The 144,179-nt window shown below is 43.0% G+C and overlaps 1 protein-coding gene across 2 annotated transcripts; it reads left to right on the top strand.

Moving 5' to 3' along the window:
* Positions 1 to 50,947: 50,947 nt before the first annotated feature.
* Positions 50,948 to 121,446, top strand: ADTRP (androgen dependent TFPI regulating protein). 2 transcript variants are annotated; one of them, XM_019945231.3, is made up of 7 exons: positions 50,948 to 51,040; positions 51,685 to 52,017; positions 61,609 to 61,743; positions 63,286 to 63,387; positions 94,998 to 95,113; positions 105,656 to 105,807; positions 120,465 to 121,446. In XM_019945231.3, exons 2-7 carry the CDS (start codon positions 51,865 to 51,867, stop codon positions 120,497 to 120,499), a joined length of 693 nt encoding a protein of 230 aa, XP_019800790.1. In that variant the 5' UTR covers positions 50,948 to 51,040; positions 51,685 to 51,864; the 3' UTR covers positions 120,500 to 121,446. The 2 variants fall into 2 exon arrangements, with proteins under 2 accessions (XP_019800790.1, XP_073666431.1); XM_073810330.1 differs by lacking the exon at positions 51,685 to 52,017 and adding an exon at positions 51,413 to 51,469 and having other exon boundaries at positions 51,011 to 51,040.
* Positions 121,447 to 144,179: the final 22,733 nt, after the last annotated feature.

The raw sequence follows: 144,179 nt of genomic DNA, 5'->3' as shown, positions 1-144,179 counted from the left end.
GGACTCCGCCATAAATAACTTGCACACCAATGTTCTAACATTGAGCCCTTCTCGTCACATCATTCTAAGAGACCTTGAATTTGGAAATGCCTCAGGTGACCGTCCTCTCCAGAGCCAAAGAAAATGACAGAGGCTGCTTGGTGGCCACCAGCACTTTCTTCCCATTAGCCCTTGCCACTCACAAGCTGGCTATTGGCTTCAAAGGACTTTCTGCTGTTGGAGGGTCAGAAGAACAGCAACTGCACAAGAATAATCACTGTGACCATCGAGGTCATTTACATAACTCTATTAAATGATTAAACCCACCCACATGTCAAAAAGCTTCCAATAGCTCCTCATTACCATTAATTTTAACCTCAAAAACCCTAATCTTGGTATCTGAAGCTCCACCAGAGTTCACAGCCTCCAGCCTCCTGAAGGCGTCGCCTCCTTCTTGATTTGCACCTGACTCTTGGTCCACCGACCAATGGCTTTCTCATTACCAAGATGAGCTCAGCATCGCCTTCCTCCCCAAAGGCCTCCCTGTCACGCATACTGGAAGAATCTGAAGCTGGATGTGCATTATACACCCATATGTTAGGTGTGTATAAGTATGCGTGTGTTTTCTACGCCATGGCCATTTGTAGGTAGGCTCACCTGCCCAGTGCTAGAGAAAACTCGAGTCATTCAAAACCATGACATGAATGAATCCACCCTTAAGACTAGCATTAAAACAGCAACACAAACACCCATATCCAAGTGAGAGCTTCAAGGCTGCCCCAATGACTTGCCCTGACAAGTCAGCAAAATAAGGTTCTTTCAGAAGGAGGCTCAAGTACCTTTTATTTATCTCTCTCTTTTTTTATTTTTGCGGTACGCGGGCCTCTCACCGCTGTGGCCTCTCCCGTTGCAGAGCACAGGCTCCAGACGCGCAGGCTCAGCGGCCATGGCTCACAGGCCCAGCCGCTCCGCGGCATGTGGGATCTTCCCGGACCGGGGCACGAACCCGCGTCCCCTGCATCGGCAGGCGGACTCTCAACCACTGCGCCACCAGGGAAGCCCTATTGATCTCTTTTTTTTGAGATATAATTGTAATATAACATTATATTAGTTTCAGGTATATAACATAATGATTTGATATTTGTATGTATTCCAAAATGATCACCACAGTAAGTCCAATTAGCATCCATCACCACACACACAGATTTTTTCCTTGAGAACTTTTAAGATCTACTATTTTAGTAACTTTCAACTACACAATATAGTATTAATAACTGAGTCACCATGACGCACACTGCATCCCCATGACTTATTTATTTTATAACTGGAAATTGGCACCTCTGACCACCTCCAACCATTTCACCCGCCCCGTCTCACACCGCCTGCCTCTGGCAGCCACCGCTTTGTTCCCTGTATCTGAGTTCTTTTTCTTTTTTTTCGTTTTTTTTTTTTTTTTATTCCACATATAAGTGAGATCATACGGTATTTGTCTTTCTCAGTCTGATTTATTTCACTTAGCATAATGCCCTCTATATTGTTTAACTCTCGGAGTTGGAAAACTTTGTTGCTAAAACCCTTTTCAGAAAAAGAAAAAATGTGCCAGTGTACAACAATTTGGGGGCTTTGACTGGCATGTTTCTCCCAATATGGACATTTGCAGATAAGAAAACCAAAACACAGAAATGCCTTTACATATAAGCTCAGGTACCATTTATACCCCGCTTCTGTGAATAAGATTTAATCACTATATATCAAATCTTCAATGAGATTCATATCATCTTTAAACTATCCTAGTACAGAGTCTTGTCCTTAAGAAGGCACTCAACAAATGTTTGTTGAAGCAGTCATGGAGAATTTAGCTCACAGGAAATCTAAGTGATTATCAACAAGCATAGCAGACCTTAGTGGGAACCGTTACTTGCTATTTGATTTCCCAGTAGGAAATACAAATTCAACCTTACCTTGGCTTTCTTCTTCCATAGATTTCAGGAAGATCTTAATGGCTTTGGAGTTTCAGGTTCAGCCTTTTTTTAAATTGCTTTTCTTTTATGCTGGACATACATTTTACAGCTTTAAAAGATACTAAGCATATTCACACTACCATTCTACTTGACTTTATATAAGAAGAGAATTATGGTCATGGAAGTGTTTTTGCTATTAACAAACTGCAAGGGAGGATTTTCTGATAATTGTCTGGTTAACCAAGGGTCAGTGAAACAGATTAACTGTGCCATTGACTCTTGATATCATAGAAACATGTATACTTCTGAACTGGGGTCCTACATCCTTTCTTTCTAGGAGCAAACAACTAATTTCCAAAACTGGTTTTAAGTAGTATTTAACAGTGATAGTCATTATTTCTGGCAGAATTTTTGATGTTGTTTTGCTTTCAATTAGTTCAAATTAAGTGCATCTATTCCTTGAGTAGAAGATGAAAATCCATGAATAAGAGCAATTAGCGTCAGTTTGGTTTGAGCGTTTATGAGGCAATCAACTGAGAATCCCATGAAAATTTGTCATTAGACCGTGAGTACCATATCCCTTGTTTTCGTTCTTCCAATGTCTCTTCTAGACACAGACACGTATGTTAATGGGCTTCTACACACCACTTATAGAACGGGATGGTTCCCATGGAGTGTTGGGCTTTCAGCAGTTAAGGGAGGTAGAACGTAAATTGCCAGTTTGGCTGCACCAAGTTAACAGTTCTGAGTAGCTGCTATGAAGGTAGTGCAGACCCTCCAAGTACAGAGGAGGCGCTGGGGACCCTGACCACAGCCCTCTGTGACCTCCTGCCACCTGCAGGACTCTTAAGAGGCAGAGACTTCCAAGATACTTTCTCCTTTGTGGCAGCCACACCTGACCTTCATGGAGTAGAGGTCCTTGTCCTTGTGTCTACCTGGATGACAGATCGCCAGCAGGACCAGAGCAAGGGGTACTCAACTCAATGCAATTAAAGAGTCAGTTTACTGAAATGTCCAGATCACCAACTCACATTCTCACAGCACCGATTCTACTGAACTACACAAGGACGGTATCTTCTTGTCCATGACAGTACTTTAGCACCCAGTACAATGTCCGCTGCAGACAGGTTCTCAGTAAACAGACTTCAACCGGATGACTTGCACGAGCTGTCGGGGTTGGGAGTAAAGAAACTCCAATATCTTATTTCCACAGCTGCTAAAGTTCCCAGCTGTCAGGTCCTTAAGCTCCAAGGTCAGCCCTGGAAGGGCAGCTGATGGAGGCTGCAGTGTTCACCCAGGCTTATGCTTAATCTTTGGCCATTCCCTCTAAGCCTGTCGCTGAATGGAGCACCTTCTAAAACCTTCCACAGATATCTGTGCACTTAGAATTGTCCAGTGCTTTCTGCTAAAGCTAGTGTTCCTTGGCTAACGCTGCAGTGGACTTTGGCTTGGATTGATGTCTATGCCTAATGTGGTAACATGGTTAAATGTCGGCTCACATCTTCTTTTATCTTAACCTTCTTCAGGACCCTCTTGGGAGTTTACTATTTTATGACTTTGTAAAAGCCACTTGATTTTCCTCTTTTACTAGTGGTGAATAGGGTGAATAGTGGTGAACAGGGGATATTTCCTCATTCACATCACTCAAGCCAGAGTAAATACTCATTTTTAGTTGTGTATTTAAGTTATACTATAGGTGCGAATCCAGAAAAAAATTTTTAAGTTCAAATATGTCTTTAATAGTCTATAAAAGTATATATGAGGAATTTATATGAGAAATACTATGAAGCATCTATCTAGTGATAAGTCAGACAACAGAAATCAGAGAACCATTCAGTATGTCTATACACACTAGAATAGCGTGTGATCTTTGGCGAATCGGTGTCTCAGTAACTTTTTGTTGCAAAGGTGACTAACCATTTAATCATTCTTATGGTTAGTAGATTAAGACTACCCTTTGCCCACCTGAGAGCTCTGCTCTGAAGAGAAGCCACTGTGCTGGGTCCCAACCCATCGGGCTCTATGAAGACAAGAACACTTCTGTCCTGTTGTTTAGTGGGAACACGGTGCACAATGCCTGGCCCGATGTTCAAGGAATATCTGTTGAATCAGTTAATGAATGCTGGAGGTGCTCTGTATGCCTGAGAGATCCTCCCTTATTCTACACAGAGTTACACAGTCTGTTCTACTCAAACAAGTTTGTTGTGGATTCTGTGGGAAGGAAAATAATGTCAGCACAACAGATTTTTTTTCCCCAGTGAATAAGGGAACAAAATTTTTTTGTAGTGTAAACAGGCAAATACAGACATCAAACACTATTAAACAAAATTCAATTGTCTAATTTAGTTCAGTCAAATTGTTTCTCACTTTAAAAATCAGAGAACACTCCTTATTCACTTGGCAGTCACTTTCAACACTTCAGAAGAAATGACTGCATTGACAGAAAGAACCTCAGAGAAACGCATAGGGAAATAAAATAATTGAACACCGGCACATCAAACTGACTTAAAGAAACTATTGCCTATTCTTTCCCACACTGTGCTAATTTACTGTTCTAATCGCCTAGAGTATGTATTCAGCAAATATCATAGCTGCGTGTGTCACGAGCTTCATTTTCCCCGACACTGACCTTGGATTAACCCTTCACCTTTCACTCTACAGCTAATTAAATCCAGTGACATTTCGGTGAGACACTCTCCGCTGAAATATTTAATGAGGGTCTTAAATTCCTTCATACTTGTCCCAACCGCTATATGCCTACCTCCCCGTCGTACATCTGCTTCAGTGTCACAATATTGTGTCAAAAAACTGTAGCACTGCCATGGGAACATCATAAACCTGTCCCTCGCCCAGCTCTTCAAGGAGTTTATAAAAACGCAGCTGTAAAAGTTGGCCATCGGCTGTGTGAGCTGGGTCTTTTATGTGTGCTAGTTAACTTTTTTTCCCTTTCTTTCTTCACCACTCCCACTCCAAAACCACTCATTTAAAAATATTTACAAAGTGATTTAACATTTATTTAGCCATCAAAGAGGAAATTGACATTGAGCTCAAGTTGACTTTTCTTACTACTGTACTGCTTTCTAAGGTTAAAATTGTCACTTTTTTTTTTTCCTTTTTACCATCTGGGTGAGCTCAGCTGAAATCAGGAGTTCTTTTTTCATCCCCCTCTCATTTCCTCTTTCTTGGAAGTCTTCACTTCCCTGAGTTCCTCGGTGAGAGCCCCATATATAGGAAAAACACAGAGGCATTCAAGGGAAAGGGAGCAGGCATGGGAGGAACAAATCATTCCAGCACATTAATCTGCATTTTACTGAAACCCACTGAAGTCCACTTGAAATAGGGTGAAGTTGTTCCTTTTATTTTTTCTTCACAGCTAGGTTACCTAACGTATCTGTTTCTCCATTATTCCTAATGGTCCCCCGCGCCCCAGCAGTTTGGGCACTTCTGTGGAAATCCCATTCATCCTCAAGTTTTAGATAAGGTTGAGTGAGGTTATGTCACTCATAGTGGACAGAGTTGACACAGGGAACTCTGCATCTCCTAAAGAAAGGAAGATTTTTAAGTGTTTTTTTTCTTTTTCTTAAATAAAATCAAACTTGTGAGGCAAAGAGAGAAACCAAAAATCCAAGAAACAGTCAACCAATATCTACTGGCACTATTTTGGGTTAGATTCTTTGAAAGAATATAGGTATATAAGTACAGAAATGTTAATTATATGACATTTGATAAGTTTGATGCCTTTGAGCAAAATTCAGTTGGAGGTTTTGATACAATTATCACCTAGGCTAAATTACCTCAGGACAAACATGAACTGTGTGGAGTTAAACAGTTCCTGGTGAAAGGAGCTTGAATGGTCAGAATTGCACATCTAAGTCGTGGAGTTAGGCTGCCTTCAGGCTGGCAAGCTAAGGGTGTGTGTGTGTGTGTGTGTGTGTGTGTGTGTGTGTGTGTGTGTGTGTGTGTGTGTGTGTGTGTGTGTGGACTGGTTCTGAGTAGAATAAACAGGCGGCCCAGACACAATCACCTCACTGTTGAGGTCCATGAGGTTGTGTTGGGAACTTCCCATCTTCTGTTATCCCTGCCTCTCTCCCTCACTTATAAGCACAACCCTCGATACCTAGTACAGATGCTCAAAGGATGTGTTCTTTGTGAATGATTTGATTTTATCCCTTTCATTTATAATTAGTAATAATTAGTAATGTATTATCTCAGGAACTGTCTAACTACATCTAAAATCTGGAGAGCTGTAATATCTTGAAACTGTTCACCATAGCCCAGCAAATTAACAACTCAGCTCAGACTAAAAAAATCCCCCTTTCACACTGGCAGTGTGTGGTAATAACATCACAGTCTTTAATCATAAAACGACAGAGCCACAGAATGCTTGCAACAGAGATGGTTATCAGTTAACTTTAAAAAATTATTTTCATGCACTCTGCAGCTTGGAATTCCCCCCTTCCCCCCACCACCTTGATGTCAAGAGGAGCTACACATGGGGGTCAGCTCTATAAAGGGCCACACAAGTTAATCTGAGATTACCCTGGAAATTCCCTCCTATGTGTGTGGTGGTACAGTGGAATGACAGGTGATTTTACGGGGTAAATGTGTTTCAACACAACAAACATTCTAAACAAGAAAAAGAGTAGCACCAAAAAAATAGCAAAAATAGCACTAACAGTTTTTCTCAAGGTCTGTTATATTTCAGACAGTGGCAAGTGCATGGAAAAGGCAAGTCAACACTTCTGAGCTACCGATAAAAAACTGAAGAGTTTCCTGTATATTAGTGGGATGAAGTCCTTTGGGTGGATGAACTCACGAAGAAAGAGAGTACGGAGTGAGAAAGGAAGGAATCAAGGTCAAAGTCTTAAGGAACTCCAACATGTAATTGTTGGAGAGTGAAAGATAAGCTTGAAAATAGGTCTCCAAGAAGTGGTCAGAGGAGTAGGAGAAAAATCAGGAGCATGTGGGCTTCCAGAAACCCAGAGAAGAAAGGGTTTCAAGAAGGTAAGTGTGGACAATACTCTTGAATTCTCATGTAAGGTCAAGTAAAATAAGCAAAAGGAAAAAATTACTTAGCATATTATGGACTGAGCTATTCCCCTCCAAACTGAAATGTTGAAGCCTTACTGCCCTATGTAACTGTTTTTGGAGATAGGGTCTTTACAGAGGTATTTAAGATTAAATGAGGTCATAAGGGTGGGACCTCATCCAAAATGCCTGGTGTCCTTATAAGAAGAGGGAGAGAGTCCAGGGATGCAGACACATAGAATAAAGACCATGTGAGGACACGGGGAGAAGGTGGCCATCTACAAGCCAAGGAGAGAGGCCTCGGAAGAAAACAAACTTGTTAGAACCTTGATCTCAGACTTCCAGCCTCCAGAAAATAAATTTGGGTTGTTTAAGCCGCTTAGCTATTTTGTTATGGCAGCCCTAGGAGACTAAGACAAGCAACAAGGGTCTTAGATTACCGATGACAAAGTTGCTTTGGGGGGAGATGGAAGTTAAAAACTGGATTGGAGCATGTTGAGAAATAAGCAGGAGATGAATAAAGAGAGACAGGGAGCAGATTCAACTCTTTTAAGCAATTTGAATGCGGAAAAAAAAAGTAATTTGAATGTGAAGATGAAAAAGAGAGATAGGGTGATAAACTGGGGAAATGTGGGGTTTCAGGATTATGAGGATTAAACTTTAAAATTAGCAAATAATGTATGAGATTATCTATGCAAAAGCCACATTAAAAAGACAAAATATCTCTTAGATTAAAGAGCACAGTTAGAATATGGTGATAACAGCAACAATAATAAAATAGTGATAAAGCAAAAATAATATCATTTATCAAGCAACTTATATAAGCCAAGTTATGAGTGTCATGCTTTATAGATTTTATATAGTTTTATCTTCATAGCATAGCGCCTGCCACCTACCACGTATTCAATACACTTTTCTGACTGAATAAGAAAGACTCTATAAAATAGATATTATTATTATTCCCAATTTAGTCCCCATTTATATTTGAGGAAATTAAGACTCACATAGTTTAAATAACTTATCCAAGGTTTATGTGGCCCTGAAGTCTAATCAATAATGTAGACATATCCAAAGGAAAATACCCTAAGTGAAAATAAAATGAGACTTTAGAAGGGTAAAAACTGAGTGTGCTTTTATACTGCTGTCTAGGGGAAAGGATACAGGTCAGTGGTGCTATTGGCATTGGAGAGAACAACCAGCTCTTGGGAGAAGGTGCGGGAGGTTTCAGGCTTCTGGTGACTGAGTTCATTCCACCGTTCACCCCCTACCTGGGATCTGGGGATCAGGTTGTGGACCTTGTAGACGCCTGTATGAACTCTCAGGAGATTGGAAAGCAATTGGAGGGTTTTAAGCAGACGAATTTTATCATCTCATAAAAGTCTGCTAGGGCTGCCAAGACAAACTATCACACACTGGATGGCTTAAACAACAGAAACTTATCTTCTTATAGTTCTGGCAGTTGCAAGTCCAAAATCAAGGTGCCAGCTGCGTGGTCATCTCCTGAGACCTCTCCCCTTGGCTCGACGATGGCCGCCTTCTTGCTGTGTCCTCAAGCCGTCATCCCTCGGTCTGGGTATTGTCTGTGTCCTAATCTTGTCTTCTTAGAAGGACACCAGTCATACTGGATTAGGGCCCATGCTCACGACTACATTTTAACTGAATTACCTCTCCAGACCCTATCCCCAAATACAGACATTTTCTGAGGAACTGAGGATTAGGGCATCAACACATAAATTTTGAGGGGACATAATTTAGTTCATAACACTTCAACTGGATTTTTAACATGATCACTGGGCTGATAAGAATAGATAACAAAGCAGTATGGATGCAAGGTGCAAGAAGGGAGAGCAATGGAGGTGGCTCAGTCCAAGGTGGCAGTATTGTTGAGGTGGTAGTAAGAGTTTGCACTTGGGAAATATTTTAAAAGTTGAGCTGAAAGAAAATGCTCTTGAATTGAGTGTAGGCTACAAAAGAAAGAAGTTAAAGAATAACTCCAGGGCTTTTGGCCTGAGTAGCTGGAAGGATGGAGTTGCCATTGCCAGAGATGGGCAGATTATGGAATAGGCAAACTAGGGTGGGAGGATAGGAATTCTGTTTAGGACATATTAAGTTTGAGATGCTAGTTAGACATCTAAATAGAGATGTCAAGTAGGCATTTGAACACAATTCTGGAATGTGTATAGAGGTGTGGGCTGGACACATAAATTTTGGAGTCATTGTTATATAGACAATATTAAAAGAAACAAGAGGCTGTATGAAACTGCTGAGGGGTGCGGACAGAAAAAAAAGTCCAAGGGTTGAGCTCTGGAGCACAACAACGATAAGAGGTCAAATGCATGAGGAAGAACAAGCAAAAAAGACAAAGAATCAATGGCCAGAGAGGTAAGAGGAAACGCAGAAAATTATGGTGCCTGGAAGCCAGGGGATGTCATAGTTTCCAGAGCAGAGAACGTTTGCCAAATGCTATGGATAGTTCAGGAAGACCAGGACTGATATCTGAGCACTAGATTCAGCAGTGTGGAGGTCACTGGTGACCCAATATTTGTTTGCTTAATGTGAGTCAGTGCTTAAGAGCTTAATCAACTCTGGGGCACTGAAAAGCTGAGTTTGTGCAGCAAACTGCAGAGAGGACAACGCCAAGGAAAATATAACCCTCATGGCCTTCCTACCTGTCCAACTGCCCTCCCTAGGTAATCTGCTGCCTCTTTCCCAAACCACAACAATGTCTCTGGTGTTTCAATGATAAGATTGGACGTGCAGTCAACACTTGGCCTTTTAAGGTCTCTGAAATCTCTGTAGACCTCAAATTGCTGTTTCTGTTGTCATTAAGTGCTACCACAGTGCCTGGCACATGCTAGATGACCAATAATTATCAAATGAATGGATTAAAAAAATGAACGCTGTTGGGTAAGTAGATATCAGCCAACAAATGACTAGTTTTCTTCTTCTACTCTGTGTTAATATGGACCCTCCAATGAGAGACCTCAAGATGAGATTTCCCAAAGGGAAATGCCTTTGGGAGAAAGATAGAGAAAGACGCAGCAGAGGTTGGAACAACCATCAGATCTTGGAGAAGAGAAGGAAGGAAGGATGATTGAGAAGAAGCATCTTAGACTGTAGTGCAGTTTTAAGAAAGTATTGGCAAATTTATTGGGCCACGAATGCCCATCAGAAGAGTCCTTGTCTTCCAGGAAAGGGCCTGACTTATAACCTTGCCTCACTCAGTCACTGGCTGGGAGCAGCCCATGGGAAGCATGTCCGTGGTGCCAAAGCGATGGTGTATTTCTGAGCGCAGTAGCTGGGGCTATTCGTCCATTATGCCACCTACAGCCAAGATCTGAGAGGTCCTTTTCACAGCCACTTCACATCCCATGTCTATTTTTGGCTTCCTACTCAATATTTTATATAAATGAGTGAATAGAAATAAAACTCCAAAGAAAATTTGAAAAATTGTCTTTTTCAGAGTTTCTAGTCAACTACCTGAACGTCCATAACATTACTTGGTTAAATAAGTCAAGCAACGAAAACAAACCATAATTCAGGCAACTTACAATTGGTATACGATTAATCTTTGGTCATCAACATCTAAAACATTATCACTATCTCATTAAGTGCTGATTTCTTATCTTATTTTTTTTGCAGTACGCGGGCCTCTCACTGTTGTGGCCTATCCCGTTGTGGAGCACAGGCTCCGGACACGCAGGCTCAGCGGCCATGGCTCACGGGCCCAGCCGCTCCGCGGCATGTGGGATCTTCCTGGACCGGGGCACGAACCCGTGTCCCCTGCATCGGCAGGCGGACTCTCAACCACTGCACCACCAGGGAAGCCCTGATTTCATATCTTTTAATAGAAGACAAGGTAAATGAAAAAGAACATGCTCTCCATTCTGCTTTCCATTTATTCTGTTAGTTACTAACCTTGAATTAGCTCAGATCCCAGCCTGCCTCCTCCTCTTCCATTCCAGTCTTCTCCCCACACACAAGTTCCTGGCAAGGTTACTGCTTGGACTGCTGGTCAGCACCTGCCCCAGAAAGTCAAACAAAGCCAATTGTTCAGAATCTAGTTTTTGAAGGAAACCTTCCACCCATAAACGCACACTTGTGTTTTTATAAAAAGGTGATTCAACAACCATGTACTGAGAACACATTTCTTGTTAAGATTGGAATTGACTAGTCAAAAGTTAATCATTTTTTTAATAAAGGAAAGCCTAAAAGAGAACATCTGGCCTGCTCTTCTCAACACTGTGCGCTAAGATTTTTGTAATATAATGTGTTCATTTTCCAAAGAAGTAAACTGAGTCATGGGATAAAGAATTATTTTATTTTTACATTTTCTTCTGAGTTGATACCGAAATCAGAACCCTTACATTAGATTTTCTACTCCTGCACTACACTCCATCAGGGCACCGAGATCACACTACCTCTATAGGCTGAGCGTGTCAATACCTGAGAATCATGCCTTGTGCATGACAGGATAAATAACTGTACTTTTGAAACTGAATATTGATTTTTCAGTGGTCTGTCATACTAGACATGCCATTTCACTTGAATGAAGCAATTTTGTTTTCAGTGTTGCAGAGGAAAAGCACAGGTACAAGACAGACTTTCCTACCTCTATTACTTAAATGAGAACTTCTGTTTTTAATTTACCAGTAACCATATTAGTCCCTGCTTTTGTCATTCTCCCCAGGAATATCTATGCATTTAGGACTTAAGGTGGGGAGGAAAGAGGATCACAGATCCGGGAAAACTGGGTTTTTCTTTTCTTCGAGTGTGAAGGACGTCAGGAATTAATAACTATAAAATGGATTTTGTAATTTTCCTTTTTCTTCTAAGAATTGAAAGCTCAATGGTCCCTATCCATGTAGCACTGACACCAACATCTACTGTTTCTACAGATGAAACAAAAACTCTGGAAAACCTCACTCACCTTACTGAAAGTGTTCATTTACTGGGAGCTTACCCCATGCTAAGAAGTTGAGCAATTCAGAGGAGTTAAAACAATTTTCTCAGGTCTTCAAAAAGACCATCCCTATTCTGGAGCCTCAAGGTCAGGAACTCACGGTCCTAGCAAGGTCCCTAAGATGTGTCACCCATTATTTTGTTCAGTAGAGAAATGGTCAAAACACAGCTTGCAGACAGCAATCAGATCGTTATGTACAACCCTCTGCAGCAAGTTTGAAAATGGCTACTCTAAACTGTGGTGATTAGATGTCACACTGTGCTCTCTAAAAGACTTGACATGAAACTACTACACAGAGATATATGAATACTGAAAATAAATCTGTCAATTTTATTTCATATAATAAATTACTATATTTAAAATGTGGTCTTTGGTCAGTAACACTAGTGAATTCTGGTTCACATCCTTATTTAGTTTGGCCGCACTTACTGGAATCCTATGGACAGAATTAAATCTAGACTTCCTGTACAGATGAAAATCTGTACAATCTCTTGTCTAGTTTACAAAGACCTCAGAAAGAGAGATTTTTGTTCCAGAAGGTTGTTTCCCTATTTTTTTCTTCTTTTCAGTGATTTTTATTTCCTTAAAGTTTTTGTTTGTTTGTTCTTTTGCTTTTTAACAAATGTACATGAGAACCTTGATTAAGCAGCTTCTCTACCAACTTTCCAGGCTGTCTCATGGTTTATTCAATGATCTTATATCCCAAACATAAATAACCTGAAAGGCTCTCTTTCTATTTATTCGTGTAATAAATTATTCGAGTGGCTGCCTTGGGCGAGGCGTACACTGGGTGCCGTGGAGAAGGCCTGCACTGATGCAGATTGACAGTCTCTGGGGCAGTGGCACATGGCCTCAGGCTATGCAGGACACTCCTTCTCTGTGCTTGTTTCAGCTTGGTGCTCCTCTCTTTTGTTTGCTTAACCCTCACACTGTTAGCAAAGAAGAGAAAGAGAGGATGCGATGCGGGAAGGACGGCCTCTGCCTCTTTCCTTCAGTCCCTCTTTTAAAAAAAAATTGGGGGAGCAAGGAAACTTTTCCTAGAAATCCACCAGAGCTTTCCACTATTTTTTTTTCCATTAGCCAGCATTTGGTTCTAAGATCATTGCTAAAACTATCACCAATGAAAGAATGGGACTACAATGTTTGGCTTAGACTAACCCTTTCAGAAGGAGCAGATATTGAGAAATCAGCCAGAAGAGCTGCAGCAGGCATGTAAACAAATCATAAACTGCAAGACAGAGAGCGCTGGACCATAAAAGTGACGTAACTGAAGTGTTCTGGGTGTTAAACCTGGAGAGCTTATTTCTATCTGGGGATTAATAAAGAAAACACTTCTGAACTGAAGCCTGGAATTAGGGACAAGAGAATGAAAAAAACCATTTAAATTTGCCAGTCATGAAACGGCAATGGGGAAGAATGGGACATACGCAAAGTTACAAGATACATGGGGCTGAGACAAAAGGTTTATCAGTCAGGTTTTGCTATGATAACAAATAAACCCCACATTTCAGAAGTTTATAACCACAACAATTTTTGTCTTGCCACAGATCTGCCGGTTGTCTGTAGCTGTGTTTGGCCCTTCTTCAGGTGTCTTCTTCTTCTGGGAACCAGGCTGAAGGAGCATCTCCTACCTGGGATATGCTCCTCTTGTGGAAAAGAGCAGAAACCCAAACCTATGGTGAAGTTTCTAAGGGCCCGGTGGGCTAGGGGATGTTGAGGTATTCCCTCGAGATGCAGCTGAAGTTGCATCATCTTGTGCCTCCTACCACTGAGAGGCACAGGGGCTGATGGGAATCTGGATTCTGGAGGTAGCACATGTCACAGCAAGTGTGCTGTTCTAATCGATTTAGTGAATTATCTTTAAGCCAGACAGTTTTGCCAGGGGTTGAAAACAAGAGAAGGGTCTGTAGCATGTCCATGTTTGATCATGGAAACCAAATTAGCACCAGTCAGACTGTAACTGCCTCCACAAAATAATGGCCTCTCCTGCTCTCTTCCAAATCTTGTGCAAATAACTCACATTGGCAAATTCTAACCTGGAGCAATACAGAATAAGGGTTTGAGGAAATGCAATCCCTGGCTTCTCTGCAATGCAGAGGCCCTAGGAGGGTGGAAGTGATGCCAGATTGGCAAAGGCAAATAAGATTGGAAAGAGAGACTGTGACTCAATCACAGAGGGCCTTAAATGCTATACCAAGAAAAAGAAGTAATAGGGAGTCTTCTGAGGATTTAAGCAGAAGAGTGGCATGATCAGGAGTGTGCTCTGAAGCACTTTCAAGTTCTCTGTACATAGAAAGGTCACAGGGGGACCCAAGAATCTTAACACTTACCCCTTAACTGTGTTCCTTTGTGCCTGGCACTGAAATATATAATTTTATTTAATCTTCTAGACTTAAATCTTTTTTTAATAAATTTATTTCTTATTTTATTTATCTTTGGCTGTGTTGGGTCTTCGTTGCTGCGTGCGGGCTTTCTATACTTGTGGCGAGCGGTGGCGACTCTTCCTTGCGGTGCACAGGCTTCTCATTGCAGTGGCTTCTCTTGTTGCATAGCGCAGGCTCTAGGCGTGTGGGCTTCAGCAGTTGTGGCACTCAGGCTCAGGAGTTGTGGCTCACAGGCTCTAGAGTGCAGGCTCAGTAGTTGTGGCACACGGGCTTAGCTGCTCCACGGCATGTGGGATCTTCCCGGACCAGGGCTCGAACCCGTGTCCCCTGCACTGGCAGGCGGATTTTTAACAACTGTGCCACCAGGGAAGCCCTAGACTTAAATCTTTTTAATACTTTATATATTACCCTTACAAGGTTGACCTTATCATCCCTATTTTCAAGATGAGGAAACTGAGACAAAGACAGGTTAAGGAACTTGCTCTTCTTCCCCCAGATAAGCAGATGTAGAACCAGGTACCTAAGTAGGTTTTCCTGATTTCGGTGTCCAAACACTTCCCACTATGTAAAACTCTCTTTCCCTGTGGACTAACATGTGGGGATGGGAGCCCCACAGCCAGAAAAGGTCCAGGGGGGCAGGCAACTCGGAGGGGCTGACATCTCCTCTTTGCATTCATTCGTTTATTTATTCCTCCATTCAACAAATCATTAGGGGTTACAGGTTGGTCAGTTTAGAGGAGATCTGAAGGGCATTATTTTAGCATGCCATCAACTGTGGATCTTCAGATGCTGTATTTAATTGGGGTCCAGGTGACTTACACCCTATTATAACTACTGATTTAACTGTCATTTCCACTACAGTTTAAACTCCAAGAGGGTAGAACTATGTCTACTATATCTCCAGTGTCTATCACATAGCAACTTCTCAATAAAGGTCTGATGAGTAAATGTGGGAGTGCCTGAGTGACTGGCTGAATAAATGGGAAGAACTGCAGAGAATTTACTTCTGCGGTGGTAGTAAGAATTGGCTGGTAGTCTTTCTCTTGCTGATGAGACTGGTTCTTTAAACCCGGAGCATGAGCTCTCCCTCACACACTCTCCAGAATGAGAGAGTTAGTAACAGCCTAATGACTCTCTTGCAGCCTCAGTGTCACTTCCTGCTAATCTCTAGCCACAAGCGAGGTAACGTGTCTAAAACAGACACCTAGTCACCATGTTATTCTCCCAATGACAAACCTCCAGAGATCCTCCACTTGACTCCAAAGTTTGGCATAACATCCAAGGCCCCTTTGGGAGTCTGTCTTCAGCCCATCTTTCCAGCTTCCTTTCCATCACTTACAACCAGCTCCACAACGCAACCCTTCAGACTCTACACTCCATCCATATGGGACTGTTTGCAATTCCTTAAGTACTCCAGGCCCGCCTCCATTTTTCCACCAGAACCCCAACCTACCCTTCAAGTCACAGCAGCTCAAAAACTGTCTTGACCATCACACCTCATTTAGAGTGATTCGTGCCTTCTACTGAGATCAACGACACCTTGTTTAAAACTCTCTTCCCATACTGCATTTTGATTAGGTGTTTCCATGTCTATGGCTCCCCAGACGTACAGAGAGCTCAGATGTACAGAGACCTCAGACGTACAGAGAGGCTTTGTCTTTGCACAGGTGGTTCCTAGAGAGGCAGCCAGCACATCATAGGTGTTTCAGCAACTGGTAGTTGGACGAATGAGCTTACAGAGTGAGTGGCTGGAGGTGTCTGCTCGGCCACCAGGCTTTGATCCAAGCTTCTTTGCCTGGGTGTTCATGCTGGTTACAGACAGTTCCATGGCCCTGTGTCTGCCACTGCAAGCAAAGGAGAAACTGTCCATGAATGCTCATTGTATAGGTTATATCTTTTCAGCCACAAAACCGTCCTCTGCTGGTACCAGTAACTTGGAGTAGTAGGTCGGTGACCAGGAGGTCCCCAGGAGATCATCCTCTGCAAAAGACTAAGAGGTTTAAATCTGAGATGCTAGCCTTTGCATCAGCCTCACCCACTGTCACCCTGGCTTTGTCGTTCTGACTAATTTGCCTTGCTGTGCAGGCTAATTTAAGAGAAAACACACAATTGATGATTATATGAAACTGGTGACTGCACACCATTCCATCAAGGCACAGTCCTAAAAGGGGGCAGAAATGATGTTGTTTTGAAAGTCCAGCAATGTTGAGGATACGACCAGACATGTTCCCTCTCAGCTGAGAAATATTCCCCTCTCCTTTGTGGAAAGTAGGAGGACGACAGCAAACGTTCATCTTCCCTGACAAGGTAACTCAGACATTTTCCTCAGGGAATGGCAACTGCTCATTTGGTTCTGCTCAAGGATAATGTAAAGTGTATAAAAGCGCTCACAGGCCCCACTCTATAGCTGCCTCCTTTGAACACATGTGAGAACACACAGGATGTTCTTCATTAGACAAGGAGCCCACTTATGAGTTTTGTTCCTAAAGGCGCTTGAGTCCTGGGAGCTACGACAAGAGGTCATTTCTTCTCTATGACGCAGACCAAAAGAGCTCTTCTCAGGCCCCCAGACATGCCCCCAACCTAACTACTCTGGTCGACATTCCTCTCTACTCTCTGGACTCTTAAAAGCTCCTTCCGCCTGAAGCGTACTGCAGAACATTTATTACGGGTCATGTGCTCTCCTCTTATGTTTCATAGTGTTTCAGGTAGATTTAAAACTTCTGAAGGACAGAGGACCCACCATGTACGTCTTTGGTAACCCCTAGAGTGCCTAGCACAATGCTAAGTACATACATCATGCTCAATAAATAATTCGATTGACACATTTCTAGACACAAGATATAAAAAGGATGTGTGAGAGAAGATTAATCATATTATGTCAACTTCTTTTTAGGCAACTTTATAAGAAGGTATCACCAATTTATAACTTAACAGTATTTCTTTTTGTAACCTAGATAACAAACAATGTTCCGTGATCAATGACAAATGCAGTTTCCCGTCAACCTGAAGCTGGTCCCCTAGCCTGTGCTAACATGGGATTGTTTTTAACAACAGGACTAAAACAGCATCACATTCTTGAACCTAACCAGGATACATCTACCTGAGGAATTCTGTGTGTCATTCTGTTGTCAAACCTTAAGAAAAATAACTGAGAGCTACAGAGACCTGTGGGAAAGCATTTTCCAAGAGTAAAGAGATTGGATGCACTGCTTTAAGAAACCCAGTTGACATACTACAATTCTTTATTCAGACTACAAAAAGGATAATAACATATACAAAGTTGATAAAATCACAAAGACAAAAATTGAGTGACCACAGAATTACCTACCAAAAGCTATAATTCTACCATCTAAAGACACTTGACAAACAGCAGGCTTGGAAAATCCCTCATTTAGTGATCATGTGATTAAAGACATATATAGACCTTAGAAGGATTGGAATCAATTAATGGTGCACAGAACCACAATATATTATTTAAGGAAATCAGGAACACTTGAGGTTCTCGTGCTGAAAGCCCAATTACCATGTCTTCTCACAAACATCTCATTTGCTGGCTCCTCAGACATGCAATATTGAGGTGATGAGGGCCTCCTCAGACATGCAATATTGAGGTGATGAGGGCCTCCTCAGACATGCAATATTGAGGTGATGAGGGCCTCCTCAGACATGCAATATTGAGGTGATGAGGGCCTCCTCAGACATGCAATATTGAGGTGATGAGGGCCTCCTCAGACATGCAATATTGAGGTGATGAGGGCCTCCTCAGACATGCAATATTGAGGTGATGAGGGTATGTGCTTTGCTATTATTATATGTTTTAACATCTTTACCTCCAGGGGCTTCCCTGGTGGCGCAGTGGTTGAGAGTCCGCCTGCCGATGCAGGGGACACGGGTTCGTGCCTCGGTCCGGGAAGATCCCACATGCCGCGGAGCGGCTGGGCCCGTGAGCCATGGCCGCTGAGCCTGCGCGTCCGGAGCCCGTGCTCCGCAACGGGAGAGGCCACAGCAGCGAGAGGCCCACGTACCACAAAAAAAAAAAAAAAAAAAAAAATCTTTACCTCCAGTTTGAATTTTTTTTTTCTTTCCCTGGATTCCTACAGAATTTTATCTGTACCAACAATATAGTAAATAATCTGTGTACTCTGTGCCTTTTATTATAAATATGTGCATGTCATTTGCCCTACAAGGTTTAGAGGTCCTTAATGACAGAAATAATGATGACAAGGATGATGATGATATAATAAAAGCTAACATTTATTATACTTTTACTATGTGCCATGCTTTACTGGGTTTCATTGAATCAGATTCACTTAATCACGATGCACTCATCTTTGTATGTCCATTAGGCCTAATAGTACTAGAATAAAATTATCTGTGAAATCAACAAATAGTAAGCAAGTTCAGTTGTTTATTTTCCCTTTGAGTAACCTGGGCATACGGGCAGATTTGATTGAGATCCAAATACATGACTGGTTTTTCTCCTCCTTTGAAATTTTCAGAAGTCTCTTCTATCAGGCAGGAAGGGTCACATCTTCTGATGACACAGTTTCCTCCAAGTCCCTACTGCAGTGGTAGCTACCTAATAGGTTCTTAGAAAATGCCCTTGACTTACATATTCCACAGCACCAATTATGAAAAGTGACTTAGCATAAGCAATGATGATAGACTGAGCTGCTGTGGGTTATACACAGTGAACATGCTACCACTGCAAATTTATAAGTGTCAGGAAGATCATGAGGGATATATATATATATATATGAAAATTTACATTTTCAAATAAGCCCTGTAATGAGTTTGAGAGGTCCCTGTGTGTTTCTAACTAATTTGACTACATCATCGTAGTCAATCTAAAATGCTCTAAAATGCCTGGGTGGGCTCTAAAATGCCTGGGTTTGAAACCTTTTAATACCATGAAAATAGTAAAAGAGAAACTGTGTGTGTTATTCTAACACTCTAAAAGGCTTAAAAATAAATCGCAAATATCCTAAAGAAACTCCCACTCTTGGGGAAATTACTAACTTGTGAGTAATGTGAAGACATTCTCAATAGATTTCCAGTTACATATCCAGTGGTCTTCATTGTTTACTCTTTAATTAAAGTGGGTCCATCCCTTATGTCTCACGGACTCCCAAATACTCAGAATGGCCCAACAAAAATAATCACTCTTCCTACCCCGCTTTCTGCCCTACCCCTCATCCCTTCTAGCACCTTTTCCTGGGGTTACAGTCTCCTGAGGGAACTTGCCCTGGGCCAATGGAGGTTGGGAGGAGAGGGGTGAGGGAATAGAAAGCAAGGGAACCATGGCAACTCCCTCACTACCCTGAAAAGTTCTGAAATGGCCTATCTTTGTAACAATCTATGGAATTTGCCTCAAAGAGAAAGTTGCAGAGTTTTCTCCTTTTCTGATGAGGGGAATCTTAGATCCTGGTCTCAGAGTTTGCCCGTTTCTTTTTAGTGGTGGGCGGGAAGTCAAGTGGCTGAATTCCCAAGCCTTCTGGATCTATGTGAAAGTTCTCAGCCTCTACCCAAGCCTTTTTCTCTGCCAAGTGATGCGATAAAACTTGTGAGAACAGGTTTGCCTTGCGAGGTAGCTGATGCATCTGCACCCATTTCTGGCAGAAAACCAAAGTAAAAAAGAATTTGGGGAAACCTTCCAAATATCGTAAGGGGCTTGATATGAATTTCCTTTAGAAATTTAATGATTGTTCAAGGGAATGTGATTTTTGTTTGACCTTTATCTAAGCAGTTTCTCCCCAATCCCAGCACTCACACTTAGCTATAATTCAGCTTAATCAGCCAAGACCCAGGCAAACCACTTTTATCTGGATGAATTATAAGACTTTCACCAATTCAACACGATCGGCATGTGGCGTAGGAGTCCTTTTGCAACAATGACCTTCTACAGTAATAAAACCTTAGAACTGTATGAGCGTCGGAGCTTTCAAAAGACTTCGACATGATTTATCACTTTTAATCCTAGGAGAGAACTGCTCTAACTGTCCAATAAATTCATGGATTCTAATATCTCAGTAAAAGAAATATTTTCTATTTTCCATCCTTTCCCTTTAATAAGAAAAAGAACCAAAAGGGAAATATGTACTCTGGTCATCCCTTCAGAAATGCAGAGGGGACACAGGTAGCTGTTGCATCCTTCAAAGGGCTGAAGTCTCAACCAGCCCTTGGTGATGTCACCCTGATCAGTTTTCACTTTTGTTTGCCCTTCCACTCAGACCCAAGGGAGCAGCCACGAGGACTGTCAGTCACTGAGAAGCGGGGCTCCCTCCACCTGCCTCTTCTTCGTTCTGCTGTGAAAAGCCCACAGTTATCCAACACACACTTGGTGGAGAAACCAAGCAAGCCTCAAGATCACTAGCCAATTCAGACTTATAAAGTGCTTTACTGGTTACGTCACTGAACTCTTAAAACAATGCTTTGGGGCAGACATTATTACTTGTCATTTTACAGATGAAAAGTCCGAATTTTAGCGAGATTGAAAGTAACCTGCAGTCTTCCCTGGTGGCGCAGTGGTTGAGAGTCCGCCTGCCAATGCAGGGGACACAGGTTCAAGCCCTGGTCCGGGAAGATCCCACATGCCATGGAACAGCTAGGCCTGTGCACCACAGCTGCTGAACCTGCACTCTGGAGCCCGCAAGCCACAACTACTGAGCCCGCGTGCCGCAACTACTGAAGCCCGCGTGCCTAGAGCCCGTGCTCCGCAACGAGAGAAGCATTGTAATGAGAAGGCTGCGCACCGCAACGAAGAGTAGCCCCCGCTTGCTGCAACTAGAGGAAGCGCACATGCAGCAAGGAAGACCCAATACAGCCAAAAATAAATAAATAAAATAAATTTATTAAAGAAAAAAAAAGTAACTTGCACAAAGTCAGGTAGAACTTGGACTGAACCCATGTCTCATGGCTCGGTGACAATGGAATAAATTCACCACATCCTTCAAAGCATGTTCTGTGGACCAGCAGCATCAGCATCCCCTGGGAGTTTGCTAGAAATGCAGAGTCTTAGGCACTCCCAGAACTACTGAATCTGCATTTTATCTAGATCCCAGGAAGTTTGTATGCACAGTAAAGTGTAAGAAGTACTGCTCTACAAAATAACTATCTCCAGCCAAGGGGAAGCTCAGCTGAAGCTCCAAATGCAGAGTAACCAAATGAGAGGGATGTGCCGCTAGGAGGAACATTACGGCAAGCTCATGCTAATTTTGTATTATTCATCTGTAGTTAATCCCAAAATTTAAATCCCTCCAGCTCTTCCAAGTCTAGTAAAACAGAATCTCACCCTCTACGGAGCAGATGGACCTCTGCTCAATGCCTCTGCTTGTGATGGGGGGGGATGGGAAGCAATGTTTTCATGTGAATCTTTTTGAAGATCCCTAATGAACAGAGGCTCATCACTCCTGCTAATATGGAGTCCTAGTTGATGTCACTTTTAAGAAAACCCATTTAGCTTGAATACTGTTGGAGATATTCACAGATAAGCAATAGTGATTTTCTTTTTTTTTTTTTTTTTTTTTTGTGGTACGCGGGCCTCTCACTGCTGTGGCCTTTCCCGTTGCAGAGCACAGGCTCCGGACGCGCAGGCTCAGCGGCCATGGCTCACGGGCCTAGCTGCTCCGCGGCATGTGGGATCTTCCCGGACCGGGGCACGGACCTGTGTCCCCTGCATCGGCAGGCGGACTCTCAACCACTGCGCCACCAGGGAAGCCCAACAGTGATTTTTGCTTGAACAAAAGTTAACTGGTAGCTGTAGGGAATGGGAAAGGGTTTGGGGGAGAGGGCTGTAAAGACTCCCACAGGAACAAGGACGAAAGCTGCCTCTGACTTCATTCTCCTGCTCACTGAGCATCCCCTACCAGAGAGGGCTGAACAGGCCACTTAGGGCCTGCCATTAAGGTGTCATAATCCAAATAAAAATGTTTACGGAGTCTTTTCACCTTCTATCCTTCCCACTTTCCCAAAGAAGTAGTCAGGAAACCAAACGGCATGATTTCAGAGATTGGGAAAGTCCAATTATGCAAAATGTACCCCACGCCCCTGCCATCACCTGTCCTCCAATTCCAGGAATTCTATTAATTAGTGTTTCTGCTCAAGGTAATTTTTTTATTTCTCACAATTGGAATAGTTCTCCTTTTCATGATTTTGGGTAGGGTGTTGGGACAGCTAGAAGATTCAAACTGGCCTCAGTCACACGGATGCTAGTTGGTGCTGGTGGCTGCCTGGGAGCTCAACTGGGCTATTAGCTGGGAGCTTCAGTTCTCTTCCATACGGGTTTGTCCACGTGTCCGCTTGGGCTTCCTAGCAGTATGGTTCTTGGATTCTAACAAGGCACCTTCCAAAAAGTAAAGGCAAGTAAAATTTAAGACCTTGCCTTGGAGGTACACAGTGTAATTATGAAACATCATATCAGTCAAAAGAGGTCACTGACACAGCCTAGATCCAAATAGAGAGGGAAATAAGCTCCACCTCTTTATGAGAGAGTACCAAGATCACAGTGCAAGAGAGCTGCAGAATGAGAGAGATTGCTGGAGACACCTTGAAAACATGATCTACCACCGGCCATTTTAAAAGTCCTCTTGCAGGCTTCCCTGGTGGCGCAGTGGTTGAGGATCCGCCTGCCGGTGCAGGGGACACGGGTTCGTGCCCCGGTCCGGGAAGATCCCACATGCCGCCGAGCGGCTGGGCCCGTGAGCCATGGCCGCTGAGCCTGCGCATCCGGAGCCTGTGCTCCGCAATGGGAGAGGCCACAACAGTGAGAGGCCCGCGTACCGCAAAAAAAAAAAAAAAGTCCTCTTGCATGACACAAACTGTTTAAAACATCAGGAAAGACGATTATAAGGACAATAGCATTTGAAAACAAATCAAAACAACAACAGCAGGATAAAGATTATGATATCACTTTAAAAAAATAGAGGGTGGGATGCCTGAGATTTTGATAGCCCTCAAATGTGTTATAGAGGTACATTCCTACTCAATGGATCCAACACATTCCTAATCAGCGTATGGGGTGAAGAAAGGTCAGGGTTCATTCTCACGACTTGATTGAAATTATCAGTTGGTATTGCCAATTAATGGAGCACTGCAAGTGTATTACCCTATAGCAATACGTGGTGTGCACGCCCCACTGCCAGCACTAGACTAAGTATTGTGGGTTGCATAGGAAGAAAAGGGCCAGTCCTTGCCCTCTAGCACTTGCACACTTAAATGTATGTTTGTATGTATGTATGTTTGAGAATCCCATTAGGATGGAGCTCCCAAAAGTCTACCTAGTCACATACTTCTGAGTTTAACGAACTCTTGAATCACTTAAGGAATCACTGCTTGTCTTGCTACAATGCTTTAAAAAGGAATGGTTGGTGGAACCTGATCTAGGGTGAGGTACAGACCACTCTTCTGGAGGAACAAATCATAGTAGCATGATCAAATTAAAATTGGAGGCGCTATGCGGGTTCAGAGGGAGAAGGCAGAATCTTGAAGATGTTACCCAGGCATGTGACTCCCAATTGCCTGGCTCCTTGCCATGAACAACCTGGTGTAGGATCAGAAGCTTTGTTGGATGATCTGAACCTGGACAAAATGAACATTTTCAAGCACCTTGTTACAATATACTCTGGCAAGAGTACAGCTGGCACTCTGTAAAGTAATCTGGACATTTTTAGCAGAGTAAGAGACAATAATATGATTTGCTGTTGGCATAATATAAAATCTATTCATTTTTTAAAATTAAAAAGTATATAATTATGTAAGTGCCTTATGGTAAGCATTCTTCCAAGATAGGGAAAGACTCCATGTCTCCAGATTTCTGGGTAGAGTTTATATCTTACATAGATTTATGACAATGATGAGATTTGGTCCCTGAACTTCCTGACATGGAGTGTCTAGTACAAGCTTCCTACTTGGATTGAATGGTCACCCTTGGGCATCCTAACTTGCGTGGGAACAGCAAACACATAATAGGCATTCAGCAATTGCTACTGAATGGATAATTTCATGATTAGAACAGACACGACTGATTAATTGGATTTCCCAGGTCTCCCCATCTGCCCCCAGCTCCCATCTTACGCACACATACCTACCATTTGAGTTGCCTTCAAAGGCCCAAGAGACTATAAGCCGCTTCAGATTCTGAGGCATTTCAAACCAAAAACATAGTAAATATTGCTAAATCAAAACCACACAGACCGCATTCATTCAGTCTACTACTTTGGAACAGTTGCTTTCCAGAGCAAGACACTCAGTGGTTATAAGTAAGAAATAGGGCTCAAGTGGAAAATATTTATAAAGGGAACACAAAGAAAATGGTGTTGTGTTTGCCAATGACATCTTGGAGAACCAGTGGGTATTAAAAGAGGGAAGACAAAGAGGCCTGATATTATACCATGCCTTTCTTTCAAGCACACACATACACACAACCAAAATAAGGGAAGCCCCTCTCAGGCACTGAAAGGCGGAACACTTCTGGCAGAAATAATTGCCCTATACTTATTGCTGCTGGAGTTGTGGCTCAACAGGGGAACAGAAGGTACAAAGGGCAATGAGGTAGAGCTGCAAGGGAGACCATGGGCACTGAACAATTCACAAAAGGCTCTGTGTGTTCTACCTGGAGAGAGGAGTGTATATTTTAAAATATCACATTTAATTAACGCTTGAAGAGAGGAACCTAATGGCTCACACCAGTGATTCTAGGCAGCTTTTGTACGAAACAGAGGAAGGGGAAAAACCCTGATTAGGTACTGGCCTTAAGCACAGTTTCCTTGGATTTCCTTTTTCCTCTTTACCATATAATAACATGGCTGAAAATTAGTTCTGACAGCTAATCAGAGTGAGTGGCTCTTTCTTTTCTTGGAGTGGTTAACACGTACTGTGCATTGTGCCGATACACCTACTGCTGAATGGCTGTAGGAAGGATGGAACTAATGAGTTATTTCATTGCAGGCAGCTCTGTACCTCCTTTCAGCTGAATCAGAGGACTTCTGTGGTACTTGGGTCCGTTATGTGTCTGAGGGCAACCTAAGAATGTCAGAAGCAGCTCTGCTAGTATGGTAGCTTCCGCTCTGACTTACTGAACCTTATGTACCTGCACTCCCCACGCCCCCATGCCCCACACCCATCCCTCTCCAATGCCTCTCACTCACAGTTACTGCTGCTCCTGAGAGCACACTGGAAATGTGTACGATAAAGATGGAGTGTTGAACTAAATTTAGGCTGTTAAATGATAAAGCAGGAATTAGCTAAAGACAAAAGAACAAGTCAGTAGAAGGAAAGAAATCATAAAGATCAGAGCAGAAATAAATGAAATAGAGATGAAGAAAACAATAGCAAAGATCAATGAAACGAAAAGTTGGTTCTTTGAGAAGATGAACAAACTTGATAAACCTTTAGCCAGACTCATCAAGAGAAAAAGGGAGAGGATGCAAATCAATAAAATTAGAAATGAAAAAGGAGAAATTACAACTGACACCACCAAAATACAAAGGATTATAAGAGACTACTACAAACAACTATATGCCAATAAAATAGACAACCTGGAAGAAATTGACAAATTCTTGGAAAGGTACAATTTTCCAAGACTGAACCAGGAAGAATTAGAAAATATAAACAGACCTATCATAAGTAATGAAATTGAAACTGTAATGAAAAATCTTCCAACAAACAAAAGTCCAGGACCAGATGGCTTCACAGGTGAATCCTATCAAACATTTAGAGAAGAGCTAACATCTATCCTTCTCCAACTCTTCCAAAAAATTGCAGGAGAAGGAACACTCCCAAATTCGTTCTACAAGACCAACACCCTGATACCAAAACCAGACAAAGATATCACTAAAAAAATAAAATTACAGACCAGTATCACTGATGAACATAATCTGAAAATCCTAAACAAAATACTAGCAAACAGAATCCAACAACACATTAAAAGGATCATACACCATAATCAAGTGGGATTTGTCCCAGGAATGCAAGGATTCTTCAATATATGCAAATCAATCAATGTGATACACCATATTAACAAATTGAAGAATAAAAACCATAAGATCATCTCAATAGATGCAGAAAAAGCTTTTGACAAAATTCAACACCCATTTATGATCAAAACTCTCCAGAAAGTGAGCATAGAGGGAAGCTACCTCAACATAATAAAGGCCATATACGACAAACCCACAGCAAACATCATTCTTTTTTTTTTTTTTTTTTTTCCAGTACGCGGGTCTCTCATTGTTGTGGCCTCTCCAGTTGCAGAGCACAGGCTCCGGACACGCAGGCTCAGCAGCCATGGCTCACAGGCCCAGACACTCTGCGGCATGTGGGATCTTCCCGGACCGGGGCACGAACCCGTGTCCCCTGCATCGGCAGGCGGACTCTCAACCACTGCGCCACCAGGGAAGCCCCAAACATCATCCTTAATGGTGAAAAACTGAAAGCATTTCCACTAAGATCAGGAACAAGACAAGGATGTCCACTCTCGCCACTCTTATTCAACATAGTTTTGGAAATCCTAGCCGTGGCAATCAGAGAAGAAAAAGGAATACAAAAGAAAAAGGAATCCAAATTGGAAAAGAAGAAGTAAAACTGTCACTGTCTGCAGATGACATGACACTATACATAGAAAATCCTAAAGATGGCACCAGAAAACTACTAGAGCTAATCAATGAATTTGTTAAAGTTACAGGATACAAAAGTAATGCACAGAAATCTCTTGCATTCCTATACACTAACAAGGCAAGATCAGAAAGAGAAATTAAGGAAACAATCCCAGCTACCATCGCAACAAAAAGAACAAAACGCCTAGGAATAAACCTACCTAAGGAGGCAAAAGACCTGTATTCAGAAAACTATAAAACACTGATGAAAGAAATCAAAGATGACATAAACAGATGGAGAAATATACCATGTTCTTAGATTGGAAGAATCAATATTATGAAAATGACTATACTACCCAAAGCAATCTACAGATTCAATGCAATCTCTATCAAACTACCAATGGCATTCTTCACAGAATTAGAACAAAAAATTTTACAATTTGTATGGAAACACAAAAGACCCTGAATAGCCAAAGCAATCCTGAGAAAGAAAAACGGAGCTGGAGGAATCAGGCTCCCCAACTTCAAACTATACTACAAAGCTACAGTAATCAAGACAGTATGGTACTGGCACAAAAAGAGAGATATAGATCAATGGTACAGGATAGAAAGCCCAGAGATTACACACACATATATGGCCACCTAATTAATCACAAAGGAGGCAAGAACATACAATAGAGAAAAGACAGCCACTTTAATAAGTGGTGCTGGAAGAACTGGACAGCTATATGTAAAAGAATGAAATTAGAACACTCCATAACACCATACACAAAAATAAACTCAAAATGGATTAAAGACCTAAATGTAAGACTGGACAATATAAAACTCTTAGAGGAAAACATAGGAAAAACACTTGTTGACATAAACCACAGCAAGATCTTTTTCAACCCACCTCCTAGAGAAATGAAAATAAAAACAAAAGGGACCTAATTAAACTTAAAGGCTTTTGAACAGCAAAGGAAACCATACACAAGACGAAAAGACAACCCACAAAATGGGAGAAAATATTTGCAAACAAAGCAACAGACAAAGGATTAATTTCCAAAATATACAAACAGCTCATGGAGCTCAATATCAAAAAAAACAAACAACCCAACCAAAAAATGGGCAGAAGACCTAAATAGACATCTCTCCAAGTAGGACATACAGATGGCCAAGGGGCACATGAAAGGATGCTCAGCATCACTAATTATTAGAGAAATGCAAATCAAAACTACAGTGAGGTATCACCTCACACGGGTCAGAATGGCCATCATCAAAAAATCTACAAACAATAAATGCTGGAGAGGGTGTGGAGAAAATGGAACCCTCCTGCACTGTTGGTGGGAATGTAAATTGATACAGCCTCTGTGGAGAACAGTATGGAGGTTCCTTAGAAACTAAAAATAGAACTACCATATGACCCAGCAATCCCACTACTGGGCATATACTCTGAGAAAACCATAATTCAAAAGGGCACATGTACCCCAATGTTCATTGCAGCACTATTTACAATAGCCAGGACATGGAAACAACCTAAATGTCCAATGACAGATGAATGGATAAAGAATGTGTGGTACATATATACAATGGAATATCAGTCAGCCATAAAAAGGAATGAAATTGGGTCATCTGTAGACATGTGGATGGACCTAGAGTCTGTCATACAGAGCGAAGTTAAGCCAGAAAGAGAAAAGAAATATATCGTATATTAATGCATATATGTGGAATGTAGAAAAATGGTACAGGTGAACCTATTTGCAGGGCAGCAATAAAGATGCAGACGTAGGGAACAGACATGTGGACACGGGGGGAAGGAGAGAGTGGGATGAATTGAGAGATTAGGATTGACATATATACACTACCATGTATAAAATAGACAGCTAGTGGGAACATGCTATAAAGAACAGGAAGCTCAGCTTGGTGCTCTGTGATGACCTAGGTGGGTGGGATGGGGGGTGGGGTGGGAGGGAGGTCCAAGAGAGGGGATACAGGTATACATATAGCTGATTTGCTTCATTGTACAGCAGAAACTAACACAACATTGTAAAGCAATTATACTCCAAAAAAAAAAAAAAAAGACAAAAGAACAAAATCAAATCCAACTCTCTCTTAAAGAGAAGAGCTTGGGACCCAAGAGATTGGCTCAGAACAGGACCAGCATTTGTGTGTAATGGGCTGATGTGAGTTAAGGTCATCCCAGGTGAGTGGGCAGGAGCTTCCCTCCCCAAAGAATGTCCTTTACTTGGCTGAAGGGAGTTTGTTTGCCTCACCAAGAATTTTGTTTTTATAGTTTGGAATGCAAAAGAATGATCATTGCTAAAAGGGCTGTGATAGAATGGAGTGGAGGTAAAGAGCTTTAATATTCTCCAGATGAAAGCCATGCAAAGGGGTACAGTGATTGCCCCACCAATTAAAAATAATAGCAACAGGGCTTCTCTGGTGGCGCTGTGGTTGAGAGTCCGCCTGCTGATGCAGGGGACGCGGGTTCATGCCCCGGTCCGGGAGGATCCCACATGCCGCGGAGCAGCTGGGCCCGTGAGCCATGGCCGCTGAACCTGCGTGTCCGGAGCCTGTGCTCCGCTATGGGAGAGGCCACAGCAGTGAGAGGCCTGCGTACCACAAAAAAAAAAAAAAAAAATAGCAACAGCAGAAGTGGCCAAAGGGGAGGTATCTGGGCCAAACACAGCCCACAGGATTCCAAAACCTGCCCTAGGGCTGGATCTCACTGGAAATCCCAAAGAATGTCCCTGAGACTACAGTTCCTGATATGTCCCCTTCCTAGGGAAGGAGCCCGGGGAAAGGATTCTGAGTTTAATAGGGCAACGTGACAAGGCAAGACCTGAACTGTGGCAGCTCCCCGCAAGCCGAGGCTGGCTGTGTCCAAGCAAACAAGCTGGGGAGCTTGGTCATGCCCCAATCAGGCTCTTGGCTGCGATCCTGGGAAGTTTCCCTTTTAAGTTGTCTTTCGAGGGAGGAATGGGCGCTCATATTCTCCAGTACAGTTCTCCTTGGCCCTCTGGAGGGAGATGAGCCCCCAAAAAGAAGGAGCCTTCTTTAGCGCAAATGTCCTGGCATTTTCGGGCTGTGTTTTGCTATGTCTATGCTAGGTCAAAGAAAAAAGGAAAACCAAGCCTTCAAAATCACTTTAAAAATGCACAGGCTGTATTTTGGCTGGATGAACACTTGTCCTATTTTTTTTTTATTGTGGTAAAATACACATAACAGAAAACTTAAATTTTAATCCTTTTGAAGTGTACAATTCAGCGGCATCAAGTACATTCATATTGTTGCTCAACCAACACCACCATCTGGTTTCAGAACTTTTTCGTCACCACGAAAGGAAACTTGTACCCACTGGCAATAACTCCCTCGTTCCTACCTCCCCCACCCCTGGCATTCACTAATCTGAATTCTATTTCTATAGTTTGCCTCTTCCTATGTTTCATATAAATAGAATTACACATATCTGGCCTTTGGTGTCTGGCTTCTTTCACTATGCATAATGTTTTCAAGGCCCATCCACGTTTTGGCATGTACCTTATTCCTTTTATGGATCGCTAATATTCCGTTGTGTGGATAAAGCCTATTTGGTTTATCCACCCATCAGTGGATGGACACTTGGGTTGCTTCCACCTTTTGCATACTGTGAATAATGCTGCTGTGAACATTTGTGTACAAGTTTTTGTTTGAACATTTGTTTTCAATTCCTTTGAGTATATATGCCTACAAGTGGAATTGCTAGGTCCATATGACAATTCTATATTTAACTTTTTAAGGGCCTACTAAACTATTTTCTATAGATGCTGTACCATTTTACATTCCCACCAGCAATACAGGAAGTTTCCAATTTCTCCACATTCTCACAACACTTGTTATTTTCTGTTTATTACTGCCATCCTTGTGAATCTGAAATGGTGTCTCATCACGGTTTTGATTTGCATTTCCCTAATGACTAAGGATGCTGCGCATGTTTTCACGCACTTGCTGGCCATTTGTACGTCTTCTTTGGAGATACACAAATAACTGCTCAAGTCCTTTGCCTATTTAAAAAACATTTTTTGTTGTTGAGTTGTAGGAGTTTTTTAAAAATATATTCTAAATATTAGACTCATCAGATATGTGATTTACAAGTAATTTTCTCCCATTTAATGGGTTGCTTATGTACCCTCTTCACTGTCCTGTTTTTAAAGAGAAGATACCAAACAAAGCACTCAGATGCTTTGAAGAAAGGAGTACCAAATAAGACAGTAACGGTCACAACAGTTCTGAGCTAAGGAAAGTCTCCATGCTGTCACTTTTTTACTCTCCTGGCTTCCAGTAGGAGGCCTCCGACGTCCCCCTGAAATAACTAGAGCAACAGTAAGTTGTGTAAAGACTGCATGTGCCAGACAGGGTGCCGAGTGCCTTAACTGCACTTTCTCCCATCCTTGTAGCTACCCTGCAACATAAGTGTTATTACTCCCATTTTACAGATGAGGAAACTGAGGTGCAGAGGTATTAATGAATGACCAAAGGTCTCAATGCTCACAAACGACAGAGTCAGACTCCAAAGCCGGGTCTGCCAGACCCCTTCCTGCTCACCCACAGGTTTGTTAAATTTTGTTCTGGGGAGCTTTAGGGCCTCCATGTGGGTGCCTCTGGGGCCTTCCTGGACATAGAGAGGAGGATCAGTAGAGGGTTTGGGTCTCTGGGGCTAGCACCCACTCCAACCAGAGCAGCTCTGCTTTGATCTCTTTTATAATTTGGGGCTCAGGGGTAGAACTTTGATAAAAAAGAGGCTTCCAGTGATTTAAAAAAAATGTTTGAAAACCACTGCTAAATCATGTTGCTTCATGGGAGGAAAACCCAAAGCTCTTGTAGCTTCTTGTAAAACAGAGGTTTAGTTAAAGGAAAATCAGTTCTAAATGGGGAGTTGTTGTTCCATAGGTATAAAGTTTCAGTTATGTTAAATTAATAAGCTCTAGAGATCTGCTGTACTTGCCTATAGTTAACAATATAGTGTTGTGCGCTTAACATTTTGTTAAGAGTACAGATCTCATGTTAAATGTTCTTACCACAAAAAGAAAACAAAAACAATTAAAAAAAAAAGCCTAAGGGATACAAGGAAAAGTTGGAAATGTCTATTACCTTGATTACAGCGATGGTATCATAAGACTTTGCATATGTCTGAACTCATCAATTTGTACACATTAGATATGTGCAGTGCAGTTCTCTGTATATCGCTTATAATGAAGCAATTTCAAAAAAAAGGAAAACCACTCCTTGGCTTCATTGATAGAAACCTTTTGTGTTGCACTTGCACACACCCACCCCCAAAGATGCACACACTCTCCCTCATCGCCCCATTCCTGTACTTTCCTACTTCAGGTGGGTGATGCCAGCTCCGGGGGGAGTTACCTCTGAACTCCCACTCACCAAAAAAAAAATAAAAGTGGCTCTTGCTGGCGAGTGCACCCACACTGCCTGGCAGCCACAATTGTCACCAGTCATCAGTCAGGTATGCTGCCTGCTTACCTTTGAGGGCATTCTCACAGCCAAGCAACCAAACCAGAGCCACCTTTCTTGATTTTTATTTTGCAAACTTAGCATGAGGACCGTGTAACTTAGCATGAGGACCGTGTTTAGGAACAGAGCCATCCTGTGGAAACCACACAAGGTGAGGCCAAATCTTAAGAAAAACAGCTTGCAGGTGCCTATCTTCCCAGGCTGACAGCTGGCTTGGATGGACAGGTGGCTGTGTGGCCAGGTAAGGAAGGAGGCGAGGGGACTGCCTTTCCCACACAGCATTTCTGATCTTAGGGGAAGAGGCGGCCAGCAGCAGGCAGAGCTCTGGGCCGGAAATGCCGTGTGCAGGAAGCTGGGCTTGGTCTCGAGCTCCCTGCCTTCCGTTCTTAGGAAACTCGGGCAGCCTGAGGTGAGCTACATGCACATTAGAGCTGGCATTTGAGCTTCACCACTGTGTGAGGATGAAGCGTTGCAGAGAGGGTAAGGGGCCTTGCAGTGGGTGGACAGGGGACATGGGTTTGGGCAGCTTCTCAGAACTGCAGCTTGCGTTTCTGACGCACATTTGGCACATTTATTCTCTGTGCCAATGAAGCGTTGCCAGATGCCTGCTCAATTACAGTTCTAGTGTGAAATCACACGGACAGGTTTAATGCCATTTACTGCTTTGGTCAAAGATAATGGAGGGGTGAGAAGGGGTGATGAGGAACCTTCCTGCCCACGGGTTGAATCGAGATCTAAGAGCAGAATGCCCTTTCATCCTCCACTTTTAGTTTTCTCCACTTAAACACTACGCAGGGCATCTTGTTTCCTTCTGTTCTTAAAAGTTACCCAACTGATAGTGGGTATTAATTATCGTACTCCTATAGGGTAAAGGGTGTCAGCAGGATGTCAGCAAGATGTGTTTTCCAAAACACTGAAAGGCCTCCCTCACCCCCACATCCTCCCAATGCCTTCCTCAAGTACTACCCCCTCTCCTCTAATCTAGCCAAAACTTTCCTAAATTTTAAACCACTGAAGTCACTAGCAGGTTAGCCTACCAATATGGCACGTTTGCTGCCGGAAGGCGCCTGGCAAAGTACACCTGGCATTGCAGACAGCTGCTCAGTGGCCCGTCTCTGGAAGATCTAGACCACACGAATCCAATGAGACACAGATAAGAGCAAGGCCAGGTTTGTCCTGCCACTTGCTGTTTGGGTGTGCACACCCTTGCTGGGCAACACCCAACTCACCTACCCAGATAAGCAGCAGCGGGGCGGGGGCCCAGGCACCAGCCATTTGAATACTCAGTGAATCATCTCTGGAACACTGGATGTCTGGAAGTTGAGAAAATGCCCCTTTCCTTCATCCTTCTTTCTTTCAGAGCCTAGGGTTCCAGCTGTAATTTATTCTCTTCTTTACAATCAGAAAAAGTTTTCCCTATACCCTGAGAAAGAATAAAACTAAGAGGAGCTTAGTACTGTCTAGCCGGTGTTATTTCCCAATGCCTCAGATATTTATATGCGCTGTGGTGCGGTTCTTTTATTTTTCAATCAGCAAAGTAAATTACCACCTACCAGCGAGGGAGACCTTTTGGTGGCCAAGTTTCCAGATGGGAGTGGCAGAGGGGAAGAAAAGGCCATCCCCACACACATTACTGGCCACTGAGTTGTGTCATTCAGTCCAGCCTGATGTGGTCTGCTCTACCCCATCACAGTTCTTTAGCCTCTCCATTTACAAGGGATGAAATTGACAAGCGCTTGGGAAACACTGAAAAACGTTCTGAAGGTATACAAGAGAGCAGGGATGGGATCTCATCGGGTAGCAAGGTGGCTCTGGAGGGGAGGCAGTAAGATGAGGCGCTAAATTCATGTAAACCCTCTATATCCCAGTGTACCCTTGATGGCTAGGGGTGCCTTTGCTGTTAGATCTTCCTTTTGAACTAAACTAGCAAATCTCAGGGATCCTGGATCAGAAATCCCATGAATTTGATTTAGCATGATTTCCAGAATACTCTTCTCTCAGGACTGACATGATTTCAATGAGCAGCAAATAACAGAATTATGCTTGAGGATATGCCTTATGTGAAATAAGAAACAAGAAACCCTCCTTTCTCACACCAGAAGGGTCTCCCTAAAGCCCTCCTGCAACTCTCAACCTTCAAAACATAAACTGTAGGCAGCATTTCAAAGTGATCACAGGGCACAATCGTATACAGAGGGTTAGATACACAGAATATAGTTAGTGCAAACATTCTTGCTAAATTAACCATGGCTTGCCAAATTAATTCCTATAAGCAAAGAAAAAGTTCAATTTTCTGACTAATTATGCTCAATGATTTTTCAAGGTCATGCATGCCTCAAAACAAAGAAAAGAAAATGGTGAAGGTGAAGGTGAATACTGAACATTGCAATAAGGCTTTACGAAGAGCCTGAATCTGAAATGATGTTTTATTTCTATTTCAGCAATAACTACCATTCTCTTAATCAGGGAGCATATCTAGAATCCTATCTTCAGAACCACGCCCTGTGTTCATGCTGGCTACAGACAGGTCTGTATACGCTTAGGATCCCGGGAGCAGGCTCACCTATTTAGGGTCTACTTTCTGGGGCTTAAGAGGTTTCTAAGAAGTAAATTATTCGGCTGCCTCTGCCCTCCCGATTACATAACTTGTCTGTGGCAATCAAGAAAGTGTATAGTTGGATGTCATATGATGCTTGTGTTCTTTTGGTGCCCCAGTAATAAGTTTACTTTGGGACCAAGATCCACACCTGACCTAAGTCTCATTGTGAACCATGAATCAAGATGACCAGTTTAAACAATTGTTTTCTGAGGCGGGGGGGAATGGCAGAGTTGTTAATGACACATGAATTTACAAATAATTATTTCGAGGTGTAAGACTAAGTGATTTCTGAAGGATTTAGTGTATTGAAAATGGATCCATTCAAAACAAGCGTGCTTCTTGAGAGAGGGAAAGAAAACCAATTCTAAGTGTTTAGCTTCACAGACAGAACCTGGTGTTACATCTGCACACATCTACACCCACATCCACTCCCCCACCCATTTCCCCATTCCTAGCAATTCTGTGAAAAAGATCAGGCTTCTGAGCAGTTGCCACCCAGTAATAAAGTCGAGACTGTTTTACTCACTCCTGAGGGTGCCCTGGTGATCGCCCATTCCCACTGTCTCCTCCAGTACTTCTACAGATATGAGTACAGTCCAGCTGTGGGCTGCCTGCATGGAGGGGGCCCTATTCCAAACACTGATTCTTCCCCAGACCTACTGAAACAGAATCTCTTGGGTTGGAATGAGGAATTCTGTTTTATTTTTAAAAAAAACAAGATCCCCAGCTAATGCTTATGCACAATAAAATTTAGTAACCACTGACAGCAAGATGGCAAGGAAATCCGTTGCGGAGCACAGGCTCCGGACGCACAGGCTCAGCGGCCATGGCTCACAGGCCCAGCCACTCCGCGGCATGTGGGATCTTCCCGGACCGGCGCACGAACTCGTGTCCCCTGCATCGGCAGGCGGACTCTCAACCACTGCGCCACCAGGGAAGCCCTGAAATAGGTAATTTTTAACTCTCCTTAATGACACAAAGACACCCAAGACATCACTACTTCTAAAGTCACCGTGATTCAGGTAACCAATATGACTGAAATTACGTATACATTTTAATATGGATGCTGATTTAGATCATTTGAACTAGAGACATGAGAACAGTAAAGCAAAGCAAAATAAAAAGTGGGCTTCTTCTTCAAAATATAAAAAAAATCCTTTATTAAAATGTATGGATAGACAGTAGTTACCAATAAATATACATATATTGGGGACAGAGCTCAAAATTTTTGCTGATAAGGAGACATAATCAAAAGTGTTTGGGAACCACTGCTTTATTTCATTCCTTCAGGATCGCGATAGTTGAGATGAATCTGATAAACTTTAAAAATAAAACAGGATACTAATATATGGTCCCATGTGCCCCCTCTGAGAAGATATCTGTATTTTCATAGAGGACAATGCTTACTCCAGAGGAATCCACTCAAGGAGAGCTTCTGGCTCTCTGGTTGGCAGGTAGATGAGATGTTGGGGTACAGAAGCCTTTCCCAGAAGAAGCATATCCAAGAAGAAACTTCTAAGGGTTCTTAACCACATCCTTGTCTGGGATGAGGAAATCAAGGCACTTATGATTTTTCAGTGAACTCACTAATTACCTTCTATTTTCCCACCTGAGTGGGATTCAAACTATGGTCAAGTAGGTTACTGGCGGTTTCTTCAGGTAGTCTGAGGATAAATGTCTTGTTGGTGTTTTCCATATTCATATTTTTATTGCAGTTTTACATAGACTACCTCAGTTTTTTTTTTTAAATTTATTTATTTATGGCTGTGTTGGGTCTTCGTTTCTGTGCGAGGGCTTCCTCTAGTTGTGGCAAGCGGGGGCCACTCTTCATCGCAGTGCGCGGGCCTCTCACTATTGCGGCCTCTCTTATTGCGGAGCACAGGCTCCAGATGCGCAGGCTCAGTAGTTGTGGCTCACGGGCTTAGTTGCTCTGCGGCATGTGGGATCCTCCCAGACCAGGGCTCGAACCCGTGTCCCCTGCATTCGCAGGCGGACTCTCAACCACAGCGCCACCAGGGAAGCCCCACCTCAGTTTTAATAATCAACTCTGTGATCACATCAATTCATTCATTTGAAAGGATATTTTATAGGTGTTCTGCTTGGGAGGGAAAACTCAATCCTTTATCTTGCCTCTGCGTTTCTCTCCCTTTCACTCTACATGTAGCTAGCACATGTCTAATTCTCACTTCCAAACATGCCAAACATATTTTACAAAGGAATCTGCTTTAGAGTGACCAACTATCCTAGTTTGCCTGAGATTGTCTTGTTTTAACACTGAACGTCCTGTATCCCAGGAAGTCCCTCAGTCCTCTTCACCCAGAACCGCTCTATCCAATATGGTAGCCACTAGCCACATGGGGTGAATTAAATCTCTGTAAGTTAAAATAGATAAAACAGTTCCTCAGTTGCACTATCTGTATTTCAAGGGCTTAATAACTACACGTGGCTTCTGGCTACCTTACTGGCCAGAGTAGATGTAAAAATCTCCATCATTGCAGAAAGTTCCGTTGGACAGTGCTGAGCTAGAGGGTTTTTCCAGCAAGTACCTAGAACTAACATCTTTTAAAACAGTACCCTGGTCAAGTGTCACCAGTTGGTTGAGCAAACTCATGTGATGGGGCCTGCCATCTCAGTGAACACACAGCGTATGCTGGCTCATCAAAGCCTCAGTGAAAACTTTTGTTTTTCAGAGTTCACATTTCCTGATGCATCAGGCTTCTGGAACCATGCCCTCAATCTTCCCAGCTCCCAGGGATGTATAAACAGCTGTTCGCATTTAGTGAAAATGGGAATATGGCATTAAGAAACATTTAACATGACAGCAAGAAAAGACAATTTGACTCCTTTTAAATTGTGTCCATGAGGCATGAGGGTCACACTCATTTTGTTCCCATCTGTGGATTTTCCCTTGATGCGCAGCATAGCAGAGAGGATAGCCGGACCTAGCTGAGTTAGAACTGAAGAGGACATGCATAGGAAAACCACCTTAGGAATGGGTGCCTTTAAGTCGGTCGCATCCCTACCCCAAGCATCAGGTGGATGGAGCAACGGGGCTTCTCCTCTTACAAAGTGGCCAGGAGTCACGCAGAGGACAGCACTTTGGCAACACCCCTGTTCCTCCAGGGCAAAGGAGAATTAGAAACTGAAACAGGAACAAATTGCTGTCGGTTTGAAGATTCATTGCTGAAAGATCTAATTGTGAGCACAGGGCTTTATTTGTTTTATAGAAGTTATTGAGCACCTACTCAATAGGTCCCTACTCGTGGGCCATTCACAGTCTAGTAGGGGAGATTAACAATGTTCACTGATTTTTAAAGTATAATGTAACAAATGGTTACTTGTGAAGATAGTGATGATGATGATGACAACTAACATTTACTGGGAGCTTTCCAGGTGGCAAGCTCTACTCTGAGTGCTTTACATGAAGAAATACAAGAAGAATACTTTAGGAATACAGGTGCTGGAAGGATCCCCAGCTGAAAATATAACACACTATTTTTCAAAATTTCCAGGAAATTTAGCAGATAAACAAAGCAAACCTCTCACAAGCTGCTTGAAAAAGTAGCCCAGTAAAGCAATTTAGATAATGGATTTTATGTTTTAAATAACCTTTTTTATTTTGGAATGACTTTAGATTCATGGAACAGTTTCAAAGAAAGTATGCAGAATCCCCATATGATGACTGGTTTCTGAGTCAGACAGAAATGGCTTCAAGTCCCAAGTTCTGTTATTTATTATTGTGTCCTTGGATAAGTTATTTAACCACTCATACCCTCAGATGTGGCTTCCTCAATTGTAAAATGGCACAACAGAACTTGCTTTAGAGGGTTGTGGGAAAGAAAATAAATGAGAGAATTTGTGTAAAGTGGTTTGTACATGCTTGGGCCACTGTTGTGTTTAATCAACATTAGCACATTATTATTTATGTGGATGACATCTTTAACAAATTAATGAAATTTGTTAAATTTAAATGTTATAATAATTTTAAGTGGCCAATATCTAATAACTATAGTTTTAGCACTTCAAAGGACAAGTTCCATTTCCTTATCTTGTTCCTTTTCTCAGGCAGCTGAAGGGGCTCTCAGTTCTAACCTTCACCCAGGCTCAGTCTATACCAGGCCAGATGGATGCACGACCATTTTGGTCTCACAGCGTAAACGTGTCTCTCCCCACCTAAAGAAATGGAGGGAAGGTGGAGTGGGTATACCCACTGTCTTAGACATTTCAGGCTGGTATAACAAAAATACCATAGACTGGGCGGCTTAAACACAGATATTTATTCCTCATTGTCTGGAGGCTGGAAGTCCACGATCAAGGTGCCAGCAGATCCGGTGTCTGGTGAGAGCCCATTCTCTGGCTTGTAGATGGCTGTCTTCTCATTGTATCTTCACAAGGCAGAGAGCAGAGAGAGGAAGCAAACTCTCCTGTATATCTTATAAGAGCGGTAATCCCATCTTGAGGGCTCCATCCTCATGACCTAATTACCTGCCCAAGGCTCCCATCTCCAAATACTATCAAATGGGGGATTAGGGTTTCAACATGTGAATTTTGAGAGGACACCAACAGTCCACAGCACCCATCCAGGATGGGAAGCTGAAACATTCTGCTCTGGTCTGTGCAATCGGGGCTCACTGAGGGGGCTCACAGAGCACCTTCTGAGGAGCTCTAGGCATGGGTACAGGGACTCCTTCTTCTGTGGGGTTGGTGAATGATCCGTAACTCAGCGTCCTGTTGTCTCCCTGCTGAGCTGGGGATGGAAGTGGAAGGGCAGAGAAACTGGAGGACCAAGCACCTTCTTCCCCCTTTTCTTCTCGTTCTATGACCTCTGAGGTACTGAAGGCTGTGTCTCTACTTCTCGAACACAGAGAACTCCCAGGATCCTTAGGCCTCTGTGTGGCCCATTAGAGCCATGCACGTTTATCTCCATCTCTGAGAAACAGTCACTCCTGCTGTCTGATTTCTTTAGAAGAAAATACTTTTAACTCGACAATATTTGGGTTATGAATTCAAAATCAGTTTTCTGAGGCTTCAAAATTTGGTAAACAGTTGAACATACTGTAATTTTTCCATATTTCTCTCTGCTATCAGAAGACACTTCTAATCATTGCTTAGCATCCCCTTGATTAAAACAAAGACACCAACTCAACACTGAGTGTTTACTTTTCTTCTTACCCACCCTTGCCCACATGAACCTGCCCCCACTATGTACACACACACACACACACACACACACACACACACACACACACTCACACACAAAGAAAGAGGTGATAATAATCCACAAACCTTGGACTTTAGGTCTATTTCAGTTGGTCTTTTCAATTTCTAAGAAACTAAGCAGGGGGCATTGGGAAATTCTGAGTTGCAGTCTTAATGGAAAGCCCCAGGTCAAGAGTAACAGCTTTTCTTCAGTTTAAAAGCTAATGTTGACCTTAAGAGAACTCTGAAATATGTGTGAAAATTGTTCCCATCAAATGTTTTCCGGAAAGAATTCAGGCTTTTTGCAATGAAGAACCTATTGATAGATTTAGCACCTCAACATGCCATTCACCAAAGACACACTGCAAAAGTTGTTCCTGTGACCATTCTTTCTAGTGGTGGGGTACTTGTTGTCGGCCAGATGGGCATTCTGATCAGGTGGTGGCTGTGAGGACAGACAGGCTGTGAGTAATTCCTATCATAAAACCTAACACTTATTGAGTACTTACTACCTTACAAGTTCTATCCTTAACACTTCACATGTACTGTCTCATTCAACGTGCATGGCCATACTATGAGTTGGGCACTATTATTATCCCCATTTTACAGCTGAAGAAACCGAGACTCAGAGTTTCATTAACTTGCTCACTGTCACGCAGGTAGAAAGAAGTGAAACTAGGATTTGAAGCAGGGCATGCTGACTTTGGAGCCCACAGTCTTGGCCACTAAGTGACCAGGCTTTGCCTCACTTCACTTTGGAGTCCAGGCTTCTTTGGAAGCCAACATTTAGCTGCAGACCAGCAGCCTCACCAAACAGAAAGCAACCTGAGGACCACTCAAATCATCCAGCATCTTGCAAACATTTCCTTACTCATCCCCTCTTCGTATCCCCATAATGATGTCACTGATGGTAGAAAAATGGCAGTGCCAGGACTGAGCACTGCATTTTCCTAGGTGGCACTTGGCCCAGTGGCTTCTAGGCCCAGTGGCTTCTCTCTTAGCTCCTGAACCGGTGCTCACTTTGAAAGCTACAGCCAGATTTATGGAACCAGGGATGCTCATACTAACACCACTAAAGAGCCAATAACTTTGTAAAAACTGTTCTATCGTATTACAGCGGTAGGGGAGGGTGTCATTAGGCCTGCAGTGAAACAATCATTGTTTCCAAGAACACAAAAAAGTCAGCACCTCAGCACTTCAAGTAAGTTCACTGGCAAAGAGGCCTCATGGTTTGAGGACAATCTTGAAGACAACCGACTATGCTTCATCTACTCCCTATGTAGGCCTTTTCCGAATCATTTCAACATTACTCTCTCTGAATTTTGGAAGGGGGACAGAGAAGGGGAAAAGGCAGAATATCATGGAAAAAGTTCTGACATCTTTGAAGACAAGAATGCAAAGGGCTGGTACTTGAGTAGAGGCTCAGGAGGAGACATTCCCTCTAAGCAGCCGAGCAGCAGCTGTACTTCTGTCCCTAGGAGCTTACAATCTGTAAAAGATTCTTATCCTGAGAGGCCAGGTTTCAAAGAGATCTATTGTTGTTGAAGGTAAGAGAGAGATGCTGAGTTTATTCTGTATTGCCATGTGATTTATTTTAGGCACCAACAAAAACTAGAATCACTTTGAGTAGCTCCAAAGGCTATGAACCTTCTGGAGGAGAATGGTGGAAACTGCACCTCAACCAACCGGATAAGGTGAAGCAATTCTAGGTGAATAATTAGTATGTAGTGATTCAGACGTGCTTGGCAGGAAGAAAATGCCAAGGAGGCTAACAGATTTGACCTTAAACTTCAGCCATTTTGTAAATAAGTGTTCTGTGAGGTTTCATCTCATTTTCATACACGTTGAGGATGGCATTTCTATTCAGAGGTCAGTCAAGTAAAGGATTAGCCAAAGCAACTCCTTTTGACCAAATGAGTCAACTCTGCAATAAACAATCTGGCAGTCTGTGTGTTTTTTGGATTTGGGGGTTTACTTTTTGTGTTAAGGGGATTTTTTTTTTTTTAAAGCACAGCAACCTTTTCCTTGCTTTTATGAAACACTGCCTTATGTTTCCAGGCAGAAAAGCAAAAACTTTCAAAAGGTCATGTGATGTCATTTCAGCAATGCAGAAATAACAAGAAAACCAACTAACATGAAGAAAAGAATGTATTTGATAACGACCTTTGGCAGATGTCTTAAAACAGAATATATAAACATGCATGCTATATATGTAAGGCTAAGAGGATTTCACCTTGAAACTTGATAGCTGTAATTCCTTAATAAAGACCACTTGTTTGTCAAGGGCTAGATTAACTTCTGAGCTGGGTTATACAGGAAATCAAATTCTGTTCCATTATAGGAGCCATTATCAATATCCTCCCTGAGTACAAATTTGGGATGTAGTAAGAGGCAAATAAAGTCTTCCCTCATCCCAGGCTGAAGGAGTCAGCGCACGTAAACACAGATGGGATCCTAAAGTGCTTCCACAAAGCTTTAGGGGAGAACATATTCCCATCTCCCTACAGGATCATGGCCTGTTCTATATGGAGTGCATTGAACTCTTCTGGTTTCTATAGAGTAATGGTCTTCACTTGGGGGTGATTTTCTCCCCAGGGACTTTTGGTAATGTCCATAGATATTTCTGGTTGGAATATTGGGACCCCCAGTGATACCAAATAAACAGAGCAAATCAAAGTAGCATCACAAAGGCTCAGGAAATTAAATTGCCATTGGAACCACAGCCTACAAAAGTCAGGCCAGGACCCGTGTGCTAACCCTAAACAGGGTGACTGATTGCTAAAAGATTTAAATAAAACTCAGAGACTCTTAAGATAATAATCGAAATCTCTAGGATACAACTGAAAATCCCAGCCATACCAGGAACCAGAAAAAGCACAGCTTGAATAAAAAAGGACAATCAACCAGCACAAAGATGAGTCATATACTGGAATTATCTGACAAAGACTGCAAAGCACTTATTATAAAAATGCTTTAATGAACAATTAAAAATTCTCTTGAAACACATGAAAAACAGAATTAGATTGAAAGAATATTCTTTTAAAATGGCTGAAAATTTCTCAAATTTGGTGAAAGGTGTAAATCTACAGATTGAAGAAATTGCACAATCTCCAAATATGATAAGCCCAAAGAAATTCAAGCCACAACACATCATAAATAAACTTCTGAATACTAAAGATAGTCTTCAAAGCAACCAGAGAGAAACGACACATTAACCATAAGGGAGCACAAATTCAAATAAAAGCATATTTCTTATCTGAAACCATGGAGGCCAGAAGGAAGTTGCACAGTATTTTTCAAGTGCTGAAAGAAAAGAACTGTCAACAGTGAATTCTATATCTTACAAAGCTATTCTTCAGGAATGAAAGGGAAATAAAAGACATTCTCAGATGAAGGAAAACTTAAAGAATTTTGTTACTAGCAGAATCACCCTTAAAAAATGGCTAAAGGAAATACAGTCAGCCCTCCATATCTCCACATCCACAGATTCAACCAACTGCAGATCAAAGATATTCCAAGAAAAAATTCCAGAAAGTTCCAAAAAGCAAAACTTGAATTTGCCACACAGCAACTATTTACATAACATTTATACTGTATTTACAACTATTCACAGGCATACCTCATTTTATTGCACTTTGCTTCATTGCACTTCACAGATATTGCACTTTTTTACAAATGGAAGGTCTGTGGCAACCCTGCATCAAGCAAGTCTATCAGTGCCATTTTTCCAACAGCACTTGCTCACTGTGTGTCTCTGCATTACATTTTGATAATTCTCACAATATTTCAAACTTTTTCATTATTTTATTTGTTTGGTGTCCTGTGATCAGTTATCTTTGATGTTTCTACAACTCACTGAAGGTTCAGATGATGGTTAGCATTTTTTAGCAATAACGTATTTTTTAATTAAGTTATGTACATTTTAGAAATAACGTTATTGCACACTAAATAAACTATAGAATACTGTAAATATAACTTTTTTTTTTTTTTTTTGCGGTACGCGGGCCTCTCACTGCTGTGGCCTCTCCTGTTGCAGAGCACACAGGCCCCGGATGCGCAGGCTCAGCGGCCATGGCTCATGGGCCCAGCTGCTCCGCGGCATGTGGGATCCCCCCGGACCGGGGCACGAACCCGCATTCCCTGCATCAGCAGGCAGACTCTCAACCACTGCGCCACCAGGGAAGCCCTAAATATAACTTTTATATGCACTGGAAAACCAAAAAATCGCAAGTGACTCACTTTATTATGATATTTGCTTTATTGTGGTGGCCTGAAACTGAACCTGCAATATCTCCGAGGTCTGCCTGTACATAGCATTTACATTGTTTTAGGTATTGTAAGTAATCTAGAGATTTAAAATACACAGCAGGATGTACCTAGGTTATAGGCAAATACGACACCATTTTATATAAGGGACTTGAGCATCTTTGGATTTTGGGATCTGCAAGAGGTCTTGGAACCAATCCCCCAAGGATCCTGAAGGATGACTTAATTCAAACTGGAAGACAATGACAAAAGGATGAAACTTGAAGCATCAGAAAGGATGAAAGAACAAATGTAAAGAGCAGAAATATGGTATATACAATACACTACCTCTTCCCATGAGTTTTATAAATCATTTAATAAGTAGAACAAAAATTGCAACACTATCTGATTTCCAAGACTATGATATTTAAAAATGGGAAAAGTAAAGGGACTAAAATGGAAGTAAGGAGTCCAAGCGGTAAACTGTAATGCCAGTAGGCTGTAATAAGTCACATATGTATATTGTCATACCCAGAGCAACTGTTAAGAAAACTACACAAAGAGATACACTCAAAAATACTATAATTAAATCAAGATGGAATCCTAAGTGTTTAATTAATACATGGGAGGCAAGAAAGGCGGAACAGAGGTGTAACAAACAAAACAAAACAAAACAAAAAACACCAGAGGAAACAAGGAGAAAGCAAACAACTAAATGGAAGAACTTAAGTCCTAACATACCAACAACTACCTTAAATGTAAGTGTCTAAACACGACTATTGGGTTTCCCTGGTGGCGCAGTGGTTGAGAGTCCGCCTGCCGATGCAGGGGACACGGGTTCGTGCCCCAGTCTGGGAAGATCCCACATGCCACGGAGCGGCTGGGCCCGTGAGCCATGGCCGCTGAGCCTGCGCGTCCGGAGCCTGTGCTCCGCAACGGGAGCGGCCACAACAGTAAGAGGCCCGCGTACCGAAGAAATATATAACTAACTAACTAAGTAAATAAATAAACACAACTATTAAAAGGCAGAGATTGGCACAGTGGGTTAAGAAAAACCTCACAACTCATCTATGCTGTTTACAAGAAACTTGCTTTAATTTCAACAAAATAGGTAGATTGACCGTAAAAAGATTAAAAATATGTACCATGTCAGCATTAATTTAAAAAAGAAGAAATAATAATATTACTATCAGATAAGGTAGACTTTATCTGAGCAAAGAAACTTACTAGAGACAATGAGAGACATTACATAATGTGAAAAGGATTAATCACCAGGAAGACATAGCGATCCTAAAGATATATGTACCAAATAACAGAGTCTCAAACACATAAAGCAAAAACTGATAGAGCTGAAAGGAGAAATAGACTAATCCACAATCATTGTTAGGGACTTCAGTACTGCTCTTCCAGCAAATGACATAATTATTAGATAGAAAATCAGCAAAGTGCAGTTTAGGTATATGAATATACATGACTCACACATGGTACTATACAGACTACTAAAACAAGATAACCAGAGCTTAACTGCTGATCTTCTTGTGGTGAATTTCCCAAGAAAACAGGCATTTACATGAGAGTTTTAAAAGACTGAAACTGGAATTGCTGATTGGTCAGCACTGACTCTGTTTTTTAACTGCTGATTCGTTCAGCATATAAAATTCTATCTGAAATATGTGAGTTCTTTCATGAGAAAACTCATGTATTTCTCATTAACACAATTTTGCAAAACATGAAATCTGACATGGCATCTAAAAAAGTCATTTCTAGGTAGAGTTTCTCTTTAATAACTTCATCAGACCTCACATAATGAAGTGACACACAAACTAATTAAAGCAAGAGAAATTCACCTGAAAATTTCAGAGCTTGGGTACAAAACAAAGCAATTCAAGAAACAGTGAAAGCTCACTGGTCTGATTGTTAAGACACTTGTGTTCTGGTCATTGCTCCCCCATTAACAGCTGTGTGATTTGGGGCAAGTCCTTTAACCTCTCTGAGCTTTAATTTTCTCATCTGAAAGATGAAGAGGTTGATTTAACTGACCTCAAACTCTTCTTTCCTGCTCTAAACTTTTAAGACAATGTGAGTCAATTTCATGCTTGTAAACAGGTAGAGTTGTTTGGCCTCCCAATTGAAAATGCACCATCAAAACTACCAACAGAGAACTCTGCTGCTCTAAGTGAGTCTGAGAAGATTAACACAGACATTGCATTCCACTGCAAAAGCAGAACTGGAGATCAAAAAGTAAGGCAGATCTGAATCAGGTTTCCCAATGCAACCGGCAAAGTGATGGGCCAGGAAAGTTTTCATAGACTGAAAAAAACAGGTTCCAATGCCTTTCTGAGCTGGCTTGGTTTGGTGGCTGGAAACCCACACATGGTCTCACCAAGCAGACTTCAGATGCGAGCCTTTAATAAATGTTCTAGTTTTTGAAAAGCAGGGCAGTCACAGTGGCCTCTGAGAAAATCAAGTGCTGTTAGATGTGGTATAAATAACCCAATGGGTGAAACGCTTCATTCTAACTCAGTTTTCAGCCACATGTACGGCAAATGGACAAAGGATCCTAGGGATGCAAAGTCCCCTGGAAGGAAGATCCTAGTCTCCCTGAACCTTGACTTCAACTGGGCATCTCACACATTTAATTATTTCCAGAATAAAAGGTAGGTACCTTTTACTGGGGAGAGGGCCTTTAGAAGACAGTGGGGGTGATATTGGTTCAGAGGCAGCAGTGCTTCCAGGGATATACAAACAGCACTGGGTTATGAGAGTGGTAATAATCTGGAAACCCAACAGTTAGAGAACCTTCCCCCGCCCCAGGTAGATATTAAGAATACCACGATACCAGAATTGATCCATGCAAACAAATCTTCATTAGCATCTAGAATTTACCCGCTACCATAAACAGTGCTGAGGGCCCAGAATTGCATCAGATACTCCTGGAGGGGCACACAGTCTGACTGGCTCCATCAGTTAGAGTTCCAGCAGAAAAAGGTAGCCCCACCCAGCTGGGAATTTAATAATGGGACTATTTACCAAAGGGTGGGTGAAGCTAAGGGAGCCTGTAAGGGCTGGGGAGGTATATATCAACTTTAAAGGGAAGGAGCCATCTCAACATGGTTCTCTGTAGGTTAAGAAGGTAAGTGGAATACAGGTAAGTCCCACCAACACGTCTTGTCTTGAAGCTTAAAATGACTGGGATTTACCGGTTAGTTTGTTCAGCACCATCAGTGGGAGGGGTCTCTCCCCTGTGCCAGAATGAAACCACACTCCCTCAACCTTTTCACCATAACCTCAAGAATTCTGGGCTCCATCATCCTTAATTCCTTCTCTCCACTGTGCCACCTGCAGTCATCACTGTGAAGGGTCTTCCAACACCTTCCACTATGGCTGGCTCTACAGTATGTGCTGGAGTGGGTGTGTATCGGTGTGGGCTTGGGACTCCCGGCCAATCTCTTCAGAGGCTAGCCCACATCAATTACTCCTTTAGCCCAACAGATGTCCTGGCTTTAGGAAGTGAGACAATCACCATTCCAGATTCCCTGAGCCCCATTTCACACCTGAGGGAACTAACTAACATCCCAATGAGGCTGATGTCTGACCAGCTCAAGGTCATGCAGCAGACTCAAGCCCAGGTTTGAGCCCCTGCTCTTTGTACCTCATCATTCTGTGACTGGCCGAAGAAGGAATGGGTTACAATCTCCATCAGACAAAACTGTTACCTGTGCTGGTGGTTACCACAACTTTACTCAGTGAGATTACATTAATTCTTACCTTCTCCTACATGACATCGAGAGTCTCCTATGATTTACTCAATGCATTCATCTTTAACTCCATCTTCTGCATATTTAGAATGACAGAATAATTTGCAGGATAATTTAGGCTCCATTAGTATGTTATACATGCCTCTATTACAGTACTTATCACATTGTGCTGTAATTTTCTGTTTACATATCTGTCTCTGCCACTTGACTGTGAGTTCCTACGGGGATTAGCCTATGTCTTACTCATGTTAGTATTCCACCTCCTCCCCAGAACCCAGCAGCTGAACATTTTGAACGTCGTAGGTTTTTAATGAATGAGGCAGCTATTTATAGTAAGGCTCAGTAGACGACCACACCTGGTTTGCACACATTCATTTATTCAACAGATATTTATGAAGTTCTTACTGTGTGCCTAGCAATATGCTAAGCTCTAGGAATCCAAACATACCACCTCTGTGTGTTTGGGATATAATGGGAGATAATGGCACATAAAAAAAGATAAAATCCTAATGGCTACAGACTGTGTTTCTCCAAAATTCATGAATTGAAATCTTAATCCCCAAAGTATTGATATTAGGAGGAGGGAAGGTGATTAGGTCATGAGGCTGGAGCATTCATGATGGGATTAGTGTCATTACAAAAAAGGTCCCAGGGAGATCTCTGGCCCCTTCCCACATGTGAGGACATAGCAAGAAGATGACTGTCTAGGAAGCAGGCTCTCACCAGACAGAATCTACCAGCAACTTGATCCTGGACTTCCCAGCCTCCAAAACTGGGACAAATAAGTTTCTGTTGTTTACAAGCTACTCAATCTATGGCGTTTTTGTTATAGCACCCTGAATGGACTAAGACACTAATCATCATGCAATTTGCAGAGACGCACAGGGTATTATGGGAGACTAGAAGTGGCTAATTAATATGGCCTGGTTGAGGAGAGGTTCAGGTAAGGGTTTCTAGAGAAGGAAACTGCTGAGCTGCATTTTTGAACATGGTTATGAAATAACCAGTCAAAGACATGCTGTGAGGAGGCCATCAGGGAGAGGAAATAATAAGAGTAAAGGCACTAGGACATGACATAGCCAGTTGTGACTGGAAAACTATGCCAATTTGGTGCTGTAGGACGAACATCAACTATGAGACAAGAGTAAGGCAGGAAAGACTATCAAAGCTAGCTGAGAGTGGCCAGTTCACCAAGTTATGGAACTTGGATGTTATTCTGTTAATGATACTGATGCAGTAAAGGGACTTAAGCGGGGGAGAGATGTGGTAAGACTGGCATTTTAGGTAGAATCACTCCCTGACCTTGTGAAGAACAGAGTTGGGGGATAAGACTAGAATTAGGAAAACCAGTTAGAAGATAGTTACTAAAGTACTGGAAAGAGATGAAGAAGACCTGAACTAGGTCAGTTGTAGAAGGAATGGAAAGAAGAGCACTGACTTGAGCTTGACTTGGGAGATGAACTTAGAAGGATCTGGTGGTTAGTTGGATTTGAGGAGTAAGGGAGAGAGAGGAAACAAGGAAGACTCCCAGTTAGAAGACAGGGCCATACTCACAGACGGAGAATAGAGGTAAATAGTCAGGTTTGGGGCAAGGTGCTGAATTCATTTTAAACATCTTGAGTTTGAGGTGCATCTAACTAATTGAGGAAATGTCTAACAAGCAGTCAAAGATATGTTTGAAGCTTGATGGAGATGGGGAGAGGGCTGGGATTAGAGGTATAAAGTTTTGGGTCCTAAACTAGAAAGCAGTGGTAGAAATCATGAGAGTCAGCAAAATCGCTATGGTGAGTATGTAGTGTGCGATGGACAAACAGCTGGGCCAGGTCCCTGGGAAACACCAGGGAGATTTAGGTCTTTGTCTCCTCTCCTTTCCCAATATTTCCTCAATTCTTTACCCATCTGCAGACCTATGCTTGGGATTTTGTATAAAGGGATACAAATCCCTAAATCTATAATGATGCTTACCATGAAAACACCCTGGGAGACATATAGCACAGTACCTCATATATGCACCAAGTTTTAAAACATATCTGATCCTTTCCTGAGAGAATTTTCTGATGGGAGAGGTAGAGGAATAAAAGGGGCTCGGCAGGGAGTGGAGACACATTTGCAAAGGGAGTCTGAGGGTGTGTTTCTTTGTGGCCAGGCGCACTGGTTATGAGTGCAGCCTGCAGCTCTGCCTGCCTCTTACAGCTTTTGAATGCATCCAGCTTGGGCTTCAATTTCCTCATCTAAATGAGGATTACAATAGTACTTACTTCATAGTAGTGTTTAGAGCGTTAACTGAGTTCATATGCGCAAAGCATCTGGAACATCGCCTGCCTCATAGTAAGTACTGTAAAAGTATCAGCCGCTATTGTTATTTACCATTTTAACTTAGGCCGTGGAGTTGTGTACAGCATTTTCCGTCTCTCATTTCCCAGACCATCCTCTCCTTTGGGAATGGTTACAATGCAGACCCTATGTTGTTGGCTCAGGCTTGCTCTACCCCCGTTTACAGTTCCTGATGTTTGGGATCCAGTGACTTAGGAGGTAGGTTTGTTTTTGTTTTGTACTCCATGTGTAGCCTGCAGTTCTTTCTCCCAGTACTTGTAAACCCTGATTAAATCACTGAACAGCACCACCTACAGACTTACATAACTGCATCAGGAGCATTTCCCTTGGGGATCTGCTCAAAACCCTCTGAGTCAGTTGCCCAGGGAAACAAGCTGGTGATGTCACAAGGTCCCTTCTGTCGAGCCTGAGGCAGGGCCCGGTTCTGACAACTTTGCCCAGCCTAAGCATACTCTTGTCCTCTCCAAGGCAATGCAGAGACCCTCATCCTCTCTCAGCAGTGTCTGAACTCAGGTATATTGGGGTAGTGACCACACACCTCTTCCTGATTCTTTGGCCACAGACCACTTGCTATGCTTCTTCCCTCCAAGGGAACAGAAATGCCTGTTTAAATGGAGTGTCTGGGACAGCTCTCAGTAACTCTTGGCTCTCTAGAGTATAGATAAAAAACTGCGGGGGGTGGGGGTGGGGGGAAACAACTAACTGAAACGCTGGGGCTGCTCCCTAGAGGATCAAAGGTTGTTTCAGATTTGATAGGGCCTCAGAGACCTTAGGAGCAAGATTACAACACCCTTCCCCTTTCTAAATATTTACTTCCCTCCATGCGATAAACACGCCCACAATCTCTCCCTCCTGGTCTGTCAACCTGCTTCTCATTCTCTCAAGATATATTATGGCAACTTCCTTATTCTGCCCCCAAGAAAAGAAAATACGACCATGACGGTAGGTATTTTCATTAGAGTTCTCTGGTACTTAACGATAAGGTCATTTAATCGTGCCCCGACCCAGTCAAATAGTGCAAAGTGCACTTCTTACATTGCTCCCTGCCCTCTTCAAAGCCTAAATACTGAAACATATGCAAATCTGCGGATTACCTGCTATTATCTAAGTGAAGGCATCTGAAAATCAGCAATAATCCTGTCTCCCACGTTTATCAGGAAAGGAGCCTATGAGAGAAGCAAAATTCAGCCCTGTTGGAACTCTCAATCCCAGAGGGGTGTGTTACACAGTTCTCCTTCTCTGGCCCGGCCTGCCATAGGACTTCCGCTGTCACCTGCGGAAGTACGCCAGAGGGAAGCTACTTTGAGACCGTTACAGTCCCCTGGTCAGAGCTAGCCATGACGAGGACTTCTACGTGCATATACCACTTTTTTGTTTTGAGCTGGTATATTTTCCTCAATTTTTATATCTCACAACAAGGAGAGGATCCGCGGAAATCCACAGTCTTTCTGAATGGTGGACAATGGAAGTACTTAACATTCCTTAACCTGGTAAGTCCATTCGGCTGTATCAGGAAGCAAGCTATTTGCCTGTAATATCAGTGCCTCTACACATAACACCTTTGGATTTTATCAAGTACAACATTCCAATATTTGTCTTTCTTCTTCACTGTTTGTTTGTGAGTTTTGGCATTCTCTTTTACTTGACAATTTGCTCTGAGAAACCCCATTTGGGAGTTATCCATAGCTACCTTTTGTGCTACTTGTTAAATGCTCTTTTGAAAAGAATCTTGTCTTGAAGTTCTTCTCAGATGAGCCCAAGTGGGGAACTAAACTAATGGTTTCACCATGGGACTGACTACATATGCAGGAGGAATTTTGAACTTTGCTTGGGGAAGTCTGTGAGGGAAGGCAGAGTGGTGCATGTTGCGTGGGAAGTGCAGTTTCCAGTGGAGGAATAATGCCCTTTTACAGCACACACAGACTAACAGATTTATCTAAGAAAAGCAAATACATTTTGCCATGTTCGGATCCCACTTCAATTTTTTATAGGCTCAGGCTCCATCTTAAAGGACAAATCACCCAACCAAATGGCAAATACACATTTTCAACTATTTACAAACCAATCACATCACTTGATCCTTTCTTGTCTCCCTAGCCCAGCTGACCACAATCTGATGAATGAAGTGATGAAGTGTGAATGAATGGGAGAAAAATAGGTTTTTAAAAAATGTTTTGGAAATATGTAAAATTATTTTTAGAGTTAAAAGCTAAACATGCTGCAGCCTTTGGGGATGCTAATTAAAGTTTTGAGATTTTTAACCTAAATGCAGGGTACCGTATAAACATCTGATTTCAGAAACTAGACAAAATATTCCAGTTCTTTGGCATCATAATCCTAGGCAGAGGTAATGCATGGCAAAAAAAAAAAAAAAAAAAGAAGATGACTCTCTGTAATGCTAAGGAGAGGAAATTCAGAAGGTTCAAATCAAAGCAGCCTGGAAGCTCAGCTTCCTCCTCTCTGGTAACTTGCTGGCTTTTGATTTTGAGATTTGAGCCCTGAATACAGTTCTACTGTGCCTGAAAAATATCAAGGTGATGGCTTGTTTCAATAATAGAATTTTATGAGAAAACAAGTAAATAGAAAATAACAAAAAATGATTTTGTGGAATTAGAATCACACAGTAAAAGTCTCAGCTTGATGTATCTATTAGCTTCACATTAAGAATAGTCAAGGTAAAGAGAGCAGTGTCAGCCAGGACTGATGATCTAATCAAATCCAAATTCTAGTATGGTTGTCCTCCCTCACACTAAGCATGGCTAAGAGCAGATTCATCACTGACTCCCAAACCCCATCACCCTGGCTTCTTAATTATAGCTCGGTTACATGTCCCAGAGGCACCATATTTCCAAGAATGGAAAAAGACACTCATCTGTCCAGGATACTTATTTCCTAGTGTTAACTCCCTGACTAATAGCCACCAAATCCTATGTCTTCCCTCTTACTAGGTTCATCCCTTCTTCCCCAATCTTACTGCCCCTCTCATTGTAGGTGTTTATTAGTTGGTACCTAGATGACCAGATCACCTCTTCACTGTCCTCCCATTAACAGTCCATCCGTCACTCAGATTTCAGATTAATCTTCCCAAAGAACTGTTCTGGGTTTTGTTTCGCTTCAAACATCATAAGCCTGCTTGAGAAGTGTGGTCAGCTACTCAAGAAACCACAGGGGCTCCCTCCTACCTTACAGGACCAATCTAAACTCCTGATTTAAGAGCTCACCTGCCTACTTGGCCGTCGGGCGCTCGCCTCCCTAGGAAGGTTGGTCTATTCTCCAGGAAGGCCTGTGTCTTCTCCAGTGTTGGTCCCTAGGCTTTTGCTGTCACTGTTCTACCCATATTCACACTATCCTTGAATGAAAGGCCTACCTGCTTCTACACCACCTTGCTGCTTTCACAGACCACCTGAAATCCCATATTCTCCTTAAAATCTCTGCTGAGCAACTCTAGCCCAAATTCGTTTTTTCCTTTCCCTGAATTTTTACGGCTTCTCTCAGTCTCCGCTTATTTATGTAGAGTATTGTTTTCTCATTTCCACCCACATGTGATTCTCAACATTTCAATCAAATTGTAAGTGGCTCCCAAACAGGAGTTTTGTCTCCTAAGTCTTTGCCAGCCCTGACGTTCTAGGATTCTACACTGTATTTGCCACAGTGGCTGGCGCAGATTATCCTCATAATAAAAGCTGGGTGCCTTGGTATGTTGACTGGACTTGACCTCACTTTTCTGTATTCCTCAGCAGTATAGTCTCTTCTGACATCTTCCGGCCCTTGAAATGGGCAGAGAGGGGCTTCCCTATGGCTGTTTCCTTTCTGCTGTTAGGTGTCATCCTGAAATTGTGACTTAATGCAACGTTTTCCAACTGGTGAAGATGGGTTGAATGTGTTTTAGAGGATCGATTTAAGGTCAGACTTCAAATACGTGATATCACGTGAAATACTGCGCCTTAAAATTTCTAGCTCTTGAGGTCTTGTGGGCTGATTAATGGTTGTGTTTCCTAATGACTAATTAGTGTTAACTAACGAATAATTAGTTAATGGTTGCGTTTATAAAGTCACAGAGGTCTCATAACTTGCTATAACACTCTTAAATTTATTTTATGTAAACATGTTGAAGTCAGTACCCCATCCTGCTTTCCAGGAAATTTACATCCCGCCCCTTTAAACAGCTTTCATTTCTAGTTGGCTGAATATCTGTCATGGCCCCTAAGAACAAAGTCCAACTTAATCCAAGTCAGCATTCTAAGTGGGCCCCATTTCCTCCTGAAGCTACCCCAGGGGCTTCAAAGGATTGATGCCTGGGGCATGAGGTGAGTTAGTGGGGGTGCCACTGAGGAATGGCGACCAATTCCTGCCTAGTGCCTAAGGAGAGTAAAGGAAGAAGAGGAGAGAGGTGAGTCTCTGTCTAATGAGGGAGTAAACTGACCCCAGGGAAGAGGCAGCCAATTCCCTGCTGGGAGGGAAGGCAGTATAGCTTAGTGGGCATAAGCAGGAGCTCTAGGGTCATGAGCTCTCTGGGATGGTTCCTCAGTTCCACCTCCTACTGACCCTGGTCTGGGTATTTCTTTGTCTTCTATTTACAAATCTGTCAAATAGTGCATAACCACAGAGTGACCGTAAGGGACAAAAGGACGTAAGGGAAGCACTCAGAATGGTGTAAGAAGTGGAAAACGGAATGAGGAGATAGGAGAGTGCTGGTGAGCTTCTAGCCATCTCGTCTTTCAGTACAGAAGGGATGGTGCAGAGGGGAGGGTAATTTTGGGGGACATCAGTCCCCTCACTGAGCACCATGGGTGGTAGGTCATGGATTCAGGCAAGGGTCACCCAACTGCCTCACTGCTCAAGTACTTCCCTCCACAGGCTTCACACTTCAGCTTCCCAGCTAGAGGAGGACCACTGTGGAGTCAATGCTTTCCCTATATAATAGTTGCCTAGGTGGATGCCCTCAGGCACTGGGGAAGCCCTAGAGCTAGAGTCTGCAAGCTCAGGCAGAGGGCAGTGAATCCTGCTGAATGCGGTAGCCCCCAGGAGCTGGGCAAGGAGACAAGGCAGTGCTGTGGACATCCTCGGGTGCTCACGTTGGCTCAGGCTTCCAGTGCCTGGGTCTTCCACAATGTTGTGTTCCCTCCTCTCCATCCACTCCACTTCCACCCAGGAACTGTCCCTGACCCCAGGGAATGCAAGCTGGGGAGAGGGGATAGAGGAATTTTTCAGCTACAATTGAAATCGGCTTGCAGAATTCATAAGAGTTTGCTGGGTTTTCCTCTTTTTAAAAGTAAACTTCCTTCTGAAACATGGTTAAAGGTGGTGCCTCATAACTGGGATCTCCAGGGGAGATTCTGGGCGGGCCCCTCCCTGTTTCCCTCCCCCCACTTCACCAACAGAGGCATGACATTGCCCTCCCCTCTTCATATAAAGTTGCCCAAGCCGCAGGCAGCTCTGACCTTATTATCGTCAAGCTCTCAGGATGACAACAGCCACTTCATTACATAGGTCCTCAGGGATGGCAAAGCAGGGCCAGGGGAAGAGAGATCCTTGGGGACGTTCCATCGTTCAAACTCCAAGGTAGCCCATGAACAGTGAGAAGACAGAGATCCATTTATAGTATATAGAACCCACTGCGATACTTGGGGCCAACCTTTAATTTCCATCATCGGGTTAATATATTCATCTGTGGAACTCTTAAGCTCAGCAGACTCAGAAATACACTTAACTGTCTATTCCACAAAAATGCTTAAGATCACTGTTTTTACCTCTCAGATAGTTGAAAGGATGAGGGCTGAGAGAAGGGAAGAGTCACCACCAGCACCCGAAATAAAACAGCTGTGGTTTACTGAGTAACCATGACAGCATTTTGGTAGGTTCATTGTGCACAGTATAAAGATTAGTGATCGAAGGCCTAGCTTCTGGAGCCAGACTGCCTGGGTGCCACTCACTTGCCATATGCTCTTGAGTGAGTTACCTAACTCCTCTGTGCCTCATATGTAGTGGATCTGTGGTGTGGCACACAGGTTCCCCTACCTCCTCAGCATCAAGGTACTCATTCCCCAGCTCCTGGGAGAAGGGGTGCTGGCTGCTGGTGACTCATAACTGAGCCCTCATCCCACAGCTGTCCTCAGCAGAAGGGAGCTACCTGGACCAAGGCTTGAGACCTCCCTGAGGTTGCTGCGTGCAAAGACTGGTTGACCTGGGCTACAAAGGCTGGGCTCCAGGACAACTCTGAAGGGACAGCTCAACTCCAGGGCTCCTTCGGGGATTAGCTGATCCCATGCAACTGTACTGCCCTTCCGGTTTTCCTGGTGCTCAGTCCTTCTCCCTCCCTCCCTCCCTCTTCTCATGGATGTTCTGAGAGCACTCCTCCATGAACACCCTTCAGGCAGATCTCAGCATCTCAGATTCTGTTTCCCAAGGAACCTGGCCTACAAAACGTAAAATGGTAAATGTACCGAAAAGGTTCCTCCTCTTCTGCTGCCTCTTCTTCTTCCTAATAAAGACATATTAACATAGAACCTGCCCTGGTCTGTATTATGCCTAACTTCTGGCACCTAAGAGACATTCTGTGAATGTTGGCTGCATGAATAAATGATCAGAACGTAACTCTTAACTGGTAAGAGCCACTTTCTAGAGAACCCCATCCCACCCGTAAGACAGCCTACCGCACGGCCATCCTACTGCTACACTGAAGCCAGCTGTTATCAGCTATACAACACTGGCTAAGCATTCTTACAAATCTTCCTTCCAACCTGTCCCTCAATGTTCTTAGTTTCTTCTCTTTATTTTCTTGTGTTCTTCATATCAGTTCTTCTCCCATGTTCTTGATCTCATTCTTTCATCTGTTTCATAAGCTCAATGCACGTGAATAATGTCTGAAATATAATATTACATATAATATAGATATATTTGACAAACTTCCTCTACCTGTCCCAGATGCCACCACCCTTACCACCACAGTTATACAAAATGCTCATCACAATGAGTCCCCATTTGCTATTTTATTCTGAATTAATCTCCACTGCAAGTGTTGCATCATTCTGAAGGCGAGACCTGAGAAAGTCCCGGCCTGTCTGAGTCAGGCACAGAGAGCTGAGCTGGGCGTTGGATTACTTGACTCATTCAGTCAGAGTTGTAATGTCTTGCTCAGGAAACTTGTGGAATCTCCCTCTCTGGAATTATTTTTAAATGAAGAAATTCTCATTTCCTGGGATAGTTTAAGAGGATTCTGGCTTAGAGCAAGGAAAATAAACTTGACGACTTAGAAAGGTTAAGCTTCTGTGTTTTCAAGATTGTTGTGAATTTTGTGAAGACATATGAATGTAAAAACGAAACATCCTTTAGCTATGGTTTCTCAAGTTGCACTAGTTATTAAAAAAATGTAAATTAAGCTCTCCCAGGTGGGAAGTTTGTCAGCTAGCAACAAAAATGGAAGACAGCTAACAATCTTAGATCAGCAGTATTTCAGAAGAAAGGACAGATGGAATTAGGGAAGAACTGGTAGAAAAAAATTAAATTAGACAGCAGCAACTCTGAAGTAAACCCTGACCAAGAAGATACCGTTAACTCTGCTTTTCTGAGCGGCCCAAATAGTTGAGAAATGTAAACAGTAATTTTGCTGTAAGAGTCGTAAAAGAAGGCCAGTTGTTGCTATCTTCTTTCAATGCTACTCTATTAGTTTGCTGGGGCTGCCATAAAAACGTACCACAGACTGGGGAGCTTACACAACAGAAACTTCCTCAGAGTTCTAGAGGCCAGAAGTCCAAGATCAAGTTGTTAGCAGGGCTGGTTTCTACAAGCCTCTCTCCTTGGCTTGTGGATGGCTGCCTTCTCCCTGTGTCTTCACGTGGTCTACCCTCTGTGTGGGTCTGGGTCCTAATCTCCTCTTCTTCTAAGGACACCAGTCCTACTGGATTAGGGCCCACCCTACTGTCCTCATTTTAACTTAATCACCTCTTTAAAGATCCTGTCTCCAAATACAGCCACTTCCTGAGGTACTGAGGGTTATAACTTCAAATATGAATTTTGGGGGCATACAATTCAGTCCCTAACAGCTGCCATTTTCCCCCTTGACTATTCCTTCTGTGAGTGTCTTATAAACATCCCCGTGTACTGTCCTTAGAGAATGAGCAGACCAGTGTCTGGTTTTGTGAGCTGATGCAAACCTGCCCTTGAGGCCCTGCAGGAGGCCTCCCCATTGAGTAAGCCCATGCCACCTCCCTCTCCTTGCTCGCCAGCTCTGCTGTGTGGATCCTCTATGCCCTAGTTCTCGCCTGTTTATTTCTTTTGGCAACACCCTAGCGCCCCCCCCCGGGCTCCTATGCAGGGGCTCATAAATATTCCTTGTTGACACAGATGATGGCGCATCAACGTGGGTTAACATCGATGGAGACAAGGCTGCCTCACGCACACAGCTGGCATCTCTCCAAAGTGACATATGCCTGTGAAATAACGTGTGAGCTGAGGGGAGAGGGGGAGAAGTGATTGGCAAGTTTGTGGTGTGGAGCAAATTTTTATCGGTGAAGGAGAAGCCATGGAGGCTCTGAGTAATGTGTTCTTTCCCCAGTCCAATTTCCACATTCTGCGACTGGGAAAGGCAAGAGAAAGTCAGGACGAGCTTGACTCATGCTGACGCTAGGAAGCTCTCGCTAAGGAAAGCGGTCACAGGGACTTCACATGCTGGGTGGAGGCGGCCTCTCCCCAAGGAGGGAAAACCTGGCAGGCACTCAGCGCTCAGTGGGAGATTAATTGCTGTGTGGATTAATTGCTGTGTTGATAGAAAGGTGCAGGCCTCCTCACTGGGGCCCAGGCCCCTCGTCTGCCCTTCCTAGCTCCAGCAGCTGCCTGCTATGGCCTCAGGGGTGAGCTGAGAGCTGCTGGGGAAGAAGGGGAGAGAAGGAGACTTCTCCTAGCATTCAGTGCAAAGACTGCACTCCAATTCTGCAGCGCTCAGCGCTCAACGGCAAAAGTAAACGACGAGTATTGGGGTGGCAGCCTCTTCATGGCATTTAAAACTGTAGCCCACCCTCCCTGGAATGGCCCCTTCTGGCTTGAAGCTTCCTCCTCCCTCAGGGCCATGGGGTTCTTGCACATTCCTGATTTTCTACCATCTGATCATTCTTTGCTACTTTGCTTCCCCCTTAGCCCTTCTGTCCCTTAGAGGAGGGCATTTCCTCAGCATTCGCTTCCCACTTCTCTCCTCTTCCCTTTGTCCTCTCTTTAGAAACCTCATCCCACCATGTGGGCTCATCTCCGCAGCCCCGCCTCCCTGGAGGCTACCAGGTCTGCATTTCCAAATGGAAGTTCCTCTAGGCAAGTGGTTCTCAACCTTGGCTGCCCTGATTACAATCACCTGGGAGAATGTTTTAAGATCCTGAAGGCTAGGCTGCACCCCCAGACTCATTAAATTAGAATCTTTGGGAGTGAGAATCAGGCATCGGTATTTTTTGAAGTCATTTTTAATTCTCCCACCTGGAGATAATGGTCTCTTTTTCTGAACTCCCACAGTGCTTTATCCTTATTCTTAGAAACCTGACACGTCACATGGTGTGTGTGGTTTTTTTAAAGTCTGGCTCAAGAAGCAGACTTTGGGTTTCAAATCCTGGCCTTGATATTTATCAACCATTAGACTTTAGACAAGTTTATTTATCTCTCTGTGCCTCAGTTTCCTCATCTGTAAAATGGGAAGTGGGGAAGGAATAATAGGACTTACCTCATAAGGTTGTTGTAACAAATTAAAAGCTTAGATCAGTGGCCAGCACATAACAAGAAACCAATAAAAGCCAGCTATTACAAAAAAAAAAAGTCAGCTATTATAGTTTTGAGTAGTCAGTAAGATTTTTAAGTGATAAATTTATGTCTAATGCAGTGGTTCTAGAACTTTAGCATATACACAGAGCACCTGGGAGTTTATTGAAAAACAAATTCCTGGGCCCCATTCCCAGAGATTCTGATTCCATAGTCTGGGGTGGGGCTGAGGGCCTGCATTTCTAACAAGCTTTGGGGTGATGCTGGTACTGCTGGTCTGAGGACCCCCGTGGGGACCTCGCTGGCCTAATCCACCTCTGTGTCCTCTCCTGCCCACCCTTCAGCCTGAGGAGTGGCAGGAGGCCAACCCTGCGAGAGGTTTCCTAGGGTTCAGAGCTCAGAGCTTGTTCCCCAAAAGCCGACTTGGTTGATCATTAGTCCAGATGCCCAGGTTCCAGAACTTGTCTGACTCAGACTCACAGCAGAGTCCAGGCTGTTCCTTTTATACCAGTCAGAGCTTTCAAGGAATAGGATTGATTCTGAAGCAGTAACTCAAAACCAACTCCAACTCTGTACTCTTGTGACCCTTAAATTAGAAGCCGTGGGTTTGTGGAACACTGTAAGAATGCACAAAGTCTGTTCTGATTGTGATCTTGTGTCCTTGAAAAAGGCCCTGCTTCTTTTTTACCTGCAAGGCCCTCAGGTACCTAGAGATGCACCCGAGCCCACGGCTTGCTGTGTAGCCCTGTGGATTTACATCACTCCCTCACACAGACTGTCTCTGTGAGGTCCTCAGAGGCCTTCTCCTCTGGCTTCTCCCTCAGCAAGGCAAGGTGCCATGTTGTGGGTCTCCCTCAGGAGAGCACAGAGCTCCTTCATGGGGCTCTTGACGCTGATTCTGGCTTCTCTAATGAGATTGCAACACTAGGCACTTAAACATTTTTTTCTTCCTAGGAAGAGGCCAGAATATATCTACCATTGTGTCTGGTGCTCTGCCCTTGTGCTGTTTATCTGGCTTTTCCCACCTCTGGGCAGCCAAGCTATCTATCTCATTACATTCTCCTTTTAAGCTGACTCTATTCTGTTTCCATTTTAGCTCAAGTCCATTATGCTAAATACTGTACACATTATTATCCCCTAAACAACTTTACACAATCGGTTTTAGTGATCAAGGTCAGGGCCCAGCAAGTTGCAAGACCAACCTTCGAACTGGCTCCCAACCGAAACAGCCAGCGGCCCCTCCTTCTCAAATCAACACTGCTCCCAGAGGGATGGTGCTTCATGTCAGTGAAGAATGTATTAATTAAAGGAAATGAAAAGGTCCTCATTTGTTGTAATGAATTTAGCTCTTGCAGGCCCTTTTCTACGGGGTGGCCTGTCTGGAAGATGTGCTGAAAAGAGCTAAAGGGAAAAAAGACATTAAGTTCATAACAGCCTTCAGAGACCTGCTTTTCACCACGCTGGCTTTTCCGATATCTGCAGTAAGTTTACAAAGATGTGCAGGTAATATAATACACATGTCATATGGACTGACACTTCTCCTGGGCAGCGAGGAGCCCATTATTATAATCCAGGGCAACTGCATTTGCATAAATGGCCTGAGGACTGCATAGCACTGCCCAGTGTCTTCGGGAAATAAGGCACATTAACTGACAAGATTTATCATTAGCTTTTGTACCTTTGTGAACGTTTGATACAAGATCCTTATTACTGCCTAACAGGGAAGTCTGAAGGACTTTTCTTAACCAAAATACAACTGCGATGACCTTGGCTCCATCAGGGTGATGGGAATGGAGGCTGCTGAGGAGGCAGATGACTAATATCCCTTTCATACATCTTGTTTCACTTGCTGCAATAAGCATTTGTTACTTCTGCAAGTGGAAACCATTAAAAAAAAAGGTATGAAAACTTTCAAAGTTGACACTTTGAAATGGAGGAGAGAGAGGCTGTTTGAAATATCTGGTGTGGGACACATGGCGGGTGACTCACGCATTTTGTGGAACGAATGGACATTGGGAAGAAGCAAGACATATATATGCAAGGGACAGTCGGCTTGTTGCTGATACTGTCCACATTTCTACAACATTGCGCATGTTTTCATTCATTAGTTAGAATGGAAACAAACTGAGACCAGGCACACGGGCTGCCCAGCAGGGCCTATAATTAGAAATGATTACCTCTTTCTACCCGTCATCATTCCACTTCCCATGGTATTGAGACCTCAAACTTAAATCCAAAATGAAACTCTCCAAACACTAATAATGAGCTCTCAGATAACGGAGTGAGTACTGGCATTCCAGTTTTACTCTGCAGGACACCTCCTCCTCCACCCCCAAAAATCTTCTAAAGAGGCTAAGTTTTTTTTGTATCAGTGGAGTTTATTCATTGTTTAAGACTTAGAAATTGAGCCTTTGGAATTTAAGAAGATCGTTAGAAGATTAATAGTTATTTTTTCCCATCTCTCCACTGATTTTGTAGCATGGAAGACAGACACTTTGAAAAGACAGCCAAGGGGTACAAGAGGATGGGGATCAATCCAAAGTTCTGAGCAATAAGGAGATCCAACTCTCGTTAACTAGCTTGTGAATTACCCTGGGAGCTTGTCACCTATCCTCGCCCCAGCCTTCCTGCTTCCCCTTGCCATGCCTATTTAGAGAGTGGGCAACGCAAGTGGAAGACTCAAGCCATGCCATGTGGCTGCTCTCAGCACTCCTGGTAAAGCTCAGAGAAGAGAGAAGTCATTGGTTAAAATGAAATGGTCTGCGAATCCTATTTATCTACATCCTCTCTGCCTGCCACAATGACAAATAATTGATCCCTAACTCTCTGAAATCCCCAGAGACTGGGTAGTGTAATTCTACAATAAATAATTTTTTCCTTCATTTAGTATTTCATTATGTATATATAGGAATGTATCTTTAAAACTGGCATCTATTTTTATTTTGCTACGTTTCCTTGATTATCTTAGGAAGCACTCACTGAAGATAAACCTAATGATACTATTGTTGTGTTCTATTTTCCAGTTTGTATTTTTGTCATTCTGGATCCTCTTTCTCTACGATCGAGAACTCGTTTACCCTAAGGCCCTAGATGGTATCTTTCCAGTGTGGTTGAATCATGCAATGGTGAGTGAAAGGAAAATTTAGTGAATACAGAACGGCAATAACCTCTGTTCTGAGAACTCCAAGTGCCTTATTTATGTTTCCAAACTGCTCCTCAACCCCCAAAATCCCGTTCACTCCTCCCTCTTCATCCCGTCGCTATTTATTTAAAGAACACTTTGAGAATACGAAATGAACAAAAAGCGGTGCTGTAACTGGAGATACAGAGAGCAGATGGGATGTCCAGGCAAGACTCTTTGCCAAGTTGCTTATGAAGTTATTGAAAAGACATGAAACCATAAGGGCAAGCAAACTCTTGGAGCCTGCAGTCCTGAAAGAGAAGTAACTTCAGCAAATAACATGTAATGAATTCCTATCTAGGAATGGAATCAAGCAAGCTTTAAAAATAATCCACCCTGGATGTTAACTAGACTTGTGGTGGTGAACATTTTGCAATACATACAAATATCAAATCATTATGTTGTACACCTGAAACTAATATGCTATACGTGTCAATTATAGCTCAAAAAAGTCCACCCAAATGTCCAAAGAATAACTCACGGCTCAGAAGCAGCTTCTTAGCTAACACTTGATCACAACTATTTATCACAGATGATTTACACATTTCTGTTTCCCATTTGGGTTTTTATTCATGTATTTATTTTTGAGGGGCTGAAGAGTAACCAGAACCTGTTCTGAGTTATTCAGGGCACTGTATCTGAATACCAGTAACAGTGGCCTGGACAAGCAGAGCTGGAGCAGGATTGTCCAGGCCTTGGATGAAGGAGGTCTGAGTCATCAGCACCACACGCACAGAGTAATCAAAGTACTTGCTCCGCTTCTCAATATTTACAAATGTATTTCCACATTAGTCAGGAATTCAGAAGGAGGTCTGAGAGTCTGTGAAGCCAATGACATTTAAAAACCAGGGGGGGGCTTCCCTGGTGGCGCAGTGGTTGAGGATCCGCCTGCCGATGCAGGGGACACGGGTTCGTGCCCCGGTCTGGGAAGATCCCACATGCCGCGGAGCGGCTGGGCCCGTGAGCCATGGCCGCTGAGCCTGCGCGTCCGGAGCCTGTGCTCTGCAACGGGGGAGGCCACAGCAGTGAGAGGCCCGCGTACCGCAAAAAAAAAAAAAAAAACAAAAAAAAAAAACCAGGGGGAAGTCACAAGGGAGTAGCATATCAAGGCTCCTCAGGTTCACAGACTTTCTTCTACCTCCAACTTTTCCACTGTCTTAAAACTCACATTGTTACCAATTTGGAAAAGCAGCTCAGTCCACCATGTGCCCTGCCCCCCACCCCTCAGAAAAACGTACTTTCACTTTAAATATGTGCTCAGTGAGATACTAATTAATTAACTAAGGTATACAAGTTCCGATCTCATTTAGAGTTCAGGACCAAAAACTATATATTTAATAAGTCCTACCTCCCCGAGACCCGTCCTACCAGCTTCTTTTTGTCAGATCACCTCCTCATCTTCCCAGTTTCCCATTAACGTTGATCTGAAACCCCTACACAGGGAATACTGTGGCTTTTTATGGCACTTAGACTATATTAAGTATGTTCCTCAAATAGGAGCCCATTTAATTCATACAACTTTCTTTAGATAACAATTACAATCCTGAATTTTTCCAAATTAAAAAAATAAAAACTCTAAAAGGTTAAGTGATTTGCCTGGGGCCACTGAGCTCATAATTCACTCTTCCTTGCCTTGTACTATAGTAAGTGCAGAACTTGTGGTTCAGTCTAGTTTCATAATTCACCAGGCAATCAAAAAGGATGTCACTGCTTGATTAACAAAGCAAAGTGAGAATTCTCACTTAAAAAAATCCAAAATCCCCATCTGTATGCTAATAAGCCAAAACCCTACTTAAGAAAATGAAGTGATTTGGGACAACTGACTGAGCTGGATGTTACTAAAATAAAAAGGCAGAGTATTGAAAGTGTCTTTTATTTGGAGCCAAACACATATATCAAATACCTTTTCAAGGTTTTGTTAGCTCAGCTAGTAGTTTTCCTACAACTATTACAAGCTTCCTACCTCTTTGGGGTACCATTTCCACATGGAAGTAAGATTAGATTTCTTCCAAATAGTTGTGATGGTGATGCCCAGCATTTGTGACCTTGCTAAACAGCCATATGGACTTTTGGTAATTTTGGAAGCAGATAGCTTGATAATGTATGTCATATCGATCAGTTAATTAGCAAGGCAGATGATATACAACAGAGAACATAAAATATTTGTGTGCCTTCACAGCCTGGGGGTTTCTTTTGACCCTGCTCTCTGCCTTTTGGTCAATCAAGTAACCTGAATCCCTTAGAGAGAAGGGGCTAGGGTCCAAAAATGTGGAACGACAGTGAAAAAGAGAAAAGAAGAGGCAACCTGCCTTGGGTCAGACACAGACTCTTCTGTGATTCTGTTAATTTAACTGGAGAAGCTCCCAATGGAGCCATTTCTAGTGAAAATGTTGGCATCAGCAAAACCAGCATTGGGTGCTCCTAACGGGGTCATCCCCAAACGTCCATGCTTCCGTATGGTGTCTGCTCCAAATCCAGTGTGCTCATGACTGCATCTCATCTCTCTTCCCCAAACTGTGTCCCTTACTCTGGACATTTTCTGTCCTCACTATCAAATACTCCTGGTCTATTACCTCAAGGAATGCTCTCTGTTGACTTTTTAAATACTAGTATAAAAGAATATGGAAATGGCTGTTACTGGGTTAATTTGTTGACACTTTCTGCATTTTAACAGTGTCCTTCCACGACAACTCAAATGAGTAAATACCCAGAAACCACCACTGTGGCAGCCAAAGTGAGGATGGGAGGTCACTGGTACTAGTTGCTTCCATGTAGGGCTGGGCCTGATCTTAAAATGAATCACTTCCTGTATTGCTCCTTTTTTTCTTCCACAATATAAGAATTATTGCTGTACACAGCCAGCGTCATACTTTCCTGAAGGTTCTTTCATTTCACAACAGTCTTTATGTTTACTATTCTAGCCTTAGCTCTGGAATATTCTCCCTGTTGCCATTTGCATTGCTGCCCTGGGTTTTATGAGTAGGATTTGTCAGATTAAGAAATACCACTCTCCCCTTTGACACAGTGTAGTTCTAAAACCTTCATGATTCATCAAGTCTTTGGGCTCCTCCCAACCCAACCCTTCTAGCTCATTCTAGACTTGCCGTTGCAGTAGATCGTTCAAAGCTGACTATCAACTCTAATGGACATTTTTCTATCCTTGTTATATATTCAAACCAAACAGTAACATCAGTGTAATATTTGCATCAACCGTGGGCAGGCTGCCTTATTTAAAGTAGATCAACCGGACTGTTTTATTGCTAAGCTGTTCTCCAGTCTTCAAGAAAGAAGGGAAAGAATAGCAAAGTACTCCTCCAGGTTTTGCCAGGAAAACATTAACTCCTCAGGCATTATCTAAATGACTACTCAAGATAGAACCAGAACAGACAGATTCAAACAGCAGGAAGAGGACTCAGTAACGGAGGAAACGCTCAGATCCTAACCTGAAGGGAGCTGGGGGAACTTATTTCTCCGGAAGTCAACCTAAACCATTCAGGTTTCCCTAAAGGAGAGGGAAGAGATCAGAGAACCCCCCCAGAGGCCCTCTACATTTGAGATCAGTACACGATTATTGAGCAAGTGCATACGAGCACCTTATAAACTACCGAGGACTGCATAAATAGTTACGATCACGTAAGACTCTCAATCCATGATCACAGAGCTTTAGAACTGGAAAGGCTTCATTTATATTAATGGAGATTTCAAAACAATCTGCTCTTAAGAGACAGGCCTTGGCTCTTTAAATCGGAGCAAATACCAAATCCAGCCACCTAGTTATTGAATGTGTTGTCATTTATTCACTTGAAATAAAATAATGATTAAGTACCGGCTATAAGGGTTAACACCAAGATGGACATTTGACAAGGGTTTTGACTTCTGGCAACCTTAAATCTGGTGGAGCCTAGTTTACACACACAACGTTGAAATAATACAAATAACAGTTAATGCTAATACAAGACATTGACATAGATGGTGTCATGCAGCGGTATGTTATTATTGCCAAGTGAATGACATAGACAGGAGGGCTGCTATGCCCCTTGTGTCCCAGCCTGGCTGTGACAGGCATGTGGGTCACGATTGGACAACCTGGAAGGCCTTTTAGCCCTCTCTGGGGGCTTGCTGGGGAGTCAAAATGTCAAGGGAAACTCTAAACCTTCCAGTTTCTTCCTCACTCACAGTATGCCACATGTTGTCCATCACTAAATTCAGGCCCCAGTCTCAGATTTTTCTCTCCCACCCGTAAGCTTGGTGTGAAACTGTTGGGCGGCTAGGCAGAGGTAGGTGAGTCCTAATGAGTAAAGAAGGTCACCTGTGGGGACATCAGCATCAAAAGGCCCCCCTTTGTCCTCAACGTTACAAACCCCTCGCCCATGCCTCCTTGGTTCTTTACCCCAGCGCTTCTGGGCAGAGAGGACCCACAGTCTAGATATCTCTGGATAGCTCAGTGGTTTTCAGCCTTTAGGAAACAGAACACTTTGTGAATCTGAGGAAATCTATGAACACTTTCCCAAGGAAAGCACAAATAACCATAAAATTTTGTGTACAATCTTAGCAGGTTCATAGACCCTCAAAATTCCATTTATGGACCACAGGTTAAAATCTCCTGACATAACTGAACATATACTTGAAAACTGGGCCCCCAGATGAGTTCTAATGCTGAGTTCAAATAAAAAATACACAATCAAGAATTATTCATGGGGTGACAAGAGAAATTTGAGATATGATTCCCAACCTCAAGAAGCTTAAATTATAGTTTTATCTATATACATACTCCCACCCAGTCTTTTAACTTGCTGTAAGTAGAGGCTGTGTTCTGAAGGAACTCTGGCAGAACATTTGCCACAGTTAAAAACAGCCCCCCGCCCCTCCAGTATTATCCCCCAGAAAGTCCATGTCTGAAAAGGAAGAGGGTCCTGGTCAGGGTTCCTATGGGGAACTCCACCTCCCATCTACTTCTGTTTCCACATGATATAAGACAACAGCCAGAGTATGTTCTGCTGATACAGCAGCGTCCCGGCCCATGTCACTCACAGGGTGGTAAGTGAAATCCTTTGGAGGCTTGGTCTAAGTCTGCAGACGTGCTGTGCTTGTGCTCGGTATAGATCTGGAATGCAGAGCCATCAGGATTTACTGAATATCTGGCAAGAAAAAAAAGGGAGATAAGATTATTAGCTTAAGACACAGGGGAGGTATGGATAGAGATGGCAGGGGAGGTGCAAGGATTGTGGAGAAGGAAATTGTTTTGTCTGGACATGTTTGAGATGTCAATTAGACAACAAACTTTAGATGCAGAATAGGCAGCTGGACATATAAGCCTAGGGGAGATTGCTGGACTGGTGACGTAAATTTGGCTGTCTTCATTACAAAGATTGTTTTTAAAGTTAAATAAGATCACCTAGGGAGTAAGTATGGTTAGAGAAGATATCCCAGAGCTAAGCCTTAGAACATTCCAACTTTCAGTACTTGGGAGGAAAAACAGGAGAATTCAACAGAGGAGATTGAAAAGGAGATGCCAGTGAGTTAGGAGGAAATCCAGTGCAGTTTAGTCTCCTGGAAGTCAAGTATATAAATGTTTCAAGAGGAAGTCTTCTACGTCAAAAGCTGCTGAGAGGTCAAGTAAGAACGACACTGTAAGATGATCATTGCATTTGCAGTAATGAACTCTCTGGTGACTTGTACAAGAGCAGTTTGTTTGTTTGTTTGTTTTGCTGTACGCGGGCCTCTCACTGTTGTGGCCTCTCCTGCCGTGGAGCACAGGCTCCAGACACGCAGGCTCAGCGGCCATGGCTCACGGGCCCAGCCACTCCGCGGCATGTGGGATCTTCCCGGACCGGGGTACGAACCCGTGTCCCCTGCGTCGGCAGGCGGACCCTCAACCACTGCACCACCAGGGAAGCCCAAAAAGAGCAGTCTGACTGGGGGGAGGGGAGAGCCTTGGTAGTGCTGTATGTATTAGTTTCCTGCTGCTACTGTAACAAATAAACGCAAACTTAAATGGCTTAAAGCAATACAAATTATCTTACAGTTGTAGATGTCAGAAGTTCAAAATGGGTCTCATGGGATAAAATCAAGGTGTCAGCAGAGCAGCATTCCTTCTGGAAGCTCTAGAGGAGAATCTGTTTCCTTCCCTCTTCCATCTACAGTCTGTCTGCCTTCTTTGATTCACGGTCTCTTCCTCCTTCATATCTGTTGTACCATTAAATTCTAAAATCTTCTCTGGCCGTTTTCTACCCTAGACCAAGTCCACATTAGAAAGAGAAACGATGACTGCCAACAATGACCAGAAAATGGTGCTGGGAAATAACTTGTTACGTGACTCTAGAGAGGGAAGAGCTGCCCTAGCTAAGCCGACCGCGTACCACAGGAAAGATCCTTTCTCAGAGCATTGCTCTAAATCTCTGAGCAAGAATGAAGATAGAATCATTTATCAGACCCTGATATTTACTTGGATTTTTTTTTCAGGTTTAATCACTACAGTGTTATAAAGAGTTGCCCTCTTGTTTTAAAACACTTTATTCATTCCATTCGCTTCCTAATCTAAGGTAGGTTAGACTCTCCAGTGGCACTGGAGAAACACTGGGTTAAATGAATGCTTAAAGCTCAGCAGAGAAGTCAGAAGCTAAGCTGGATTAGGAAGCAGAGTTAGCTGGGTAAGGACAACAAAGCCATCTTGCCCCTCAGGAAGTCTTAAGGTAAACACAGGAGATTCTGATAATGAACTGCCAAAGGATTGCCAGTCCACTTAAGGTTTTATGTAACTAGAACCAAGCAATCACAGTGCCCGCTTTCTTCATCTCTTGAGGGCAGAAACCAGAATGGTGGAAGTATATCTTTTTTAAAAAAAAAATCCCAGTTCTGAGAATTTCCAGTGTGTGCTGAAGAGCAGCTTGCTTTTACGATTCCATTATCCAGTAAATACATCCCAATTTCAAAATCAAAGTCAAAGGTTTTTAATGATCAAAACCTATACATGTCTTCTAAGAAGTTACTGGGAATTTGAATAATTGAAATCATTCGGTGTCCTTGAGGGTTCCCTAGCAGGTCTCCCCTCCTGTGTGATGTAATTAGTCCCCACTTCCATGGCAACCACGGGTAATACTACCAACAGGAAGAATGACTTTATGCTGGAGAATAACCAAGGTGGAGAAACTCACAAGAGAAGATCCTAAGCCTCTCTGATATACCAAAAGAAATAAAATCTAAGTGGGTAGGAGAGGGCAAGAGTCCCATGATCTCAGAGCAGAAGTGAAAATGCCCACGAGAAGCCTGGTGGAGGGTGTGAGAGCCTTCTCCACAGATTTGAATGGACATCCCCTTCCTGATTAGGGAGCCAGCACAGAAAAGCCCCCTTCATGCTTCTAGTTACTTCATAACCCCACAGGCAGACACTCTGACAGCTGCAGAGTCCCGCCCTTGAACAGGGAGCTGCTGACAGGCTCTCAACCAGCTCTACATCTTTTTCCCTGGTCTCTTTTATCTTCTCTGCCTACAGAGCAACCACTTGTGCCTAATTGGGAATTGAGCTTTTCCAAGTCCTCTAATCTTACTCTCACCTCCAGGTCCTTGGATTATCAGCCAGTAGATGATTTCTAGTCTGCTTTATTCCACTTGCCCACATATTATCCACCCATCACATGGATTCCTAGCTCTCACATGCTTATGTCCTAAGTTTTGAATTCTCAGCCCTGCCCTTCATTCCTCTCAATCCGATGGGCACAGTCATTAATATATAGGTACCTGCGTTCTCAACTGCTTCCTAAATCTCAACAACTCTTCCAACCTACCACCAGCCTTACTTATCAGCTTCATCCTTTTTCTATCACCTTCATGTATTCACTAGACTCATTTATTTTCTCTAAAAGTTTATAATTAGAGCAAAGCTAAAGAAGAGTGAGAACATGGGACCAAGAATGAGCTCTTTCTCTAGGGACTTCATGCATGCTGAGCCATGTGAGACAGGGGCCACTGCCAGAGTCTGTGAGCGTGTGAGCAAAAGGTTTGCTCAAAGTGGAGCTCCTGCTTTTATGCTCAGTGATTCTACACTGAGTGTATACTTGCAGTCTTTTAACAGTGGTCTGATAAAAGGGCCCAGATGCCATTTAAAGAGCATCTCCATGAATACAAAAATCTATAGGCATGTTGGTGCACACTCCATGTACTCACTCAAAGAATCAGCTATCTCATTCTGAATGCTGAGAAACAGTAAAAACCTGATGTTAGAAACAAGCTTGCTGATCAGGGCGCAAGAGGGCATGGCCATTGCTTGAAAATGCTGTTCTTGCTATTGCCTTAGTACATATGACTAACAGACAATAATATAGTGATATTTCCCTTTTTACCCAATTCATGTTTGACGATAAATATTCTTTTGTAGCAATGATTGGCAGAGACACTAAAATACTTAACTTATCAAATAGTATTTAATAAAAGTCTTTTGTCTCCTATCAACCCAGGGACTTCAGTTTAAGCCTTATATGTGGGAACATTTTAATTAATATGCATACTTTTTCTGACATATTTTAAAATACTTTGCTAACCTAATAATGTCAGAGTTAGCGGCATTAAAATATCATGATGATCACAGAAATTGTAAGCCTAGAAAAAAAGGTGCTTAAGAAATATTTGTTGAATGATATTTGACAACTGGAATATTAAGCTGCATATCCACAGGGAATGACACAATCTTAGTGGTATCTTTTGAGGTGGTGACTTTTAGAGCATGGTGCAGACAGTCCAAGACATCTCCAGGTACAGGTCATCAGGAAATGGACCATCTGGTGAATCATAGTCTATCTTCACAAAAGTCCTTTCACATCTGTTAAGGTTCTTCTTGGGCTAAAAAGTTGGACGGGATAAATTATTAGGAAGAAAAGTGCTGCAGCTTGATGCCTAAGAGTTGGTTTGGGATGAGTGGAAGCAAAATGTCTTAGCCCTGTGTCTCAGTTGCAAAAATAATTGATCTCAGATGTTTTCTACAAGTTAATTTTTGATTTCATGAAAACAATTGACAAGTGCCAGAAAACCTCAATTCTGGTCCCATTTCTGCCATTGTCTTGCTGTGTGATTTTTGGAAAAGCTAACAGACCTACACTGGGTATTGGTTCCTTGAAATAGGTGTGTTTACTGTTCTTAATTCTCAGTGATGCTATTAGGAGCACATAAAATAATATGTGTGCAACATAAAGTGCTATCCGTGATCCATAACAACCTATGCCAAATTGTTGTCAACTTGGAATCACCGTCACCCCTCCTCCATTCTCCTCTGCATAGCAAGGGATAAGCCTGGAATCACACACAAGGTCCTAGAATCCCTTTCTCCATATGGTTCCAGGTGAGAGTCAGCCAATGACAGGCACTCTCATGAGACGTGAAAGTGAGGACGCCTTTTTCTCTAGTGGCAGTTGAGAGCAGATGTGCAGACACGAGGTTAGCATCAACTTCTGGACAAGCACCCAGGAATCACAGGCTTTATACTACAGGCAGCGAGGGGGCAGAGACTTCTGAGATTTACCATTTCTGAGCCAGCTCCCTCAAAGCATCCCCTTGTAGTAGAAGTTTCCCTCACTTTTACTGCTTTGACCTTTCCAATAACTGCCAAAGCCTCTAAAACCTTCATCCTTGGAATCCCTCAGTGGGCTTCCCTGTTCCTGATGGGATCCCAACTGATAATGACCATAAATTCCTGCATCCTTCCAAATCATGCCCACAACCCTTAGCAGGAGGAGAAAGTTATCCACCCAAAGGAAACAAGGTCCCGAGTGCCGTCCATTTCTGGCCATAGAGAGCAACAGTAGCCTGAAACAAACAAACATACAAACATCACAAGACACCTCAAACGCTGAAAAAAATATTTTAAAAATATTTGTAAACATTTGACTTACGAACAAGAAAATAATGGAAATTCCCCAAAGTTAAAATAAAACAGAAGAGGAGCTAAAAAAGAGAATGAGATAGATGCAGGCAATATCTGAAGAGAGCATCACTGATTATTTCTTGGAATTTATGAAAAATTAATCCTCAGAGTCAAGAAGTGCCAAAAAAAAAAAAAAAAGACACACAGGACACAGGGCAGACATCTAGTCACTTGTACGACATCACAGACACCTTAGACAAAAAGATCCTAGAACCAGCCAGATTAATAAAATGGATTTCCCAAAAAGTAACCACTGTTACACTGATAGCTGATTTCTCAATACCAACAAAGAAGCCAGAAGAAGTGGAATAACAGCTTCAAAGTACTGAAGAAAAAAAGAGCCAACCTATTTACTCTCCGAAAGTATCTTGTGAAACAGGGACAAAGTAAAGACATTTTCAGACACACGAAAACAGACGTTATCACCCACAGACCCTCAGTAATGGAAAATGCTAAAGGTCGTACTTCAGGAAGAAGGAAAATGATCTCAGAAGGGAGGTACGAGATACCAAAAACAATGGCAAGCAATGTGTTCAGTTTATGGTGACTTTAAAAAAGTATGAATTAAAATCCTGGATGCAAACAGAATGTAAGTTGAGAGAGGCCTGATTAGAATTAAGGCACGCTAAGCCCCCCTGGATTGCTGGTGGGGAGGGGCTAGAAATAATGACTTACATTAGCCGTTACTACATTAAATACACGTGTTTTAATGTCTAGAATAGCCACATACAAATGGAGTGTATGACTTATGCATCAGTAGAAAAGGAAAAAATAAACAGAAAAAAAAATAAACTGATGAGAGTTCGAATCCATGGTCAGAGACTGTTCTAAGGTGTGGAGAAAAGCATGTGAACAGGACCTGGTATGAGGTAGATTCAAACCCATGAATATGGGAAGTGGCTTATGGTGGAAAGGCCTTTCCTGCAGGAGTAAGTTACCATCCCCCGAGAATCATTTCTACTGTTCCTGCAGGCACAGATCTCTATTATGCAACCAACCCCTAATTGAGCTGTTCCAGTTAATAAAGTAGGTGATATGATGGGGGTTGGGGTGCAGGATGGGAAGGTCAGAACATATTTGAGAGTAAAATGCTAAGCTTCTGAAGTACTCATTTTAAAGGGGTAGGCAAAAGAAAAGGGAGTTAATGATTAAATCATCCTTTTTGTTCATCCCTTTAGTAGGGACAAGAGCCCTGTTCCCGAAGGCTTATTCCACAGGCCACTATTTAAAAATACTAAATTGTGATGATAGATGAATTGGGTGCCGTGTTCTCCTTTCTAATCCCGGCAGCTGTCCCTGGAGAGGAGGCCCGTAGAGTTCTCTGGCAATTAAGAAGAGGCTCTCGGGCTTCCCTGGTGGCGCAGTGGTTGAGAGTCCGCCTGCCGATGCAGGGGACACGGGTCCGTGCCCCGGTCCGGGAGGATCGCACATGCCGCGGAGCTGCTGGACCCGTGAGCCATGGCCGCTGAGCCTGCGCGTCCGGAGCCTGTGCTCCGCGACGGGAGAGGCCACAACAGTGAGAGGCCCGCGTACCGCAAAAAAAAAAAAGAAAGGAAAAGAAAAGAAAAGGCTCTTGATCATAAAGTGATCTCTGGAGGTGATCAAATCGCCTGCCTTCCATGCTAGGCAATGTAACCATTAAGCACAAGGTTTGTATCTTTTTTATATTGTGCTGCATGCTGTGTATTCGTTTGTATATAATTAAAGTTTCAGGGCTGGGTTTTAAGGTCTCAGGATTGTCTGATTTACTTTCCTGTTAATGTCAACATGGGAGTTCTGCACACAAATCTACAGAACAACCTGGACCTACTCGTGAGGGGAGGGGTGAAATGCAAGTTCTATTTGTTACCCGAGATTTCCCCCACTGAGAGATCCAACTGGAAACCAAGTTCTCAGCTCTCCCCAGCTCAGCAATGCCCCAAAATGGAGACTTTGCCAACACAGGCACTGCTTTTCTTTTCCCCAATTTCCCAATCCCTTCTGTTCTTCTATTCTATTCTATTCTGGTGGTTGTGGGGTTGGCTGATTAGGAGTTTCCTTCAGGGCAGAAGGGGCTATTTGCGCCACACGCAAAACAAGCAGGTATGCCTTTCCGAACGGAACAAAGTCCAAGAGCATTGCCCCAGACCCATACGGAATTATCTATACATTCTGCTCATTCCTCTTTTTCTAGCCACCAACTACCTCCAAACTGCCAAACCCAGGGCTCCTGTTTCTGCCCCCATCTTACTCTCAGCAGCATTCAGCACACTACACTTCTCGCTCCCTGAAGCTGTGCTTTTTTTGGTTCTGTTGATAGCAGACTGACTAGTTTTCCTCCTACCTCAGTCTCTGGCTGTGTCCTCTACCTGCCCTCTAAGTGATGCCCTCTTTAAGGCTTGTCCTGGACCCTCTTTGCCAGTACTCTTTTCCCAGTAACTACTCACATCCATCCCCATGGGTTTAATTCTATCCATGTGCTGGGTCTACAGCTCAGATAGCCTTTGAGTTCCAGACTTGTTTCTCAACTGCCTACCTGACACCACTGTTACAGGCACACCTATAGGCGTGCCACAGACATCTCTGAATCAACGTGTCCAGAAGTGGACCTGTTATACTCACTGCCAAACCTGTCCTGGGCACCTCCATCTCAGAAAATGGAGTCTCCATCCTCCCAACTGCTCAAGACAGAAACCAGCATTGACCTTCCCACCTCCCTCCATCCCACCACCCTCACATCCCATCTATGAACTAATGTCGTCGATGCTACCTCCAAAATATGTAGCAAATCTGTTTGCTTTCTAGTTTGCTTTCTGTTCACTGCCAGCACCCTGGTGTCCACCTTCACTTCTCCTCTAAACCACACAATACCTCCAAACTGGTCTTCCTGCTTCCATTCTCAACCTTTTCCATACAGCAGCACGATACACAGGAAATAGTGTCCCCCTTCCCAGTGCTCTGCAGTGGCTCTCCACTACACTTAGAATAAGTGTAGTGGAAACTACACTTATGGGAACTCCTTCCCATGGCCTACAGGCCAGATGAACCTGGCCCCTGCTTAATGCTCCAGACCCCAGTGGAGCCTGTCTCCCCATTACACTATGTTACAGCTCTTCCGGCCTCTGCTTTGTTTCTGTAACTATGAGAGCTCCTTCCCACACCAGGACCTCTGCATATGGTGTCCCCTTTGCCTGGAATGTTCTCCTTTTGCTCTTCCCTGCCTTTGCTTGTACATTTAGGTCCCAGCTTAAAAATGACCTCCTCAGAATGACCTTCCCTGACTGCCTTACGTAAAGCATGTGCCTCCGCGTTCCTTCCGATGAGTAGATTCCTGTTTGTTTCCTTTATAGCCCATATCGTGACTGGTATCTATGTGGCTGTTTACTTGTTTATAGAAAATCTTGCTGATTAGACTGTAAGGTCTACAAGGGCAGGGCCCATATTTGTTTACTGTTTAATCCCCAGCACCTCACACAGCACCTGGCATGGGGTAGGCGCCTAATGAAGATGGCTGCATGGAAGAATGAAGTCTTTTCCTCTTGCTCTGGTAGCTTCTCTGTGCCCTAGACTGACCCCAGAGTTCCTCCTCAGGGGTAGAGTGAGGTGTGCTGGGACCAAAGGGCATTGGAGGCAGAGAGAAAGCCTTTAGCAGCCCTGCCTTTACAATCTGTGGATGACATGATACGTTTGAAACGTTGAGGTGTTCTTTTGTACAGAAAGTTACAAGTGAGGAAAATTCTAGAGAGATTATTGGTACCTTGAAATATCTATGGGGCTTTTCGTTGTTGTATCTGAGACGTATGCTATATTAGTGACTGATTTATGTTCAAAGAGACGCACAGAGTCATAGTAATTACATATATTTTGTTAAAGGAGAGATGATGTTTATTCTGATTTGGACTGGACTGTGGCTCAAAAGCGGTTCTGGAAAAACCATTTCCAGGCTTACACTTTCCTCTGTTATCACCATTCTCAGATGTTAATTAGGGAACTGAGTATTCATGTAGCCAAAGAGAGTTCAAACAACCATCAAATCAAGGAAGAAGGGTGGCAGAGGCTGAATTTAAGAAAAGGAATGAAGACATGACCACAGAAAAAACCAGATGAAAGAAAAGTGGTCAAAAGAAAGAGGAGAAGAATTGGTTGGAAAACCAGCCTCCTTTTATCTCTGTGAAAGTGTGTGGAAGGCCAATTTCCCCCATTTTTGTTGGTGGGCTAGCAGTGGCTCTGAAAGAGATTCTCTCTCGTTTTTTTTTTTTTTTAATGACTGAACCGAGCTGCAAAAGGAGGCCCGACTGCGACCCGGTGGCCCTAGGCGGCCCTTTTTTAAGACCATTTTTTTCGAAGTCTTTATTGAATTTGTTACAATATTGCTTCTGTTTTATGTTTTAGTTTTTTGGCCCCAAGGCATGTGGGATCTTAGTTCCCCAACCAGGGATCGAACCCACACCCCCTGCATTGGAAGGTGAAGTCTTAACCACTGGACCACCAGGGAAATCCCTCTGAGAGAGATTCTTGATAACACACAACCAAGGATTCCTACTGATGAGCAGAAGCTAGTAATGGGGTGCATTAGTATTTGTGAAAAGTGAACCCACGAATGTGGAATTCCACCAATAGAAAGAGAATAACTACTTCGGTGGCTACCACTGAACCTAATGTTTTTTCTTTCCTTTAACATCTTTATTGGAGTATAACTGCTTTACAATGTTGTGTTAGTTCCTGCTATATAACAAAGTGAATCAGCCGTATGTATATATATATATCCATTCCCATATCTCCTCCCTCTTGCGTCTCCCTCCCACCTTCCCTATCCCACCCCTCTAGGTGGTCACAAAGCACTGAGCTGATCTCCCTGTGCTATGCAGCTGCTTCCCACTAGCTATCTATTCTTCATTTGGTGGTGTATATATGTACATGCTACTCTCTCACTTCATCCCAGCTTACCCTTCCCTCTCCCCGTGTCATCAAGACCATTCTCTCTGTCTCTGTCTTTATTCCTGTCCTGCCCCTAGGTTCTTCATGACCATTTTTTTTCTTTTTTTTAGATTCCATGTATATGTGTTAGCATACGGTATTTGTTTTTCTCTTTCTGACTTACTTCACTCTGTATGACAGACTCTAGGTCCATGCACCTCACTACAAATAACTCAATTTTGTTTCTTTTTATGGCTGAGTAATATTCCATTGTATATATGTGCTGCATCTTCTTTATCCATTCATCTGTCAATGGACACTTAGGTTGCTTCCATGTTCTGGCTATTGTAAACAGAGCTGCAATGAACATTGGGGTACATGTGTCTTTTTGAATTATGGTTTTCTCAGGGTATATGCCCAGTAGTGGGATTGCTGGATCATATGGTAGTTCAATTTCTAGTTTTTTAAGGAACCTCCATACTGTTCTCCATAGTGGCTGTATCAATTTACATTCCCACCAACAGTGGGAACTCTCAAAACAGAGTTCCCTTTTCTCCACACCCACTCCAGCATTTGTTTGTAGATTTTGTGATGATGGCCATTCTGACTGGTTTGAGGTGATAACTCATTGTGGTTTTGATTTGCATTTCTCTAATGATTATCGATGTTGAGCATCCTTTCATGCGTTTGTTGGCAATCTGTACGTCTTCTTCAGAGAAATGCCTATTTAGGTCTTCTGCCCATTTTTGGATTGGGTTGTTTGTTTTTTTGATGTTGAGCTGTATGAGCTGTTTGTATATTTTGGAGATTAATGCTTTGTCAGTTGCTTCATTTGCAAATATTTTCTCCCATTTTGTGGGTTGTCTTTTCGTCTTGTGTATGGTTTCCTTTGCTATGCAAAAGCTTTTAAGTTTAATTAGGTCCCATATGTTAATTTTTGTTTTTATTTCCATTTCTCTAGTAGGTAGGTCAAAAAGGATCTTGCTGTGATTTATGTCATACAGTGTTCTGCCTATGTTTTCCTCTAAGAGTTTTATAGTGTCTGGCCTTAAATTTAGGTCTTTAATCCGTTTTGAGTTTATTTTTGTGTATGGTGTTAGGAAGTGTTCTAATTTCATTCTTTTATAGGTAGCTGTCCGGTTTTCCCAGCGTCACTTATTGAAGAGGCTGTCTTTTCTCCATTGTATATTCTTGTCTCCTTTATCAAAGATAAGGTGACCATATATGTGTGGATTTACCTCGGGGCTTTCGACCCTGTTCCACTGATCTGTATTCTGGTTTTTGTGCCAGTACCATACTGTCTTGGTTACTGTAGCTTTGTAGTAGAGTCTGAAGTCCTGGAGCCTGATTCCTCCAGCTCCATTTTTCTTTCTCAAGATTGCTTTGGCTATTTGGGGTCTTTTGTGTTCCCATACAAATTGTGAAATTTTTTGTTCTAGTTCTGTGAAAAATGCCACTGGTAGCTTGATAGGGGTTGCACCGAATCTGTAGATTGCCTTGGGTAGTAGAGTCATTTTCACAATGTTGAGTCTTTCAATCCAAGAACATGGTATATCTCTCCATCTGTTTGTATCATCTTTAATTTTTTTCATCAGTGTCTTATAATTTTCTGCATACATGTCTTTTGTCTCCTTAGGTAGGTTTATTCCTAGGTATTTTATTCTTTTTGTTGCAATGGTAAAAGGAAGTGTTTCCTTAATTTCTCTTTCAGAATTTTTGCCATTAGTGTATAGGAATGCAAGAGAGTTCTGTGCATTAATTTTATACCCTGCTACTCTACCAAATTCATTGATTAGCTCTAGTAGTTTTCTGGTAGCATCTTTAGGATTCTCTATGTATAGCATCATGTCATCTGCAAACAGTGACAGTTTTACTTCTTCTTTTCCAATTTGCATTCCTTTTATTTCTTTTTCTTCTCTGATTGCTGTGGCTAAAACATCCAAAAAAGTATTGTATAATTGTGGTGAGAGTGGGCAACCTTGACTTCTTCCTGATCTTAGAGGAAATGGTTTCAGTTTTTCACCATTGAGCACGATGTTGGCGGTGGGTTTGTCATATATGGCCTTTATTATGTTGAGGTAGGTTCCATCTATGCCTACCTTCTGGAGAGTTTTTACCATAAATGGGTGTTGAATTATTTTTTCTTTTTTTCTTTTTTTTTTTTTTTTGTGGTACACGGGCCTCTCACTGTTGTGGCCTCTCCCGCTGCGGAGCACAGGCTCCGGACACGCACGCTCAGCGGCCATGGCTTACGGGCCTAGCCACTCCGCAGCATGTGGGATCTTCCCGGACCGGGGCACGAACCCGTGTCCCCTGCATTGCAGGCGGACTCTCAACCACTGCGCCACCAGGGAAGCCCCATGGGTGTTGAATTTTGTCGAAAGCTTTTCCGGCATCTACTGAGATTACCATGTGGTTTTTATCCTTCAATTTGTTAATATGGTGTATCACATTGACTGATTTGCGTACACTGAAGAATCCTTGCATTCCTGGGATAAACCCCACTTGATCCTGGTGTATGATCTTTTTAATGTGCTGTTGGGTTCTGTTTGCTAGTATTTTGTTGAGGATTTTTGCATCTATGTTCATCAGTGATATTAACCTGTAGTTTTCTTTCTTTGTGACATCTTTGTCTGGTTTTGGTATCAGGGTGATGGTGGCCTTGCAGAATGAGTTTGGGACTGTTTCTCCCTCTGCTATATTTTGGCATAGTTTGAGAAAGGTAGGTGTTAGCTCTTCTCTAAAGGTTTGATAGAATTCACCTGTGAAGCCATCTGGTCCTGGGCTTTTGTTTGTTGGAAGATTTTTAATCACAGTTTCAATTTCAGTGCTTGTGATTGGTCTGTTCATATTTACTCTTTCTTCCTGGTTCAGTCTTGGAAGGTTGTACTTTTCTAAGAATTTGTCCATTTCTTCCAGGTTGTCCATTTTATTGGCATAGAGTTGCTTGTAGTAATCTCTCATGATCTTTTGTATTTCTGCAGTGTCAGTTGTTACTTCTCCTTTTTCATTTCTAATTCTATTGATTTGAGTCTTCTCCCTTTTTTTCTTGATGAGTCTGGCTAATGGTTTATCAATTTTTTTTATCCTTTCAAAGAACCAGCTTTTAGTTTTATTGATCTTTGCTATCATTTCCTTCATTTCTTTTTCATTTATTTCTGATCTGATCTTTATGATTTCTTCCCTTCTGCTAACTTTGGGGGATTATTTGTTCTTCTTTCTCTAATTGTTTTAGGTGTAAGGTTAGGTCATTTATTTGAGATTTTTCTTGTTTCTTGAGGTAGGATTGTATTGCTATAAACTTCCCTCTTACGACTGCTTTTGCTGCATCCCACAGATTTTGGATCATCGTGTTTTCGTTGTCATTTGTCTCTAGGTATTTTTTGTTTTCCTCTTTGATTTCTTCAGTGATCTCTTGGTTATTTAGTATCGTATTATTTAGCCTCCATGTGTTTGTAATTTTTACAGTTTTTTTCCTGTAATTGATATCTAGTATCATAGTGCTGTGGTTGGAAAAGATACTTGATACGATTTCTATTTTCTTAAATTTACCGAGGCTTGATTTGTGACCCAAGATATTATCTATCCTGGAGAAAGTTCCATGAGCACTTGAGAAGAAAGTGTATTCTGTTGTTTTTGGATGGAATGTCCTATAAATATCAATTAAGTCCGTCTGGTCTAATGTGTCATTTAAAGCTTGTTTTTCCTTATTTATTTTCATTTTGGATGATCTGTCCATTGGTGAAAGTGGGGTGTTAAAAGTCCCCTACTATTATTGTGTTACTGTCAATTTCCCCTTTTATGGCTGTTAGCATTTGTCTTATGTATTGAGGTGCTCCTATGTTGAGTGCATAAATATTTTCAATTGTTATATCTTCTTCTTGGACTGATCCCTTGATCGTTATGTAGTGTCCTTCTTTGTCTCTTGTAATAGTCTTTATTTTAAAGTCTGTTTTGTCTGATATGAGTATTGCTATTCCAGCTTTCTTTTGATGTCCATTTGCATGGAATATCTTTTTCCATCCCCTCACTTTCAGTCTGTGCATGTCCCTAGGTCTGAAGTGAGTCTCTTGTAGACAGCACATATATGGGTCCTGTTTTTGTATCCACTCAGCCAGTCTGTGTCTTTTGGTTGGAGCATTTAATCCATTTACATTTAAGGTAATTATCAATACGTATGTTCCTATTACTATTTTCTTAATTGTTTTGGGTTTGTTTTTGTAGGTCTTTTACCTCTCTGTGTCTCCTGCTTAGAGAAGTTCCTTTAGTATTTGTTGTAATGCTGGTTTGGTGGTGCTGAATTCTCTTAACTTTTGCTTGTCTGTAAAGGTTTTAATTTCTCTGTGGAATCTGAATGAGATCCTTGCTGGGCAGAGTAATCTTGGTTGTAGGTTTTTCCCTTTCATCACTTTAAATATGTCCTGCTACTCCCTTCTGGCTTGCAGAGTTTTCGCTGAAAGATCAGCTGTTAACCTTATGGGCATTCCCTTGCATGTTATTCATTGCTTTTCCCTTACTGCTCTTAATATTTTTTCTTTGTATTTAATTTTTGATAGTTTGATTAATATGTGCCTTCATGTGTTTCTCCTTGGATTTATCCTGTATGGGACTCTCTGTGCTTTCTGGACTTGACTCTTTCCTTTCCCGTGTTATGGAAGTTTTCAACTATTATCTCTTCAAATATTTTCTCAGACCCTTTCTTTTTCTCTCCTTCTTCTGGGACCCCTATTATTTGAATGTTGGTGCATTTAATGTTGTCCCAGAGGTCTCTGAGACTGTCTTCAATTCTTTTCATTCTTTTTTCTTTATTCTGCTCTGCGGCAGTTATTTCCACTATTTTATCTTCCAGGTCACTTCTCCGTTCTTCTGCCTCAGTTATTCTGCTACTGATTCCTTCTAGAGAATTTTTAATTTCATTTATTGTGTTGTTCGTCACTGTTTGTTTGCGCTTTAGTTCTTCTAGGTCCTTGTTAAACATTTCTTGCATTTTCTCCATTCTACTTCCAAGATTTTGGATCATCTTTACTATCATTACTCTGAATTCTTTTTCAGGTAGACTGCCTATTTCCTCTTCATTTGTTTGGTCTGGTGGGTTTTTACCTTACTCCTTCATCTGCTGCATATTTCTCTGTCTTTTTTTTAACTTACTGTGTTTTGTTTAACTTACTGTGTTTGGGGTCTCCTTTTCGCAGGCTGCAGGTTTGCAGTTCCTGTTGTTTTTGGTGTTTGCCTCCAGTGGGTTAGGTTGGTTCAGTGGCTTGTGTAGTCTTCCTGGTGGAGTGAACTTGTGTCTGTGTTCTGGTGGGTGGGGCTGGATCTTGTCCTTCTGGTGGGCCTGCACCACGTCCAGTGGTGTGTTTTGGGGTGTCTGTGAACTTAGTATGACTTTAGGCAGCCTCTCTGCTAATAGGTGGGGCTGTGTTCCTATCTTGCTAGTTGTTTGGCATGGGGTGTCCAGTGCTGGAGCTTGCTGCCCATTGGGTGGAGCTGGGTCTTAGCACTGAGACGGAGATCTCTGGGCGAGCTCTCACTGATTGATATTACATGGGGCCAGAAGGTCTCTGGTGGTCCAATGTCCTGGACTCGGCTCTCCCACCTCGGAGTCTCAGGCCTGACAGCTGGCCAGAGCACCAAGACCCTGCCAGTCACAAGGCTTGGAAGAAAAGGAAGGAAAAAAAGGAAAAAAAAAAGAAAACAAAAAGATAGAACCCCAAGCCAAATGGTAAAAGCAAAACCAAACAGAAAAAAAAAAATCACACAAAGAAATATACATACACACACTCATAAAAAGAAAACAAACAAACAACAACAAAAAACCCCCAGTCAGAACCCTAGGACAAATGGTAAAAGCAAACCTTTCTACCTTGTCAGACTGGCTTCTGTTCAGGATTTCCAGGCTGCTATAATTCTGAGAGTCATTCTAATCTCTGCTCTTCTCCAGTCCTTCTGAAAATTATGAACCAGGAACTAATGTAGATCCGTGGATTTCAGTACTAAAAAGCAGTCAAGAATGTGTGGCTTCATGGCATTTATACTGGTCTTCCTAAAGCCAGGCCACCTGCAGAAGCAACTTCTTGTAGCCCCGCTTCCATAAAGCCAGAACCTAATGTTTTAAGAGTTCAGTAGTAATCAGGAGTCTTATGTTGAGGGCAGAATTGGAAAACAAACAAACAAAAAACCAAAAAAAAACCCTCATAAAGCCAGGGGAGATTTCAGCATTTCACTTCCCTTAATCAGAAGAGATTTTACCAGTGAAAATTCAGATCTGAAAGCCATAAAAACCAAACTAAAACAAAACAAAAACCTTTGTGCTTTTCCCCCCTGAGTTTGGAGACCAAAAAATGCACAATCATTTCAGAGGGGTATTCTGGAGAGCTCTCCTAGTACAAACTGCTTGGGAATAAAAGCTTGTGTGTTTTTGACATCTCTCTCCAAACACATCTAGGAACTCATAAAAGCCACGTTTTTACTATTCTCTGGTGAGATGGAATTTTGTGACCTTTTGAGAAATTCTGTTTTATTTCTCCTAAGAGGACCACGATAAGGAAGTAAGCCAAATTTCTTGGCAATGGGAGAATTTCAATGCCACAGGCTTGCATTCCCAGGAGTGTAGAGGGCTCTGAGCAAGTGGACTTGTAATCAACTTGTGCCACATGTAGGTTCCCAAATTTTACACTTAAAAACTTGTCTAGATGTCCACCCAACTGTTGGGGTTTGGAGCCCCAGGGGCTCCAAGGTCCAGGTCTAAAAATACTGCGAACAGGAGGTTGAAACCCAGAGATGCAGGAGACTGGACAAGGAACACGGGAGTCAGCCTAGAAGGAAGAAGGAACAATCGGGGACACAAGGAGCAAGCTCCTCTCTGCTCACCACACATTCTCGTCCCTAAAACCAGGGATGCTGGTGCTCACGTCTTAATACCTTTCCTTGATCTTTGACACAAATTTACCACATCTTTTTCTCAAAATATTATCTTCCTTTACCTCCAGACTCTCTGACACTCCTTGTCAACTACCTTTGCAAGATGTTCTTTTTTTGTCCATCACTTAAATCAGGGATTTTCAACTGGGATTGCTTTTGCTCTCCAGGGAACGCATGGCAATATCTGGAGACAGTTTTGATTGTCACAACTGTGGGTGGGTAGGTGCTCCTGGCTTCTAGTGAGTAGAAGCCAAGGATGATGCCACACATCCTACAAGGCAGAGGCAGCCCTCCACAACAAAGAATTATCTATTCTTCAACATCAATCGTTCAGAGACTGAGAAACCCTGCCTTTCACAGTGTTTACTTCTAGATCCTTTATTATTCTTCTCACTCACACACTCCCTTTGGGTCATCTCATCTACTACCACTAAAAAAAGTTCTGCACTCTGCTCCCATATCTCTCTCTCCAGCTAGATTTCTCTTCTGAGCACCAAACTTGTGTATCTACTATCTAACAGAACTTGTTTGATATCCTACAGATGCCCTTTTGTTTTCATTTTGTTTTGCTTTTTGATTCTCAGCAAGAAAAATAATTGTTCATAATTGAAAAAGTAGTCTGTGATTATAGCTACCTGCTTTTAATAAAAGGGAATTAAAATTGACTTTTATTTTGAAAGAACAAAACACAGCTTAGTGACTGCCTATGAGGTATTAAGACAGTTTGGGATGCCACAAAAGCTGATGAGGAGAAACCCTTGAGTCTCTTAGGTGTGAAGGATTTTTATGAAGTGTGTGAAGGAGAAGCAGGTCTTTGCAGTAAATGAGAACTTGTTCTCTTTGGTTGTGGACTTCAAGGGCTCAACCCAGTGCTGCCTACTGCTGTCTAACACTTTCAGAGCCTCCACTACATAATGCTTTAGAACTAACCCAGGCGTAGTGTGAAACCTGTAGGGTTACAGTAAATGTAAGTTGAAATTCATTAATATTTTTTTGAGTTCCAAGACCATATCTTATGGACCTTTTAATTGCCTGGAGTGCTGAAACATAACTGCTTTTCATAAGATATTTGATGGATAGCAAATGAGGTCATTTCCCAAGCAAACTTTTCTTTTGCCTCTAGGCGCCACTCCCATCCATCTCCTCCCTCTACTGGGAAGACCCCCCCCCACCAAAACCCCACAGTGAGCTCATGTGCCCCTCATGCAGACAAACCCTAACTCAACCAAGTACACACATCTGGGAAAATCACCAGTGGGCAACTGCCATTCTTGCAGAACAGCTGGTGAGTCCTTCTAGGAATACCCTGATGGGTCAGCAAGGGAAAGCCAGAGGCAGGAAGGAGAAAGTGTGGAAACTGGTCCATCATGGGATCCGTCACATGGAGAATCTGGAACTCTGCCCTGGTGCTTGTGCTTGCAGGGTACTTTCCTGATTCACTGCTTTAGCTCCCAGGGAAACCAGCTGCCTACATATTGAGTCCTTTATTGACATGGAGACAAGATAGCTGAGAGGAGCGGAAGGTGCCCTGAGAGGTGGTGGCTCTAAAGCAAGAGCAGATTCCTATGCTTCTGAAACTTTCTCTTTCTTGAAAAGAACAGTCTCCTTTCTCCAACTCAGAGCAGCTTTCTAGAGAGCTGCCCATCTGTCTATGTCTTAAAAACAAGTCTCCATGTGTGCTCTGTGGAGCCAGGCACAGAAGCACGGAGGAAGCGTGGATTACAGATTGATATAGAGGAGGGGGTACAAAGAAGATACCGAACAAAACCTGGGGAGTTTGTTTACACCTGGCCCAATCTCAGAATGGAGGGCCACAGGCCAGTGCGTCCCAAAGAACAGCCTTTGCTGGATAAAAATTTCCTGACTTCTTCTTCCAGGGCTGCCAACTCCTGCAGGGCTGCAGGGATGGTGACACCCCTTTATTGAGTCTATAGTTTAGTTGCTGTAATGTTGGCACCCAGAGATTGTTCCCAGGAGTCACATTTTCTCACAGGTTTCCCCGTGACCCACAACACCCATTTTCAGATTTGGGGAGCCATCTATAGCCATGACAAAGGGTATAGGTGACTAGCCTGAAGTGGGATTGACTCTGTGGCCCTGCTAACCACGGGCACAGCCCGACATGTGGCTGCCAAGCCAGGTGAGTCTGGCCTGCAGCTGTTGTCTTCTCACTCTGGGACACTGATGATCTTCCCAGGCTATGCAGAGGAACTCTTCTTCCTCTTCTGCCCCACTCCACTGTTTCACTGATTCATTCATTAACGCCACAGACAGTAAGTGGCCAGAGAGGTTAAGCACCGTTCTAAGCACTGGAGATGAAATGGTGACAGCCCTAGCCTCGAGTTGCTTCCATCTGTGGAAGGTTTGGCCGGTGCTGGGTGAACACAATAATGTGACGCTGGGATGGGGACGAGCAAAGGGAGATCCTGCCGTGCCAAGGAAGGGCACCTGCCGGAGGTCCAGATTCTGCCCTGGAGGCAGGGATATCTACCTTGAGCCCTGTAAGGTGAGAAGAAGGTGGAGGGGGCTGAGGAAGGGGAGACATAAGTGTGTGTAATGTACCAGTGGTGGGAAAGGGAACTGTGGGTGGAGGACAGCGTAATCAGGGGCTGAGGGCTGGGTGAAGGCCACAGGATGCGGAGCAGGCCATGGAAATGAAGATGGGACAGGTAACCAGATCACCAGGGGCTTTGCAGGCCATATTAAGGGCTTAATTCTATAATACTTTGTAACACTTAGGTTTGAATGAAGAAGATGGGTCGAAAAGTAGTTATTAATCAGAGGGTGGAGGGGAGTCCTGAAAAAAATAGGAGGTGAAAGCTTTGACCTCAACTTGTTTATAATCTAACTGAGAACAGAAGAAAAAGTACACGAAATTGACAGTGTAAAAGTGAAAACTGAACGTAATTAAGCACAGAAGAGTCTAATGCAAACCAAAAGAGCTGCAGGAAGGACAGGGGAGAGTCAGCATCTAATGCAAGGGCAGGATGTGACACGGGCGTGCCATGCACGTGACACGGGCCCCAGAGGTTGCAGAAGGCGCTGGGTGCTCAGCTCCTGGAGGCAGGATGGTTTTCTTGGTGAGGCTTCTGATCTGCAGTGAAAGGGTGTCAACATTACCACTGACTCTCTGAATTCCTGCAAGCTTTTATATCTCCGTGTCATCAACAGTGTATAATACCTACACTCTAGGCTCTCAACACAGAATAAAATACTGGCTGTTTTATGACGCACAATTAGAGTAAAAGCAAACAAAAACTCTCGTGGGGGGAAATGTTATTTCTGGAGTCCCTCTACTGCTCTGATCAGCAGAAGCCTACATAATCATACAATGTTATCTCCTTACTGGCAGAATCCCCTTCAAAATATGTTTTATTATTTTGCCTTCAAATTTTATCAGATATTATCATTTTATGGAACTTAGATCTCTGAAATGTTTTGCTATGGGGACACTGGTGAGAGCACTGCCTACTATTACTGAGTGTTCCCTAAATGAGATGCAACAGTGAAAATTTCTTTGAGGCCTACTTACTAGTGGAAAAACTTAATTTCCCCTTTAAAAAAAACAAAAAAAAAGCAGGAACTGTATACATTCCATCTCTCTCTTTTCACTTTGGCTGTCTGGAAAGAAATTGCTAAAATTAAATCTCGACAGCAGCAACCCAGCAAGCCTCTGGTTGGCGTGTTTCTGTTTCAGTGTTCTCCTGGGTCCTGATGTTCTTTCACGTCTCCTCATGTTAATGTGTGCGCTTTTGGTTGGAAGGCATCTCAAAAGTGTGTGGGTCTGACTGGGAGAGAAGAATTAAAGAAGAGAGTTAGGTGTATGAAAAGAGGGAGGAGTTCTAGGGAAGGAAACAGAATGAAACACCGGAATAATGAGGAGACTGGATTGAGTGGAAGGGGTGGAGCCTGTGGAGATATTGTGGAAAATGGGAGAGAGATAAGATTAGAGGAGTAGACAGTGGACTGAGGCAACAGGGAGCCACAGAAGGTTTTGGGGGGAGTAGTAACATGAAACTTGTTTGAAGAAGGTTGGTCTAATTGCAATGTTGAGTATGGACAAAAATAGAAATAGAAAGCTAGGGAGGTGATGCTGGGGAAGATAAAAGAATAGACAGCTATGGGAAGCATCTGAGGAGGAAAGTGAATCAAGTTTGGATTGAGAGGGAAAGAAATGAGTCACTGATTACAGCTGGTGTCTAGGGTGTTATTATTGCTGGAGAGAGTTAAATTAGAGGAAGGGGTTTGGTGCTTTGGAGAGGCAGGGACAGAGAGGAGAAGAATGGGAAGAGGCGGATATATTCCAGACTGCAGGCTCTCAAGAGCCCAGATCTTTCTTTTGTCTTACCCTTAACTGAATAGAATCTAACTCACTTCTTCACCAGGCTGGACACCGTCAAAGCCGACTAGCTTCCTAGAAGAATGCTGCTTTGAAATGTTGGCTAAACTACATATTAACCCAAAGGACAATAGTGTAGCAAGTAAAAAATCACATAGAAAGTTCAGAGATTCAGAAAGTTATCATTTAACCATAAAAGATTCAGAAAGTTATCATTTAACCACCTGTTCGTTTCACATACAAGTTCATAAACAATGGCATGCTTTTCTTCCTCAGCCCAATGGAGCATTCGTTTCTCTTGCCAGGTCAGTAAGACTATTCATATTTCTCCCAACATTTTATTATGAACATTTTCAAACATAAAGCACAGTTGAAAGAATTTTACAGTGAACACCTGTATTGCCTGCCACTTAGGTTCTGCTATTAATAGTTTACTGTATTTGCTTTATCACAAATCTATGCATCTATCCATCCAACAACTCATCTTATTTGTGGTGCGTATCAGAGTAAGTTGCAAACATTACTACTCTTCTGCAATAAATAAAACTATTGGTTTTTGACTTCTGTCCTCTGAACTTTTACCTGACTGGGCTGTGTCAGCCCACCTAGGCAGACTGGAGATCAAAGAGAAGCCTTTGGCTCTTTCTATGGGTGCTTTATCCTCTCAATCCCTCATCCCCAGGTGCTGACTCTTTAATTACAGTGATGCTTAGTCTGTGCACTTAAGTTCCTAGAAAGTAGAAAAGGAAGTTTTTACAAATCCAGTTATCTTCTAAACTCTAGAATTTGAGATGGAAAAGACTCCTGCAGGTAGTGCAGGTGGAAGAGTGAAAAAAAAAGTCCCCTAGACATGTAAGCAATATAACCTGTGTCTACATATCCAGATTACCATATATTGGACTGACTTAAAGCAAAACTGCACCTTTAGTAACATAGCAGGGGCCACAGAGAATACAGATGGTCTCTGCTTTTGGATACAAAATATTCCCAGAAAGACCATCACCACTGTCCCAAACTGTAAGAGTTAGAGGCAGAAACTGCAGTGGGGGAAGTTGGTGAGGAGTGAGGTAAAGTTTTTTAGCTGGTAAATGGATATTATCAAAACCAGAGATTGCCTTACTAGGATTTACAAAACAACTATTACTGCATCTTTTTACTGTGTGTAGTTTTCAAGCTTAAGGAACATGATCCGCCATTGTAATAACAAGCCTGGGTACAATGGCGTGCTATTAAGGTTTGTTTTGCCTCCATTTTCATGTCTGTTGTTGTATTTATGTTTAAGTTTTAATTGATGTTTTGACCATGTGTTTGCCCCGAGGAGGTTTTGTGAAGGCCTTCATCTTTAAATAAATTTTTAAAATGATATATTTAATGTACAGTAAGCAAAAATATCCTCCTTAATGTACCCAGAAGTAAACTCTTGTCTGTGCACTAAAACTTCATGTTAAAATATCTACCCAGTAGCACCATAAACGAACCAAAGACGTTATCTTAGAGACTTGAGAGAAGGAAACTCAGCTTGGGAAGAGCCAGTGTAAGGAATGAATTCTCAGATCCAGGCATTGCCTGAACAGAGGAAGGAAGGAGAAGACTGAAGCAGCTGTGAAGTGGGCAATACTACATAAGCTCATGATTAGGAACAGCACGTGAAGGAGAAAGCCTTGCAATGACCAGCCCGAGAAGGCAAAAGCTGACCTATTTATATCGCTCCACTCAACATAAGAGCTGGTGCAATAAGGAAATGAATCAGAGGAGAGAGGCAGAGAAGTTATTTTAAAGTGTTATCGTCTAATTTTTACAATGTGGAGGCTCTCTGAATTTCTTTCACTGAAGACAATTAAGTGCTCTTGGACCTCCAAGGATCTTAGAGATAAGAGTGTGGCCATCCTCGCCTTCTGGAGTCAGTCTCTGGAGGCTGCACAGCAAGGATGGAAGACTGTCGGCTCCGTGGGTTACCTGAGTGATGGAGGTTTGCCTCTTTCTCAAGAGTCAGGCAAATGCATCTCATGTTAATTTGAGCCTCAGACACAGGGAAGCTGTTTAGAGCAGCTACTTATCTACTGGCATGAGGCTAGTAAAAATAAGTGCTCATTACTTTCTATGTTGCCACTCATATAACCTTATAGGAATTCTCTATGGGCTGGTAAATTGTAGTACTTATCTACAAGGCTGTTTTGCAACCAAGGAATCTACAGGGCAACTATTTTACTAACACTTAAATCAATCTTTCATGCTTATAGTTCTCTCTCCAAGATATTCCGATGGAAGTAGGCATCACACAAAGGACAGGAGGAAAGGTGTAATTTAGTAGAAAAGGATGAAAAAAGAACAACACTTTTCCTTTTAACCAATGCTTTCGGAATGAGTATTTAAAGAAAAATCTACCAAAACGATGGCTCAGTTAACAAGGAAAGATAGCTTCCTTCCATCCCCTCTGTTTACACATACTATTGTTTCAGTCCCTGATGTTTTGTTTACTTTGGAAGGAAATATTTTACCCCCTCTGAGATAATTAATTTTTGTCAGCTTCACTGTTTATAAGGGAAACTGAAAAACTGTTAACTGAAATACAGAATGAGTCACTGTTTTCAGTAATTTTTGGCAGCATTCTAATTTGTGTCAATCCCAGCCTAATTATTAGATTTTTTGGAAGCAGAAAGCATATTTGATTTTCCTCTTACTAAATTTTTCCTCCTCTTTTGAAAAATATGTGCTGCCTGACAAAGGTTATATAATTTATATCAACGTGAGGTGAAATACCAGCAGGTTTGAAATACCAGGGGGTTCACTGTGTCATGCTTGGCTCTTCACAGTAGCTCAACATTTAGAAACCTCACAGAATACAATCTTCCTCCTTTCCTCATTCGTACCCCCAGCCCTGGCCAAAACAATGTGATTCTTTTAGAGACCTTTTAGCTGGTATTAAGCCACAGTATATGGCCCATCACTAATGACATCACTGAAGTAAACTTCCCAGAAGCCATCAGGGAGAATTCATTTGGAAACGCAACTGAATGTCACTTGCAAAGGGCAGGCTCCTAGAAGAGGTGACCCGTCATGCATTCCTGAGTTATTTGTTATAAAAGCATTAATCACTGTGAACTCATTTGCTCCTAATGCAAACGCGCTACACTATTCCACAGGAATTCTGTTCCCAATGATCATTAATGTAGAGAACGGAAGCTGCTGTGAGCAGGGATAATAGAGTCTGTCAGGTCAATGGCCAGCATAATGGGGCTGTTAGTGGTTCCTGACAGAAGTCGGACCTTCCTGATAGAGCGACGGTGGGCAGAAAGGCAGCAGCTGTACTGGGTAGACAGCCCCCTCCCTGGCCTCCTGAAGTGGCCTCTGGATTAAAGGAGCGTCAGTGTCTGTCACAGGGTATTGCTAGGGCTCTGAGGTGGCCACCACCGGGAGCGTAGGCACCAGCTGTGGGCGGGAGAGGGACCCATGGGACGGCCACGGGGATGGCCCTGCTCCCACACTCCAGCCGCCTGCAGGCCACAGGCAAGGGTGCAAACAGACACCTGGTGCTGTGGACACCCCAGCCGCTTGCCTCACCCCACTCCACACTGGGCCACCAATGAGGGGAAGGATGAGAATCAAGAACAACAGTGATCATCACAGCTAATGCTCACTGGACGCTCTCCTGGGCTAAGCATTAAGCCCTTTACATGCACTAATCCCAATCCTCGGGGTAGTACCTCTGTGACACGTGTACTATTTACTGCCACGTTTTACAACCGAGGAGGCTGAAGTTCAGACAGATTGAGTAACTAGTCCAGGGTCAGATTCAAAAATACGTGCCCTTACACACCACGCTCCTTTACTGGAGGGAGAGACAGAGAAACTGGAGACTTTGATCCCTAAAATTAGGCCAAAGAAAGATGCAGGATATGACAGTGGGCCTGGAAGTCTTTCCATTGTGTGGTCAACCAGTCAGTATATTCAGGACCAACCTTGTAGAAAGTCTGTAAAAGCTGTGGTTTGTCCACAATGCTCTTCCTCCGAGCTTTGCTTCTAAAATGTGGGTACCCAGGGCCTTCAAGAAGCCTGACTGCTCTGTGCCACTGAACTGCAGGCTCCCTCTGCCCAGTACTGCCCTATATTTAAGACCTGTGCTTCCTCATCCCACCCCTGCTCCATTAAAACTTGTCGCATTTCTTGTCATCAGAGGGTTCTGATCTCCTGACTGGACCTAAGCTAGCACAGGTAGAGCAAGAAGAAGCTTCCACCTCCTTGGATGCCTCTGAGCACCAGACTGGTATGACTGACAGCAAAGGCCAGCCAGAGTCAGTACCCAGGGTTCCAGCAGCACAGCTGGGCATGGGAGCATGGTGACGTGGGCACTGTGACATTCCTAAGCCCCAGCCCCTATTGTAATTGAGGTGCTGACACAGCTGTCTCGGGGCTCAAGAATGGGACTGGGAAGGAGCTTGCAAGTGGAAGCTACGGATGCAAGAGGCTTCCAAGAGCTAAGGAAACTGCGGAGCAGGGATGAAAGAGGAATGATGTAAACGTAAAAAGTATAAAATACTAACACTATGAGATGTTACCAATAAGCACAGAGTGTGGCAGAGGAACTTAATAAATGTGTTTAAGAAAGGAAAGGACATTGCAAAGAGACTCAATTCACCTTTGCCAGATCAGTTCCCAGAACCAAGAGAGGAGTGGGACTCAGAAGTCTTCACACCCAAAAACACCACTATTCCTTGATTATGTCATTTGCAAAAAATCTAGTGTTAAGAGTCTGAAAGATGTGAGAAAACAGATGGTTATAAAGAAGGAGGTGAAGCAGGGAAGGAAGTGGGGGAGAACACAGAGGTTTCAGAGGGAGACTCTCACAGCCCCTACAGCACCCATCACCTGTCGACAGGACAGTTCCACGGTGCCAAGTGCACCGCTAAATGTGTCCTCGGCCTCTCCCCGCACCGAGCTTACCAATACGCACCGTGAGTGTTAGACTACATGGCACAGGATATAAATGCAGCAGAACTGAGTGGGAGAAATTAGCAAGAGGAAAATACAGAGACAGCATCATGGAAGATTGTACTGGCTGTGAACACCATGGACCATGTGAATACAGGGAGAAAAGACACACTCCATACAGTCGAAGCATGAACAGAAGTGTGAAGGGGGAGCAAACATGCCAAGTGCAAAGAATGAAGGAGACAGCCTTGTTCTATGAAGGAGTGTGTGTGTGTGTGTGTGTGTGTGTGTGTGTGAGTGTGTGTGTGTTAGGAAGGGGGTGAGAGCATATTATAAAGAGCCTTGGTAGCCAGACAAAGGAGTCTGGATCAATACGGTAGGCAGTAGGGACCTGCTGTAGGTGCTTGGCATCCAAGGAGTACGATCCAAGCCAGGTTTTGGAAAGTTTCATCTGGTATTTGTGTAAGAAGGTAGACTGGAGGGGAAGAGAGAATTAGGGGTGCTGGAGGCAGCCGGGGCACCTTGGATTGATGATTTGTCGTCTTTTCTCCTGCAGCACACATCTATATTGCCCTTCTCTCTGGCTGAAGTCATCCTCAGGCCACACTGCTATCCACTGAAGAAGAAAGGACTCACCTTGTTGGCTGTTGCTAGCCTTGCTTATGTCAGCAGGTAAGAGTTGCAGAGAGAAAATCAACTTAGACTTGTCATTCCAGACTCTGAGGAATATTCCAGAAGAAGCGCACTGCTCTATAAGAGTGCCTTTATCTTGGGTTAACAGGGATTTTGCCATCTTTAAATTTCAGGAAAAAAGGAACCTTAGTGTTTCCTTTTGATACTCATAGAAACATCAAATGCCCAAGAATACACAGGTATGCGTGCACACACAGAGCAAGTCATGAGTTCCCCCTCCCTCTCATGAAGAATTAATCGTTGTAAAGCTACACATGTTACTTTCCCTAGGAAAACATTAATCTTTGGTTTCATTTGTAATTAACATGTTTGAATGGCTGAATGATCTAAGGCATCTAAATATATTCCATCTAAAAGGGCACTTGACAGGCTGATCAGGCAAGGTTTGGTTCATTCCTGTTGCCTGTATTATTATGGGCTTAGTTGCATCAACATCTGGCACTGGAGCCCTGAAAGGGCATTTGGGCAATTGCCCAGGGGCCTGTAGAACAGCCTAACTGGAGGCATGAGAGAGAATTTAAGTAGCTGGCCTAGATTTCATCATTCAACCACCTGGTGACACTAATTCTCTGGAATTGTGCCCAATGTCTGTAATCAAGGGAAAGTGCTTGGCCTTCCACCTAGCAACTGGAGAACCCCCCCTTTCTACTCTACAGCCTTCACCCCTACAGCATGCTCTTGCTCTACTGGGAGGGGCATGCCAAGCATAATACCTGCAGTTGGAAGCGAATCATGATGTTCCTACTCTAGCCTAGCCTCACATAAGCTTTTCACATCTGCCAATCCGGATAATCCCCCACTCCCTATGTGAGGGGTAGTTTCACTCAGGGCAGTGCTCTGCAGGAGACAGAACCCAGGAAAAGAACGCATTCCAAAGGACTGGTCTCCAGCGGTGCCTGCTTCATGTGCTTCAGCAGCCTCTGTCTTAGAGCCAGTAACCTTTGTGCCCAGAGCTCAGGTGATGGTTCCTGCCTAGCCTTTCCTTCCCTTTTGCAAGGTATGTTCCTCCCACCCTTCTGCACCCTTCTTTCCCCGAGTGCCTAAAGTCGTTTGTGTTTCACCTGTCTTAAAAGAAAGCACTTGTTCAGTAAATCCACCCCAAGACTCAATTGATTTACACTGTTCACTAGCCTGGGGCCTTTGCATTTTAACAAAGGGCACTTTTAGAGAATAAGGCATAAATTGGGGACCTACTGGTAGTTGAGGTCTGGAGCACTGTGTTGAGAAGATTCTGAGGCCCTACCAAAAGAGTTGTGCTATCATTTAGCAATATCTGCCTTTAGCATGTGAATGGAGAGTGGTGGGACATGCGCCATGTATATTCCAAGTCTGGCTTAACCCAAAGGAATAAATCCCTAAAGACAGAATATCTAGGACCTGGGGTCGGGTAAGATATACACAAAAGATATATTTTTTTTCTCTTGTATGTGTTGAGGAGAAGCAGGGTGGTAGCTGGTTGATTATGCACATGAATTTCCATACTCTGTGTTTTTGGTGGGCTTTAATCTGATTTATTCTTTCTTGCCAAGTATAACTTTCAGAGTTCATATATGAGATAGCACTTTTGGTCTATTAATTTTCTTCTACCTAAGGACTTGGAAGTTGATCATCAATCCTCATATCTACCCTTGCTCTTTTCCTCCTCAGAAACCAAGAAGGTAACAGAGCACCTAAGGTGACTGGTATTGGGGGAAAATTGTGGTACCCATAAGGATGAAAAGTAGTGGTCGAGAGGGTCTGGCTCATTGGTGCCTGGGCGTGAGCTCTGACAATGCAGGGAACTGGGGTGCTGGAGAAAGGAAGTGCAGCAAGATGGTCAGGAGTGAACACATCACACGTCCAGTCAATTATTCCTCAGTGCCAGGCACTGCGCTAAGGTATGAGGATATAGAGATGTACAAGACACCATGCTGCCTTTAGGGACTGCCTGGGAGAGAGGAAAGTACAGAAACAATGGGAAGACAGGGTGGTGAGACTCTAACGGGGATAAGCGCAGGGTGCTGGGCGATGTGGAGGACTGGCTTCTTAAAGGAAGTGGTGTCTAAGCTGAGATGCAAAGAATAAGTAGAAGTAAGTCAAAAGAGATATGGAAAAGACCTTCAGGCAGAGGGAATAGCATCTGTGAAAGGCTGGAGGAGCTGAGGGCGTGGCTGAACTGTAGGACGGGGAGAAGTTAGTGAATTTGGACTTTGAAAATGAGGGCTTTTCTATGCAAAAGTTATAAGCAGAGAAGTGAAATAACATGGCTTATGTAAGAAAGATGATTAGAAAGATGATGCTGGCTGAAGTACGGAAATTAAAGAGGAATCAGACAGGGAGATCAGTTGGTGGCATTTGTGGTAACTCAAGAGAGTTGATGTTGGCCCACAGATGACAATATCAATCAATCTGCAAAGAGTCAGAGAGGGTGGGTGGTGGAAGGCAACTCAGAGGTCATCCAGCTTCGGAGACCTGAAGCCCCACTGGGCTAAATGACGTGTCCAAGGTCACGTGGCCGGGGAAAATGAAAGCTGAGACTTAACTCAAGGACTTCTATTTCCAAATCCAGTTCTCTTTTCCATGTATTCAGATGGTCAGGTATTTGTTCAGCTCCCTGTTTGTGTAAAACACACTCTGCTGAATGCTGAAGGGGTGAGAACGCAAAACAGCTTTACCATGATCTCTACAGTCTAAATGCTTTCACCATGTTGCTCCTTCCAGCTCTGTGCTCTGATTGTATGTTACAGTGATGTAATGGGGCAAATGAAGTTAAGGGATGGAGAGCTATCACTAGCAGGAATGTGACTGGGTAGACCCTGGCAGGGAGCTGAAGTGGTTTGGGATTTGGACTTTCTTATCACTAGTGAAGTACAGAGTCAGCGTTCTGTCCAGTAGGGCCTCATGTTTGCTGGAGTGAAGCAAATACACCTGTACGCAGGCGTTTTATGCTGCCCTATTGATTGAAGCTTCCCTCCCTGTCCGTTGCCTAATTAGGGGAGCTCAGACTCCTTGCTGCCAGCTGCCTCTACCCTTACACAATACTCTGGGGGCACAGGCACCTTCATGGCCACGGATGGTCAGCAACAAGTTCCACAAGCTGGGGATGTCCATGGAGATATTTTAGGGAAGCGGCTATAGGTCAGCTGTTAGGCGTGCCAGTTTGGATGCTCAAATGGGGAAACAGCATAGCAGGAATGAGGTAAAGAATACAGTCCCGGGCCACAGAGAGCGTGAGAAACAAACATGAGTCAAAAAAAACGGCAATAACCCTGAGCTGGAGAAGTACTTCACTGCTGGAACCATGTTACAGTGACCTAAAAATATCCACCGAGACCATGGGGACCGCCTCATATGTGGCACTTGCTTTTTATTATTTATCAGGTTGCAAAATTGGAGGGCTGGCCCCTAAGCGGGAAAATAAAGCTTTGCAAAGTAGTAATAACTGTAAATCTTTCGTTTCCTTTGGAAAGCATTAGTCATCTATATATATGGTAGCTCACTTACTCCCCGCTTCTCTCTCACCCCAAAACACATCGCCTAGCTCTTCCTAAGGAGCAGGAAAATAGAAACGTTCCTACTGCTGGCTCTTACTCATTCTTTTATTGAACAAATATTTCCCCTAACACAGGGCTGGTCCTGCTGGGAAAAGCAAAGTTATATAAGGCCAAGCCCCAGCCCGTAGGGGGTTTGTACCTCGTAAGTGGAGATGAGCCATGCATACAAATTATAAGAACATGAGATGGGAAGGAATAAAATGTCATAACAAATACGAGGTGCCAAAGGGAACACAAGGAGGAAGCAGTTACATCTGACTGGGCAGCGTGGGAAGGACTTCATGAAAGGTGTCACTGGATCTGGGCCCTGAAGGACTGGCTGGATTGGAGCAGCAAAAACTGGGAGAAAGCGAACACTGCACAATCGCAAAGCCAGGGGGCACACATCACGTTGAAGCAATGGCTAGCAATTCACTTTAGCTGGACCTACTAGTGAAAGAGACGAACAGGAAATCACCCTGAAACTGCCCGCTCACAGAGTCCTGCAGGCAGCAGGCTGGAGGAGGCTGGACATGGTACAGACAATGTGAGGTGTGTTTGCTGCTGTTGTTTGTTTGCCATGGAGGTAGGAGTGAGAATTCTTAGTAACATGGCCAGACAATTATGCTTTAAAATGACTATCTTGACAATAGTGCTTAAAATAGATTGAAGTGGCAAGACATGGGAAGCACAACAGAATAAAGCAACACACGAATAAAGGTTAGCCGGGATGCTCGTAAGTCATCTAGTTCAATCACAATGGTTTATTCTTCATCCACGGATATTTCATAGCTCCAGTGTCATCCCATATCTGGATGCTTGGAACACCCTTCTGCAGGTGGTCCAGTCCGCCAGGACCTCCATCTCTAAAATATTCTAATAATCCAGTGAGTGCTCACACATGCCCATGTAGTACACAGTCCTGAGAATCACTCTCCCACACAGACTGTAAAGCCACAATACCCAGTCTCCTGGATCCAGCACCTCCACGGGGCTTGCTTTAAGGTTAGCATGCCTCCCCCGCTGCTGTCACTGCCAACAATGCCACTGCCCATTAGTCTCCTACGTTGGTGCAAGTAGAACAATGCTACTGGCTATTGCAACAGCCCCAGTTGGCCTGCAGTGCACCACCGCCTTGCTCTTGGTAGACCAGAAATCAGCTGATGCTGTATTTGTCTCTGCTAGCGTGTAAGGTATTGCATGCCAAGTGCAAGTATCATACAGATATACAGCTGTAACCCAGCCTGGGGAAAGATATTTTTAAAGTCACCTCTCGGTAGCAGTTCCAATGGGGCAAGAGAGATGATTTCTTTCTTCTATTCTATGCTCACTCAGGTGAGGCCCCAGAGCAAAGCTGCCTGGACACCCCAAGTGTAATAACCCTCTAAATTCGTGCACCCGTTTACACATGCACACTTACACATATACACATCTTACGCCCAGAAGCCATTAGAAACTGCCAGAGGGGCAGATTCAGCTGAGTTCCAGGACCAGCCACCTTGTTACATGCGGTACCAACAACCCTCTCCTACTACCGCTAGCGCACTATGTGAATTCACCCCCAGAGCCACTGTTGCCCTTTCCTGAAATATGACCTTAGTCTGGGACCATCTAGATGGCACCATTGTCTTACAACCTAAAATCTTAGTGGGGATCAGAACCCCAGCCTCATTTTCCACAGAAGGACTCCCTAGCCCTCATGTAAATTAATATATGAAAATAAACATGAAGATGCCACACAACTTCCCCTATTATCAGTATCTGGGGTCCAGGCCAGCCAGCATGCAAACTGAAGAGGGGTGGAGGTGGAGGGCTAAGAATGGAAATGCTTATCTACACTTTTCATCCTTCCTGCCCAAATCTCAGCTACCCAAAATCCCTGTTACACAAGTTAGAAATAAGAAGAGCCTGCAGAGGGATATAGCTGTACAATTAGGAATGAGGGACATACCTGAGACACATTGTTGGTGTAACAGAATAGGTTTTATGGATTAATTGGTGTGTAGTGGGCAAATGAAAAGGGAACATCAAGGATAATTCTCAGAATTTTCAGCTGGTGGATTGGGAAGATGGTGATTCCATTAATGTGAGCATCCAATTAACTACAGTTTGGAAGGCTACTGGTTACACGTTCCAGTTTTCAGAGGCTGCAGTGTTCTTGGCGGGTCAGGCAGCTGAGACCTGTCTATAGAAGCCACAGCTAACAGCAGTTAAAAGGAACCATAGGTGCTGGTAGTGCCACCCAAACAGACATTTATTTAAAACTAAAGAACCTGCCATGTTCCTAGCATTTGGGAAACAGATGCACATAATAGATAAAATCCCAGTCCTTACAGAGCTTCCAGAAGCTCTGGAGAAAGACAGTCAGATATGCAACAAGGGTAAACTCATGGTAGGGGAAGCACATAACAACCTAACCAAATGTGGGTTGTGGGAAGAATGGTCAGGAAATTTTTTCTGGAGAAATTAACTTTTAAGCTGAAATTCAAAGCATGAGTAAGATTCAGCCAGGGACAGAGCAGGAAGTATGTCCTAGGAAGGGTAAAGGCAGAGGTGTTTCAAGCAGAGACAACAGCATGGGTGAAGACCAGAAGCTGCAGAGCTGGGTTCATTCAAGAAACAGAAAGGGTTAGACTGCAGATCTGAGACTGGAAGGGTGGATGGGTGGGCAGGGCAGGGCCAGGTAGGCCAGGGGAAGGAGCTAGGGTATTTTCTAAAGCAACGTGGATCCACTGGAAGCAGGGGAGCACCATGAACGATTTTTTTCTTTTAGAGAGATTATTGGGTTACTGCATTGTGGAAAATGGATTGATGTGAGCAAGAAAGCCCAGTGAGCAGACGATTATAGAAACCTATAGGAGATGAAGGAGCCTGGATTGAGATCATGAAATGAGTGCACTGCAGAAAATTTTTTTTTTTTTTTTTTTTTTTTTTTTTTGCTGTACACAGCCCTCTCACTGTTGTGGCCTCTCCCGCTGCGGAGCACAGGCTCCGGACACGCAGGCTCAGCGGCCATGGCTCACGGGCCCAGCTGCTCCGCGGCACGTGGGATCTTCCCGGACCGGGGCACGAACCCGTGTCCCCTGTGTCCGCAGGCGGACTCTCAACCACTGCGCCACCAGGGAAGCCCCCACTGCAGAAATATTTAAATATGATTCCATGGGATCATATATGGCAACTAGGGAAGAGCTGACATTGACTGAGATGGAGGACAAGGACAGTTCAGCTGCACACGTGCTGAGTGCCTTTCCCTCTCTCCCTCCCCCACTCCCTTCCTTCTTTCCCCCCCTCCTTCCTTCTCCCCTTCCCTCTCTCTCTCTCTCCCCTTTTAACATATATTCCAGAAGCCGTAAAGAGGTGATAGCACCTGACCATGACTATCTCTGCACTCAGGCCTCTCTGCTGACTGCCCTTCATTAAATGACTGCAATCATGCCTCACGCTCTAATTGTATTTGCAGTAATTTTCCCACTGTCAGTTAACACACCTATAACTTTCTTTGCACCTTCTCTGTGAAAGTGCAGACTTCATTAGCTTACTTCAGGAACTTCCCTTTACAAACCTTACGCTGGAGGAAACAAAAATGAAGTAAATAAACAGAAACTTTCCAGGCTTCCAGAGAAATGTCCTTATTTGTAGACTATCTTACATAAATGTGCATGGAAACTAGGAAGCCCTAATTTCAAGTATATAAAGAAAACAAAGTGAACTAATTAACGCCACCCGTTTGGAGCGTATTTAGATCTCCTCGCTGACCCCAAACTCCTGGCCTTAGCTACCTGAGGATATTTACTTTCTGTCCCTTATACTTCCTCCGGCCTGTCATGAGAGACAGCCATGCAGGAAAGAAGTGCTGTGGACATCCTTCTAAAATGCACCCATGGATGCACATCTCACAGAACTCTAATATTAGTAACCATGATAACAATCATTACTTGTTTTCAGTCTAGTGCAGTTTTGAGTACATGAGAGTAGCATCTAGACAAGGCTGGGGCAGCAGAGTGATACCAGCAGGGCCAGGACTAGGGCCCAAGGGACAATAAATACTACACATGCAGAACCCTGAGACTGACGCCTCCTTAAATTTTCTTTTTTATTGTGGTAAAATACACGTAACATAAAATTTACAGTTTTTTTTTTTTTTTTTTTTTTTTTTTTTGCGGTAAACAGGCCTCTCTCTGTTGTGGCCTCTCCTGTTGCGGAGCACAGGCTCCGGACCCGCAGGCTCAGCGGCCATGGCTCACGGGCCCAGCCTCTCCGCGGCATGTGGGATCTTCCCGGACTGGGGCGTGAACCCGTGTCCCCTGCATCGGCAGGCGGACTCTCAACCACTGCGCCACCAGGGACGCCCAAAATTTACAGTTTTTAAGTGTACAGTTTAGTGGCATTAAGGATGTTAACACTGTTGTGCAGCCATCACCACTATCCTTCTCCAGAATGTTTTTCTTCCCAAACTCCCCACTTGCCCCTTCACCCCAGCTTCATTCTACTTTGTCTCTATGAATCTGATGAGTCTAAGTACTTCATATAAGTGAAATCATACAGTATTTGTCCTTTTGTGACTGGCTTATTTTACCTAACATAATATCCTCAAGTTTCATTCAAGTTATAGCATATGTCAGGATTTCCTTCCTTTTTTTTTTTTTTTTTTTAATTTATTTTTGGCTGCGTTGGGTCTTCGTTGCTGTGCATGGGCTTTCTCTAGTTGCGGCGAGCAGGGGCTACTCTTCGTTGAGGTGTGCTGGCTTCTCTTGCTGCTGAGCACGGGCTCTAGGCGCACAGGCTTCAGTAGTTGCAGCATGTGGGCTCAGGAGTTGTGGCATGCAGGTCCTAGAGCACAGGCTCAGTAGTTGTGGCGCACGGGCTTAGTTGCTCCGTGGCATGTGGGATCTTCCCGGACCAGGGCTCAAACCCATGTCCCCTGCATTGGCAGGCGATTCTTAACCACTGCACCACCAGGGAAGTCCCAGGATTTCCTTCCTTTTAAAGGTTGCATAATATTCCATTGTGTGTATATAACTGTACCACATTTTATTTATCTGTTCGTCCTTAAATGGACACTTGGGTTGCTCTCATATTTTAACTACTGTGAATAATGCTGCTATGAACATGAGAGTACAAATATCTCTTTGAGTCTTTGCTTTTAATTCTTTGGAGTATGTACCCAGAAATGGAATTGCTGGACCATATGGTAATTCTAGGTTTAATTTTTTGAGGAACTGCTATACTGTTTCCCACAGCAGTTACACCATCTTACATTCCTACCAACAGTGCACAGGGGTTCCAATTTCTCCACACCCTCTTCAACACTTGATATTCTCTGGGGGTTTTTTGATAGAAGATACCCTAATAGGTGTGAAGTGGTATCTCATTATAGTTTTGATTCACATTTCCCTAACAATTAGTGACACTAAGTATCTTTTCATGTGTTTGTTGGTCACTTGTATATCTTCTTCATAGAAATGTCTCTTCAAGTCTTGTGTCCATTTTTAATTGGATTGTTTATTTTTTGTTGTTGAGCTCTAGGAGTTCTTTATATATTCTGGATAATAATCCCATATCAGATGCATGATTTGCAAATATTTTCCCCATTCTATAAGTTGCCTTTTTATTCTGTTGACGGTGTCCTTTGATGCACAGAGATGACTTCTTAAATTTTATGCCATAGGTGCCTCCCTTGCCTCACCCTAGTCTTGGCCCTGACGTTAGCCCCTCTCTTCCAACAAAGCATTTGACAAACTTAAAGGATCTGAAACAACCAAGATTGCACTTGGGTTCTGAAAGTTTCATTAAGCACAGAATTTCATTCTTCCATCTGAACTCCTTTGACAACCTGGGATATCCAAATATGAACGTTGTTTCTGAAGCATAACCTAGGCTATCCTAATTTTTATAAGAGATGAATAGCCTCAAAGAAAGATTGCTGAGGCGACACCCACTGTGTATTCCCTCAGAGGAGAGAAGCTTTTAAACTCTTATAAAATGATTACAATCTGCCAGGCACTGTTCTATGTAATTTACATGTGCTAAATTAACTCCCTTAATCTTTACAATAGCCTTATAAGCTGTATGCTGTTTGTACCCCTATTTTATACATGAGGGTAGGGGGAGAGAAAAGTTGAATAAATTAGTGAAGGTAACACAGCTAGTAGGTAGCACAACTAGGATTCAAATCACAGAAGCCTGGTTCCATATTCCATACTCTTAACCGATTATAAACTGTAGCTGATACATCATCTTCCCCGTATTTAATTTTAAAAGTTATTTCAGACTTTGGCATCTTCCGGTGCAGTTTGTTTCCAGCAAACTGCATTTTTAGGCTTCACTTAGACATTGTGGCTCCTCTCCTAGCATTTCTTTTCCTTCTCTTGGCTGACAGAAATGATTTATATTCTCTCCTCACATGAGAAGGATCTGAGCCTCCCGGAGATCCATCTATTCCTACTTAATACTCTATCCGTGGCTATTTCCACGAGCTGAAATCTAGGCCCATAATTAAACCCCAGGTCTACTGTATTATAGTAATAATGCTCAGTCTCTGCCTCTCCTACCCCAACAGGCTTGGAGAGCTAATGGAAAGCTATACTTAACACTTAGGCACAGAAAAGCAAACCCCACTTGTCTGGCTGAGAGTGAGCAAATGGGCACCACCTTAGCAAGTTCAATGTCTCAGCAGGTCATGTCTTTCAGGGAAAGAAATAATTCACGTTCTTATACATTTTGTTTGGTTAATGATGTGTTCAGTGTTCTCCCATGTTCTTTAACCATCACTGAGTTTTAATGGATTAGGTAAAATAGCCAAGCCCAGCGCCTGAAACAGAATGTCTCAATGAATCAGTCTATTTATCCAGAAAATCCTCACTTCTGTAGGTTCGGGAAACACCTCGGCTGTTAAGCGTCCCCTGTGGCTTCGCTTCCTCTGCCTGGACTCCAGAACCCCCGTGACCTTGAAGGGACTATGGCTTTCTCCCCTGCTGCCCTAATCACTGTGATTTGTCATTTTCTGCAGGGTTCTATGGATCTACTCTGAGACGGGTACATGGGTGTATCCCGTGTTTGCCAAACTCAGCCCAGTGGGTCTAGCAGCCTTCTTCTCGCTCAGCTACATCTTTAGCGTCGGCATCTACCTATTTGGAGAGAAGCTCAACCACTGGAAATGGGGTCAGTTCATTTCTCTTACCTACAGAAACACTTCTTCGTTATGCTCTCTTGACTCCTCCTGGAAACAGAAGGAGAAACCAGGAAAGCAGAAGGCAGTGATGTTTGATGCTTTTGTCCAGAGCAGGCAAAGGAAAAGCCTGGGGGAAGTTCATACTTTCTCAAAGGACCCCATCAAATTATCTCCCCGCCTCCTCCAAACAACACCTCATTTAGCTTTAAGGCTAAAAATCATCTTGTGTAGAGAGCTTAGGACCCAGAGAGCACGGGTATCACCAACCCCTGCATGAAAAAGCGGACTCAAGGTCTCTCCCTCCCTTAAGTGAGGACTTGAGGTTCACAAGTTATTAAATGCCAAGAATTCCTCTTTGAAAGAAATGGATCCAGATGACCCTCTCAGCTCCTCCACCCTCAGCAGTGCCTTCCCTGATGTGTTCCCATCCCTCTTTCACGAGGTTGCTTCTCAACCTTTAGTAAAGTGTTCACCAGGTGGAATCACACCCTGTACTTGAGACTGAAATTCTCACTTGGGGTTTTAGGCAACGTGAATATGCCAGTAAGCTAAGCTTTCTAATTATAGGTAGGCAGAGCCACGTCTCTTCTTCATAGAAAAAAAGCAATCTTAACTTAGTTGATTTCAAAGTGGAAGATTTTATTCTCTCCCTGCTTCTCCTACTGCCCTCACCTCCAGAATATTTTCTGTCAGAAAAGTAACCATGAAAAAGTCAGGTTGCAAAATATCCAGGATTTTTTTTACCTATCCAAGGAGAAGTGCAGGAACTCCACTCTGATTTTGTATATAAGGAAGGCAAGAGTCACACACAGTCCCCCACATCACACACCCACATGCCATTCTGTTCTATTAAAATAGAAGTGGCATCTTCCGCCCAATCTATGAACTGGTGTGAAAACATAAGCCTGTGTATGCAAAAAAACCGACAGTTTCAGAAGGTTCAGTAAAAGAGTCTGTATTTCTGAGAGGAGACTGAGACCCTGGAGAAATAAGCATGCAACTTGGCTTTTTCACATATTTTCTGCTCTTGGAGAATTTAACTGGTTGAGAAAGCCTCAGAGGCAATATCCTCCTTGAAAGCAAACACTTAAAAAATGGAATACTAAAAATGACTCAAAAAATCAGGATTTCAAATCACAGGAAATTATCCAGAAAAAAATGTGTTGACATTTCAGATGTGCTGACATCTAATTCTAACTAGTTTTGGCTCCTTGAAGTTCTGGGTAGATTGTTGATGGCGTCCCCAAGTCTATACTAAAAAGAAAGAAAGAAAGAAAGAAAGCAAGACACTAATCCATTTAAAACTTGGCAGAAAGTGTGCAGAGAAAAAAAGTGATTACTCAGTGCTTAGAGAACAATAACTTTTTAAATCAATACTATTTTCAACACAAAGCTCTTTTTAATAAGCTTCATTGTTTAAGTGCTATATCCAATTTTCCACTACAGTTGGATCCCAATGAGCAAACAGGCTGGCATCAGCATGTGGACCCTCATTTGCATCATGCATATGTGAATGTTCATGTGAACGACGGACACTACCGTCAGTGGCTATGCGTCTCTCTCTTCTCTCTAGATTTTTAACACCTTAAGAATAGAATGGGTAGAAAGTTCTATATAGCATCAGAATAGGATCATAAATGTGTTAAATTCTGAACTGATCTTAATTATAGATGGTTAACTAAGAAATTAAAAAGAGAAATTAGATCATTTAAAATTCCAGTGGCAGTGAACACTTAAATCACCTAAAACCAAACAGAGCTATATATGTGAGCACATTATCCCGTGTCCTATTCCGCTGAAAGCACTGTAAGGCTTCCCTCGTCAGATGAAAATCCAAGCCCTTGGAATGGCACACTGTGACCCAGTCCCTGCCTTGACTCTTACTCTCCTTCTTCTAAACTTGTGTCCCAGCAGCACAGAACCGCTTGTTTTCCATACACATTGATGTTTCTCACCTCCAAGGGCTCTCTCACTTCCCCCAGTCTTTGCCTGTCTCACACCCACTCATTCATTTCAACTCACCTCTTCTAGGAAGCCTCCCCTGGTCTGCCCTGAGATTTGTTTTTACACTAGACCCTGAGTTTCTTAAGGGGTAGAAGTATGTCTTATCCATCTTTGAATCCCCCATTTCCATTAGCTTCCCCAATATTAAATGGATCAATCAACACAAACAGAGAATATTCAAGGCCTCTTCTCTCTAGGCATTAAATGGGACTTTGTGCAAAGTTGTTCTGGAGACAGTGGTCAAGAAGTGACTCTACTGGTTGGTTTTAAAGTGTTGGACAGGGAGTTTAGGAGCATAGGAGGGTATGATATGGTACACTGGTGAGAGAGTCGGCGAAAAAGAGATGAAAATTAGGGCAGGCAATACAAAACAGGAGAAGGGCATCGGAACAGGAATCAAGAAAACTAGGGTGTGTCCTTCACCCGGCCACAAACCAACCATGTATCCTGTACTAATGGACTTCAACTCCTCGCTGATGAGATGACCTATAAGAAAGGCAATTGCACAGCTCAGTTTGCCTAGGACAGTCCTGGTTAATGCCTGCTGTGCCAGTGTGAACAGAATTTTACATTGCCTAGGCTTGGACAACACATTGTGCGGTCCCTCTGTCTCTGAGTCCCTCTCTAAACCCTCTGTTCTGGATCTATGGAAACATGTAAGTGGCCACCTACTCTGTCCAGATTCAGGGCTAATTCTACTTTCTCACCTTTTCCCACAGCCTGAGCTTCCTTGGATGAGAGCAGCAATTCAAAGGAGTGCTTTAGTGATGCAGTGGGCGGCCGCGGTTGGGAGAAAAGTTCTGTGCCTGATTGCCTGGGTTCCTACCTTGGCCTTACCACTTATAGACCTGTTTCACTGGGCGAGGCACTCAATGTCTTCGTGTTCCAGTTTTCTCTTACACATCATGGAGACAATATTAGCACCCTCCTCCTGGGATTCTGGAGGATCATAAATGACTTAGGAAGTGTCAACTGCCAAGTATAGAGTCTGGCACACAGGGTTAGTCACTACTGCTGTTAATTTCATTCTTTCCAAGGAAAAATCACTAACCTTCTTTTCTATGTGGATATTCCAATCATCCCCTTCAACTTCACGCATAAATTACCAGTTTCCCCAGCCGAAGGTGATTAAAAGTAACAACCACCTAACTGAGTGCAAACTGACAGAGGTGGTGTAGTTCCTGAAGGACTTACAGAGTGAAATAGGTTAGGCTAATTGAGATTAGAACTGATTAGAATCTCTGCTTCTGAAATTTCTGAGCCACACTGTGGCCCGGTTGGGAGTCACCAGCCAACTAACCAAGTGATCAAGAAGTATCAGTCAAGACCCAGGTAATATGCAAGTATCTCTCTAGCAGTAATGCTCGATCTTGACTGCACATTACAAAATCACTAGGGGAACTTTAAGAATACTAACTCCCAGGTCCACCCCAGACCAATTAAATCTATCTATGGAGATGGGGACTCAGCACTGGTATTTTTAAAAGCTTCCCAGTTATTTGAATTTGCAGTCAGGGTCAAGAACCACTGTCACAGAACAGCGCTTCTCAAACTTGTATGTGCCTGCAAATCTTGTTAAAATCAGGATCTTGTTAAAATGTAGCTTCTCATTCAGTAGATCTGGAGGACAGCTTGGGATTCTGCCCTTCCAACATGTGCCCCAGAGAGACTGACACTGCTAGTCTGAGAGCAAGGCCCTATGTGCCACAGGACCCTGGACTCCTTTCAGTTTAAACAGTTATGCCTACAAGCATCCTTGTCTGATGTGGTGTTCTCCCAAGTCAGCTGCTTGGCTGAGAAGGGTGTTGGAAATGATGGTCACATCTACCCACTTTCTACCTCCTCGTGTGTCATGTCAGTGGGTGAAGGTGAAGAAGAGATTGAGAAGGGCAATAACAAGGAGTGATACCAGGAATCAGATGTAGACTTGGAAAGTGTGTGACATTCTCCAGGGGTATACAGATGCAGAGAGCTGACCCTGTGCGCCAGGGAGACAACTGTGGTCAAGCCCTCAGGAGGTCCTTCTGGCCTTCAAAAAGCTCTCAAGAGGTTCCAGAGGGCCACCCTGCTTGACCTGACAGCATCTCATTTCCTGACCTGTGCTAGCTTTTCGGTGTCACGGAACAGAAGGGTGGGCAAGCACTGAGTCAGTTACTGGGACCAGATACCCACCAGGAAAGAGCCCATTTCTACTTTTCAGGCAGAGCTATAGGTGAAACACTGATTTCAAACAATGATGGAAGCCAGCAGGGGGAAGCAGTCTTTGGTAGATCACTGAAAACTTGGCTCACCATGTCTGAGCATCTAGGGATACTCCAGACAGATTATTTCCACTCTGAATGGGAGAAAGGGGCTGTCAGGGGGTCCCAGTATAGGCCTCCTTCTCTGCCACTTAACTACTTAATTTTCTCTTTTTTTTTTCCTTCTTGATAAGACATAAGGATGCCGACACCAGGACACAAGTCCATCAGGAAGAGAAACCCAATCTACAAGATCTACCAGGCACTGAAAGGGGCTAAGTGTCTCCAGGACAAAATGGAGGGCCTCTTATATGTAGGTGTAGCTGGAGAGGCAGTCAGCTTACCTGTGGCCCATGGCCCCTCTCCTTACATTCACTGAGGGATATATGCCAGGGGTATCCTTTGTCAGGGCCCAAAACCACAGATCCTTCTCACCCAGGATAGTTTATAAGCTGAAAATTCCAATCTGGCCAAGTGACCTTGTGACAGTGCCTTGGACAGAATGATATTAAAACCTTCCTTTAATACTATTTCCTACAGATCAGATTTATTTAAAGGAGATTTTATTGTTGAAAGCTGCTTAGAGGCCATCTAGTTTACCTCCTTAGTTTTACCCATGAAGAAATTTATTATAAGGTCTATCTTCCATGTTGTCCCTAATCATTTCATAAAAAAAAATCTTATCATGAGTTGACTCCACGTGTATTTATAAAGCATGGCCTCACTGGGCATCATTTAGTCCATTAGAAAAATACATCTCCCTTTTGCATTTCTTGTCCTAACTTCATCTCCCTAAGCTCCAAGAGAGTCCACGAGGGATTATCACTTCTCCCTCTTCCTCAGCCTCTTTTCCCACTAGGGTTTCTCTGGCCAGCTCTCAACTCCATCTCCTTCTACTACTTCTGCACTGTGACTTGTAGTCATGTTCTTGTACTCAACTACATTCAAATCTTGTACTCACTTGTACTCACTATGTTCAAATCTCATTCTTCTAACACCTCATGTCCCCCCCCACAATCTGCCTTCTCACCCTTTTCCAAGCCAAGCCTCTAAAACCAGGCAAATGTTCTTCAAATTTTCAGTTCAAAGTCTAGCAGTAGCTTTTGTGATGGTAGATACATAGGTGTAAATCTTTTTTTTTTAATAATATGCTTTTACTTATCCTGTGTCCCAACTATTGGAATAATAAGGTGTATAATTACATATGTATCCATAGTGATGTGGACTAAAGGAATGGTTTCCCTTACCATGCCAGCAGAAAATGTTTGAATCTCGTCCGAGACGAGCATTAAGTGTCTGGCCTAAAATACCTCTACTCCTTGGTACTAACATAGGATAAAGAAAGGACTAAAATAATCCAGGGTGGGAGGAGATCAAAATGGTGTAGTAGGACGACACTGGGCTCACCTTCCCTCATGAACACATCAAAACTACAACTGCATATAGAGCTTCTCTCACTGAAACTGACCCGGGGACTAGCAGAATAGCTCTTCTACAGCCAAGGCTGTGAAGGAAGACCCACACGGAGCTGAGCAGGCAGGGAGAAGAAGCGATCTGGCCAGCAGCCACACTGCTGGTGGGGGACACAGAGGAGGAGGGGGCTATCACAAGCTAAGGGATCCTCCCTGGGGAACAAGGGGTGCGAGCCATGTATTAGGCACCTCAGCCCTTGGGTCTGACATGGGGAAGACAAGCCCCCTTGGCTGGCTTGAAAACCAGTGGGATTTACTAATAAGGGCTGTGAGGAACTGAGACTCCACTCTTGAAGAGCACACGCACAGATCTGCTTACTCCCGATGACAGCAAAGAGGCAGCTGACTGAAAAATGCCTAGGGACCGTCCCAGTGTGACCCCAGCCTTCCCCAGGCTCCTGCTGCAGCCCCTCTTGCTCCAGCACTGCTCTCCACTAAGGCAGAGGCTGCCACTGCCCAGGAGAATATGCACACTTGGAGGGAACGGAGCTGGCTTGAACCCTGGCCCTGCCTCTGACCAGGGTAGAGGCAACCATTACCAGCTCACAAATCCCTGCTCACACTCGGATGGAGAGTGCCATCGCTGGAGCACAGATCTCTGTGCACACTTGGGGGAGGAGGGGTGGGGGCAGCTCAGTGGCATGGCACTAACCCCTCCAGCCCTGACCCAGCCTCTAACTGAGGGCACACACTGGGGAAAAAGTGAAACCAGCACAGGAGTGCAGCCCCAAGACCTTAGGCCCTGACCTTGTCCCAAACCAAGATGGAGACTGCCATCATACCCAAGAGAAACCCAGCTCCCTCAGGGCTCTGGCTCCAGCCCCTCTGCCCTCACTCCCACCCCCAACAGAGCAGTGACAGTCATCGAGCACAGCAACAACCCTGGCTTGCATCCGGCTCTGGCTCTAGCCCCTCCAACTCCAGGCCTACCTCCCACCAAGGCAGTGGCTACCAGCACAGCCTGGGGGAAGATGCAGATCACGCTCACCCCAAATCCAGCTCTCCCACCAAAGCCACTGGGCTCACGCAGACTGCACAGGAATGGTCCCACACGAGGACGTGACATCAAGACTAGGACAGGCAACTGTTTCACCTGATTTCACACAGGTGAAGAAAGTTAAACAAAATGGGAAGACAAAATGAAACAAGAAAAAAATACCTGAAAAAATGCTAATGAAACAGAGATAAATAATTTATCTGACAAAGAGTACAAAGAGGGCTTCCCTGGTGGCGCAGTGGTTGAGAATCTGCCTGCCAATGCAGGGGACATGGGTTCGAGCCCTGGTCTGGGACGATCCCACATGACACGGAGCAACTGGGCCCATGAGCCACAACTACTGAGTCTGCGCGTCTGGAGCCTGTGCTCCACAACAAGAGAGGCCACGATAGTGAGAGGCCCGCGCACCGCGAATAAGAGTGGCCCCCGCTTGCCACAACTAGAGAAAGCCCTCGCACAGAAATGAAGACCCAACACAGCAAAAATAAATTAATAAACTCCTACCCCCAACATCTTAAAAAAGAAAAAGAGTACAAAGAAATAGTAATGAAAATATTAACTGAACTGGGGAAAAGAATAGATGAACACGATGAGAATTCAACAGAGAACTAGAAAATACAGGAAAGAACCAGTCAGAGTTGAAGAACACAATAACTGAAATGAAAAATACACTAGATGTCATGAACAGCAGATTAGGTGATATAGAACAATGCATAAGCAATCTGAAAGACAGAATAATGGAAGTCACCCAATCAGAACAGCAAAAAGGAAAACAAATTTTAAAAAATGAGAATGGTCTAAGGGACCTCTGGGACAACATCAATCGTACTAACATTTGACTTATAGCGTTCCCAAAAGGAGAAGAGAGAGAATAAAGGGTAGAAAATGTATTTGATAAAACTGTGACTCAAAACTTCCCAAACCTGAAGAAGGAAACAGATATCCAGGTACAAGAAGCACAGAGAGTTCCAAACAAGATGAACTCAAAGAGACCCACACCAAGACATAATCATAATTAAAATGGCAAAAGTTAAAGATAAAAAGAGAATTCTAAAGGCGGCAAGAGAAAAACAAAGAGTCACATACAAGGGAACCCCCATAAGGCTATCAACTGATTTTGCAGCAGAAACTTTGCAGGCTAGAAGGGAGTGGCATGATATAGATAAAGTGCTGAAAGGAAAAAATTTACAACCTGGGATACTCCTCCCAGCAAGGTTAACATTCAGAACTGAAGGAGAGATAAAGAGTTTCTCAGACAAGCAAAAACTAACATTCATCAATACTAAACCAATCTTACAAGAAGTGTTAAGGAGTCTTTAAATGAAAATGAAAAGGCTATATCAAGAGATAAATTATAGGAAGGGAAAATCCTACTAGTAAAGACAAATATCCTACTAGTAAAGACTAGACAAAAATCCTACTAGTAAAGACTGTGGATCAACCACTGAAATAAGTTCATATGAAGGTTAAAAGACAAAAATGTAAAATCAACTGTAACTACAATAAACAGGTAAGGGACAGACATGAAGATGTAAAATATTACATCAAAAATACAAAACATGGCGGGGGGGGGCAGAGAAAAAATGTAGACCTTTTAGAATGTGTTTGAACTTAAAGGACTACCAGTTAAAAATAAATAGATATACTTATAGATCAATATATATGAACTGCATGATAACCACAAGTCAAAAAACTACAATATATATACAAAAACTAGAAAGGAACATAAACATAACATTAAAGAAAATCATCAACTCACAAGGGAAGAGACCATAAGAAGAAGAAAAGAATAGAGAAGAACTACAAAAACAATCAGAAAACAAATAACAAAATGGCATTAAGTACATACCTATTAACAATCACTTTAAATAAAAATGCACTAAATGCTCCAATCAAGACATAGGTGGCTGACTGAATAAAAAAACATGCTGCCTACAGGAGACTCACTTCAGAACTCAGGACACACACACTGCAAGTTAGGGGATGGAAAAAGATATTGCATGCAAATGGAAATGAATAGAAAGCTGGGGTAGCAATGCTCATATCAGACAAAGTAGACTTTAAAACAAAGTCTGTAATAAAAGACAAAGAAGAGCATTACATAATGATAAAGGGATCAATACAAGAAGAAGCTATAATGTTCATAAACATATATGCATCTAGTATAGGAGCACCTAAATTTATAAAGCAAATATTAACAGACATAAAAAGAGAAATTGACAATATTACAATAATAGGGGACTTCAACATCCCACGTACATCAATGGACAGATCATCCAGAAAGAAAATCAATGAGGAAACAGTAGACTGAAGTGACACATTAGAGTAGTTGGACTTATAACTACAGGACATTCCATCCAAAAAAGCAGAATACACATTCCTTTTAAGTGCACATAGAGTATACTCCAGGATAGATCACATTCCAGGTCACAAAACGAGTCTCAAAAAAATTTAAGAGGATAGAAATTGTATCAAGCATCCTTTCTGACCACAGCAGTATGAAACTAGACACCAATTACAGGAAGAAAACTTAGAAAAACACAAACACATGGAGGCTAAACAACATGCTGCTGAAAACCCAAGGGGTCAACAAAAAAACTGAAGAGGAAATCAGAAAATGCCTGGAGACAAATGAAAATAAAAACAACTTTCCAAAATCTATGGGACACAGCAAAAGCAGTCCTAAGAGGAAAGTTAACAGTGATACAGGCATACCTCAAGAAAGAAACAAACAAAAAATCTCAAACAACCTAATCTACCATCTGAAGGGATCAGACAAAGAACAAAGAGCCCAAAATCAGCAGAAGGAAAGAAATAATAAAGATCAGAGAGAAAATAAAATAGAGATTAAAAAATAGAAAAGATTGATAAAAGCAAAAGATGGTTTTTGAAAAGATAAACAAAATTTATAAGCTTTTAGCTAGACTCATCAAGAAAATAGAAAAGACCCAAATAAAATAAGAAACGAAAGAGGAGAAATAACAAACTATATCACAGAGATACAAAAAACCAGAAGAAATCACTACAAACAGTTGTATGCCAACAAACTGGACAATGTAGAAGAAATGGATAAATTCCTAGAAACATACAATCTTCCAAGACAAAATCAGGAAGAAATAGATCATCTGAACAGACTGATTACTAGTACTGTAATTGAATCAGGAATCAAAATACTCCCAAAACAAACAAAAGTCCAGGACTGGACAACTTCACAGTGGAATTCTACCAAACATATAAACAAGAGTTAATACCTATCCTTCTCAAACTATTCCAGAAAATTGAAGAGGAGGGAACACTCCCAAATTCATTCTATGAGGCCACCATTACTCTGATACCAAAACTAGACAAAGACACTACACAAAAAGAAAATTACAGGCCAATACTCCTGATAAATATAGACACAAAAACTCTCAACAAAATATTAGCAAACTGAATTCAATAACATATACAAAGGATCATACACCATAATCAGGTGGGATTTATTCCAGGGATGCAAGAATGATTCAATATCTGCAAATCAATCAATGTGATATACCACATTGACAAAATGAAGGATAAAAATCACATGATAACCTCAATAGATGCAAAAACAAAAGCATCTGACAAAATTCAACACTCATTCACAATTAAAACTCTCAACAAAGTTGGTACAGAGGGAACATATCTCAACATAATAAAGGCCCACAGCTAACATCATATACAACAGTGGAAAGCAAAGTTTTTCCTCTACAATTAGGATCAAGACAAGGATGCCCACTCTCACCATTTCTATTTAACATAGTATTGGAAGTCCTAGCCACAGCACTCAGACAAGAAAAAGAATTAAAAGGCATTCAAATTGGAATGGAAGAAGTCAAACTGTTACTATCTGCAGATGACATGATACTATATATAGAAAACACTACAGTCTCCACCAAAAAAAACCTATTAGAACAAATAAATGAATTCACTAAAGTTTCAGGATACAAGATTAATACAGAAATCTGTTGCTTTTCTATACACAAATAATGAACTATCAGACAGAGAAAGTAAGAAATCATCCCATTTACAATCACATCAAAAACAATAAAATATCTAGGAATAAACTCACCCAGTGAAGTGAAAGACCTATACCCTAAAAACATAAGGCACTGATAAAAGAAACTGAAGATGATACTATTAAATGGAAAGATTCTGTGTTCATGGATTAATATTGTTAAAATGTCCATACTGCCCAAAGCAATCTACAGATTCAATACAATCCCTATCGAAACACTCACATGACATTTTCACAGAACTAGAACAAAAATTCCCAAAATTTGTATGGAAGAACAAAAGTCCCTGAAGAGCCAAAGTAATCGTTGAGAAAAAAAGAACAAATCTGGAAGCATAATGCTCCCAGACTTCAGACTATACTACAAAACTACAGTCATCAAAACAGTATGATACTGGCACAAAAACAGACACACAGATCAATGGAACAGAATAAAGAGCCCAGAAATAAGCCCATGCACATATGGCCAATTAATCTACAACAAAGGAGCAAAAATATAAAGTGGGAAAAAGACAGTCTCTTCAGTAAGTGGTGTTGCGAAAACTGGACAGGTATATGTGAAAGAATGAAATTAGAACATTTTCTCACACCATACAGAAAAATAAACTCAAAATGGATTAAAGACCTAAATGTAAGACCGGAAACCATAAAATTCCTAGAAGAAAACACAGGCAGTACATTCCTTGACATAAATCTTAGCAATATTTTTTTTGGATCTGTCTCTGCAGGCAAGAGAAACAAAAGCAAAAATAGATAAATAAGACTACATCAAATTAAACTTGAAAGCTTTTGCACAGTGAAGGAAACCAACAACAACATGAAAAGACAACCTACTGAATGAGTGAAGATAATTGCAAATGATATGTCTGATAACAGGTTAATATCCAAAATATTAAAGAGCTCATACGACTCAATGTCAAGAAAACAAACAATCCAATTAAAAAATGGGCAGAAGACCTGAATAGACTTTTTTCCAAAGAAGTTATACAGATGGCCAACCAGCACATGAAAAGATGCTCAGCATCACTAATCATCAGGGAAATGCTAATCAAAACCATAGTGAGATATCACCTCACACCTGTTAGAACAGCTATTATTGTCAAAAAGACAAATAATAATAAATGCTGGCAAGGATAGAGAGAAAAGGCAACCCTAGTACACACTGGTGAGAATGTAAATTGGTTCCTCAAAAAATTAAAAATAGAACTACCGTATGACCCAGCAATTCCACTCCTAGGTATACATCCAAAGAAAAGGAAAACACTAATTTGAAAAGATATATGCACCCCAAAATTTATAGAAGCACTATTTACAATAGCCAAGATATGGAAGCAACCTAAGTGTCCATCATCAGACGAATGGATAAAGAAGACAACATATGACTATTACTCGGCCAGAGAAAAGAATGAAATTTTTCCATTTACAGCAACATGGATGGACCTGGAGGGTATTACAATTAGTGAAGTAAGTCAGACAAAGAAGACAAATACTGTATATTTTTACTTATATGTGGACTCTGAAAAATAAAATGAATGAATATAATAAAACAGAAAAAGACTCATAGATACACAAGACAAACTAGTGGTTACCAGTGGGGAAAGGGGTGGGGGAGGAGAAAGGGGAAGGAGATTAAGAGGTACAAACTACTATGTATAAAATAAATAAGATACAAGGATGTAGTGTACAGCGCAGGAAATATAACCAATATTTCATAATAATTTTGAATGAAGTATAATCTATAAAAATATTGAATCACTATGTCGTATACCTAAAACTAATATAACATTGTAAATCAAATATACTTCAGTAAAACAAAAACTAAAACAAACGAAATCAGGGTGGACCTAACCCCCTAACCACCAACTAGGAGGTATTCCACTGGGAAAGACTCCCTTCAATGAGGAAAAGAGTGATAACAAGGAACATTATTTCTCAACCAGTTTGAAATGCATTTTGTGAACTCTGGGTAAGATAATATGCTCCATTACGAAGTCAACAATTCCCTCATCTCCAGCCATGCACTGGGGAAACACGGTCAGAGATAAATTCTGAAGACTCGAAGAAGTCTAGAGACTGCGCAGCCTCATAAGAATTTAGGACTAAGGAACCATCCCCACCTGCTAGAAACAAAAAGAAAAACGTGATTTCTGTGATAGTCACACTGTGTAAGTCTCTACAGAATGAAATGACTGTTAGAGCTCCACACAGAGACACATCTGGGGATGGCGCCTTCTCTAGCACACAGGTGGGCATGTGGGAATTCCTTGGTGCTCCATCTAGCTTCATGGTGTTGGACAGGGGAGCCCTGGATCCACTGGAAGGAGCCATCTGCTCTCCTCCCCCAGGGGAACTTCCCACCACCACTTCTGCACCTGCTTCTGCTGTTTCTCTCTAAGCCATCATGTTCTGTTGTGTTTCCTAACTGGAGAAGGAATCTCCAATCCTTGGAACCCTGGGTTGAAGAAGTGAGGTTTTGATTACAGTTAGATTCAAAGTGTTGAGGGTTGGTAGCAACATGGATAAACAAAGTTTTAGGTGCCCTCAGAGTGACCACAGAGGGAACAACTTTGAGAAGTTTATACTGACCAAGCTCTTGAACACAGGAGAATTAATGTGTTATTTATCTGAAAACTGATTCATTAAAAGCCCTAAGTGTATACTTCAGAAAAGAGAAGATACTGTGTTTGTCCTTATAGACCCAATGTAGAGAAGACCTAACTGGGGAAAAATGAAAAACAAGTGGAAGCATAAATGAAAAGAACACGAAGCATGTAAAGCTGGATAAATCAGCTAGGCTTCACTGGAGTGACTGGATATAGTATGGATTGATGAGGAGTAGAAGGAAGGAGAGGACTGTGCCTAAAAATGTTGAGAGACATGAATTCAAGTGTGGCCACGGGGGCCGTGTGATTAGGAGCTGTCTGCCCTAGAAAATCAGTGTGATGAGGGGGCCACAGGAGGACTTCAAGTCATCAGTCACTAAAGCCTCTGAGAAGGGGAGTTCCAGCAAATAAAATTATAAGATATTTAAAATTTACTATTAAAGATATAACTGATGGAGGGAGCAGGGTCTGAAGCATAAAGCATGGCCTTGGGAGCTGAGATTGCTATGGTAATACCGAGCCAGAAGTAATAGGGCTGTAACTTCCAGAATGGATGAGAAGAGGCTGAGCTGAAAAAAGACTGCATTTGGCAACAGACAGGAAGGACAATGAGTTAATGAAGTTTTCAAAGTTTCAAAGTTTATGTAAAGATTTGTGATCATTAAATATGGAGGTACCCATGGTTGGCTAAACGGAAGTCATTCTAGAAATCTAATGCTACAATTAGATTGGTAATTAGTAATTCCTAATTAGTAATAAGCTTATTACTTATGACAATTAGTAATAAACTTACTAAAAACTAAATCAATATGCCAGTACTTTTCTTTATTGGGCCAGTACCCAGCCCAATAAACTGATTTGGTGAGAGGTCACAGAACGGCCCCTAGTTAGGTGAATATCCATTCTTCTCTTTCCTCTCTCATTTGATGCGGTTTGTTCATCTCCATCTGCAAAGTCTCAAAGTTTGTTGACGAACGGTGTGCAGCCTACAAACACATGGCCAAAAGCAACAGCCATCAGTGGTTCACAGGACATATTCAGAGCCACGCGATACGAACTGCACCGCTGGTCAGCCGGGTGGCTGTGAGCCAGGCACCAAGTAGGACAGCAAGATGCCCCTTCTTGCCCTTGCGGCGGTGCTGGTGGTTTTCCAGAGCTCTTTAAAATACATCATCTTGCCTTCGGAAAAGCTTCCTCAACTTTCCACTGTCCCAAGTCAGGGTGAATGTCCACCCACAGAAGAATACCCTTAGGGAAACCGTGAAGGCTAAGGTCTCTTTCTGTTCTTATTTGTGCAGGTGACAGGATGCAGCCAAGGAAGAAGAGGAAGTGATTAGACACCATCTTCCAAGAACTAAGGAAGAAGAAAACAGGAGAGTTTTTTTCATCTTTTTTTCTTCCTGGAGCAGGGAGGTGGTGGAGCAACACAGGAAAGTAAAAAGGACAGGGAATGATATTTAAATTTCGTAAGAGAGTTATGAAGGTAGCTGAATTTGAGGACTCTTGTCTTTTTAAAACTTTTGCTGGACACACCCAAAACAATTCCTGCTGTCACAGAATTTGTTACATCCGTCTGACCTCTGTGGAGGATAGTCTGTGGTCAACACCTGGCCAAAAGCAAAAAAAACTCACGTAAATGTGGTGTTAGAGAATGTTTAGAGAGAGAAAGGAACTTAGGATCACTCAAACTATTCACTTCACAGAGGACGATGCTAAGGACCTAGATGAGAAGTTACCTGGATGAGGCCAAAGAATTAGCGTCAGGACCCAAATAAAAGCTTTTGTCTCCCATATCTTCTAACTCCCAGTGCTGGGCCATTTTTGAAAAATCCCAATTTTCCTAAAAAGAGGCACTTTCATAAGCTAGTTATTTTCATGGATTTCTCATCTATTTTTTTCTCAGTCTAAATGGAAACGTAGGGAGATGGCTGCTTCTGAAGTTGTCTGTCTACCTAGTATAATAGCAAATTAACTGGGGCAATGAGAAAATAAGTTATAAAAAATATTGGTAAATCTGTCCCTCTTGTGAGCAAGTATTTGGGGCAGGTAGACATTGAACACAGTGATATTGTCAAAATCTCTTCCATTGGTATATTGATTAATTTGTCAAATAAATGTACATTTCACTTGGGGAATAATCTGGATGGGAGGTGATATGATTATGATGACTTCTGAGACTGCTGTAAGTACAAAGCACTTTGCTGTGATAGTTTACGGTTTAACAAAGCTGACCGTCAGATGATTAACAAGCACATTCATGAACCTGCTTTAATTTTCCTAGAGGATTTTTCTCGGTCTTTATTTACAGACACATTCCGTAAAGAACACAAATGACTGGTAGTAGGTAAACATGTTCAAGTCCATCGATGGGTCAACAGGCCCATGTGGGTTGGGTGTGGGCACCAGAGTAAATTGTACTTGGGCTTCCCAACCTAACATTATGGAGGAGAAATCTGGTTGAAATGGACACCAAGGGCAGTCTGATAGGCGTAGAGAAGAGAGCAGACTATCCCAACAGGGCAGGTAGTCCAAGGCAAGACTAGGACAGGCACCAAGCAAACTGCTTGAAACCTACTCCTCTACAGTTATACAAATATGAGCCTCAAGTCTTTGGATTGAGCTGGGAACACCACCTCTTTTCCCACACCTGCTGCTTCTTGACTGCTCCTAGCACCTGTCTCAGCAGGAGCCCAGAAGCAGTTGTCACAGTGGAAATTCTCCAAATGTGAAGCCCGCAGGGGATCACCCCAATTTTCCACACCCCAAAGATGACTCGGGCTGCCTACTTCTCAGAGTCATAGTAAGCTCTTGGCTGTGATGAGCCTGCAGATTTCTATCTGTGGTTTCACTATCCCCAGGAGCAAATTAAACTGTGGTTGCTGCATGACTGGCCACTGTGCAATATCTATTCCAACACCAGAAACACCTCAGAACCATTTCCCATTGAGTGTATACGTAAGCACACAGTGCTTCCTTGGTGCTGGTATAGCTTAAGAAAGGAGAAGCAACAAAACACCTGTAATGAACACTGACTAAACATTCATTAAAAGGGAGACAGTATTACCTGCCTACATAAGGCTATGTTTGGCCCTTAGTGGTTAGAAAACAACAATACAAACCAAATGATGAGAAAACCAGCAATAATACTTGTACAGTGTCATGTAATTTAGAGCCACTCTCACCTCCATGACCTCGTTTTATCTTCACAAAAGTCTTAAAAGTAGAAAATATATTATGTCCTCATTTTACAAATGAGCAAACTGAGTTTCTGATGTTGGTGTGCTGTAAACGTTTAAAATCCAACTCTCTGGAAAAAAGAAAACTTTAAGGCCCTGATTTATAGTTTGCCCATTGCCATGGTGTAAACACTCCAACATGACCTTTTTCAAGCTACCAACATGTCAGTGAACGCAGAGTTGGGAAGAGAGACACAGAACCACTGAATCCTTGTGAGCCTGTACAAACTCTCTCCAGCACACTACTGGGTTCAGAGAAAGGGAAAAAAACCGATCCAAGGTCACACAGATGGTTGATTCCCAAGCCCACCTTCCTTCCTCTTTATTACAGAACAAAGCAGGAACTGAGCATCTGGAAGCCTTTATTTTCAAAAGCAAAAATGTATGTACATCTGCAAGGTTACACAAAAGAAGGGGTTAGGGACCCCAACTTGGTGGAAACTCTCACCCATACAGGCAGGGGGAGCTACACTACTGCTTCATGGACTGGTCCATACCTGTGCTTATATTCTGGAGTTGCTATCTCACATGTGACACCAATTTTGAGTTTGGAGAGAAGACTTACCTTGTTTGCCTAAACAATACATTAGCCCCATGTTCCCTGCAAATGGGTCATACATTTCTCAAGCTATTTTTGGGTCCTCTGCACCTACTCACTTGCAATACTTGTCATAACAGGAAGTCAGTTTCATATACTGTAATCCCCAAACACGCTACGCCTGCACATGGGGAGTGTGAGGCGGGGCAAGGAAAGAGTGGGGAGGCTGGGCCTCCCAGAAGGCTGCCTGGATGAGCGCTGAACCCATCCCAAGTCTGGGTATCCCCCCTGCGAGGGCACAAGTATCAGCAACCAGATTCCATATCCAGATATTATTTCCCATTCTCATGCAGTTGGTGCTTCCTTTTTTTTTTTTTTTAATAAAGCATTTGAGTAGGCAGCAAAGCCAGTCAGAACTGTTTATTTATAGCTGTGGATTTTCAATGCTGTATAAATTAGAAATCATTGCTGAATGAGGCCCACGCCCACTCACACACCCAGGGCCGCTATCTATGAGTCCTTTCACACAGTTTGACTGTACACAGTCTAAAATGGGAGAAAATGACATGCTCCAAGTCAAATGATGGAGTCACAGCTAAACTGCAAAGCAGAAAACCAGCAATTATTTTTCTTCAGCACAATATGGGGAGTACGACAGGTGCAATTATCCAATATTATTTAACAGCACTGGTTTGTGGTGTAGGGAGAAAATAAAGGTTTCTGTGTCTTGGAGAGAAGAAAAAAAAAAGAGAGAGAGAGAGAGAGAGAAAGAACCAGCCTCTGGCTCCTGTTTCTGTGGATTAAGCTGTGTAATGTAAATTGAAACTGGCCTGGATTCCAAAAAAGGGAAGAAAGAAACACCTGGCTCCCTTGCCCTGGCTCCCTGGAAGCTCACCACTTGCATCATCAGGGACTTTAGAGAAAGGCCCCTCTCCTTGGGGACCCGGAACATCCTTCTCAGAGGCAGTGGTTCCAGGTAAGACTGTGTGGAAGGCTGAGCTTCCTGAGCTTCTGTCCTTTAGAGGGAAACCATCTCCCGCGATGACTCCCCCTCACTCAACTGAATTAAGATACAGTAAAAGAGAAGGCAGCCCACATGAATAATTTTCATTCCCTTAATCAGATCTCCCCCGCTTCTGTTCTTCAGCACATTCTTATTCCTACTCCCAAGCCTTTCCTTTATTGGTCATCCTACCTGGAAAGACCTCTCTTCTTCCAGCTACTATCAAATAAGCTGTCCTTCATGGCTTCTGGCCCTATCTGAGTGCCACTTCCCAGTTCTCCTAAAAAGTTTTCTCTTACTGGTCCAGGGCATTGGGCTCTTCCTCCTCTAAACTCCCATAGGAGGCCACATCCACCCCACACAGACTTCTATTGCTCTCTTCACCTCTCCCTCTTGGCTTCTGTGTCCATAACAATGTGGAATGCTGAAAAGAACACAGGCATCAGAACCAGACCAGATCTGAATTTAAATCCTGACTCCACCACTCACTATTTACATAGAACCTGGGGAAAACAGTTTACGTTTCTTAGCCTTGGTTCCTTAAAGTCATAAGATAATCCCTACTGCGATTAAATAATATTATTTAAAGTGATGGATGCAAGCGCTTGGCATCCAAGATTCCCCATTCCACTTGCTTAACTGCAAACTCCTTGAGGCCAGGTAGTTGTCTGTATCCCCAATAACGCCTAACTCCATACCATTAGGAAGCAATGAAAATACATACAGGCTGACTTGAGAATTACTAACAACTTATTAATTTTACAGGCGTAATCACCAAATAGCTTCCTCCTTTCCCAGAAGCTGAGATTCCCAACATGAGACTCACTGTTTCATTTAAGATACTCTCTCCATCTTAAATCCCAGGATCCTACTGACAATGATGATCATATTATAATTTCATGTGATCCAGCAGTGGAAAGCATACTGATAGAATGGGACACAGGAAAAATAAATTTTGATTAAAAAAAAAAGATGAGGGCTTCCCTGGTGGCGCAGTGGTTGAGAGTCCGCCTGCCGATGCAGGGGACACGGGTTCGTGCCCTGGTCCGGGAAGATCCCACATGCCGCGGAGTGGCTGGGCCCGTGAGCCATGGCCGCTGAGCCTGCGCGTCCGGAGCCTGTGCTCCGCAGCGGGAGAGGCCACAGCGGTGAGAGGCCCGCGTACCGCAAAAAAAAAAAAAAAAAAAAAAAAAAAAAAAAAAAAAAGATGAGGGAAGGCCTGCAGAATAAAGACTGCATGCAGGTGACACTCCAGATTGGACTATTAGAATGACCCTGATTACCCCAAGGAGAGCCTATAGGCCACTAGGGTCTAAATCAGGGAGACTGATCTTTAAAATCTCGTTTAGACCTGAATTTATTTTCCTTTAGGTGCCTGCTAACCCCTTCCTCACAGATGATACCTGTTATTTGATTATTTAAAAGCAAGTATTAATATGGGAGGAAGCATGCTTGGAAGAATAAAAATGGGGATATTGTAAGAAAAGCAACAGTACAGAAAGGGTCAGCTGCAGACTTGGAGGACAAACCTTACCGAGTTCACAGTGTTTTACCACGTGGCTGCCAAGAAATGGCTAGGTATGTGTGTCTTGACTCTCACCCCTCCCTAAGAGAGCTAATCTATGGTTAGAGTACCGCAATATAGAATAGACAGTGATCTTAGCCACTGATGGGTCAGCAAAATTCTGCATCCCTTTATAGGAGTGGAAAGAGGAGGCACAGCTGTGACATGCCACACTTTATGATTCCAGTCTTGACTAACTAGCTGGCACTACAAGAATTTAAACCTGCTTTATGGCTGGGGAGAGAAGTTACTGTTGGGTTGTCACCATACCTAAGAAGAGAGGAGACAGCAAAGAGAAAAATAGATTCCATTGGCTCCTGAAGAGCTTCTGATGCCTTCAGAAATACATTTTACATCATGGCTCAGCAGAAACACACACACACACACACACACACACACACCATACACACACACACACACACACACTTTTAACACGTGTGATAGACCACTTTATTTTCTATCCTATTATTTTCTATCCTATTGTTTGAAAGATATTGTGGGACTTCCCTGGTGGCGCAGAGGTTAAGAATCTGCCTGCCAACGCAGGGGACACGGGTTCGGGCCCTGGTCCGGGAAGATCCCACATGCCGTGGAGCAACTAAGCCCGTGCGCCACAACTACTGAGCCTGCTCTCTAGAGCCCGCGAGCCACACCAACTGAGCCCATGTGCCACAACTACTGAAGCCCGTGCACCTAGAGCCCATGCTCCGCAACAGAGAAGCCACCACAATGGGAAGCCTGCGCACCGCAATGAAGAGTAGCCCCCGCTCGCTGCAACTTAGGAAGACCCAACCCAGCCAAAAATAAATAGATAAATAAAATTTTAAAAAAAGAAAGATATTGTGACCATTAAGTTGATTTTCTTTTTTTGGCTGCAGTGGGTCTTCCTTTCTGCACGTGGGCTTTCTCTAGTTGCAGCAAGCGGGGGCTACTCTTCGTTGCGGTGCGCAGGCTTCCCATTGCGGTGGCTTCTCTGTTGCGGAGCATGGGCTCTAGGCGCACGGGCTTCAGTAGTTGTGGCACACGGGCTCAGTTGGTGTGGCTCGCGGGCTCTAGAGAGCAGGCTCAGTAGTTGTGGCGCATGGGCTTAGTTGCTCCACGGCATGTGGGATCTTCCCGGACCAGGGCTCGAACCCGTGTCCCCTGCGTTGGCAGGCGGATTCTTAACCGCTGCGCCACCAGGGAAGTCCTTTAAACTGATTTCTTAATACAACAATAGGGTTGCAACCAATAAGCTGATCAATGCTGCACTCCACTGTACTGTAGGATTCATTCACTCACTGAACAAGTAATGGTAAAGTGCCTACTACGTGTATGGCCCTGGCCATATGCACGTCATGGCCTGAGGACAGGAACATGGTGGCCATCACCCAGGCCCTTGCATTAGGGTTTGGGATTTGTATCCTTTCATCCTGCAGCACCTTTGGGAAAGCAGAACCAAGCCTTGTTTTTCCAGCTCATTCTGTTAGCAGCTGCTCTGCCAGACTCAGCTCCTCTGAGATGCTGACAGGAAGAAGAGAAAAAACACTTCCACTACGAGAGCTTACAAAACCTTCCGCTGAGGCTTAAGTCTGGCCTGAGCCAATATATTTGGTTATACTTTTGGGATTTGTTTTCACTCAACACTTAATTTTATTAAGATTCAAATTATGAAGTTAGATGACGTAGAGTTAGGAAAACAAATGCTATACGACTTCTACTTTGCCAGGAATCTGGTACAGGGATCTTAAAACTCTCAATCTAGGCACGTTTTACTCCATTTGAAAAATTTTCTAACTAAAGTCTAAAATGCACTCGTGTTGACATTTTATGTACATGCATTGACTCAACTTTGCCAATTTTTAAAGTCATGGGGTTAACTAAAATTCTTTTTACTGTAAAATAAATTGCATTGGCACTGCCTATATTTTCCTCTGCCAGACTTCCTGCCATCGTGACCTTTTAGTGCCCTTATATCACCCAACTCAGAGGAAGAGGCCAAGAGATCTATCTGCAGCCAATTCAGTCAGTCTCCCTGCCCAGCGAAGTGGATTTCTGGGTAAGCTTCACGTCAAGAGAAAGAAAAGACCTGTTGCAAAATATTCTTCCAACGTACAGATGAACCTCTCCCGGGCCCACCTGGGAGCCACATTAGACCCTAGGCATGGAGTATTTGCAGGGGTTACTTGTGTGACTGTATCACCAACGATAAAGGGAGACTTTGCCGTACATTCCAGTGGGTTCAACGAAAATGTCATGTGCACATGAATCTCTGGTCTGTGGCTGCTTATTGGGACAGAGATTGAAATCACAACTCCAGCAAAGTGTCCAAGGATGAGAGCCAGCAAAGTCTGAACTAGCTGAGTGTGCGTGTGTTTATGTTGTGCGTCACAAAGGGTTGTGCTAGTGCACCTGAGATCAAAGGGCAGGGAGCCCTTTTCCCCTGACTGGTGGGTGGACGAGCCCAGGGCAGGCGGCAATTTGATTTTTACTTATTGCCTTACTGCCTCTCACGTGGCCCCCTGCTACATGCAACACTCGTTATTTCACTCCATCTCTCAAACGGTCACCCTTGAAAGACCCTCCAGGTGCCAGCGGCCTTGGCTCCTAGCACAGAATATCATCAGACTAGGCTGTTTATCCAATATCTAAATAATCCTAATTAACAGTTAGCTAAAATTTTACCATTTCTAAATTTAATTATATTTACGATATAAATTCATTTATAGTTCCAATAACCCAGAAGTACTATATTACTACCTAAATTGTTTTCCTAGAGCTACCATAACAAAGGACCACAAACCAGGTGGATTAAAAACCCCAGAAGCTTATCCTCTCACAGTCCCAGAGGCTAACGACCTGAAATTAAGGTGTCCGCAGCACCATGTGCCCTCTGAAAGCTCCAGGGAAGAATCCTTCCTTCTAGTGGCTTCTGATAATCCTTCACCTGTGACCACATCACTCCTCTGCTTCCATCTTCATATGGCATTCTACTTGGTATGTCTTTGTGTCTCTTACCTTAGAGGAAATCTGGAATCTGTGTCCAAATTCCCCTCTCTTTTCTTGTATAAAGACATGAGTTATTGGTTTTAGGGCCCACCCTAAATCTAGGATGATTCCATTTCGAGATCCTTCACTGATCACACCTGCAAAGACCCCGTTTCCTAATAAGGTCACATTCTGAGGTTCCAAGTGGACATAAATACTGGGGGGATGCTATCCAACACAACACATTATCCCTGTTTTACAAATGAGAGAACTGAGGGTCAGAGGTCACTGGACATCAGATTTTGGCTTTTAATTCCTCTGTCTTGTCTGTCTTAAGTCAAGCAGTCACCAGCAGTTCATACCATCTATTGAACGCCCACTACAGGATAGCCATTTACTTATTCATTATCTCTAGTCCCTCCCTATCTGAAAAGCAGACATTATTATCCCAATGTTAAGGATAAAGAAACAGGCTCAGTGAGGCTGATGAATTTGCCCAAGGAAGAATCACCCCAGAAAAATGGAGCCCAAGCCCAGTCTGGTCAGTTCAGATGCCCCCTTTTCTTTATACCATGTAACTTCTACCAAATCTTGCTTCTGTTTCCTTCATGATGTCTAGAAGATCAACCCTTCCTGCTGGCTCCTCAAGGTCAAAACGTTAAACATTTTAATTTTAAACCCTCTGATACAATGTGAGAAAGTGCAGGCCCCAGGAAAATCACATTATTGTGGAAAACTCCCTTTCCAGAGCCCTAGCAGCTTGAATGGCCATGGAAACGGGTTAAATGGACATTGGGGGAGCCTCACATAGGGGAGGTGGGGAAGGAAATGCAGCTGACCCTTGAACAATGCAGGGATTAGGGGCGCCGACTCCACACAGTGGAAAACCTGTATATCACTTATAGTCAGCACTCTGTATCCGAGGTTCCTCTGTATTCACTATTCCACATCCACAGATTCAACCAACAGCAGATCATGTAGTACTGTCGTATTTACTACAGAAAAACATCCGTATAAACGCGGACCCGTGCAGCTCAAATCTGTGTTACTCAGGGTCAACCGTAGAACAAAGCTGCTGGAGCTGTATACGGCAGAGCTGTTCAGCCTGGCCCGTGTATCTGGAGTCACCCGGGGAGCTTATAAAAGTACTTGTGCCCAGATCTCTCCTCGAGAAATTCTGAAGTGTTCCCAGCTATGGATTAGGCATTGGGAGTTTTAAAAACACTTCTAGGTCATTCCAATGTGCAGCCAAAGTTGGAAGCACTGATATATGGGAATTCTGATCGAATATTACTTGGAAATGGCAGCAGCTGAGGTCTGATTGAATATAAGAAGTTGCAGTTGCTTTCAACGTCTCCTGGGAGAGCCACCGTCTTCTACCCTAGCTGCCTTCTGAAACCCCGCCATCCTAGTGCTTGGCAGACCTGGTGGCATAATTGACTGCTCGCTTCGCACGCAGTATCAGAGGTGACCCTGAGGCAGAGTGAGGGGCCAGGCTCTGAGGATGCTTCACAGTGCTCTCCGGAGCGTCCCGGTTGGGCTTTCTCACGTCTATCCGCCAATCTCAGCACAGCTCCCTAGCGGTGACAAATTCCAGACCGGCAGAACGCAGCCGCAGCCGTGGGGAACTCTGCCAGCAGTCGGCCTTTGGGCTTGACTGCCGCCTGGGCTCTCCTGGGTCTCCAGCCCACCGGCCCTCCCTGCAGATTTAGGTCTTGCCAACCTCCGCAACAGCATGAACCAACCTCCCTGAAACCTCTCCCTCTCGCTCTCCATCCCTCCTTCTCTCCACACACACACAGCCCTCTTGGTTCTGCTTCTCTGGAGAATCCTGGTTAGCCTCATTCACTCCTCTGCCTTTCCTCTTCCCAGGCTTCACTTCCTCCCTCCCTGTCTGCACCCCACCCTTTCCAGGCTCCGCTCCACGCCGGCCCCGCACTCATTCACCCCTCTCCCCATCACCTGCCTGCAGCCCCTGTGACTCACAGGCCTGTAATAAGCCCTCAGGTTCTGTGTGACAAACTCTCTCTCCCCTCTCTTCATTCAAGAGTCTCCCAAAATCCCACATCATCCAATCAAGGAAACAACAGTCTGTCCTCCCTCAGATGAGTCCATTCAGTGGAACAGATTTCTGAAAATATCTAATAGTATGAGTTTTGCTAAGAAAATTAAACTCTGAGACTGTTCCACACATGACCATAAGGGGACTTGGTGTTTCAAAATTCTCTGCTTTAGGGGCCAGGCTGCAAGAGGCGGGGTCTGCACTGCAGAGGTTTGTCTTTGGCACATGTTCACATGTTCTAATGATGCTCACGAGGCCATGGTCTTGGGAGTGGCTTCCGGACTGAGTGCTAAAGGCCACTGCCCTCCATGGCTACAGATTTTATAACCAGCCTCACACTACCATCCTGCTCACGTGACACTGTTTATCAGGTGAACTGGGTGAGGAGGTGTAAAGGGGTCAGGACAAATCCAGAAGCATACGTCCTCCTGGGGGCAAAGCCCATTCTTACACAAGCTCAACACAAATGATCAATATGTACAATCATTCTGGTGGCTCATCCACCCTGCCTGTGTTTCCCTGCAGACCATCCAACGGTCAGAGAACGTTAGTGTCTGGGATGAGAATAGCCATGGCCAAACCATGGCGGTTACTGCAAGAGACCTGCAAGGGTCTTGTCACTGCCCCCTGCACTCCGGATGATGGAGGGCTGGGGGACACTACCCCTCCCTTTCCTACCACCTGTGTGGAGGGGCCTTGTGATGCTGCTGCAATCACCATTAAACCACACTCTCGGCACACACTGCAGAGGCTACGGAACACACTGCTCAACCAATGAGCTACACTTCCAAAGACCCCTGAATGGCCTGGGGAGAGGACTCCTTGGGTAGCCAGAGGATAAAGAAAACCCAAGGTATAAGCTCACATTATGAGGGCTACTGCAATGTCAGAAAGAAGATGAGCTTCACGGGTAGGCAAAATCCAGTTCGCCCACAACATTTACCATCTTGGGTGACTCATTCCACCTTTCAGGTCTGGGTTTCCTCCTATATAAATTGGGGGAGCAATACTTACCTTGTGTTAGAGTTACTTTAGGGATGGACTATAATAATGAAGCTAGAACACAGCCCAGTGTGTGGCACTCAATAAACATCCACTTCCTTCTCTGCTCTCTTAACTCAAAGGCTCTATTAATCCAAGGAGGGATATATTCATAGGTTGTCACTTGTGACCTTGGTGGATTCAGTGTGAAATCACAGAGCACAAAGCAGCCAGTGGGGGCACCAGGAGTCAGAAGATTTTAATGGGAAATCTAACTTACTGTCTGCATGACTTCACAAAATCCACAAAAGGGTCCCAATCATTCCCTAACTTAAAATACAAACAGGAGACCATTACGAGTGACCCAACAATATAAAAATGAGAGAAGGCAATGAAAAACTGTAAATGCCATAGACTCCAGCAATCCTAGGTTTTAGAACCCTCTAAGTCTTCATAAAGCCCTAAAATTTCAGCAAACATCACCACTTCAGGTAGCTTACATTAGGCCTCGCTGTAACTCCCCACTTCTTTCCACCCGACATATGGGAATACCTCCCACGCGGTCCTTGCCTTATTATAGGGCATCAGAGAGAAATTCATTTTTCGATTAACAAAAGACAAGGAGCCCCTCCTTGCCATTTGGAGACAGAGTATTTAAAGCAAGTTTGCTAGTTTCAATTCTCTCATCTTGTAATAAGATGACTTGGCAGGATGTCCTTACAATGGTAGTATAAAGTCAATGGAGTGGGAAAGGATATATACCCTCTTCTGGTCTTCAACTGCACTTTTCTCTATCTCATGAATAGTTCTAGGCCTACAATAAAATGGAATGATGAGAGCCCTCTGCTGGCTAAATTTACTCTTCCCTTTCCTTAGAGATATTAAAACAAACTATCTTATGTTTTGAAAGCCCTACACATTGTTCTCATGAGCAACTTGCTGCATGAACTTCACCTTTTCTCCACCTGTGATCCCTCACCCTCAGATAAAGAGATGATGAGATATTTTATTTTCAGTTTATTTGAGGCTCACACTCTGCAAATATCTGGGCAGATAAATCCTTCTGAAAAGATAAAACACACTTTTAAAAATTAATTTTCAGACATTTATCTAACAAATATCTATTGGGCATCTATAACAAGTCAAAGACCATACTATGTACTGTAAGAGATACAAGGAAATTTAAAATATAATCTCTAATTACAAGAAGCTTATTGAACAGTACAGAAAACAAGAGGCTTTAGTTTTTTAAAATGCGGCTTTTCTATAAAACTTAATTGTCTTATAAAATATATATATTTTCTTCTAAGAGCTATACCCTTAGGTTCTCTACCTTTCTATCCTCTTGGGTGCCTGTAGCAGGAATCTGAGCACCTTTCTGGACACCTCCTTCTCCTACTCACCACTCCAATTACTCACCATGTCCTACCAATTCTACTTCTCTTTGTTTCTACTGACACCAGTTTAGCTTAGGGCACCATCATTTCAGGTTATTACAATATACTTTTTAAAATATTTTAATTATTTTTGAGTGGTTAATGCATGCACATATTATAAAATTCAAAAAGTACAACAGGAATGCATAGAAAGTAAGTCTCTCTCATACCCTTAATTCCCTAGCCACCCAGGTCCCCTCTACAAAAGCAACCGACAATTCCAATCTCTTGCGTATGCTTCTAGAGATACTATATTCATGTACAAGCATATATATATATTTTTCACAGTAGTGACATGCTGTTCTGCACCTTGTTTTCACATCTTTCAGTTCATGTTGGAGAAAATCATAAATGTGTGTAAAGAGGGCTGCCTCATTCGTTTTTAAGAGATTAAAAGAATTCTATTATATGTATACTACCGTAATTTATGTAATCAGTTCCCTATTGATGGAAATTCAGATGGTTTCCAATCTTTTGCTATTATAAGTGGATGCTGCAATAAAGATCTTCATACAGATACCATTTTGCATATGTGCCAGCATATATTTAGGATAAATTCCTGTAAGTGGAATTGTTGGATCAAAGGAAATGTGGTTTTTTTTTACTATTGATAGTTATTGCCAAATCACTCTTCATAGAGGTTTTACCAATATCTACACTCACTGACAAGATATGAGACCCTGTTACCCCAAATCCTCAACAATACAGTGGGTTATACAATCTCATGGGTAGAAACAGTATCTCAATATAGTTTTAATTTACATTATTCTTATTTTGAGTGAGGATGAGCATCTTTTTATGTTTAAGATATTTTAGTATGTATAATTTATATATATTTCTATGAACAGACTTTTATATCTCTTTTCCATTTTTCTGTTTTGAGGGTTTTTTTTTCCTTATTGAACTGTAGGCACTTGTAGCAGGCAGCCCCCAAGATAGCCCCAGATGACCCCCACCTCCTGATATTCACATCCTTGTGCAGCCCCGCTCAGACTGTACCAGGGTTGGTCTGAGTGAACCAATACCAATATGGCAGAAGCGATGGTATGTCATTTGCAAGATTAGCTTGTAAAAGATGTTGTACTTCTCTCTTGGAGGTGCGCTTTTTTTTTTTTTTTTTGTGGTACGCGGGCCTCTCACTGTTGTAGCCTCTCCCGCTGCGGAGCACAGGTTCCGGACGCGCAGGCTCAGCGGCCATGGCTCACGGGCCCAGCCGCTCCGCGGCATGTGGGATCTTCCCGGACCGGGGCACGAACCCGTGTCCCCTGCACCGGCAGGCAGGCTTTCAACCACTGCGCCACCAGGGAACCCCAGGTGCGCCTCTTTTGAGTTCCTCACTCTGAAGGAAATAAGCTGCAACCTCAGCCAGCTGCTGATGGAGAAGGCCAGTGCTGAGGAACCTAGGCCTCCAGCAAGTGGCCAGCAAGGAAGTGAGGTTTCCTGCCAAGAGTCACATGAATGACCTTAGAAGTGGGTCCTCTAGCCCCAGCTGAGCTTTTAGATGAGACTGTAGCCCCAGCCAACAGCTTGACTGCAATCCCATCATGAGAAACGCTGAGCCCGAGCCTCCCAGCTAAGCTAGCTGCTCCCAGATTCCCGATCCTCAGGAACGGAGAGATAATAAATGTTGGTTGTTCTAAGCTGTTAAGTTTTGAAGTAATTTATTAGACTTTAATCAATAATAATGTATAGCTCTAAATATATTTTTAAAAACCAGTCCTTTCTTTCCTTTGAGTATGAGCTTATTTATATGAGTTTCAAACGCGTCTCTCCATTTGTTGAATGTTTATTACTGGTCTTCTTTGTGATTTCTTTTTTATTTCTTTTCTTTCTTGCCATGCAGAATTTTAAAAATTCACTATGTAGACATATGTAAACATAATTAAATTTACCAATTTAGGGGAATACTTTTATACTCAGAAATGGTGAAAAAGAGACCATTAAAAAATGTTCCAAATTTCATTTTCCCCCTTTTCCAATAATAAAGAGCTGGGCCATTTGCACCAACCCTCCTGCTAAAAATGTGTCAGATAATTTTCCTAAAAATTTATAAAATAATTTTCCAATCTCCTTAAAAGCATCAAAGGAAGGATAAGATAATGAGGAATTACCAGACCAAGTTCTAAGAGACTCCAAGAACCCAGAAAGGCAAGAAAAACAACCAAAACCTTTTGCCCTGAGGACATATGCTGGGGGACTTGTGTTACTGTTTTGAAGATCTCACAGAGTAAGAGAGACAAGTCAAATCTCAGGGTCCACCCAGGGTGAAAAGTTAATATTAGACACCACCTCTTATGTTAACCTAGAATCCCAAAGGGAGAACCTACAGGAGAAAGGTAAAGAAGTAAAACTACCTACCCCTCACTCCCCATTTCCCAAAAAAAACCCAACGTCCAAAGACAGAGATGTCTTAATAGAGCAAAGAAGGGACACACACACACACACACACACACACACACACACACACACACACAATCTGTCCTCGCGTAGTTCTACCCAGTGATGAGCCCTCTGAGAATTTATAGCATAAATTCAAAACCCAGGAGTGGTTCAGAAAACTTCAAGCCATTACTTTAGTTTGACTTGGTTACAGAGAGGCAGTGCCCCTAAATGTCTGGAGAGGCAAATGCAAGACTGCCTGGAGAAGGGCTCCTCACCCAAGTCACGGGAATCACCCAAAACGATGTCTCATGGGCAGTGAGCAAGAAGCAGCAGCAAAAGATGTAACATACATGAAGCACAGTGCAGTAGCTGGCACTGAATAACTGCTCAACACAGAACTGTTGCTGCTGCCCCCCTTGGCTTGTTCACACCATGGTTCTTGTTCATATTTTCATTCCTGGCCAACTCGTCTCTCCCTGGTAGGTAGGAGGGCTTCTAATCAGGCTCCATGATTCTCCCTCTCTCAGCCATACTAAAGCTTTGACCAAAGCAACCAATCAGAATACCTGTTAGAAAAGTGCCTGTTATCAGTCACATCAGGTTCCAGCAATAATCAAAATATTCGCAAACATCAGTGTCCTTTGTTCTCTCAAGACCTTTAATTTAAAGACTGCAGTTCTGATTTTTCACTAATGTGAATAAAGTGAACTGTGTGTATAAATCAGTGATCAATTTTTCTAAACATAAAGTCCCTCACATATAGACACATTCATTTTTATATAAACCAAGGAATATAATTTCAACTTTGTTTAGCTGTTTGTTAACTTTTGAGCCTTGAAATACTGAAATTATATTATCCTTTACTGGAAGCATCATTTTCATAGGAAATTTAAAAGCTACGAGGTCTCACTAAAGCACAGGCCATGTTCATAAACACAAACCGAAGGAACAGAGGCAGAGCTCCTCTGACCTCATATCAACCAGAGGGGTTGACGGCCAGGTTGATTCTGCTGCATCCATTGGCACACAACCATTATTCGCAGCCAAGCCTATGCCTGCAAAATAAAGCGACCACACAGATACCATCGGGACTCTAAACACTGCCAAGTCCCCTGGCCACCCCCTGTCTTCTCCCACGCTGGGGGATGTACCATTAATGTCGAGTCAACATAAGGCACCTCAGGGTAACAGGTTCCCCCAGGACAGATCCGGCCAGGCCTGGGACTGCCTCTAGACTGCTCCTCTAAACCTGTCACCCACCTCAGTTTGGGTCTGATGCCAGTGACGTCAGAGGGCAGGCCTCCTGCCCTTGCTCTGCTTTTCCTGCAGCTGCTGCTTTTACCACCAATGCACTCGGTCTCCCCACTGATTATCACTTGGTTCCTGGCTTTCTGATACAATCATCATTTCTGTTCCAAGCGCTACAGGTAAACTGCTACCCGAGGTTGCTATGTTTATTCATTTTGCCAGCTTTCTCTATTGAGGCCATGTTGGTAGCTTTTTCTCTATTTAGGAACTTCAGTGAAGTCCTCTGCTTGTTTTACAGGGGAAGCTATTCAGCAAAGCTCCATGCGACAGCCCAACTCCTCTTCCTCCTACCACGTTCTCTGTGCTCTAAAGAGAACTCTTGTTCTCTGACTGCCTCCAGCCCCAAGTTGGCCTTGAGCTCTCCAACCACGGCTCAGAGGCAAAAACCTCATTTTCCCTCGCTGGAGACTAAATGCAAATGTCTTAAGTGGAGAAAGTTAGGGTTACAGTCTTTTCCCTTAAAATACAGGGCTGCCTTTTTGCATAAAGGGTTCCTGGAGCCCCAGTGGCCATATGTGAACTAACCCAATGGTACTGGGTTTAGACAGTCAGAACAAATAGATCAGCCATCATCAAACTTTCATAGCCTCAAAACCCTAACATGTAAATCTAAGAGCATGGCTGCAAGGACTGCGTGTAATTAGCTGCCCAAACTCCTATCCCCTGAGGTGGCTCTGATAAATGCAGTGCAAAGCATGTAAAGCCATGCTTTACAATCATTTATTTTCACAGATGGTTTTTTCCATTGCATTTATTCCCCAATCTGCACCTTTCAGTGGCAGGGATATAGGAAGTCTGTGAAGATGTGTACAGATTTGTGGTTCACTGCAAGTGAAGATGTGAATCTGAATCAACTGCAACATATGCTTCCAAGCCTCAAGTCCATTCAGAAGAACGGTCAAGGAAGCATCCTGCCTGGAGATCCTCACAGTAGCAGACACATGTTTTCTAAATGGTTTAAGGCAGGCAGAGATTGCTCCGTCTGACCCTTGAGTGTTACTGAAGGCATGTCCTTAAGCCGAAATAAGCCCTACAAATTCCCAGAAAACAGTCCCTCTTCTGAGCTCCTAAATGTTCTCTTTTTTTTTTTTTTTTGCTAATAGTCTCATTTTCACACAGACTTACATATTACTTCCATTTTTTTTTGGAGTAAAGGCATATTTATTTATTGGAATATCAGCATGCAGATTGACACCAAGAATTATAATAACTCAAAGAGAGCCAAAAGTCAGACATATGAGCCTGAAGGAAAGTGAAAGCAGAGAAATAATTAAAATGGTAGTTATGCTTGTATTATTTGTCAAAGTTTACAAAGCACTTTTACATATATGATGTATAATAATCCACATACTTGGTGGCAAGTAACAGAAGCTATTTCTGGCTATTGCAGTGGAAATAAATGTATTAGAAGGATAAAGAGTAGTTCACAGAATTTACATACACACCAAAGCATGGAGAACAGTCAGGAACTTAAGGGACTTTGTGGCACAACCGAAGTCATGCCACAGTCACTTCTGGTCTGAAAGCTGCCCCAGACTCTGCCACCACTGGGAATCTGCCACCACTGCTGCCATTCTCTGGGACTGACCTCTTACAGCACCGGAGTCTTTGTATCCTTCCCTCCAGATTCAAAGTTCCAGGTGGGCACGTCTGATTGGCCAAGCCTGTGCCCTAGCTGTTGGGGGCGGGTAAGAAAAGACAATACCCACTTCCTTCACCTCTCACCTCTTGGCGTTCGGTACTGAGTATGTTAGTTTTTATTGCTGCATAGTAAATTACCACAGACTTAGCAGTGTAAAATGACACAAATTGATTATCTCACAGTTTCTGTGGGCCAGGAATTCTGGCATAGCCTCAGCTGGGCTTTCCATTCAGGGTCTCATAAGGCTGTAATCAAGGTGTCAGCTAGGCTGCATTCTTATCTGGAGGGTCAACTGGAGAAGAATCTGTCTCCTAGCTCCCTCAGGTGGAGACACAATTCATTCATTTGCAGCTGTGTGTCTGAGGTCCCTGATTTCTTGCCAACTGTCAGCTGGGGACCATTCTCAGCTCCTAGATGCCACACTCAAGTTCTTGCCATATCCACAGGTCCATCCCTCATGGGCAGTTCACAGCAAGGCTGCTTGCTTCTTCAGGGCCATCAGGGTATCTCAGGCTTCATATCTCCCTTCAGGAAGGCCCCACTTCCTCTTTTAAGAGTTCACTTGATTAGGCCAAGTCCACCCAGGATAATCTCCCTTTCGATTAACTCAGAGTCAAGTGATTATTAACCCATTCATAGGAGTAAAATCCCATCATATTCACAGGTGGTCACCCACACTCAAGAAGAGGGGGTTACACAGGGTACGTATACCAGGGGTTGGAATCTCGGGGTCCATCTTTGCATTGTTTATCATACTTACCAGAAAATGACAAGAACTATCTCATTTCATCTCATTGGAGCAGCAAGTCAGGCATAAATGTTTTAATTTCATAGAGGAAAAAAATAAGACTCTGAGAAGTCAGGTGATCTGGCTGTAGCCACAGAGTTAAGAAGTAGCTAAACTGGAGCGTGACGTCCAAACTTTTGACAGTGCTTTTTTCAAAGACAAATGGAAGCAATAGCAGTAAATATAAACATTCATGAAAATAAATGATTTGACAACTGATGCTACACGTTCTGATGGAAATAAGAAAGGAAGAATGAAAATGGAGAATTATGACTAACGAGGCTATGGCCTGCTAGGGGAGGCCATTCTTCAGCTACGGGAAACGATGCCAACCAAGAACATGAGCTGTCTGTTTGATGTTAGAGAGAATGACATGCATCTGTGACATGACTGCTATTTTTTTTTTTTTGCGGTACGCGGGCCCCTCACTGTTGGGGCCTCTCCCGTTGCGGAGCGCAGGCTCCGGACGCGCAGGCTCAGCGGCCATGGTTCATATAAGCAGCAATTGAGAGCAAGTTTCAAAAGTGAATATTCAAGGTGACAAAAGTCTCCAGAAAAGCCCAAGCAGGAGCTAGAAAGATCACTGCCAAGGCCCTGTAGTTTTCACCAGCTCTACCCCTCTGTGTGTTCTTTGCTTCCTGTTCTCCCCTTTACAGTTCAGAGACCACCCTGTATTCCGAGGAACCCTCCTTGGGTAGGATTATCAAAGAGAACTTGAGTTTATGTCAAGCTAACCATGTTATTTCCTTTATCATCATAGTGAAAGGTTACCAAAGAAGCTTTTGAAAGGCAGGATTTAGAAGGATAAAAGGGGTAAGGTTCTCAATGATTTAGTTTGATATTCTACAAATAACAACATTTTGTTGTCTAAGGATATATAAGTAAAAGTTTAATAGGTCTTTGAACCCATGTCTCTGTATAAAAACCTAAGTGTAGAGAGAGCAGTTTTAAAAAAACATTTAAATGTGTCTGAACACATAACAGCACATTTAACCTCTTCTAGTTACATGTATACCACATGCAATGAGCAACAGTAAGTTACTGGAAAACCTCTGTGCTAATTTGGACCCTGCCACCATCCAGCTGCGTGATCTTGGAGATATAATTTCACCTATCTAGGCCTCAATTTTCTACTGTAAAAATAAGAAGTTAGAAAATTTGATTCCTAAAAGCCCTTCCACCTTTAAAATTTGGTAATTCTTCAATTGGCTAGATAATGCGCAATAGTCAATATTTGGGGAAGACCATCTTTAGATGGAAGGATGTTAGTTCACTTTAATCACAGGTGACCATGAACTTGGTTACATTTTGAATTACATTCAGCTAAGAACATCTTCCAGCCCCTTTCATCATTTTGGGATATTTGTCTACTGTAGAAATACTTACCATAGCCATATATCTAGCTATCTAGATTCCCCCCATGCCAACACACACCAGAAATATAAAGACAGTTAGTGACCAGGTTAACAGAGTGGAAGAGAGGAGTAGCTGAGTTAGCAGAGATCTGCAGAAGGAGGGAAAATAGAAGAAATAGTACACAGCTTTCCCAAATTGACATTATCCATATGCATCACCATTAATTATAATAATCATCTCCTTCTACAACAAGTGCACTGTTTGACCCTATGCCTATGTTTTACTTACTTTTTTTTAGCATTTCCTTTCTCCTTTAGGCTGTTAATTAACTGCAGTGAAAGATTAAAGATCTCCATCACATGGTCTTTTTGGCCTGTCTCTGCTCTCAACTATCTTAAAAGACCCCCAACACTTTTATGAACAGCGGTACATTTTAGCATAACCAACAAGATAGCCAGCTCTCTTCTCTCCTCTTAACCCCTCGTGTTCAAGTTTTACTGCAGAAGAACAAGGCACAGGAATGCTAGACCAGCGTCCAAACTCTGTCTGAAACATAAGTGGAGTATCTGGGATATGTGCCCATTTTGTCTTTCCAAACTATGCAAGAGGAATGCATATTCTTGCTAAGACCTTCTTAAAAGCCAACTGTATTCTTTCCCAAAGAGATATGGAAACACATTTTTTAGGAAAAGAAAAAAAGACTTTCCATTTTGTTGTCATTTCGGCTTCACATATTCCTCCAACCAATACAGACTGAACATCCTGTAAAGTCTTTTTCATTGAGGTAACTTCCTCACTTAACAAATGGTATTTCAACTTGATCTATAATTCAAATTTCAATGACGCCCTACCTGTGTACTATCTTACACTATTCTCTTCACAGCCAGAAATTACCTACAAATTGCCTTACTCAGTGGGCATGTGCTTTCACTGCCCAGCCTGAGGTCAAGTCACTGTTAAGCACTGCCTCCCTCCTTTGGATCCGGTGCCTTCTCCTTCTCTTCCCTTCTACCACTCTGACCACTCCTTTTCTGTCTTTTGGGGGGGCTTTCTTCCTCCGCCTGCCCTGAAAATGTAGGCATTCTTCAGAGCTCCATCCCATGGCCCTCTGCTCCTCTCATTCTTCACACTCTTCAGGATTACATCCAAACTCATGGTTTCACTTACCACCCACTCAATGACTGCTTCTAAATGTATTTCTCCAACAAAGACCTCCCTCTGGAGTCCACAATTATGTACTGAAATACCTACTAGAAATCACCATTAAGATGTTCCCCAGATACCTCACACTCAACTGGGCTGTTTTAGTGTGCTCAGGCTGCCATAACAAAATACCACAGAATGCGTGGCTTCAACAACAGAAAGTTATTTCTCACAGTTCTGGAGGCTGGAAAGTCTAAGATCCAACTGCCACCTGATTCAGTTCCTAGTGAGGCCCCTCTTCCTGGCTGAAGATGGCGCCTCTTGCTGTGAGCTCACATGGCTTTTACTTGGGGGGGGGTGTGTGTGTGTGTGTGTGTGTGTGTGTGTGTGTGTGTGTGTGTGTGTGTGTGTGTGTGTGTGTGTGTGTGTAGAAAGAGAGAGAGATTTTTTGTTTTCCTCTTCTTTCAAGAGCGCTGATCTCATCACACCCTCATGACCTCATGTAACCCTAATCACATCCCAGAGGCCCCATCTCTAAATACCATCACATTGGGGATGATGGCTTCAACATATGAATTTGGAGGGGACACAAATATTCAGTCCATAACATGGGCCAAAACCAAATGCCTCACCCTTCCCTCTTACATATGCTCCACCTCTGCTGTGCCTCAGCTCAGTGCAGGACAGCATCACCCATCCAGTAGCCTAACTGGTAACCGGGGGCCACCTTCTAGGTTCTCCAAGCCTGTTTTCTCACCTGTAAAATAAGGATACTAACAGTATCGACTTCACAGAGAATGAGATTAAATAAGTCAGTACATGTAAAATGCTAATAAAATACAGGACACAAAGTAAGTTAACAGTAATGTTGCCTATCACACTTTTTCTTAAATCTCTTCTTTTTACTAACCCCACAAAAATGTTTGAGATCTTACCTTACATAATATTCTTTGACTTGCAAACCTTCCCCAGCCCTGGTCTATCTCTACTACCTTGGTTTTGGGCAGTTCACTGCACACATGGTATACTGGAATTGCCTCCTAACTAGTTTTTCTGCATTCTCTCAGCTATCTATCTAATCCTTTCCACACATAGCTATGTGAGTAATCTTTTCAAATTCTGGTTATCATCATCACAGTTCTCTGGTCAGAAGTCTTCAGTGGCACCTCAGGCTTTTGAACATAGCTCAAATTCCTTAGCACTGCCTAAAATTCCCTTCATGGTGTAGCCCCTGCTTAACTCTCTAGCCCCTGTTGGAAGAGACAGTCTACCATGGGTGCTAAGTGTCTCTGCCCTCTGCTGAGGGTGCCAAACTGCAAGACTCGTCCATCTCCTGGTCCTGAGCAGCTCCTATAGCTAGTCGTCACATAAGGCAACCACAGCATGACTAGTGCGTCCCTTGGAGAGGGGGACTGGACAGCTGGCTGCCTGCATAAAACGTGCTGTGCCCCTGGCTCTGGGTTTCTCGGCTGCTATGCAAACCCACTGAATATGTAGCAACCACCTAGGTCCATCACATCACCCGTGTGGGACGTTGAGGGGAAGGGAAACCAATGCAAATATGCTGATGCTCATGATATGCTTGCTATACCATTAATAATGAAGTCCTTTGTCTCTGACCCAGTAACCTTGCGTCATCTGCCAGCATCCACAAGACTGTACCAAGCTAACTTATTAGCTTGCAAATAGGGGGAAATTCCATATCCTTCACTTTTTGATAGCCCTACCTCCTCCTGTCTCTTGTTCTATCTCTTGTCCTATGCTCCAATTGTACTGAACTATTTCCTGCCCCTGTGCCTTGAAAGATGCTAGTCTCTCTACCCCAAATTTTATTTCCTTTGTTTTCAACCAGCTAAAAGCACTATTTCCTCCAGGAAGCCTTCCAGACTTTTAGCGTGATTTTGAACCCTTTCTCTCTTCTTCTCAGTGCCCTGTGCAAGCCTCTGCAGAGCTCTTGACACACCGTGCTGTGGCTTATTTGACTCATGCACTTCTCCACTGGACAGAAGGCTTTTTGAGGATAAGGGCCATGTTTTATTTGTCTTTGTATGCCTGGTGTCTAGAGACTTTGTATCCTGCAACACTTGGCATGTAAATGTTTAATAAACGGTACATGCCTGAATGAATGACTGGACCCTAATAGGTTGAACTCATTCTGAAAGATGAGCTTAGAAATAAATTACCCACTATCTCTCTCTTTTCCCTCCACACATTTCTTTCTCTTTTTACCTTCCCACCACCTTTTCTTCTATTCTAAGCTACACCCTATTCTGTGTGCTTAGCTAGATGCAAACAGACTTAAGTGAGGCAGAAGTATGACTGCAAAGCAATGAGGTGGATTCCACGCGCCATATGGGAGAATTAATCTCACCCTATATAAGAGAGAGACTCAAACTTCCTTCCCTCTCTCAAATTTCCTGAGAGATTGCAAAAATGGATTAAGTAGCAGGGATTAGGTAATGTTTCTATTTTTTAATATTTTAAAATCAATCTCTCTCTCTCTCTCTCTCTGTCTCTCACACACACACACACACACACACACACACACACACCCCTTCTGATGATAAAGAATGGGCCATGGTAAAAAAACAAAACAAAACAAACTGCT

Source organism: Tursiops truncatus, chromosome 10, assembly GCF_011762595.2.
Source record: "Tursiops truncatus isolate mTurTru1 chromosome 10, mTurTru1.mat.Y, whole genome shotgun sequence".
Lineage (NCBI taxonomy): Eukaryota > Metazoa > Chordata > Mammalia > Artiodactyla > Delphinidae > Tursiops > Tursiops truncatus.
The sequence above is the reverse complement of the archived record's forward strand: the minus strand, read 5'-3'. Positions and strand labels throughout refer to the sequence as shown.

Coding starts and splice junctions, on each gene's coding strand:
- ADTRP (XM_019945231.3), top strand. CDS start 51,865: ATGACGAGGACTTCTACGTGCATATACCACTTTTTTGTTTTGAGCTGG. Junction 95,114..105,655: donor AGCCTTGCTTATGTCAGCAG/GTAAGAGTTGCA, acceptor CATTTTCTGCAG/GGTTCTATGGATCTACTCTG. Junction 105,808..120,464: donor GCTCAACCACTGGAAATGGG/GTCAGTTCATTT, acceptor TTATTTGTGCAG/GTGACAGGATGCAGCCAAGG.